Source organism: Haliotis rufescens, unplaced genomic scaffold (assembly GCF_023055435.1).
Source record: "Haliotis rufescens isolate VD_foot unplaced genomic scaffold, xgHalRufe1.0.p SCAF_29, whole genome shotgun sequence".
Taxonomy (NCBI): domain Eukaryota; kingdom Metazoa; phylum Mollusca; class Gastropoda; order Lepetellida; family Haliotidae; genus Haliotis; species Haliotis rufescens.
This window is the reverse complement of record NW_025963990.1, coordinates 5,163,912-5,308,090: the sequence shown is the minus strand read 5'-3', so window position 1 is coordinate 5,308,090 and position 144,179 is coordinate 5,163,912.

Genomic DNA, 144,179 nt, shown 5'->3' with positions numbered 1-144,179 from the left:
TTACGACAAGCATAGTCACCTTTTACGTCGAGCATGCCTTGGGTTGCTGAAGACCTATTCCACCCCGGATCTTCACGGGCCTTGTATGATATGCATTGCTATTGAACGGGCACCTTATTCATCATGCGAACATACGCCAAATAGTACTTACTTAAGACGAGTCATCTATCCTAATTGATATTATGTAATAATTGTTATTGACTAAAAGACATTTTTGTAATAAATATTAATGATGCACAAATAACGTAAATCAATTCTTATTAATGTCAGCTTATACGTTTACGAAATATTGTTTTTTTAAATTTAGTCGGTGTTTTGTAACTTGAGTGTTCTGTTACGGAGATTATATGAGTACATTTGTTTCATTACATCCTTTCTACAGGGATTTCAACACGGGTCATAGTCATGACAAATGTTGTTTGATTAGGTTGCAGCTTTGAAGGTTAAATAAGGTCCTGAAAAGGTTTATAGTAGACATGTGGAGGACATTTCCAATTCTGACGCATCAGAGACCAGAATATGTCCCGCACACTATTTTAGCGTATATTATTTGATCATGTGTATTTGCAGTTTTAAAATGACATGCTTTCGCATGTATTTTGTGACTGGTGCTACTTGTGTATAAGGTCAACTTTTGGCGAACACCTGGTCTCATCACTATTTGATAGTGATTCATAAGCACATGCTAATGATATAGAGGGAATCGTACAAAATCGGAACCCTATGAATTTGGAAATTGTTGTGTCGCTTTTATTATGGGAGTGTTTATCATACGTCGCTGATACACTTCAAAACGACTAGGGCCCACTTGCACAAAGCAATCTTAGCGCTAAGATGATCGTAACTCCCATACTTTAACATAGGCTTACAATAGTTGTAGTGTTAAGATCGCTCTGTGCAAGTGGGCCTAGGTCTATTGCTGTAAGTTAGGCAGCGACCACAGACGACAACAGCATGATATTTCCGTTATTAGATGAAACACCCTAAATGTGACGTCACCTTCTACACTGTCAAACAAAAATGCAATGCTGTGGTTTGATATCTGTTTTCAAAGATGTGTTAACCACTTTGCATGTGATCCTGGGTGGTTCGTGAAGGACGGTTTTCATATAGCTATTACATTGGATGAAATGAGTGCGATTAAGTATGGTTTTACTCCTCCAGCAGTAGTCAAGCATTATCACGGCTGGGAACATCAGAAATGTGACCCGGGTCTTCAGTGTGACGAGCGATCACTTTAACCACTAGGCTACCCAACCGCCCCCCAATGAAATGAAATGGTGTCGATTAAAACAGATCAGAAGCTAGTTCACTGAAACAAACAAATTCAATTCTGTCTCTGATCTCTAGAACCTTATTCAATGTATGTGAAGACGGGTTACTAACAACAGAACACTGACTTTAAAATCAGCAATGTTGTTCACTAGTCATATCGCTTCAGTATATCAACGTATTACCGTCATACTGGTGTTCCGTAAAAGATGTCTAAACACTGGTGACATGAGGATACTTATTTGTGTAGAACGTACAATTATCATTGCAGTGAGATTCTTGTCTTATATTCAGTAACCGTTTTGTTACCAACATGGTTATACACCCAGCCCAATTCTTTGTCAGTGTGTTACAGTCAATGTGTAAAATGACTGAAATGTTTACTTTGGCAATTTACATAGAGAGAGAGAGAAAGAGAGAGAGGGGGGGAGGGAGAGAGAGAGGGGGGAGAGAGAGAGAGAGAGGCAGGGAGAGAGGGAGAGAGAGAGAGGAGGAAGAGAGGGAGAGAGAGACACACATAGAGAGAAAGGGACGGAGAGAGAAAGAGAGGGAGGGAGAGAGACAGAGAGAGAGAGAGGGAGGAAGGGAGAGAGGGAGGAGAGAGAGGGGGGAGGGAGAGAGAGAGAGGGAGGGAGAGAGAGAGATGATTCTATACACTTTGTCAGTATTCACCTGCTGAAGGGTCAAGATGTAGCTCTGCAACGCCGTTATAAAGAATAACTGAAGTTGTTATCCATAATAGAGTCATGTATTCATGCTTTGATAATATTCTCATTTATTAATTAATTGACCAGAAATTATGTCTGTCATCACGTGGCTCCGACCGTAACCGGTACCTGCTACTTTGAAGTCATTACATGACCTTGTCAGATACTACTGTTAACTCACGTGCCTCGGGTAGATGACGTAACATCCGTCAGTTTGTATATGCAGTTTGCCATCAACTCGTTCCAGCCAAAGGAATGATGTTTTATGTTGGCGCGAATCATGATAGAAAAACCAGAATGGCCCCAAGATTATATAGACAGTATATGTTTTCTGAAAATTGTTATGAAATCCCACATATTCACAAAAGAAACGTTTCAACAAACAGCTACGTTACCTTCTGAAAGAAAACACCAAGTAACACTAACAATATCTACGTTTTCAACTGAAATAATATATATAAGGCACAGACGTGCGTATTCTATTCTCTTATTACTAAAAACACATTCTTTATCAACTGAACTAATACAACACGTGCTAAATGCTGCGCATTCCAAAGATAGAAATATCTCAGCAGACAAAAAATGACAACTCTTGTCTTTCATGTTGAACACAGCAGAGTGCATATTGAAACACCACTGCAGTGCTGAGTGTAAATATTTCTTTAGAAGGATAATTCTCAGCATTTCTCCAAGAGTAATCGAGCTCTCAAAATAATTTTCTTCAGAAACTCGATAAAACGATATTGATTTTTCAATAGCCATGTGATAAAAACACTCGGAGATAAGTTGGTCGACATAAATCCATAAGGTTGCGATTGTATAAGAATCGATTCTTGATATCTGTAAATGAATAGAGCAAATCTGAACAATTTAACCCACGCTCCAATTACATTTGACGGGTCTCATGACCCGATCCATGCCGCGCCAGTAAAAGCAAAGGACACACCGGTTGTGTCCTCAAGCACGGATTGTGAGTCGATCCTTTGGTTTACTGAACAAATAAGTCTGTTCCTCTCACATTAGAGCAAATCTGAATGTGTCAATGATCCAACTGTTGCAGACTATGATCCTGATGTTCAGATAGAATAATTATAACTTTGTTTCTGGTTGTCGGGGTAAATATCTTACTATACCAATAAAATCTTTTTGGATCTGTAGTTGCATGGCTAATGAGTGTTTTCTTGTATTTCAGATTAACTGTCGATGAACCAAAATGTGGCTGTGATCAATAAGGATGAATGTCCGTCGATTAGCTAATACTTTTCAGTTTGTCCACGAGCATGTTCAAGCCTTTGCAGAGCATGTCATCAGTTTCTTAGTATAAGAACTTGGTATAAATGACATGTCAATTTGTGCCTGATCATGATGTAAGGTCAGTGTGTCAACTGCCCTATGTATATGCCCAAATCATGCATCAGTACTATAAGCATGCATCGCATTTGGCTTGAATCTAAAACTTGAATACATGTTCATTTCTCTTTTGTAATGGATTTTATAGCTCCATAAAATCAGTATAAAGAGAGATATACTGCCGGGTGCAGCAAATCTACCACCAACTTCCTGTCTCAAAGATTTACCGTAATCCTCAATACAATCAAGGAAGGATTTTTATATGCACAGAAAGTATTTGAGACAAATGGAATTGATAGCATGTGGTTTTTTTGCTGTTATTTCATAAAAAGCGGATCATTGCAATTCAAATATTAAAACTGTATTTGTTATTTTTAAAGTATGTTTAATGTATTATCGTGTTCAGTCATGCTGATGTTGTCCTGGGGTAGAAAGGATTTCTGTTAATAGATTTTCAAGGCTGTAAACTTGGATTCTCTATTTCTGAGGCATTTATTTCCGTAACTATAATACAATGAGTTCTAGCCTCGTCTCAAATAGCTCCTTCCTTCCATACTATGTAACATTTTACGACCTGTATCGGAAATGAGCTCATTTTGACTAATGTTGAATGCATCCTTACCCACCACTTAAGAAATTGGCCAAATTAAATATTTTATCAGATCAGCGTAAAGTTCCCCCTAAGCCCTGTAACTGGGTCTATAGGTGTATGTGGAACGGTCGGGTAGCCTAGTGGTTAAAGCGTTCGCTCGTCACGCCGAAGCCCCGGGTTCGATTCCCGACATGGGTACAATGTGTGAAACCCACTTCTGGTGTTCCCCGCCGTGATATTGCTGGAATATTGCTAAAAGCATACACACTCACTCATCCCTTTAGGTGTATGTAAATGTTAAACAACCAATCAGATTCGAGGTTTTTTTTAAATATGGCTTGAGTGACATATTCAACAACAAAATCACCGGAGGGCAATTTTTCCGTAGCGTTTCTGAAATCGTATCATCATCCAGTCATCCCATGTAGTTAGTTGAAAGCAATAGACTCGAAAACTTTCTGCCATTGTTAAATTTTCAAGATTTCTATTCAATTCTATACACTCACACAGTCCTGTTGGACGTGTAGAACGTCGATAAAAAGCTTGGCAATATATGTTGTGCTAGTCAGCTATGAGTTGTGGCTATAAATGTTGATGATATCTGTTGCTGTATATTTATTTGCAAAAAATACAAAAGTGTGCCCACAAAGCAAACCAAACGAAGCGGAACAATTTAATTACGCCAGCCTTCACGTTCAAACACTATTACTGAAAAGTGTGGGACAATTTTGGAATTTGATTATGAGCACTAAGTCAACCTAATGTTGGCCCACTTGTATAGACCTGCAACCATCATTATTAAATAATGTGCACCAACGAGTATTTAATTTCATTGACAGGAACCGTTTTTAAGTTGCTGCAAGTTGCGGATGTAACGATTGAAATTAAATATATTAAAACATTTTAAGAATACTCTTTACCTTAGAGATTAGATGAATTACTACTTTGGACAACGACAATGCGCAGCGTGATAGACCTCATTTTTGCAAATATGAAAGCATCGTGATAGTTCCAGCTTCTAATGAGAGTGGCCTCCCTTTACAGATATAAACTACCGATAATGCGGCTTCGCCGGTTTTACCGCCGTTATTATATGACTCTAAAATATGGGGTTATAGGAATTATGATCAATTAGAAAACGATCATTTATTAGCACGTAGTCGGAAATATAAATTGTCAATGCAAGAGAATAACCGAACTAGATATTCTGCCGAAACTGAATCCACTTTGCGCGAAGGGCAAATAGCTGTGGAAATTATATTAACGGATCACTGAAAATCAGTGAGACACCAGGGTAAGCGAAATAAAAGCCGGTTCCCATTATCTACGGGGAACGCTGCCATTACTAATAATACATTCAATGGACAAATTCGTATCAAGAAATAGCAGTTGAAACTGATCGGCATGAACGTAGGTCAAACCCTAAAAGAATTTTGTTGCCTGGATGACATCTGGTTATATCAGTCTGTTTGGGCAAGGTGACGTTTATCTGATTATTTCAAATCTCATTTACAAAAGTGTTTTGTCAAAACTGGATGTCCAATATTGAATAGTTCTTCATACAACATGTACAAAGGATATAAAACAGTTTTTGCCTTATATTTAAAATATGTGTGCGTCGTATTTTGTATCAATAGTAACGACAAAACCCTTTCCATATTCATCAAAAATCTCTTCTAAAAGCCGATTTGATTGTACAACTCCGACTATCGCATGCGATTATGAATCACAATGAAATAGTGATGGTAAAAGTTGTTCGCAAAAAGTTGAGCGTATCCTGCACCCGATGGCACCCGTCACAAACACATACAACGACAAGTCAATTGTTAACCTTCAAAACACGGAAACATATGGTACAAGTCAAAATATGGAATTGCATCGAATATCATTTTTGTCACGGATGCTTCAAATAGGGAAATGTCCTCCACATGTTTGCCATGAAACGTTTTGAAAGCTTTACTGTGTTTTACTCAAGATAGCTATTTTACTTCTACGACAGAGTAAAAGTACACCTTTGTCCTGTTTGGAATATATCAGCTGAAGATCAATATCATGTTGTTATTACTTGCAAATGTTATAATGAACTGAGGAAAACATATTTACCAGAATTGTATTGTCAATTCTTATTGTAACTTCAGGAAATAAAGATTACCAAGACTTGCAAATGCTGAGAGTTAGGTTAGTTGTTTAGCAGAACCTAAGTGATAAGTCTTGATGAGAAAACAGATTTCAGAGAAAATAGGTGAGGTGAGGTGAAATTGGGTTTAACGTCGCGTCCAAGATTATTTCACTTATATAGCGACGTGCATGCACGTGTGTGTGTTTGTGTGGCTGCTTGTACTAGTCCGGACTGATGCCGATTTATAGTGCTAGCTCACTGAGATACCATGCCGCAGTTTAACATGAATACCCCACTCAGACACAGTATACTGACTCCGTATACCTGGTCACGTTAAATCAAAGACGGTTAAACGTTAAAGAATGTTTCATTGGTCAAATCGTTTTAATGTCAGAATTCACTTTCGTGAAACAATAGTTTAAAATAAAGGGTATTTTGTTTGGAGTTATAGTTCATCTGTCGAACAGACCTCTTCATCTTGTACTGCAATCACATGTGGTGATATGACCGTTCAGGACAAAATGTACCAAACTGTACATATCAGAGACGTGGAAAACGGGTTGTCTCATGACCACTGTCATATTTATGGTTGTCCATTGTTGGACAAAGAGAGGCTAGGCCATTACCTGGCTCATACGTAAAGAAGTGGGTATCTTAATATATAAAGATATCTATCTATCTGTGTTATAATAAGCTCTAACCAGTACGGCTCCGCAAAATATATATTTATGTTATAATATGCCAAGGGTGTCATGAAGTATATATTGGACAACCGGAGTGCTTAAGGGACAGAATGTACGTCCATAAACAACAGATAAACCCCCAAACCCCAAAACAAAAAAACGAAGCTCTTAAATCGACACATGCGCATCAGGAAAGGAAACACCATTTTGTAAAATGATTACTGCTGATGCCATTCATATACACTGTATATGACGTGAGCGCTGAGACAGATACCTTGCGCATGCTAGTTCTTAATGGTGTGATTTCGGGTAAACTGGGATCCTTTTCTTATGGGTGAGTGAGTGAGTGAGTTTGGTTTTACGCTGCTTTTAGCAATATTCGAGCAATATCACGGCGGGGGACACCAGAAATGGGGTGCGGTGAAGCCGGGGCCCTTTGTTCCTTGCTCACATGGGTACAATGTTTAAAGCCTATTTCAAGTATCCCCTGTCGTAATATGGCTAGAAATATTTCTGTGAGCGGCGTAAAACCATACTCACTTACTCACTTTTCTAAGGGGGTAATCTGACATTACGTCGCCGTACTTTGCTGAAACCAGGAATATGCCTCACATGTCGTCTTCATTTGAGAAAAGGGCACCGCCTTTAAATAGAGATAGGGTGAACTGGTATTGAAGTTTATTTTTATTGTACAACAAAGCATTATTGGATAATAGATCGCAGCATCTGTCACACTCTACATTGAAAGGATTATATGTTTATCTCATAAATGTGCTATCCATATTGTTTAAGAAGTAATTTGACCAATTCCACAACATACGTAATGCAACCAGACCCTAACATATTGGCCAATCTACAGAGTGGCGAGTCATGCAGGTGACAACAAGGATGTTTCTTGTCCTTTAATCCACTTGCAATACTCCGGTAAAGGGCATAGCTCTATTGCAGTAGTAATAAATATTCGTTGAGGAAAAAAGGTGTCTGATTTCGGTTAACTATTCCACGAAATCGTCCTTCCATCTTGACAAATTGCGTGATAAACGGGATCTTTAAACGGGATCTTTAAACGGGATCTTTAAACAGTATTGGATTTTTTCTCCATGAAGTGAATTAATTGCGATGATTTATCGCACAGCTGTAATCTTGCTTTTAACACGGCAATGCATTAAAGGAACGTCGACTGAGCTACGGTATCCATCTTGCCAAGGCGGTAGAAAATATTGCATTCAGTGAATATTGTAAGATGTGTTTAAAATTGGGTGATCACGATGTTGGATGTTTGTGATTATTTTTCTATGTCTCAGCAAGAGAAAACGGATAGTGCTCGTGATGCTATTGGGATGTTTAATGATACTCAACAAGAAAGCACACGCAATCAATATCTTGTTATGACAGAAGAACCATTCTGGAGCAGAAGTGGCTCAAAAACAAATATTGTGATGTTAATTGTAAATAAAAGCGACAAGACCTTTTTCCGTTAAGCATAAGAAATGTTTGCGTTGACGTCAACAATGAACTACATTTAGTTACAGATGACATCATGTACATGTATGCAAGTTAGCACGTGTTTGCAATGCCTAGTCAGTTGGTCTAATGCGGGCCTGAGGGTTAGAAGAATTCAGGCTTTTACAATGTCAGAAAAATCAGATATTGTACTTCGATCTATACTTCTCAGCACTACAATCTGAGGACACCTCTACAAACGGTCGAGTCAAGTGAATCTTGAGCGAACTGACCATACAGTCTAAAAGAAGACTGCCTTGGTTCTTGAACCAATCAGCTGTCAGCTTTCTAAAACTATCCCTGTTCACTGTTACCACCTCAATTAGGAAATTTCGATTTATGCAATTGAAAACCCGCACAGAACACGAATATTCTTTCCATTCTATGCCCTTCCGGGTGTAGATGGTTTGGCTCTGAGAAACGACAGTATGTTAGAAATGGACACAGCAATATATTATACTGTACTTCCTTCTTCGGAACCTGTCCTTGTAGTTCGCTTTCGATACAGAAATCAGATGTGCTTCTGTGCATGCATCGCTGACTCGTACCGATAATTTAGAAGCATCGACGTTGATTGGTTGATTAGAAGGTCAATCTCATGCGACCTCCTAAGGATGTGTTCTCAGATCTTCACACTGCGAGGTATCGTATCGGAGTATTAAAGATGTCATTTGAATGAGATTGGGTTTTATGTGGGGTTATGTGTTATTTCACATGTCGGGGCCGAAAACATTTCTGGTAAATTCGCTTTCCTGGACGATGTGCATGTAAACGGAAATTGGGGTTCTTCATCACAAATTCAACAGAAAAGGACACCTTACCAAATCTGAGATTAGTGATGAAAGCTTCCATCTTGCATCCTACTCGGTGACACATTAAGTTCATGTAAAGCTAGCCCAAGATAAAGTAACTGTTTTATGCTTCCAGTCGCACTTAACAAACATAAAACACAGGATGAGAATAAGTACGGTACTGTGACCCATAGTCGATCATCAGCTGGCACTTGGAAAAGCATTGGGTACTGGGGACCTAGTCCTACAATTACCACTCAGGAGTTAGTTATTCATGTCAGATTGGAAATATTTAGAATACTAAACTCGCTCCAGTGTGATACTACTTTTAAGAAATTGGTATTGTATTGTCCGGATAAGTGAGACAATTTTGTGTGCATTTCAGTGTTTTGTGTATGAAAATTACCGTCCGGTTCCGGAAACTGAATTTCCGGATATACGGGTAAATTTATATAGTAATTATTTCGTTTTGAATGAAAATCGTCCGGGAACCGAGGTTTCCGGATATCTGAAGTCCGTATAAGCGGGGCATGACTGAACATGGGAGCACGTTTAGTATTCTGTTAATTACTTGCCGCTTATAACTTATTAAAACCTCATTTGGTCGAACTATTGGAATTGTTTCACGTTATAAACTAGGCCACGTGTATGAACACAATTTTTAACTGTCGTGTTTAATTAGGCAGACATTGACGCGATCCACAACATAATACAATTTAACAGAATAATAAAATTTAAAACGCATTAAAAGATTGTCACGTATTAATTTAATACCATACAACCTTTGGAATCCAGCACCTAAAAGGTTGCCAAACACGTCACAAAACCTTCTGATACATTTTTTAAAATTTTGTTGCAAGATACACCGGCGAAACAATACCCTGTGACGTCAGTCTAGCAAAGGGGTTTTTGGGGTCATCGAGAGTGCATTCTCTGTGTGATCTATCAACTGTATACGCAATGTCATTGCATAAGCCGAGCGATGTTGAGATGTTCAACATTTGTTGGTGAAACTTGTTCTGGCAGAACATTAGCACGCGCTTTGGTAATACAGTAAAGTACGTTTATAACGAACACGCTTATAACGAACTAACCGATATAACGAACCTGTTTTTTAGTCCCGGTCATTTGTTGTATATATATTGTATATATGCCTATAACGAACTACGGTTATTACGAATTAAAATTAGTGGTCCCGTTGAGTTCGTTATAACCGTAGTTTACTGTACCAGCTTATTGTTATTAAACAATAGTATTTCCAAGGAACGAGTAATAAACTATGTTTCTACTCGTGCGTGTTAGATTTTATTAATTATGGTTTTGGTATCAATCTTGTGAACAAGGAAGTAGTAAAGCATTCATTGTCACTGCAAGCTGGAGGTGGTTCTATATCACAGCGTATGGCTCTTCATCATTGTTGGAAGGTTAGACTATCGCTGAGAGCAGCTTGACTGTCGTCACCTGGCCTGGGGCAATTTAGATAACTACCATTGGGTACACTAACCCAGAGTATCTTTCCCTCATCTCATTTCGTTAAAACCTTAACCCCTGTTAAACCTCTTTATTCATAATTGTGTTGAGATTCAAGGCGACCACGAGATAGACGGGCAATAAGGCTTAGGCTACAGATTCTGATTCTTAATTCTCGTGAGACCACCCATATGTACGGTGTTACAAAAACAGAACTGACATGCATTATACACATACGCATGGCATGAGCGTTCTGCCAGATACGTTGTAGATGCTAGTTCTTCATGGTGCGATGATCAATGGCGAAAATATTTTGACACCTATAATATACTGAAGTCTTTTGCTGGGAGACATTTTGTAAAAGATTATCTCACATATGACATTTCAAGTTATGAATACGGGTCTGAACTGATGGGAAACATTAAAGAGGTGAGGTGAAATGAAGTTTAACGTCGCGTCCAAAATTATTGCACTTATATAGCGACGTGCATGCCTGTGTGTGTGTGGCTGCTTGTACTAGTCCGGACTGATGCCGATTTATAGTGCTAGCTCACTGAGATACCATACCGCAGTTTAACATGAATACCCCACTCAGACACAGTATACTGACTCCGAGCCGACTAGTCCTTGTTTTAGCCCCTTAATGCCGAGCGCCAGACAGGGTAACAACATGTACCATCTTTTAACGTCTTTTGGTATGACGCGGTCGGGGATCGAACCCCGGACCTCCGGGCGGACGCTCTACCACTAGACCACGGAGGCGGTCGGGAAACACTTAAGAGGTATTGACACTCATCAACTACAGTAAGAGAGCGTATATTTTCTTTCTTAGTTCTGTATACTGTTCCAGCTCGTAGAGATTCGTAAACAGTAATTAACTTTTCTAGAAGTTAACAGTGGGTGGAAAGTTGATCAGGAATGCCTAATATCTCCAACAAAAAATACACATGTGTAATACCGGATGTTTACAGTTGGTCAACTCCAAGATTGTTCAAAGTTACCTGAAGGGATTTGATGTACTTTAAGGATGAGAGATCATTCATTGTCTAGTACACACTGAGGCTTTTGAAATATAGGTAAGACCATATTAATAACGTATTGTATTCAGTAAACTGAATATCTATATGGCAAACGGTGATGACACCAGCGTGAAGTCTTGACTGATATTTGGCGTTTTGGTCACAAAATTTGGAACTTGCTCTTAATTGAGATTAATATTGCAGGTGCCAATTTGAATCTTTTTTCGGATTCAGAACAAACAAGAGCAGTTGTTGATTAATTTTTTTTAACTACGAAACTCAGTTCTTCTTCCTTTTGAAGTAATTACAAGGTTTTTGTCAATTTCCGTATCTTTGGACCAAGAGAATGTACGCTTCCTACAAATATCCCCAATTTTGCTTGTCGTTGAGTATCCATATTGAGCAAAGCTTCTAGTGAGGTTTGATACGTTTTAGAATTTTCATTGTACAGTGCAATCTGTTTGCCAAGCAATGCATGTTCAATGTAGGCATATTATACTAACACCGTCGTATCCCCTGTGGATAAGGTAACTCTCCAGGCAACATATCACAAACTAAGGTAATACCTGCATTACTTGAAAACGAAATCAATCTCAGAATAAATTTGCAATAATAATCTGAATGCTTTATAATATTGCATATGTTCTTTTAGCTAACTAATTCAGCACAGTGCATTGACAAAGTACATCTCCAGACAGTATCAAAGTTTTTCATAAAATCGATAAAGTTACAAAACTCGTTTTTAAAGTTTTAAAGATTTAAGATATCATGTGCAATTCGAAGGTATATACTATCTGTTGTGGAGAAATGTTCTCAAATATGACCTGAGAATAAGTTAATGTGCCGCTTTTGTTAAGGAAAGTGTTCAGTCACACGTTTTAAATACTCGTTAACATTTACAATGGCTTAATTGTATTGTGGCTCCACGTGAATTTGGATCAAGTAAGTTGCCTTTATTTTCATGATACTTGTTCACCATCCTTCTGAAATTTTGCCAGGTGAAAAAACAAAATTGAATAACGTGAGTGAGTTTGGTTTAACGCCGCGTTTAACAGTATTCCAGTTATATCACGGCGTGTCAGCTTAATGTGGGAGGAAAGCCCGAAGTGATGCGGGTCTCAGACGTTTACCACTTCGGTGAAACACCACGAGCACCGGTATGGTGCTGACAAACCTAGAAACATAATCGGGGCGAACCGGGATTTGAACCCACAATCATAGGTTTCTGGCGTGCCCAAGGGACGCACCTCTGCACAGCCAATTGCGGCGCCTTAGACGACTTGGCCACCCGTGCCCTTAATTGAATAACGACACATAAAGATCTATGATGAGTGTTACGAGCAGCATTGCATAATCTTTCATTGGTGTTTAAGCAGGTTAGACAAACTAGTTATTCCAAATGTATTCGACCGCCTCCGTCATCTAGTGGTAGAGTGTCCACCCGGACAGCGGAAGTTCCAGGGTTCGATCCCCGGCCGTGTCATACCAAAAGACGTTTAAAGATGGTACGTGTTGTTACCCTGCCTGGAGTTTGGCATTAAGGACTGGTCAGCTCGGAGCCAGTAAACTGTCTCTGAGTGGGGTATCCATGTTAAACTGCGGCATGGTATCTCAGTGGGCTAGCACTATAAAAGCGTCATACGTGTCCAGACTAGTGCAATCATGCACGTCGCTAAATGAGTGCAATAATCTTGAACGCGACGTTAATAATAATAATAATAAGTCCATTTATACTGTGCCAGATTCCATTCACCAAGTTAATGCTCATGGCGCTACATAGTTTTAGCAAGTAATGCTAATGAAAGGGGGAGTAGAGTTGATAGTGTTGTGTGAAAAGGTGTGTTTTCAGATGAGCCTTAAAGGATGAAAGCGATGGCGACAGCTTAAGATCAGATGGTAGTTTGTTCCATAGCAAGGAAGCGCAGAACTGGAAAGATCTCTGACCAAAGGTTTTGAGACGGGTTTCCGGGACTTGTAACAGGTGGTTATTCTGGGAACGGAGAGATCAGGAAGGCTTGTATTTAGGCAGTAGTTCGGTCAGATATAATGGGGGTGTTTCCATGTAGCATTTATAGGCCAGGGTGATAATTTTGAATTCAATTCTGGCTTTGAGTGGTAACCAGTGCAGCGACATCAGAGCAGGTGTTACGTTAAACCCCATTTCACTTAGACCTACCTCACCAAATGTATTTTAGGATCATTTTCACTTCAGAGCTTGGAGAATTCCCTTTTAATATTGCTTTTGATGCCCTCACATATTACTGTTTTTTTTCCATTTTTTGAATTCAGTAATTTGTGATAAATATTTTTTTACGTTCAATATTTGCGTCCAGCGTCAATATATGCTTTCGTATGCTTCTCCATTGATATGTGTTTGTGTTTCGTCTCACAAGCTTATCTGTTTAGTTGTTTGTTTCAAAGAATGTTCCAAATATACACCTTCAATGATATTAGAATGTCAAATGTTGTGCATTAGAAATAAGAAATAGAGTATTATACTAACACGCCGATTTAATAAAGGAATTGCTTCAAATTGAAGACAGGATACACAGAGTACTTCATTTGTGTACTTCATCAGGTGTTACGTTAAACCCCATTTCACCTCACCCTACCTCACCAAATGTATTTTAGGATCATTTTCACTTCAGAGCTTGGAGAATTCTCTTTTAATATTGCTTTTAATGCCCTCACATATTACTGTTTTTTTCCATTTTTTGAATTCAGTAATTTGTGATAAATATTTTTTTTACGTTCAGTATTTGCGTCCAGCGTCAATATATGCTTTCGTATGCTTCTCCATTGATATGTGTTTGTGTTTCGTCTCACAAGCTTATCTGTTTAGTTGTTTGTTTCAAAGAATGTTCCAAATATACACCTTCAATGATATTAGAATGTCAAATGTTGTGCATTAGAAATAAGAAATAGAGTATTATACTAACACATCCAATTAATAAAGGAATTGCTACAAATGGAAGACAGGATACACAGGATACTTTATTTGTGTTTCGTATATGAAATAAATTAGCAATGATCGATAAGAGATCCCTTATAAATCCAAAAGACATGTGGCATATACTTTTATAGCGTATGGGACAAAACCTAATTTTGTCCTTAGTATTTTAAAGTCAACTTCTGTATCCGCTAAATGTATGTTTGTGGAGACGACACTAATAGCAATAAGACTGAACGTTTTGAACAGAACTCGTCTCATAATAAAGTTATATGTACACGTCAGTCGTCGTTGCATGACACTCCTGCCTTCCGTTCATAATCAAAGGCTGCAGATCTTTTGACAACTGTGTATCCCCTGTCAACATCTACCGTTAACCTGACACGTGGTCTCCAGAACTAAGAATCAAATTGAGCTAAATTGTATTTCGTTAATGTTAAGTCAAATATCCTTCACTTTTTAACGCACTTCTGCACAGTGACAGAGCCCAGAACCATGTTTTAGATTGTGCTGGCAATCCCGATCAAAATGTTTAACGCCAGAAAAATCTTTGGAATCAGAATCTTGGATTGTAATTAAATATTCGAAGCACTTGCGTACAGGTGAGTCCCATGCTCTCTAGCAAGACACAGCATTATATCCGCTATTTCAAATTGGCGTTTTGAGCAAAATATATTTCGTCCGATTTCTTGAAAGGGCACCCCATTGACATCGGAATTACCTCTCTTCATCCTTGTCCAGCACATATAAAGACATGCATTGGTCTTCTTGTTCCAAGGAGGTGGTATGGGCAAATCTCAAATATGACTGTATTGGATTACAGGAAATTGCTACAGCCACGAAAATCATTATTGACACGCGTCTTCTTAAAATATATTCGGTAGACGCGGCAGTAACGGCACCCAGCTTCATAATCACACACGGGGGCACGGGTGGCCCAGTCGTCTAAGGCGCCGCGATTCGCTGTGCAGAGTTGCATCCCTTGGGCACGCCAGAAACCTATGATTGTGGGTTCGAATCCCGGTTCGCTCCGATTATGTTTCTAGGTTTGTCAGCACCATATCCGTGCTCGTGGGTTTCACCGAAGTGCTAAACGTCTGAGGCCTGCATCACTTCGGGCTTTCCTCCCACATAAAGCTGACACGCCGCGATATAACTGGATAAACCCAACTCACTCACTCACTCACTCACAATCACACTCTCTCGGTGTTTATATCCGAAGTGGACTTTCAAAACAAACGGGGTATTTCAACTCAACCAAAATAATCACTCTGTCCGTCTGTCTGTTGTGAGACCCCAAATACCCCCAAAAGTGAGGGAGGGAGGGAGAGAGAATAAGATTTGGGTTTAATGCCGCTTTGAACAGTATTCCATTTATAACCAGTTATGTCGGCTTGCTTTGGGAGGAACCGAAGCGTGAGAGAAAGACCCCAAAACCAAAGTGACTTTGATGTTATTATAATTATGGCAAAACTTTAAAAGCATAAGTTCAAACTAACACCGTTCAAACACAACTTTGTTCAATGCAGAAGGTGAAAAACGTTAAGGTTTTTTTTAGAAAATGCGAGAATGTGAAAAACACGTGCCGCTTGGGCAGCCAAAACTACAGGTGCAATAACGTTACACAAATTATATGGACGGCATGTCAGACACTCACACTGATATAAAACCACCAATGCCAGGACTGATACCCGAACAACGCGAGCCGGCCCTGTGTGTGATACAGATGGGAGACGCTCTTGCCCACATTGCTAGAACGTTTGGTTGCTCCCGTGTTGCTGTAGCTAACTTGACGTTACAGACAGACCTGGAGGGACACCAAGAACAGGCAGACCCAGGGTAACTTCGCCCAAGTAAGACCCGTACTTTGCATATTTTGCATCTGATCGATTCCTGACAGTGACGTCACCAGCGACGAATGCCTACGGGCATATGTTTCGTCGAGAGACAGTGGCCAGGCGACTCAGGGCTCAAGGAATTAGGGAATCACATACCTTACAGAGGACAGTTATTGACAGCGGAACATAGTCGTCAGAAGTGGGCCTGGACTGAACCACGTTGACACTGATGAAAGACGGATCTGTCTGTTCAGAGATGATTGAAGACAGCGTGCTTACCGAAGGCATGTAGCGTTCAGTACCTAGGTGTTGCCCTATGGTGTGGGGAGGGATTTGTGGGCAGGAGAGAACACCACTGGTCATCGTTAACGGAAATTTGACAGCTCAGCTCAGCAATGTGCAATGGATCGTCGTGTTCGACAGTGATCACATGCTCCAGCTAACCGACAAGAGCTGATTCAGGCTCTCCAACACGAATATCCAACGTCCGACTGACTTTTTCCGTGCGCCGGAAATATTTTGCGTGTCTTGTAACAGAGGGTGGTCATACACGCTATTATTGGGACGTGTCATTTAACTTGAGCAATGTAAGACGTGTGTGCCCTTCGTCCATTACGCTGAAGGCTTGTTTTTGCCACCCCATCTTAACTCGGGCAACTGTCATGCCAATAACAGAGATGCATGACTGTCATTTAAAATGTTGATTTTTATGATATTTTACTTCATGCATCTATCTTTATGGTATTTAAACTGGAGTAATTTTAAACTATGGTAAAGTTTCTTTTGGCAGGCCGTTTATAAAACCACAGTACGTCGAAAACAGAGCTGTTATTGCTCTTATCCACTTTATACATACATTCTAGCTAATACGTTATAGCAAACACAATGCTGGATAGAAAGTGAAAATAAAACAATTGGTGCGGAAAGGATGCGTTAAATTGTATTTTGCTCTTACCCGGAGCACTGTAAAATATTTACAGTTTGGAACCATTATGTAATGTGTTGCCTGTCATTATGTACATGGACCCGTGAAGATCCGGGTAGAGAATAAGTCTTCAGCATCCCATGCTTGCCATAAGAGGTAACTGGGCTTGTCGTGAGAGGCGACTAACAGGATCCGGTGGTCAGGCGCGCTGTCGTGGTTGATGCAGGTCATCGTATCCCAACTGCGTAGATCGATGCTCATGATGTCAACCGCTGTGTACATTGTGAAAGTATAAAACTATAGAACCCATGGTGTTGTGTTTATTCTCTCTACCATGCTTTCAGATATTTCTTTTCCTTTCTTGTCGTTGTGTTAAGTAGTTTTCTCAAACGGTTTATTTGTGTCTTATTTGATAATATATATATATATATATATATATATATATATATATATATATATATATATATATGTGCGTGTGTGTGTGCGTGCGTGCGTGCGTGCGTGTGTGTGTGTGTGTGTGTGTTTATTTAAAAAATCGTTATTCAATATTTTTTCTCGTGTTCTGACAACATGATGAAAACAACTCGGCCTGTATATTTTCCATGTAGGGACGTCATTGGAATTAAGAGCTCCCCTCCCCCACCCCACCCGATAACATCCAGACTCGCCATGTCGTTTTACCGTGTGTTTGTCTGCAACGTGCCCATTGTGTCAAACTATCACTCAAATCACTGAGGGAGATCACCGATCCATTTAATTCGACTCTTACCACAAGCATAGCTTATTGGTAAACCATTCTTCTCCGGAAGCCCCACGGGGTTCACGAGTATAAGGTGCAACATCGGACGACTTTCAGGAAATGGTCACAACAATTCGTGATTTGTCATCCGCAGCAGTCACTTCGAGAGAGGTTATCTGTTATTGCCGAATACACACACTGATGGCGAATACAGAGGTACGTAATGATCACTGCCAAGCATCACATGTTAAGGTTTAACTGGATTGAGAACACATATATTTCAATTACCACATCAGTATATGCATATTGAATGAAGGGAACAATCGGTCAGTTACCATTATTAAGATAGTAGATGTCCACACACAGTAGATGCCAGCACGTCATGAGATACTCTTGCTCAGAGAATATTTGAGATAAGCCATAATGTATAAGGAGTCAAACGAGCAGTTGTATCCAGCGGATATGTAAATGCCAGGAAGGCATGAGATACTCTTGCTCAGAGAATATTTGAGATAAGCCATAATGAATAAGGAGTCAAACGAGCAGTTGTATCCAGCGGATATGTAGATGTCAGCAGGTCATGAGATACTCTTGCCCAAAGAATATTTGAGATAAGCCATAATGTATAAGGAGTCAAACGAACTCTTGTATCCAGCGGATATGTCGACTTTTGTTCACTCATTTCATCATTACCACCACACGTTTACCCACTTACCCTTTGTGGAATGACATATGATAGGTATGAATTAATATTATTGACATTTTGGCATCTAAAAGAAAACTCTGGATATTTTATAATTCATCAGCTTACGAGTTTCCAAATAAAGAATATCCTATGCAATTAAATGGCGTTCACTTTGAATTTTTTAAACCACTTATAACAATAGAACATCGTGACACATGTAAGTGTTTCGGCTGTATAACAAAGTGTTGTCTCTTTCTCTCTCTCTCCCTCTCTCACATAGCTGTTTTCCACTTAGGCTTTGGCAGAAACCCTTTACATTGTGAACTCTGTTTGGTCTTTGAGACTGAACTAGGGCATTGAGATATGCAGGAGCACAGTCTGTGTTGAGGCAGAGATATGTGTGGAACAGAATCTTGAACGTTATCCGTCTGAATACTTGGAGCCAATGAAGATTCTTGTGAATGGGTGAGATGTGATATCTTGTTGCTTGGGCCTCCTGGTGACGATTCTGGCTGCTGTTGAAGCTGTACTTTATGAAGTGATATTGACGGTATTCCACATAAGAGAGAGTTACAGTTATAAAGTCGAGAAATGATGTCATTTTGCTAGCATCCATAGAGAGATGTCGACGTATGTTTCCAATCTGATGAGTGAGTGAGTTGGTTTTAACGCCGCTGTTAACAATATTCCAGATATATCGCAGCGTGTCAGCTGAATGTTGGAGGAAAGCCCGAAGCGATGCAGGTCTCAGACGTTTACCACTTCGGTGAAACCTACAAGCTCGGGTATGGTGCTGACATACCTAGAAACATCATCGGGGCGAATCGGGATTCGAACCCATAATCATAGGTTTCTGGCGTGCCCAAGGGACGCAACTCTGCACAGACGACTGGGTCACCCGTGCCCCTCTCCAATCTGATGAAGATAGAACAGATAAGGATGTTATGTTATGACATCCCATCAGACAGAGAGTGCTGCTTAATTGACATATAAGAGAATACATTTTGATAGTATCATTTCACTAAACAATGATCACCAATATATCATAGTTTAATATGACCCCTATCACGTATGGGCCATATTCAACATCAATCGCCTTGAAAATCATGAAATGAATTTTATTCGTCAGTTGTCGACATCTTGAAATATGAAAGGTATAATATCTGGGTACACATGCACTTATCGGTTTCCGTCTGTCCTACATGGAGCAGCTGAACTAACACATTTTCGTACACCTCTTTCTTCTTTCCTTGTGACCAGTGTATTTTCGATTAATCATTTTAGAATGGTGTGTACTTCCTAACTAGGCCTTTATGTTATCAAAATCCGTTAGCATCGCAGACACATGGTGCTGATTAATTGACTGAAAGGAAATATTCCAGTCTTGTCGGTTCACTAAGAAATGATCTCCGATATGCCATATTTTACAATTAACCTCCCGTTATTACGTTAGTGATGCTCCTGGACCGATTTATGGACAGAATTTAACATCAATCGCCATGAAGATTCGAAAATGAATTTTATTTGTCAGTTATCGATATCTAAAAAATGGAAAGGTGTAATATCTGAGGACGCATGCACATTCATATTAATCATTTACGCTACGATAAGACACATTTCTTTATTTAATGTTCATTTCTTCCACTTGAAATGTCACCATTCCGCGGCGTTTGCTTTGTGTAAAAAACACATTTAAAAATGTTATTGCCATGTCAGAAGGTAATAGTCTGAAGGTTCTTAAAAATATATAAACCTTTGACAAGCTAATTTAAAGTGACTTTTTTCGAGCAGTGTTAGAGCTAAATGCAGTTATCTGCTGTCGATAAACGTGTCTGGCATAACGCATCTGGCGTGTCTCGCTGTAACAGGTAACAATTTCGGCAGTGTTTTATCTGTATACACTTTGGCGTGACCTTATCGTAGCTCCATCTTCTTTTCTATTTATAACCAACATGTGGAGATAAATAAAAGCGACACAACCCTTTGCCATAATCATAAGAAATATCTGGTAATGTCACAGTCCACTGTACTATTCTGATTGTATAAGAAACATGAGTCTACTGATCACAAGGGAGACACAATTTTTTGGATAACAACTTCTTTACTACTGTACAAAAGCGACGTTTATGTATAGATCCTTTTACCGTTGTCAAGCAAGACTGAATGAGGGACATAGTATAGAATATATAGTAGGTGGCGGATTAACAGTAGGGGATTAAGAGTAACAACAATAGCATACATGTGTGGGATAACAGGAGTTAGTGTAGACAACAGAAGGATAATACACAAGACGATGGACAGAGAACTTTGGTGGAAGCCAAAGGGACATGAAGCCAATTAAACAGGATAAGTGATTATGGTCCGAGATGGCTGATTTACTCTTTGATTTAATGGTTGAGATTTTGTGCTTTTTGATTCTGGTGTTGATTGGGCGGGATGTTTCACCTACGTAAGATTGTTCACAGTTGCAGTCAGTTTTGTAAACTACACCTTTGGCTCTTTGGGTTTGGTTATGTTCCTGCCGTCTAATGATCACTGTATAATTGTGAAAATACGAGATGTGTTCGTGATAAGGTCAGCGCATCCTGCCAGACTGGTAGCACCCGTCTCAATCACTCCAACAGTACGTGAAGTGTTCAACTCCACATGCCTACCATAAACATCTTGACTTGGGCCTTGAGTGATGTAGTCCTGATCAAACAACGTTTGATCAAGATTTTGTGAAATGGTTACTCCAAAGGCTGGAGCTCATGGGACCAGGAATCTGACTACTGTGAAATCATGTCGATTCAGAGTGACAACAAATTATCCACATTTGTATATATGAAACTGATGAGTTGGTTTCAATATCGCTTGTATTGCTAGCTCAGGTGGGTACACATGCTGGGATTGTCTCATCAACCGGCACTGAACCTTCGGTAGGGGATCAATAAAAGACACCATCTACGGTCAATGAATTCTTTACCAACTGTTGTAAACATGTTGCTCGTTTACAAATTAGGCGTCTACTTTGTATTCTATGAAGTCAGGAACAATAAGCCTCAGTAATAAACCTGGTCAGAAATAAGCATTATTGAAACATCAATGCCTGAGGATTTGGTTGCTCGTATATCTGTCAAGTGAGTCCTAACGAATTCAATTAGACAAAGAAAATACCCATCTATCACGAATCATTGCCACATCAAGTCGGTAACTTATCCGGCAGTACCGGCAGTCGGCCCTATTTCTATTGACAAGGATCGTACCTGTTCCTTGTCAATTATGCCAGAAAAAAAACCGATATTATCAATGAAAAGCAGGTTTCAATGCACACTTGTCATATGCATTTATTCTTCACAAATCTTGGCTGTAAACTACCACTGAACACTGCAGGCGCACACGAACCAGTTCTCAGAGCTGATTGAAACCATCGGTGGTGGCAGTTAAGAGTTGGGTCTCGCGATGGGGTTAGGGTTGTTGTTTTTTATTGGCGTCACGGTGCTTAACTAGAATGTGTTTTTTACTAAAACACAATTTGTCCCCCTCCCAATTTGATACTTTAGTTCAAGTTGTTATTATAAAGGTTTGCAAACACGAAAACCAATGATAGCAAATTATAACCAGGAACAATAATGGTTTCATGCAGACATTGTCTTTAGTTCTAGAGATTTGGCGTGAAACAAACGCTACTTGTTGGAGACCAAATTGTTTCCATGGAAACAGAAGAAAGTAACTGTAAATTGAAAAATATAAAAAGGCTATAGTTGAACATGTGGTCGTTGCGCGTTTATAGTTTCATGCAAAGTATTCCGTATATTGGTCGGAAACGAAGCTTGGAGTTGTTTGAGACTAAGTCCAAAGTGTTTCCATGAAAACGCAACAAAATGTAATTTAAAAGGAATTTCAAGATACAGAAGTTGATACTATCTTGAAATTTCAACTTAGTATCTTGAAATTTCAACTTAATATCTTGAAATTTCAACTTCTGTATCTTCAAATTTCAAGATAGTATCTAGAAATTTCAACTTAGGTTCTTGAAATTTCATCTTAGTATCTTGAAATTTCAAAATAGTATCGAAACAAATTAAAAAACAAATGGCCCTAAAAGGCTTCCGTACTGAGTGAATAAACAGTCAGTTTATTAGACAGCCACAGAATGATTTGTGCCTGTCTGTCGTCCGCATTTATACCTATTCTATCTACTATAGGTAATCTCATTGACTGATTAAACTGACGATAAGGTTGTTTTTGCGCAATATAGTGGCCCTATCTAATCAGAATTATATAACTTGGTTTGACCGAGGCATTGATGATGAAGGTGTTTATGCGTGAAGTTTAGTAAGAATAATAGTTTACCAGTTGCCTGGTATGCCACTAATGTATACGTGGTGCGGGTGATGTGATATTGGTGGATGATAAACAGCTGTAGACACAGATAAAGATATTAACGTCTTATATTTGTTCGCCTAACTCTATCTGACCAGCACCATGAGAGATGCGGCTCCTGTCCGATATGCGTAATCGTGTTGACCCTTAGCAGTTTAAAGATAATTGAACATGGTCGTTAGTTGTAATATTCCCTTATTTCACAATTTTCACTTCTTAATATGCGGCAATTAACCTGATAAAATATTTGTCAAAATTGTTACATTTCTCAATGTTAATACATCCATATTGCGTGGATCGATGCTCATGATGTCAATCACTGGATTGTCTGGTCCAGACTCGATTGTATACAGACCGCCGTCATATAGCTGGAATGTTGCCATAGGGAGTGCGGCGTTAAACAACAAACCAACCAACAAACTAATACATCCATACAATCTAGGCCGAAAACGCAGCTGCTGGTTCTGTTTTCGTTATTGTACATGTATTTTGGCGAATTGAACGTTATTTATGATCGAACTATTTCATTTGTTTGCGACCCGTGAAGACCCGGCGTAGAATAGGTCTTCAGCAACCCATGCTTGCCGTAAAAGGCGACTATGCTTGTCGTAAGAGGCGACTAGCTGGATCGGGTGGTCAGGCTCATTGACTTGGTTGATGCTTGTCAACCATCCCAATTGCGTGGAACGATGCTCATGATATTAATCACTGGATTCTCTGGTTCAGACTCGATTATCTATAGCTGGAATATTGCTGAGTGCGGCGTTACACAACAGACCAAAATCCAAATCATTTGTTTGCATACATTGTGATGAGTTTAGTGCCTTTAATGGCTTAACACAATCACACTGTGCGACCGAATATTCATTGATAGAAAGGGTTTGTGTGGACAGGATGCGTTATGATGTATTTTGCTGTCAACATGGCTCGCGTTAAACGTTACCTGTCTTTAAGCAAGCATGTAACTATGGTACCAGTAACGACTTGTTTATTTTCTATACCATGTTTAAGAAGTGGCGACACCAAACACACGCATACAAAGAACTTACTGCTCACAATACGTCAACGTAATCAGGCTTCATCATCTGTCGAAACATAGTAATGGGCGTTTAAGGTAAAATAGTGGAGACACCAGCTGAAAAGGTGAACATGTCCTGCCCTACTGGAAGCACCCTCCACTCATTTAGTTCTTTGATTTCTCTTGGAACCGTAGGAATCCTCTTGTCCTCCTGATAACTTTTAATGAAGTCACTCATAAAGTGCATGTTCGACACGTTAAAATACGAACACGAGGTCTTACTGTTACAAATAAAATAATGACAGCGTCTTGGCAGTTGAATTTATTGCCTTCAAGGCGTCTTGGTTTTGCTGCTTTTATCGAATCGTGTTGATGTATTTGGTATAAAAAAAATAAGGGGAAAATTAATTTATTATCCAGCAACATTTTAAATCATTAATTCGAAAGATAAAGTTTCAAATTAAATGATAAATCACTTCGAAATTGTCAGGGCGCAACACAGTGTCATTTACTTCTTTCATACAACTGAAGCAATACGACCGAAGCCGGTTATGCACAAGTAGATAGTCTAGTTTGTTGTTCCTAGTTATAAAAATTAAACACCGTCTCAAACGAAATGTTGACTCCTTTACAAAATATAAATGCAAGATTACAATCAATAAAATAACGAATTGGCATATTGATCACTCCTTTGTCACAATGCCATAATATACTTGTAATAATATGTTTAGAGCACTAAGACATCGATATTCGAGCCTGGATCAAACACACCAATGACAGAAGGAAACTAACACGACTCATTTACTGTGAATCAAACCACTCGGCTTGATTAACTTTCGTCGTGACTCTGAATCTTGAAGACATGTCCATTTCTCTCTTTTGTACTGGATTACAATACTCCATAAAATCGATACAAAGAGAGACATATCGCTGGGTCCAGCAAATATACAACCAAATCCCTGTCTCCCAGATTAATCATAATTCATACTGCAATCAATAAAGGAGAAGACATTTACAGCCAACAGGATTCATGTACTATGAATCAAAACACTCAGGTTGATCACCCGATCCATTTAAGTCGACTCTTACCACAAGCATGTGTTATTCTACCCATTCTACCCCGGAATCCCGACAGGGTCATAAGTATGTGATGCAATAATCCCATCCATCGACTTGGGTGTCTTAGCAAGAAATTGTCATTACAATTTATCCCCCTCGACACTCACTCTGAGAGAGGTCATCTGTTGTTTTAGAATACACATACTAATATCCAATGTCCAATGTAGACGTATCTCATAGTCACCGCCAACCATCACATCTCAACGGACCATGACACTTCAGTGAGAACACACATGTCTACACGTGTACATTGCCCATAAAAACTCGTCTTTTTTCTGTTCAGTTGTTTGATAGGCTTTACTTAGAAGTTGGCGGATGACAAAGTAGAAACAACTTATGGATAACAACTTCTTTAATACTGTAAAGGCGACGTTTCGGCAAACATCTTTATACCGTTGTATAACCTGAACCGAAACGTCTCCTTTACAGTATTAAAGAAGTTGTCATCCATAAATTTAGTCTGTTTATATGTCAACCCGAAGGGTATGCGAGGAAGTCATAAGATAGTCTGGAGGTTTTACTTGTTTTGGATAATGTTTGTTATAATGAGCCATAATGAATAAAATTCACACTAACACGTACAGGTAGCCAGTGGATTTTATTTACTTTTGTTTACTGGAATTATTAGCCTGACTTTATCATCGCAAGCAATCGTCTTCATGGCACACACTGATTGTTTTGTAGAATGAAACTATCATAAAGTTATTTTGTTATGATATTGTAATTTTGACATCGTTATATGGCAATGAAATTTACTATTAAACAATTTTGTCATTGAAGTACATTGTTTCTTCTGAGATTCAGTTGAACTCATAGCATTGTGTTTTGTTAATGGTTAGTTGTCATTGTAGTACTATCTACTGTAAATACGCGATTTGGAGGTTACAATGTGTAGAAGCTTTTGAAGTCAAGCGTAATCTGGAATCTTCCAGAACACCGAGACTAATCCAGAATTATGTAGAACCTTCTAAAAGGCATTAAGACCATATATAAGTTGGACATGCGCATGCATATAATCTCACATTACAACTCACTTTACACCAAGACCAGCGGTTTTGTGAAGATCGTGTTTTCAACCCCGATAACCAGCCTAGGCTTATTGTAGCAGCTTGACCATTGTTGCTGCAAGGTATGTATTATTATCACTGACGTTTTGCTATCGCCATTGCTATTATATTTCATACTGCCATTGTATTTTGTCGTGTCACTCTATTGTGAACTGCCATTGTAATTACTTTGCAGTAATTTGTTTTGAATAGTAAATCCGGTTCATTTTATATGACAATTGTTAATTCTGTAGCAGTTCTTTTTTGTTTGTTGGATTCACACTGAATGCGTAACGTGTAGTTTTCTGAGTTAGCTTATTGTCTCAGTTTGAAAGTAGACACGTACAACATCTAAAAGAAAACCCTAGATGTGTATATCATCTATCAGTTTACCCGTGTCCAACTGTAGGATATCATGTTGAATAAAAACGTGTTCAATTTCAATTTTCAAACCACTGATAACAAAGGACATCCTGATGAGGGTTTCAGATGAAACAGCAACACGATACGATAAAATTATTATTGCTATATTAAATTGTAGGGAAAAAAACTACATTCATTACAACTGAGATATTTCAAATGTAAGTGTTTGTGTCAAATCTGTAAATCGAAAAAGAGCACATCAGAAGTAACTTCTATTAATACTCGTTCATGATTTGCAAGAGCAAGAACAGCCGCGTCACAAATCAGATGTCCGGGACTGCAAATACGTGTGACGGTTTCCTTCTGTCATTCATATTTGACGAGTACCTAAAAAGTAACACATTTCCAAACAACTTTCTTATAACGTATTACAAGTGTTTTCTCGATTAATCATTTCAAAATGGCATGTACGTCCCTGCCTTGTTATGCTTTTATTTCACGCAATCCGTCAGCATCGCTAAACAGTTATCACCGATATGCCATAGTTTAATATTAACCTCCCTTTCTAACATTTGAAATGCTTCGATGCACGGGCCCGAACTAACGTCAATCGCCACGAGGATCGTAAAATGAATTTCAGACTTCAGTTTTCGACGTCTGGGAACAGAAAAGCTATAGTGTCTGGGGACACAAGGACATTAATATTGATCATTTTCGCTACGATATGACACTTGGTACTTCTTTATTCAAGTTCATATTCTTCAATTTTTGAAAGGCAATTAGACTTCAAATATCAACCTTTTGTGGATTTTTCCTTTCTTGAAAGTAATACACGCTTTTGCCAAATCAGAAGTTAAAAGACGAAAGTTTCTTTATAATACATAATTGTTACCCTGTCTGGCGCTGGGTATTAAGGGGCTAAAACAAGGACTGGTCGGCTCGGAGTCAGTATACTGTGTCTGAGTGGGGTAATCATGTTAAACTGCGGCATGGTATCTCAGCGAGCTAGCACTATAAATCGGCATCAATCCGGACTAGTACAAGCAGCCACACACACACATACACGTGCATGCACGTCGCTATATAAGTGCAATAATCTTGGACGCGACGTTAAACCCAATTTCACCTCACCTTATAATACATGTCTTTTTGACATGCCAATTTTACATGTCTTATCTCGAGCGGTGTAAGTGTAAACTGCAGTCATCTGTTGTAGATAAAGTAGATAACGTGTCTGGCATAACGCATCTGACGTCCCTCTCTGTAACAGGTAACATTAATATTAGAGTATTCACTTGTGTACGTAATCAGTGCTGAATTAGATAGTTATGATGTTGTATGTTTAACAGAAACCTGGTTGCACCATGATATTCTAGCCACTGATATTACACTGATACCATTTTCAAATCGTAGGCTGTATCAAGGAATATATTTTAGATCTTAAATCAGAGTATAACGGACAGCCTGAGCTGGAGGCGCGCGTGGATATGTTGACAGTTTTTACGTAGTTAGTGTTAAAACCCGAATGTTTGCGAGGATTAATAAGATTTCTGAATTCAGTTACAACAGTAACTGTACATGTATTTGTTACAATAAGTCATTTCATTCAAATTTGTTTGGTATGATTATGTCTTATAATTATTTTAGGATGGAAGGTACAGTTACCAAATCAAATATGCTGAAATTTCGATTCATGATGACCATTTTTCAGAATCTATTTTTTAAAGTAACCCTCCTGACATTAAAGATAACTATTTAAAGAATATAGTACTTAAAGACATTGTAACAAACCGAATAATCAGGGGGGAGACTTTATACTGAGGGGGGCGCGAAATACATCCGCCGGGGGGAGATTTTATTTCAGAACAGATTCTCCGGGGGAGAATCTGTACCGGTATAAAATCTCCGGGGGGAGAATTTGTACGGGGGAGAGTTTATACCGGGACACCGGCTTTCTATTTCCATTTTATTTAGAACCAACATGTTCAGCAATCAATTTCCATATGTGCTAAAAACATGCTTTAAAAAACGAAAAACATCCACTGAATCCACTGTACAATCCACTGAATCCACTGTACAATCCACTGAATCCACTGTACAATTCCGACTATATCATGAATTATGAATCACTGTCAAATAGTGCGTATACCATATGTTCTCGAAAAAGCGAGCGTATTCTGGACCACCGGTGGCACCCGCCACAAACACATGCAAAGACAAGTCAAATGTTCACCTTACAAAACACGGGAAGATATGGTACAAGTCAAAATAAGGATTTGCGTTTTGTCACACATGCGTTAAATTTCGAAATATCCTCGTGTGTACCATATAAGTTTTGAATGATGTCCGATCCAATTCCCTCCTTTGACTTCTATCCTATGTTCCCGTGTTTTTTTTAGGGTGAACAATTGACTTGCCTTTGCACGTCTTTGTGACAAGTGCCACCGATGGGGCAGAATACGCTCACCCTTTTGCAAACACCTCTTTATCTGAGTTTGCTTTTACGCCTCTTTTAGCAATATTCCAGAAATATATTCCAGTTATAACCGTAGTTTACTGTATATAATTTAGTTTGACCGAGGCATTGATGATGAAGGTGTTTATGAGTGAAGTTTAGAGTGAGTGAGTGAGTATGGTTTTACGCCGCTTTTAGCAATATTCAAGCAATATCACGGCGGGGGACACCAAAAATGGGCTTCACACATTGTACCCATGTCGGGAATGGAACCCGGGTCTTCGGCGTGACGAGCGAACGCTTTAACCACTTGGCTACCCGACCGCCCCGAGTATTTATGAATGTCAACTTTTTTGGAGTATATACTTACTCCTTCATCAGGTGAATGATGAGAAGCTAATTGGACATGCCTTATCTCGAGCAGTGATAGTGTTGAATGCAGTCATCGATTGCAGATATAGTGCCTGGCATAACGTATCTGGCGTCTCACATTGTATCTGTTTAAAGTTTAGGAAGTTGTTCATTTATCTGGGCTGTCTCACTTCTTTCGTGTATTTATCGTCAGTACGTGGCGCTAATAAACAGCACCGATTTAACTAAGGAATGCATGATAGGATCATCTCATCACTGCACTTTTGGAAGAGGTTCAGTAATTGTGAAGTTTTCAACAACAGCTCTGAACATGTCATTCGTGAAGAAACAAGGTAGCTACTTTGTATTCCCTGAAGACAGAACATAATAAACCTTTAAACTAAGATCTGATCCGACATGTTCATTATTAAGATTCACATGCCAGGATTTGCTTGCTCGTATATATGTCACATGAATCCCGACGAAATGATGACAATATTGAACTTCTATAATGAATCAGTATAACATGACGATAACAAGTGGGTAACTACCGACAGTTGACATCAGCTCTTGTGCACAGGAACTTAATGCTACTGTTCAAGTACTCTCAGGAAAACGACTTCATCAATGCTTAGCAAGTCTCTATACAATATTGTCATTTATACAACCCCAAACACTAGAGAGTGTCAGCAAAATGAATTGTCTCATTGCGTTTGTCCGCACTCGTATCCATCAATGATTAGGTTTAGGGGCGGGGTCTTAGCATGCGGTTGTGGTTGGTGTTTTGATAGAAACATTGAAAAATATGAAATGTCACATTTGAAGATCATCTGTTGTTTACTGTGCAAGGATCGTAAACAGTGGAACTTTTCGGAACAGCATATGATGACAGGGATAGGAGAATAATACTAATTTGACTGGTAATTCCCATCGTGTAGTTTTATATTTCAAAACATATGGGATCTAATTTGTATTATGTATCTAAAACACTACTTACTGTACTAATCATTCTCAAATTACCCATGTGCGAGTAGCCATGACACTAATTGGGGTACCATTGACCACCTCAAAAAGTATGCAGCTCGTAATAAAGTTCAATATATGCCAGAACTCGTGGCATAACAGAGATGATTTCCTATGTGTGTCTGCAGAGGCAGTCACATGTCATCTGAGTAATCCTGTCTACATCATTAGTGTCTCCAGAAGATACAAATTAAGTTGATTTATATATGTATTTCATAAATGTCAAGTCATAAATCCTTCAATTTAGATTTTCAACGTACGTCTGCATAATGAAGTAGACGCATGTCTCAGGCTGCTTTCAATGCCGATAAAGATGTATTAACGGCAATAACATCTTTAGAATCAGTCTGACCAGCTTGGATTGAAATTGAATATTTCAGGCACTTATGTATAGATGAGCCCAATGCTCTCGAGCAAGACACAATATCAGATCTGTAGTTTTAAGTGGCATTTTGGGCAAAATATATTTCTTCCGGTTTCTTGAAAGGGCATCCCAGTGACATCGCAATTATTTCAGGGATATTTATGTTCAATCTCCGTACATCCTTGTCTAGCATTATGAGAATCATGCATTGGTCTGGTGGTAGCAAGTAGATAGCAAGAGGAAATAGAAAATCTGAATATATAAGATAACAAGGAATCGCTACAGCTGCTAACGACATAATTGGTACGTGTCTTCTGAAAACAACTTCATGTGACGAGGTCGTAACGGTACCCCACTTCGTTCAACTCATTCTCCAGGTGTCCATATACGATATGAGAAGGGTGTAACCAACTCTCTGCCTGTCTGTTCGCTGTTTCCAAGGTATTTCTGTAACTGAAAATTCTGAAGACCATCCATTATTTAATTTATAGCACACACAGAAAAAAATAGTACTTAAATGGTACTAGGCCTGATAACTTCTTGATGATATGGGTGAGTAGAATCTATTGTAATTTGGATCCCCAAACATTCCGTACTCCGCTTCTATGGGCATTATTTTTTTTAATTCATTGGGCAAAGAATCAAACAGCACGTTACCAATTCAGAATGCAGGTATAACAAAGAACACATGTCACTTAATGCAATATACCCGTGAAGATTCCGGGGTAGAATAGATCTTCAGCACCAGGCTACTCGACCGCACGAACCTTTAGGGAACCCGTCTTTTATACAAATATAACTATAGCACCAATAGTGTATTTCCTATTCTCTGTACCATGCTTTCAGATAATTGTTTTACTTTCTTTGAAAAAGTCAAACTTTTTCGTTGTGTCAAGTAGTTTTCTCCATTGGTGTTTTATTTGGTAGTACTTCTATTTATGTGTTTAGTTACTGAATCGGTTCCTAATATATACATCTCTGACAACATGACAGGGATCATATCCCCGACATTTTACTGTCAGGAATACTTCGATGATTCTATACCGCTTACATTTATTTACTAGAAATGTGTCATTCGTCCTGTCTAATGTTCTGTGCAGGGACGACATTGGAAGTAAGAGCTCCCTGATAATATCCAGAGTCGCCCTGGCATTTTACCATGTGTTTGTCTGCAACATGCCCATTCTCGTGGGTTTCAGCGAAATAGTAAGCGCCTACGACCTGCGTCAATTTGAACTTTCTCCATACTTTTCTATTTGATGCTGATAAGCCATGGCGTTACAAACCTTCAGTCTAAAGTGCCGTTACTTGCACTCACTCATTAACAACGACCAGAAAGTAATTACTGCACATAATTGGTTAACTTCAGAGAAAAGTCAGTATCGCTGAAAAAAACAGTGATGATACCAGGTGTTTGGTGTATCGACAGTATGATACAGGACAATAGAACGCACGGAGAATGCTGACATCTGTGGTTAGCTGGAAGTAAATGAGTCTCTTTTTCTCTTTGTGAACCGTAACAATAAACATGGCCTTTTGAAACATGACAATGAAGTCACGCAAAAGGAGTAGCTTCTGTTTCTAGAAACACCTGATCTTACCGTCACAACTACAATATTGCCAGAGTTTTTGTAGTGAAATTTATTACCTTTATCTTGCTAGATAACATACATGAAATATGAGCTAATATGTCTATTTCTCTTTACATGGATCATATCATAGTGTGTTTTAATAGCAAAGACGATTGAATGAAGAACTAGCAAAACGCCAAAGTGTTACTACTCTTGTCGAAAAGTGTTGATTTATTTAGTGTCAAAAGAAATGAGGTGCAATTTTATTCATTATCAAACACCCTTCTGAAATAATAAATTTAAAAATTAAATTTCAAATTAAATGATACATCACATCGTCATTGTCAGGGTGCCACAGACTGCTTCTTTCAGACAATTGAAACGCCACGACCGAAGATGCTTATGACAAGTAGGAAATCTAGTTTGTTGTTCGTTGTCATAAATATAAAACACTAAGTTAAACGAAACGTCAACTCCTTTAGAAAATGGAAATGGCAAATTTTGATCTAACACTCCATAAAATAACGAATTGATATGTCGATTACTACTTTGTCACGATACCATAACATGCTGCAAAAGAATGAATTTAGAGGGTTTGAATTAGAGGGCACCTCACGCTAAGGCTAACAACCACATTTACGCAGACACTGACATTGGAGCTATGTCAAGCGGGTAGTAAATAATCCACTCTGACATCCATTAGGTGGAGACATATCTACCGTCTTAATGAGGGTAATTGATGGATTGCTACCCTACATGGTGGACATGATTTACCTGCCTCAACTAAAAACATTAGACCAGTGAAACCGCCTGTTTCATATCTAGATCTATGCATAACAGTGTCATGCTCCTGTTGATGAAATTCCTGACATAGTGTACCCATCTGAGCTAGAAATAAAAGAAAATAAATGTACAAATTAATAATATACCAAAGTTTTTATATACAGATAGATAGATAGATCAAAGTCCAAAGATGAGCTGTATAATTTACTCAACCGGTTTGAAAGTATTAATGAAATAATTTTCTTTTATCTTTCTCATTGTATCATTGTCACATTTGTAAAACGGGAATATCACAAAATTTGGTGTTTTATTCCCGGCACACTGATCAATGTGTTGACTGAGTGGGATACAACGATAAGAGGGGTCCCTTATTTGTTGTCGGTGGACCCTCACTCTCGCTCTTAGGGTGTCCCCTGTCTGTCCAATGTATTCGGCCTTGCATCCAGCACATTGTATGACATAAATCAAGTTTTTTGAAGCACAATTAATATTTTCACGGACATAGAAAGTGTTTCCGTCTTTGAATGTAAAAGAACAACATTGTAAAACATGAGGGCAAGTACCACAATTCGGTCTGTTACACTTTTGCACTGTTTTACATTCTCGTTTTCCATTTGAGAAATATTTATCTAAGTATTTATATAATTATCTAAAAATGCCAAGGGAAATTATCCTGGCATAGTGTGTGCATCTCAGCTAGAAATAAAAGAAACAAAAGTGTATAAACTGAAATATTCCAAAACTTTTTCAAAAACTTTTTCCGGAATGCTGAATTCGTGTGGATATTTTTTAATCATATGCGTATACATAATGATTCAGAGAGACAAGATATGTCCACACAACTTCAAATTTACAGTAGTCAACTTTCCCGTTATGTCTAACATTATTCCTGCAGCTGCAGCCTTTGGTGCCTAAACTTCCCAACTTTTGAGTCAACTTCTAAACTTTAACTTTCAAAGTGCTTCATATGAGACTTGCTCACAAGTTGTTTGTCAGGGTACATTAGATTAGAATTAAAAAAGTATTACGACATATATGTAGTGGACACTTCCAAATTTGACACATCGGTGAAGACTTTGATGTTTGAAGCAAATCCCTATTTTGAGTTAATGTTCTCCGTGCTTGCTTAAGTAACACAAACCCTATCGTTGCCTACGTGTGTGACGGCTACCACTAAGGGGGCAGCATGTCAGGAAACAGCTGTTCGCCATTAAAAAGTATTCACAGACACATGTTTGGGACACAGACGGAATCCTACAATGGACTGATGGTAATAAAACAGAGAGACACCATAAGGTCACACCAAAGTGTATACAAATAGATCACTGCCGAAAATGTTACCTGTTACAGTGAGGGACGTCAGATGCGTTATGCCAGACCCGTTATGTGCATTATCTGCAACAGATGACTGCAGTTTACACTAACGCTGCTCAAGATAAGACATGTTAAATTGGCCTATGAAAAGGCTAATTTATTTCAAAGAACAATATATCTGTTAAAATATTTTTTAAACGTATTTTATTTCACGGAATGCAAACTCCAGAAAAGGTTGCCATTTCAAGTGGAAATGACATTCAGTCATTGAAAGAAATTAACCTGAATAAGAAGAAGCATGTGTCATAGCGTAGCGCAAATGATCAATATTAATGTGCATGTGTCCCCAGGCATCATACCTATTGCGACTTCAGATAAAAAATTTTGACGACAAAAATTCATTTTATGATCTTCATAGAGATTGATGTTTAATCCCGCCCATATACGAAGGCATTACAACCCGATACTAGGAGTTAATGATAAACTATTACATATTAGTGGTCATTATTTAGTGAATTGATAAGACGAGAATATCTAAAGCTATTTTCTTTCAGTCAATTTATCAGCACCATCAGACAGGGGAGTACACACTATTATCAAATGATTAATCGAAAGTACACTTGTCACAATAAAAAATAGTAGGGAAATTAGTTACGTTAAGGTGCTTCTAAAAAAATGAATGATAGAGAGAAACCGTCACACGTATATATCCTCCGCGGACATTTGATTTGTGTTGGTGCTTTTCTGGCTCTTACAAATATTGAACTAGTATTACTAGACGATACCTCTAATCTGTTCAGTCTGTCTTATTTTTGGTTTGAAGGTTTGACACAAACTGGTATATTTGACATATCTCAGTTCTCAGTTACAGTGAATATAGGTTGATGTACAATGTACCATGCAAAACATTAAACTGTTAAGCATTAAGTCTCTGAAAGACATTGGGAGTGATACACATAAGGAAGGAACCGTATGTTAATGTATCTCGAAGAGAGAACACGCTCTAAAACAGCAGAAACACGTAGGTAGGTGTCAGTGTGTTCTGTTGTTATCATTGGATTAAAAGCTGAAATTGTCCACATTTTTATTCCACATGATTGCGACAGTTTGAAACTAGTAAACCGATAGATCACGTAAAAAATCCAGGGTTTTCATTTAGCTTCCCAAATGCAAATATTATTATTAGAACTATATGATATTTTTTCCATAAACATTATGTAACATTTCGACAATTGCTTGCAACGATAAGTCAGGCTAACAATTCCAGCGAACAAAAGTGAAAATATCCGTTTGCTACCTGTGCTTGTTATCAGATTACATAATCTGAATAAAAAAAAACTCCAGAGAATCTGATGAGTTCCTCGCATTCACTTGTGTTGACATATCTTTAGTCTTAAGTGACGGATTTTTTTCTGGAATGGTAAACATGTAGATATGTGTGTTCTCAATCTGGTACTGTGATACCTTTAGATGTGATGGTTGGCGGTGACTATTAGAGTCTAAACTGGACATCAGTAGGTATATTGTACAATGACAGATGACCTCTCTCATTTTGAGAGTCGTGAGTGACAAAATGTTATGACAATTTCTTTCAAGCTATCCGAGGAGATGCATGGGATTGTTGAATGACTATTTGAACTCTCTGGGGATTCCGGGCTGGAATGGGTTGAGAATAGCATATGATTGTGGTAAGAGTCCATTTAAATAGATCGGGTGATCATCCTCAGTGATTTGATTCTTAGTATATGAATCGTGTTGTTTGCAAATATCTTCTGCCACAAGTGTTTATCTTTGATTGAATTATAGATTATGGTTATTGAGACAGGGTTTTTCGTGGTACGTTTGCTGGACCAAACAGTATCTCTCTCTTTGTGTCGATTTTATAGGGCTTTGTAATCCAGTACAATAGAGAAATGGACAGGTTTCAGAGTAGAGTCGATAGTTGGTAGTACTGAGGCGTGATTTGGCAGATTTCTTCTTCATTTAACACATTGGCCCTATATGTGGCCATATTTGAGATGTCACTATACAATGTAACTAAGTTCTTTGATCAAACGATTAAGTAAATAATGCATACATATGATGATTTTTTTTATTTGCGGCCTTGTCAGTGGGACAACGACAGTATCCATAATCAATTTTTGCTAGACATTTAAAACTTGGCAGAACAAGAAAACATGTACCTTTATGTAGATACCAACTTCTGTATTCTATGTAACAGCTTCAGTAAGCGTGTTTCTGTTGCTAGAGGAGCGTGTATGTAGCCTAAAGAGCATGTGAGATGCAATGACGTCCACGATGGAGAGAAGAACAAAGGAGTGATGTCAGCCTTATCGGGAATTATGCACACCCGACTATTATTCGGGTCGTCTATTGATCCTGAAATCCACGAGTTACATACTATAAAAACTTATGGGAATTAATATACATGTACATACAGAATTGAAATCAATTTCAGTGACCTCATTATTCTTGTAAACAACACGTGTGCATGTCAGTGACGCTAATACCAATATTACATTTTATTTTAAATATGTCAGTTATCGTAGCTTGGGTGTCGTGCTTTCCCACAGGTACGGCACACATTGCGCCAACTGTCAACATCTACAATTCACATGGTATCTGAGCAATTCTGTCTGCATTATTAGAGTTTCAAGAAGCGTCCATGAACGTCATGATGTACATCCTTCAATTTAGACGTAATTCTTCACAAAGAGTCTAGATAAATAAGGGGACATAACCCGTTCCATAATCATTAGAAATCTCTGCTAAAAGCAGACCTTTAAACGATTCCCACCATATCATGTTCCGTCTTAAACTGTGCTTTCAGTCCCGACCAAGATGTCTTAACGCCAGGAACATCGTTGGAATCAGTCTGACTATTATGAACCAATATTGTATATCTCAAGTGCTTGTGCACAGATGAGGCCCATGCTCTCGAGGAAGTCTCAGTATTTTGTCTCTGTTGTTTCAAAGTGGCGTTTGTAGCAAAATATCTTCTGTCCAGCTTCTTTAAACGGGCATCACAGTGACAACGCAATTACTCCAGGAACATAGTGTTATCCATCTCCGCATCCTTGTCCAGCATCATGAAAGGCAAGCACTATGTCTACAGGTTGCAAGGAGGTGACGAGCAAATCGCAAATCTGAATATACATGATAAGAAGGCATCTCTACAGCCTCGAAAGACATTATTGATATGTGTCTTATTGAAATAGATTTGAGAGAAGACGCTTCATTGATCTCACTCTCTAGGTGTTCTTGTCCTTTGCCTTTGTTTTGTACAACAATAAATCATCTTTATGTATTCGATAATATAGTATATATGAACTGAAAATATTTTTGAAGCTGAATAACGTATTGAAAGATATCGTATTTGTGAGAAATATAAAGTATGTTGCGAAGCAGAGTTTATTCTATTGTTTAACGCCGCAATCCATCCAGCAATATTCCATCTATATGACAGCGGTCTGTCAATAATCGAGTCTGGACCAGACGATCCAGTGTTTGATATCATGAGCATTCATCCACGCAATTGGGATACGATGACATGTGTTAACCAAGTCAGTGAGCCTGACCACCCGATCCCGTTAGTCATCTCTTACGACAAGCATGGGTTACTGAAGACCAATTCTACCCCGGATCGTCAAGGGAGGTTCTGACTTCAGGCTAGTGTTACCTACAAGCTACATGTTTGCCGTGTTATGTATGCCTCGTTGATTATGTATCAGCTCTTATCAAAATGAAAAATCCGTAACGTTTAGTGTTAATGTGTTATTTGAGTTGTTCTGAGCTGTTACGGCATTGGGATGAAGAACTACTCGATAATATCACAGACTCGCCATGGCTTTGAACGTTGGTTTGTAAAGACTGTTTTCTTCTTCTGAGGTTGCAGAAAAATTCACACATCTCCGACTGACGTCAATTTGGATTTTTCTCCTGAATGAGTGAGTGACTTTGGTTTAACGCCGCTTTTAACAGTATTCAAGTCATATCAGGGCGTGTCAGCCTAATGTGGGAGGAAGACCCGAGGTGATGCAGGTCTCAGACGTTTACCACTTCGGTGAAACCCACGAGCATATGGTGCTGACAAACCAAGAATCATAATCGGGGCAAACCGGGATTCGAACCCACAATCATAGGTTTCTGGCGTGCCCAAGGGACGCGCCACCTGTGCCCCCTTCTCCTGAATGAAGTTGACAAACCTTTACCTGACAAAACTACTGTTCAATGGAGTCGTATCCCAACCAACTCAACTGAGATCCGCTTACAGTCTACTTTCGGCACACATTTACATACGGCGTCAACGAGGACGCTGTCGCATTTAAACAGTTCGGCAATACCTCGGCAGGAGACGCCAACGATGAAAGTCAGCCATTATATAAATGAGATTCGAGCCTCGGTCTTCAAAGAGTGCAATTGCAATGACAAGGCTGCCCCACAACACAAACACACTGTGAATGCTGTCATCTGTGATTTACAGAAATGACACTAGTTCGTTTTATCCAGTGACTGAGACATCCGTATGGTCGTTTGAAATGTGAAAAGAACTAACTGAAAATAAGTACCTTCTGTATAGCTTGCAAACACCCGGCTTTACCGCCTCCACTACAATTAATATCATTGTTGTTAAATTCATCACCTTCGTTGTGTTGGACATCTTTTAGGAAATACGAGACGAGATGTCTGCCGCATTGCCCTTTACAGGAAAACATTTCATAATGTGTGTTGATATCAAATAATATCGACATCAAAGACGATTGATTAATTTAGCATACTTTTTTTATCGAAGCCTATTGATGTATTTGGTGTCAAACAAAACGAAGTGGCATTTAATTTATATTCCAATATCATTCCGTATCACTACTTTCAATTAGGAGTTTGTAGTCATAATGTTTTAAAAAGAATTTGGTTGAACGAAATGTCAATATCTTTAGAAAAAATGGCAGATCGGCAGATAACCGAGACCAAATATTCTCTGGCGTTATCGGTATATATTTGTATTGATTCAGCACTCAATAGAATACAAAATTGGCAAGTTCACGTTTAGTTTGTTTCAAAGCAATGCGGTTATATGGTTATAAAAATGTGTCATAAAGGTTAAACCACTAAGAAAGTTCAACATTCATAACTTAAGCTATGGCTTATAAATACCAACCAAAGCTTACAGTAAAGGTTCAAACTATGTCACGGCGATCTTTACATAATCGAGCCTGGATCAAACACAACAACACGATACGTATATCAATCAAATCACAAATTCGTATATAATTGAACTCTTACCTCAGAAAAATGTTACTTGGAGCCCATTCTACCCTGGAATTACCAAGGCATTCTTAGTTATGAGGTACAATAATCCCATCCATTCTTCGGACGACAATTCGCGATTTATCAACCGTGATACTTACTATGACTTCAATCTGTAGTTTTGATGGTAGAATGCACCTATACTCAATGTAATGCTATCTAATGGCCACTACCAAGCATCACATCTAATACTGGCACAGCACTAGATACCTCATTAGGTATATATCCTAATTAACACAGTAGTTCTTGGACGTTGAATGGAGGGAACAATCCGCCAATTACCCTCACAAAGACTGTAGAGATGTCTGCACACCGTTTGTCCCAGGAAGTCATCAGATACTGTCGTGGATTCCTTTGTTTCATGGTGTAATGGGACAGCGTATATCAGAGATAAGCCACAACGAATAAGTAGTCACACCACCAGAGGAAGCAAGCGATAAATTTGACTTGTGTTGGCTGGCCCCTATTCTATCAGTACATATACAGTCCCCGCCCTGGCATAACCGACTGGTAAAGCTGATACTAATAGTGGCAACTTGACTTAACTAAAAGAATACCCAAGATAGTTGTAGAGTATTTATAAGTTTCTAATATCCCGCGCATTGAAATAGAATTCAGTTTGTATTTTCACACTACTGAGAACATAGACAATCTTCTTCGCGTTTACAGATGCGGTCGGGTAGCATGGTGGTTAAAGAATTCGCTCGTCAAGCCGATTATCCGGGTTCGATTCCCGCCATGGGTACAATGTGTGAGGCCCATTTCTGATGTCCCCAGAATTGTATTGCTAAAAGCGGTGTAAATACATACTCACTCATTCCTACAATGGAGATACAACACCATAACGTAGAAATCTGACAAATGTAAATCTACAATTAATTCCTTGAACTTGAATGTATCAAGTCTGTAAATCTCAAACACATGAGGATTCTATGGATCCTCGTTCATAATCAATAACCTAATTGTGTCATCAGTCAGACAGAAATGCATGGAAACCATACACACAGACACGGCAAACGTGCGTGGCTTTTATGCTCAGTCATCTATACCAGTATAAATTAAAACTAATCACTCATCTCTCTGGATACCAGTGTGTTTTCGATTTATCATTTGACAATGGTGTATACTTTCCTCATCTTCCCGAGGCAAGAGAGTTAACTGACTTTAAAAGTCCAGTTTCCACCCTTGCCGAACTAGGCGTGAATTTTTGGGCTCGATCGTAGCGCTACCAGTGGCTATTACGAGTTATGTCCCTTTTAAGCCTCTCCTATGGACCAGTCATATTCCACAACTCGTATCACTTGCATTTGTATCAAACAAAATGGCGGCGCAATGTCAAGACGATCTGATCGATAATCAAGATCTATATTGTGATAAAATGGGTCTTACATCTCGAAGTGCATCAAATCAAGTGAGCACCTTGATTAAAAACATGAAAAGATTTTGAAAATATCTGTTGACAAGGCGTTGTCGATGCACATGCTGTGCAAATCCTGCAATCGACCGAAATCTGCGCGACAGTTTACGAACCGGATTTCGATTTCGTTGCGCGATTTTGATTGGACTATGCATAGACTCGTTAGTCCAGCCAAAATGTAACTTCATAATACCAGCCTAGTTCGGGAACGGCAAGGATGGAAACCTTTTATAGTCATTTAACTCCCTTGCCTCGAATTCGTCAGGATCTCGGACAATGTCTTTATTAATTGACGAAAAAGAAAAAGGATCAGTATATATTCTCGTCAATTAATTCAAATGTGATTACCAATATGTTATAGTTTAAAGGTAACCACCGTTTGAAATGCTCTTATTTGTTGACCGAATGCAACATCAATGTCCATGAAATTTCCAAAATGTACTTTATATTTTTAATTTGAGTAATGTAATGTTTTTTTCGACAGAAAAAAAACGGAAAAGGTATAGTACCTGAAGATACATGCACATTAATGTCACACATTTGCTACGATATGATACATAATAGTTCATTATTCAAGTTAATTTCTTTAAATTACGAATGACATTTAGTGACGAAATTTAAAACCATACTATGTGTTCAATTTAATAAGAAATTTAAATTTAAAAAAATAGTTGCCTTATCAAAGGATTTTAAGGTTGAAGGTTCTTTTTAATATATAAGCCTGTGAGTAGTAGCTTATTGGACATATCTTATTTCGAGCAGCGATAGTGTTACATTATGTAATCGGTTGCATCTGGCGTCCCTTGCTATATCAGTTTACAGTTAATAAGAAAGTCATTTATTTATCCTGACGTTAACTTTCTTGTTTCATTTATGGTGGATCTAAACACTGAATAACTATGTGAATTCATGCAAGAACAATCTCAGAAACTACACTTTCGGAGGGGGATGAGATGCTATATGCGGTCAATGAAGATTTGCACAACAGTTCTAAACATGTCACTCGTTTACAAATTAGGTAGTTACTTTGTATTCCCTGAAGATAGGAAACAATAAGCCCTGGTAATAAAGTTTGGCCAGACATAATCAGCATCAAGACGTCCTTGCCTAAGGATTTGCTTGCTCGTATACATGTCACACGACTCCTATCGAATTAGATGACCAGAAAAAACGAACGTCTATCATGAATCAGTATAACATGACGATAACAAGTGGATAACTACCGACATAGTTACACCAGGTTTTGTGCACAGAAAAAGTAATGTTTCTTGTCAAGTACTCACAGGAAAACGACTTCATCAATGCTTAGCAAGTCTCTGTACGATATTGTTATTTATACTTCCCAAAATACTAAAGAGTGGCATCAACATGAATTGTCTCATTGTAGGTCCGCATGAACCGGTTGTCCGCACTCATTGTATCCATCAATGATTAGGTTTAGAGGTGGTGTTTAGGAATGGGGTTGTGGTTGGTGTTTTGACTGGGAATGAAGAGATCTAAAACAATTAAATGTCACATTTGAAGATAATATATTGTTTACTGTGCATGATGCGCTAAGAGCCGAACGTTTCGGAACGGCGGTGACATGAAAATGACTACCTTTAGTGACAGGTGAATCAGAGAGTTCAGTTTCCATATAAAGTAGCAACATTCGATAAGAAGTTCTTTCATTTTCCATACGTCCACGTGGCATATACTTACGTGGAAAAGTTTGAATTGTGTTTGTAAAATACACGCCACTGTCTACATTTCTTACCAAACTACCAGTGTGCGAATGACATGATAGTAAATGGAATCCATCTGAACGTTTTGAAAATAAATCTCATAATAAGATCAAAATTATGTCAGTTGTCGTCATGCAGTTGTGCTTTCCAATCAGAGGCTGTCGATTTTATGATATCTGTTATTCCTTGTGAGCGACTACATGTGCCCTGACAAGTGTACCTACGCATTTGCGTCCACATTTATAGAATTTATAGGAGATATGACTCAAATTGAGCTAAATTTGTATTTCGTAAATATCAAGTCATAAATCCTTCAATTTAGCTTTTCAACGTACTTCTGCACAATGATAAAGTCTAGACGCGTGTTCCAGACTGTGCTTTCAATCCCGATCAAGATGTCTTAACGCCAGGGAAATCTTTGGATCTAGTCTGACCACCTTGGATTGTAATTGAATATTTCAAGCACTTGTGTATAGATGAGTCCCATGCTCTCGAGCAAGACACAGCATTAGATTTGTTATTTTAAAGTGGCGTTTTGAGCAAAATATTTTCTGTCCGACTTCTTGAAAGGGCATCCCAGTGACAACGCAATTACCCCCGGGATATTTATTTTCATCCCTCCCTGGATCCCTGTCCAGCCTTATGAAAGACATGCATTGGTCTACGGATCGCAAGGAGGTGACATGGGGAAATCGCAAATCTGAATATATAGGGTTACAGGGAATCACTACAGCCACGAAAGACATTATTGATACATGTCTTCTTAAAATAAATGCGTGAGACGACGCCGTAACGCCGCCCGGCTTTATACATCTCACTCTCTAGGTGTCCATATCCGATGTGATGAAAATCCACACCAACGAGGCAATTCAATGCAACCCAATATCATCACTCTGCCAGTCTCTCCGCTATTTCAAAAGTATCTCAATAATTGAAAATCTTGAAGACTTTGGACCGTCCATTATTTATTGTGTAGCACTCGAAACATGTTTCAGAGGTGCGTATTCCTCTTTCCATTTCAGGAAACGTCAATCTTTGCACTTAGGCGAATATGATTGTATGCAATATTTTCTGCTCTGCTTCATGCAATGTACAATAAACATATAACGTGACGACATTCAATCTGTCTGAAACACAAAATCATCACAGGGATATATGGGAAGGTCAGGTCATATATTTCTTTATATATTACACATAAGAAAATTGAATATTTCTTTTCGCAGATACAGTTTTCAACATTGTTAACCAAAGTTCTATATCTGGAGCAACATGAACTTTAATATAGCTTAAAGTTTTCAATTGCTGATCACTTGCATAGAAAAGAAATTCGGAAAAAAATGTTGATTTTGTTTTTGGTTCCATTTATACAAATTTGAAAGACCGGAAAAAAGATGTTTATAAATGTATTCCGACAGATCTGATGATAAGGGCTAGTATATAATGTTGGGCAATACAGCACAAAAAGAGCAGTTGCACAGATTGGGTGTAACAAAAACACTACTGCCCCTTTCACGGGTTTCTGATGAATTTGACAAATAGATGAAATAAATAGTGAGAGAAATCAGAACAATGAGATGTGAATCTTGAGTTAATGAGCGGCCATTGACCTGTGTTCACCAGACCATAAACACAATTTCGACCTGTCTTAATTAGTGCTCGGTTGCTTGACTTATAAGCATGAACCATTCCACTCTGGTCCAAGTCTGGCCATTGTGACCAGCTGACAGTAGGAACAGTAGTGACTTTAGATCATCATTAATTGCATCGGGATGCATCGGGAAGCCCCGAGTTGACACGATTGTCGCGGGATGGTTAATGTTCGCAATTAATAAAGTAATTGTGTTTGTGGATTGCGGGACTTTTCGTTTTAATTTTTGCCTATATGAATCATTCCAGGTGATTGCAAATGTAATGATGTTCGTTCGCCAAATTTATTCTTCGGATGGTACAATTATGATAGAGCAGTCACCACCACTTATGTTTTATTTTCTCCCTTAGGAATGTGCTTCATTTCCCAAAACCCCATTTGTTTTGTTTTGGTAGGAATTAATAAGAGGAAGTTTTGTTGGGGACTTTACCATCTACCATTAACATTATAAGAAGATATTGGAAATAAACATAAACTACCATGTTGTCTGGGTGTAGATAGAACTAGTGATCTGAACAATCACCTGGTGTGTCCAAAATGTATACAGAATCTTATTAGGGTTTGCGATTTTTACAATCGCCCAATGCGCATACTGTATTGAGTATTGTTGCTTGGGGATACCAAAGGAAACAGTTTATTATTAGAGGAAATTGGTTGTGAAAACTTATACCATTCCAGAAACGAGACCTTAAGGAATTTTAATCCTTTCTTTCTCTCTGGGTAATCCTGTCTTGCTGATGGAAGGAACTCAATCAACCAGTTTATCCATTATATGTCGGGGTCGCCTCTCCTCCTCCTGATTGGGAGACAAACTGCAATGGTCGTCTCATTTATTTCACTGGCTTTACATTTCCACACAAGTATCATATATAATGGAAAATGTCATGACCATGGTTATGCACAAGGTTCTTGGTCGTGATAAGATCATTAAAAGTGTTGGCGGTTGCTGGACATTGAGGAAAGAGCATTTCCAGTGTATGCGGGCACCTCGTCTTCGTTTAACTCGATACTTAAAACATGGATATACAGGACTACGGCCACCGCAATTGATTGGGATGACAGGTGCATTTGCCAATGGGAAGTTTGCAGTATTTATCTACTATATCAATTATTAGTTGTTAACTGGTCATTGCAAGTGCCTTATTATTTAAATTTCATTGAACTGAGTTAGCTTTCATAGGTTTTGATAGATACTCGTAAAATCCTAAATTGAGCGTTTGGGCAGTAACTGTTAATCCCCTGCAGTGTGGTGGCAAAGTGAGGATAAATATCTGTGAATAGAAGTCTGTTTGTTTGTCTGTGTCAAAGACGACCACACTTTGCTAGAATCAGTCTGTACATGTGACAATTTACAGCTGGTGACATTTTGGCCACATTGACAAGTGATTATGAATTTTAATATTCATATGATTATAGTTGTATTACTGTATAATCAAATTGCAAATATAACTGTAATATAAATTATTTATATGTTCAGTGTGGGGAAATGTCAGTGCGGGTATTGTCCGAGCGGGAAATTGTCCTACTCGCTCCAGAAATATATATTGTCTGTGAGTGAGTTTTAATGTTACGTCAGACCCGCAATGTTCAGCTATATTGCGACGAAATTATTACCACCTTATTGGACTAAATATAACATGGCTGCTTTACTTGAGATGTATATGTTTTTATAATACAGGTGCTAGAATGCCTTAGTAGGTTATGATCAATTAGATTTTTCATCGCGTGAACTAATCAGTCAGGCTTGCAACAATAGATGTAAAAGCTGATACTTTTGGATTGCAGTAGAATGATTGTTCCCTATTAACAACGAAATACAGAGAGTCGAAATGTAACCAAAGTCATCTTCCTGTTGAGACGATTGACAGTTAGAACGTTTGAGCAAATGACAGTAACTAATTTCAACATTCCCCAGTAATATTATCAAAGACATCATTACCCATTACTAGTCAAGAGAAAGTTCTCAGCTATATGTTTTGGGCTCAATCCTACGGTGGCCAATAAGGGACATGGAGTCTGTTTTTCCATATTTTGATATTTCACTTACATTTATCGTAACCTTTTGCAAATTAACACGATTTGTCTTACAAATATGTGATAAATCATGTGTAAAGAAGATATTGAATCGCTGAAAAACGAAACGAAAATGTCAAAAACTAAAATGAAAATGTCCAAAACACTAAACGAAAATGTCAAAAACTAAAATGAAAATGTCAAAAACACTAAACGAAAATGTCAAAAACTAAAATGAAAATACAGAAAACTATTTCCACCGCGGTGATAATTTTTACACTGCGGTGATAATATTTACACCGAGGTGGAAACTATTTCCACCACGGTGATAATATTTACGGTGGAAATAGTTTTCTGTGTATTCATTTTAGTTTTTGACATTTTCGTTTTGGTTTTTGACATTTCCATTTTAGTTTTTGACATTTTCACTTCACATTTCAGCCACTCAAAAGCTACTTAAAAGTACATTTTCTATGTTTTCGGATGTTTTCATACATGATTTATTACATATTTGTATGGCAGATTGTGTTAATTTGCAAAAGGTTAAGATAAAAGTAAGTTAAACATCAAAATATTGAAAAACAGACTCCATGTCCCTTATGGGCCACCGTACAATCCCTTGTCTAAGAATAAACTTACTTTAAGCACTTGGCGAGTGAAAACTAGCCGCCCTGATTGTGTTTTTCGGTTTGACAGCACCATAAATATACTCGTGGATTTCAGCGATAGATATGATTGGTTACCTAGATGTTATCACAATAAGCCAAATTCTTAAACTTTCAGGTTGTTAAATAGTACAGAAATAGGTGAGAAAACTATCTATCTACGTTGTTTTTTTTATTGACCGCAATTATATGCATTGTAAATTGTAAATAATCTACCTTGTAACGCAAATATATTTATGTATGATCATTCACATGCCACTGTCTGTGGCCTGAAAAGCAAATAAAGTTATGTCTTATGACCTCTATAATCCCTGCTGATGCTATCATAATGTTCAATTTACAGCTGCCACACCAAGCGTGAACAAGCGTTATACATGTGTTGATAAACTTCACTTCAGCAAATAAATATTTGTTATGGGCAAATACCTAACTGTTTGATTGGCAAAAAACTTGCTTGTATATATGTTTTTTTTGTAGATATGGAACATTCTAATTCATTGTGGATACTCTGGGCACACATACATGAAGCGAAAGCTTGACGGGTGAATTAGTGCCTTGATATGCAACAAGTAAGGAATCTTGCTTATTTCCAGGCGATCCTGTTTACTTCTACGACACGCATGGTGGGATTCAAGACCAAAGGCGCCGCACAGAATTTAATGAGGAAATAGACAATGTCGTCCGTTTCGCTTTGAACCACCACCCAACTCTGTCGGTAGGAGTTACATTCCTTATACATACTAAACGGTAATGTTTTATTGAAATTTGTACTAGATACATGTATAGGACATATGTTGTGTATTAGATGAAACGTTATAACGTTAGATCACGAGGGCGAAACATTTAATATGTTTATTGTACATTGCATGTGACATGGGAAAATCGCAAATCTGAATATATTGGGCCACAGGGAATCACTACAGCCACTAAAGACATTATTGATACATGTCTTCTTAAAATAAATGCGTGAGACGACGCCGTAACGCCGCCCGGCTTTATACATCTCACTCTCTAGGTGTCCATATCCGATGAGATGAAAGTCCAACCCAACGGGGCAATTCAATGCAACCCAATATCTCTGCCAGTCTGTTCGCTATTTCAAAAGTATCTCAATTATTGAAAATCTTGAAGACTTTAGACCGTCCATTATATAACACTCGAAACATGTTTCAGAGGTGCGTATTCCTCTTACCATTTCAGGAAACGTCAATCTTTGCACTTAGGCGACTGGATTGCAATTGTATGCAATATTTTCTGCTCTGCTTCATGCAATATACAAGAAACATATAATGTGACGAAACTCAATCTGTCTGAAACACAAAATCATCACAGGGATATATATGGGAAGGTCAGGTCATATATTTATTTATTTATAAACCATAAGAAAATTGAATATTTCATACTTTTCGCAGATACAGTTTTCAACATTGCTAACCAAAGTTTTATATCTAGAGCAACATGAACTTTGATATAGCTTAAAGTTTTCAATAACTGATCATTTGCATTGAAAAGGAATTCGGAACAAAATGTTGATTTTTTTCTTTTATTTATACAAGTATGAAAGACCGGAAAAAATATGTTTACAGAGGTATTCCGACGGATCTGATGATAAGGGCTGGTCATATATGTCCATTGTGTCGCTGGTATTGCCTACATAAAAAACAAAACCAAAAAAAACATCGCTCTTTGTCCTGATTCTGAAAGACATCCGAACCCAGCTGTTGTGCCTCTAGCCTGTGTTCAAATGTGTTTCGGCTAATGGAACCTAATACATTTGGAACTATTTCGTTCGATTGTGTAGTCTTAATTATAAATAATAGGCTGAGTGTATCTCATGATTTAAAATAATCACCCTGAATTATGTACAGCATATACGAAATAGAAAGTACAGGAAACGTGTGTGGTAGAAAGGGCACATGGCATTCATTTTAGCTGTGACGCTGGCTCACTTTGATATCTTTTAGATTTGGAACCTTTATGAAATGTCTTTCCTATCTTCACGTAACTTGTCTAAACACCAGTAGTACCATTGATGTCCGAACTGAGGCAGGGTCTTTGTTAACATACAGGTGTCAAATTGTGGCAGAAAAAACTGCAATGTGTTGACTTCATATTACCCGAAGAGACACGAATATCAGGAAACGTGCTTTCGCACTGGAAAAAAAATCTTCAAATTTTGGGAAAATTGATTTGTATTGTCCCATTGCTTCGAAGTGGTCCCCTGCATTATGTCACTGCATTTCCATGCATAATTGAAGATGATTTCATCTATTGCCAACGACATTAACATATTATTCCTCGTATTTTCATATTCTCCGTGCCATGATTCAGGTAGGTATTTGTCTCTTATCTTTTTCAAGTAGTTAGGTGTGTAGTATTTTCTGTTCCCCACTCTCTTGGTCTCTTATTTCATAATATTGATATTTTTGTGTTGACTTACAAATTGGATTTTACTCGGAAACAGTTCTGCTTAAATGATGACAATATAGTGATACCACACATATTACATTTTGATGTATCTCGTCTGAGATTTACTTTATTAATTCTGTTGTCTTCGACGACCATAGCACTATGTGGCCTTCTGAAGTATGGCAATAAACTTGCTAGAGTTTCCTGTTGTTACCGCCATCACTACTAGTGTCTCTCAGTAATAGGGGGCGGTCGAGTAGCCTAGTGGTTAAAGCGTTCGATCGTCACGCCGAAGACCCGGGTTCAATTCCCGACATGGGTAAAATGTGTGAAGCTCTTTTCAGGTGTCCCCCGCCGTGAAATTGCTGGAATATTACTAAAAGCGGCGTAAAATCAAACTCACTCACTCACACTCACTCATAGTAATAGAATACCCTTAATTTTATTGGACATATTTAAGAGAACATGTCCTTCAAGGCTTTGGTACTTTCTAATCGAAACCTGCTGATGTATTTGGTATCAATTGAAACGAGGGGAGAATTAATTTATTTCCCAATTTCATTCTGAAAAAGAAATACATTTCAAAAGGAAGCTGCAAATCTGATAATAAATTAGCTAAAAATTGTTTCATCACATCCCATTGCAAGATAGTCACTTCATTTAAAACACCACTGTCGAATCCGTTTATGCGAAAATGGGAAATGAAGAGGTTTGTTTACTGTCAAGCAATTCTAAACACTGAATTTAACGGAATGTCAATGGCATGTTTAGGCTTCTTACACTAAATATATAATGGTTATGACAGTTATGTCATCGCAATGTCATAATATCATTAAATACGATATGTTTATGAAGGCCAATGAACATAGAACCATCATGATAGTTAGAACCAAACGAAGAGTGTCAAACGACATTTGCACAAAAGTTCTTTTATCAGGGTGCCGCATTTGAGGTCTTGGTAAAACTTCCACAATGTTGTATGATAGACATGTGGAGGACATTACTTAATTTGGCGCTTCAGTTACCAATAGGACGTCCGATGCAATTTTCTACTTTGATTTTTGTATGTACATGTACAATATGTTCCCTTGGTTCTTTTAGATGACACATTTCTGGCGTCTCCCGCCGTTATTTGCTGGAATATTGCTAAAAGCGGAGTAAAACGAAACTCCCTCACTCACTCTTTAAGTTGTGAACAATTGTCTTGTCTTGTCTACGCTCACCTTTCCGCTAAAACGGCTAGTATAATCTGACAGTGATTCCTACACACACGTCTGTAATAGTCAGAATCGTACAAAGAACTCTCCGTTTCGCTTAGATTTACTGTCGGTTTAAGTTTATGGCAATTATTATCAGCATTACCGTAAGTGTAAAGTACAACCAACCTATCCAGTCCCTCAAACGACTCCTAAGAAATGGTCGTAGCAATGCGCAATTTATCTCAAACGACACTTACTATGAGATAATTAGAGCTCCATGCCTAAAAGGCCTAAATGTAATCGCTCTGTTTATTTATAATGAATATTTACTATTCCGTCGTTATAAGTACCAGAGCTACCTCAATGACCAGTGACCAGAAGTTGTCACCAAGTTCCACAAGGTACTGAAGCCATTGCCACACAAAAAGGCTCTTGGGCATTTTTACCAGCTCATATCTCAGAAACTAACAGTCTCGGGGGTTCCAAATACCGTATACAGCTGCGGAATCAGATGCCCAACAATTTTGTCTCATCGTCCATAGTAGGGTAATTGCTTCGTTTAGCCGGATTGGATTGAAGGTTTTTGCCATGTGTTTCACCATTTCCCCCATTGTCTGCACAAAAAAACCTCAGCTTAAACCATAAGCTCAAACTCTTCGAAGCGTCCCATACTTTGTGTCAACGCACCATTCTGTAAAGTTATCAGAAAACATGCTGAGATATGTCGTCCATGGCCGCCATATTGATTCCCACTTCTGGGCCAAAATTGTTTTCGAACTTTTTGCAGAATTTCTTTAGGATGATTTGCAGTGGAAATGTATCAAGTAAAAGAACCTGTATTATGTGTACGTGTGGAAGCGCAGGGCAAGGCGAACACTAATTCGTTCGATTGTAGACCTCAGGACAAAGGGGCTAGAGCCTGATAAAGAGCGAACTCTTTTTACTCCCGGACTAAAAGGGATATGACCCCGCGACCTCGGCTGTATTTCAACGATCCCCTCTTGTGTTCTTGTTGGTGTTTCTGTGATCCGTGCAGCGTGAAACAAGGATTCTGATTTTCATATATACTGTTTTCCAACCACCTGTAACTCAGAAACCAGAACTCCGATTTATTTCAAATCTTGTTTGCGCATTGACACTAAGGAGAGAAAAGAAACCATAATTCATGTAAAACAATATATCTCATGCCTCACTATAGCTCGTATCTTCAACGGTTCTCTATAGAACACATTGGTAGTACGTATCCACTTCGTAAGTTGTTGGTACATGTTAAAATTAAATGTGGGAGGAAGGCCCGAAGTGGTGCAGGTCTCAGACGTTTACCACTTCGGTGAAACCCATGAGCATTGGTATGGTGCTGACAAACCTAGAAACATGATCGGGGCGAACCGGGATTCGAACCCACAATCATACGTTTCCGACGTGCCAAAGGGACGCAACTCTGCACAGCGTAGACTGTAGTGAAGTTTGCAGTGATGTCAGAATGTCACTGTGATTGTGTCCTCGTTTCATGTTATGATTTTAAATGTTTATTAAAGACTAGCAACGTCGAATAAGTAGTCAAACAATCACAAGTGGCAAGCTAGAAATTTCCATTTTTGTTCGTTAGAATTTGAACGAATAATCGTGACTTTCCCCTGATTGTGTGTACAATGAAACTATAAACTTGCTTTTTTTTTATATAGTCGCATATTGGCCCCTGATCCCTGAATATTTTAATTCATTTTTTATTTTCATTTCGGATATGAAGTGCTTTCAAAAGGTATCGAATTAGGAGATAAACAATCTGTGTTTTCAATGTAGAGCTGGGTTACCTGTAGAATTAATCGCACTAAACTGAATTTGGAACCGAACGGTAGAATAAATATTTATACACCACTGACAATAAAAAGAACACCATGTTAGTCTTTGAAGTTGCATGAAGGCGTGTCCTCCCGTGTCTTAACGCTTGACAGACTCAATGAAAATAAACCTATAATTAATCCTACTGGGGTGTTTCAAATATGTCTTTTAGTATCAAACATGAACATAGAAAATGCACCAGGAGTAATTTCTGAGTGACAGAAAAGTAGCTGCACAAATGAAATATAAATACAGAGCAACTATATAGGTATGGTGGCTTCCTACTGTCCTCCATATTTGACGAGCCGTTAAACCAGCACAGTTCTGTTTTCTTTTCTCACTGTCACTGATATTCCATCATATAATCTTAACAACCAATATCACGTCAAAATGCCCCACTTTGTGACCGGGTGACAAAATCAATCATCACAAAGCTTCAGATATGAACTATTTTTGTCATTTTTCGACGACTAAAAACCTCAAAATGTATTGATATCTGATGACAAGTGCAATTTAAGATTGATCATGTGCGCTTCTATATGGCACTTGATATTTTCCAGACAGGTTTCTTTCTTTAAATATTGAATGATATTTTCCATGAAATGCCAATCAGATGTGGTTTCACCTTGTATAAGACTTTAACTGTTTAAAAAAAATGTCATTGCCATGTGACATGTTTATAAATAACATTGAAGTTTTTCTTCAGCCTATGACAAGATAATTCAACATGGCTTTTATCAAGCATACTTGTCCAATGCAATTATTAGTTAAAGATTAAAGTGTCTGTCATGACGCACCTGGCCTCAATCACTGTATCTATTTATAGTTGAGACAGCGATTTGTATACAGTTTCCTGGTTTTCCCATTTTCTCCTATGGTATATCACAAGTTTGTAGAACTAAACCAATGACCATACCGCTAGGATAATCTCATCCAACGGCGAGAACAAGAACAAACGGGAGATCGGTGGTTCGATTCACTGGCCGCGTAGTAAAAAGTGAGGTTAAAACATGGTAAGGCTGTCACCCTGACGCTCGGCATTTGGGGACTGGCCGGCTCAGAGAATGTATACTATTTTTGTTTTAATTATCCATTCCCGCATGATATCCCAGACAACAGACACTATAAGACCGGCATGAGTCCAGAATAGTACAAGCAGCCACGCAATCCTTCTAAAATCTCTTTCCTACATGACAGAGGTTTCTTTTTGGTGATGTGACAGTCTGTACTTTCCACGATAGTCCCCCTCCCCCGTTTCCTTCAGCATATTTACTCACCCACCACCACACCCCTCCCCCCTTAGTGTTTGCCTGATATATTCATGAATACAGGATATTATATATTGACAGATACGTGTTTGTGAGGGTGTGGCTTTCTTTCTCTCACTTCTGAACTAAATGGATTCCGTATTCATTTATATTAAGTTTTGATCAGGAACCACTTCAGGCCTAGTGGTTAAAGCGTTCTCGTCATGAAGGCCTGGGTCCGATTCCCAACATGGGTTCAATGTGTGAAGCCCATTTCCTGTGTCCCCCAAGGTGATATTGCTGGAATATTGCTTAAAGAATCACAAAGCCATACTCACTCACTCACTCACTCACTCAGAACACCGTCATTTTAATTATCAGTGGCGCATTTGACATCATCCTTGATCTCAGAACTTTCCAAAATGAAGTCATGTCTGTCTTCCAACTGTGAGTTGAGAGGAAGAGCGGCTGATACAGAATATGTCTGATAACGTTTGTGTTTAATTATAATGTCGATGAACATTTATTTTCAAAATGTACGAGTGTTAGTTGGTATTCACTGCCCGCATATCTAATGGGGACAAGGGTTAAATCTCATGCGAAAAAAATCACAGGTAACCTTGTTCTATATTGAAAACAGAACACAATATGTTCATACCGATTCCACATGTTATAATTATTCGTGACGCGTTGGCAATTTTATTTGAAGCGGTATGGGTCTTGTCAATGCTATTCTTTTCGGTGCATTGAGGTATGAATCGAAAATTCGATGTGCAAAATTAAATGTATAGCCGTACATATAGGTTAAATTTTGTATTAAAAATGAAAACGTCAAAGCCATAGAATAACCAGTCTCGATTATCTGCGAAAAAGATTCCATTGGGCGTAAAAGGCAAACTACAGCATTGCAATTTGTAGCCAAAAATTGTATGTATCATTATTTCAAAATGACAATCGACAATGATTGAGAAAGCAGTCCTTTTCTGTTAATATTTGCCTGGGGACGATGCGGTCCTCAAATCAGCTGATTTAATAAGAAGTGATTATTATGATTTGATACCGCTGACTAAACAGTCCGATTCCAGTCTTTTCCATATATTGTTGGTAGAAAACTCAATAGCATCTCCTAAATACGTAATGTTGATCCATACACATATTCTTATGATATAGTGGGAATCGTACAACGGACTCTGCTTTTAGCAGAGATTTCTTATGATTATGGAAAAGGTTTGTGTCATTTATTTTGGTCCAGTAACAAACATCGTCCCGAGTGGTGCTGGCCGATGGACGACCTGGCAATAGATGACTTCAAAGTGAGTGTTTTACTGTTACTTCTCCCATAGATAACATACCGAGATCTCTCCCACAGATGACTTACAGAGATTACCAGCTTCTGCAGTGATATAAATCATATAACAGACCTTATTGAAACAGCACCTTACCTCCGTCTCATGAATACTGCATGTCATAAATCTTTCAAGACATGGTTGTGGGAATTAGCACTGCGGTTCGGCTGCTCACAGAATTGGTTTTATAATAAATGATCTTAACCGAGTTCTGAATTATTAATGTTCCAAAGCGACTTGAGAAGTCATAAGCGACTGACCTTAAGGAAGAATATTAAAAGGTTGTTATTTAATTAATTTTGTATTTTTTAAGCTTTAACAGCTGGTACTAATCATCAAGATGTCGTTATATTGAATTTATTTTATCTCTGAGTGACGGTTACAAGCACTGTCGGTACTCCGGCAGCAAGGACGGACGGATGGTATCTTAGTTTGAGGACCATACTGGTCTATCTCCAAAGCGAACATGAAAGTGTCTGTAGCCAGATATAAATGGTCAATTCCAACAAGAAATAGCTGGATTCTGTCCTTATTTGACTATACAATTGTACATTTTCAGAGATAGTAAATGAAGAGTAATATTGTTGCAAACTTTCACAATATACTGACCTTTTGCATCACTTTTCAATTTCAAAATGTTCTATCTCCCGATCACGTGATAAAAGGAATGATTTTCATTGAATCCGCACTTGGAACAGCCTGGAACATAGATTTAGTTTTAGATTTGGAGATAACACAATGCTGTTGAATGTTAAATCTCGTTTTTCTTCATACTAATGACTTGAAACTTCATCAGGACATTGAACAAAGTCTCCTGAGTGATTACAGAACCTTAACTCAAGTGGAGATAGAGCAAGGTGGTTCTCAGGGCACGAGTTCGTACCAATTAGACTGGTAAAGGCTTTAGGTATACATTTACAAGAACACAGAAGTATCTTTGTTATTAGCACAATCGACACCAGAAACTTTCTAAGATTTGGAAAACGATACCAAAATAAAATTATCATATATACATAAAGTATCCTTACTATATTGCCCTTCGTGTATTTGGTAATATCTTTTCGTGGTGCATTATCTACTTTCTAGCATTTTAGCAGAAGAAACATGTAGTTATGATTCAAATAAATATTAATTTACCAACACCATGTTTTGTTACCTGGCGCTTGGATTGATAACCTGTATTTGTTTTTTGATTGATCGGTGGGTCAAATGAATATTTTTGGTAGGTGGTTCATAGCCAGCTTCCTGGAAGAAGAAACGTTGATCGCGCTTTTGTGAATGAGTTAACGCCGACGTTTGAACTGGTGGGTGGATGTGCGGGGGAGCATCTCCTGTAGCACTAGCTAGTGCAGATGTATTGTTACTAAGGGTGACATACAGATCTGTCAGTCCACATACAGATTTGTCATTCCCAAACACTTGGTGTGATTTTCAGGGATCCATTATTATACTTTTCATAACTATTTTACCTTTTAGGCCAAATAAAATTTGCTTTGGCATATATTCGATACTGAGTTTCCTCTGGCTAACATATTTGTTACGGTGGAAAAAAAACCGTTTGTATTGTATTGTATTGTATTGTATTGTATTGTACAGTATTGTATTATACCATGCTACGCTGCACTGCATTGCTCTGAACTGCACTGCACTTATTCATATCAAATCATCATATCATATAATATTGCATTTCGAATCATATCATATCATATCGTATTGCGTATCATATATCAAATCATCATATCATATAATATTGCATTTCGAATCATATCATATCATATTGCGTATCATATATCGAATTATATATCAAATCATCATATCATGTCATATCTTGGTGCAATCAATGAACAAACACTGACAACAAGCTAAAGTACATATCTATAAGCTATCTGGTATTAATGTCCACATGAAATGCTAGGAGTTGAGATATTAATAATTGATTTTGACGCCATCATTGGGGATTTATCAGACAGTAGTAAATGACCATGACATGGATGGCGTGCTTCTTTTCATCCTACGGATGAAGAATATCCTCGTGTCCAATGAATGTTTCATGCACCTTTCATCAAGATGTACATGGATGCCTGACATTGCCGTTTAGTAAAAGAGTAGTACCAGGCTTTCTGCTTGGGTACTCGTATCATGTATGGTTTCCCCGTTCTGTTCAAATTAAAATATCATTTTCTTTGACAAAATATTTTTTTCTCTGAAAGTGTTCTGGCAACGCATATGATATATTCCGCACAGTGTATGGTCTAATGGTAAACTGTGATTGATGGTAAGCTCTTTAAGCCTTGTACACCAAAGGTCACTGTAAACAATGGCAATAACGAGAGAGAATTTCAAAGTGACTGCACAGGACTGCTCTTATCGAAACTCAGTTGATGTTTTCTTTAAGCCGCGTCTGGGTACACGACACCATCCTATACGCCAGTCATAAAAACACGGCTCTCGAACAATGCGTCAACTAGTCCACTCAACGCTTATTTGATGGGACAATCGCCATAGTCTGTTCTTGTGATATTGGATTCCCCCAAGTTGTTAGTTTTCTCAGATTCCTTTAGTGGTGATACGGCGAGGTTTACGGGCCATAAAAGCCGTTTGTAATTCGCAGAGAATTGATGCATAATAAAATGCGCGACACGTTCCACCTATAACACTGTTGGCTGGACTACAAGGGTCAGGGTTAGAATGCTTAAACAGATTTCCGCCACTGATTCCGACCCCGAACAGCGTCTGTGGCAGGATATCTCTCCATATATAAACCAATTTTCTATCAAATGTCTTGTTTTCACTCGCCTGGAAAATTCAAACGGACCATTTCAGCGTATAGTTATCGACTTTTAGACAATACACCCCTATTCAATACAATTGCTAATCTAGAATCATATCCTGTGCTGATGGAATGCGTTCTGCTTCAAACCACTGTACGTGAAGTGTGTGGTAATATGGCAGTGTCACCGGTGAGCCACTGTGGTCGAAACGTTGCCATTTGTCTCAATAATTCCTGATCACTTTATATTATTACATATCTTCAATCTAGCCCATCCCACAATATATATGCATACATATACCCACGCAACAAGTCAATCCGGACATGCTCAAGATCTCGAAAAATAGTTGCTTTTTTATGGACGATAGCTTCATATTTAAATATTTAAATTGTACTCAGGTGACCTCTATTTAATTTCAGTTAAGACCTTTCTTAATTACTCGGTTTACGGGATGCCTTCTTTAAATAAAAGGGTCGCATGTCGACAAAATTCATGTTTGTTTTTAATGAGATCCGTAAAAAGACGAAAAAATGAAAGTAAAATCAAGGTTTCCCATGACGGAAATTAGTGAAGATACTCTATTACCCGTTTTATATATTTTATTCCAAATTACAATTGGGATCCTTTAGTCGACATAACCGTAAAACCAAGTACTTTAAAACACAATGACACAATGAAACGTGTCGAACCCTTGCATGACACTTTTTGTTGAACTATGAGAGATCCTTCATGTGTGCCCGATGTAGCGTTAGGTGACACATTGGACATTCTAGACATTGAATGGCAGGTAGCAGACTGAGGCTGTTATTATAAAATCTTATGAAGGAGATCCTGTCATCGACAAGGCTCTGAAAGAATCCTCATTGAACTCTATACAAAAGTATAAATAGTTTATCAATAAACCACCACGGTATGATCCATTTCGTATTCCTGTCTTAAAGTTCGCTCTCTCGCTTTTGCACTAATTAAGATCTGTAAAATTGCGTATCCATGACAACGTATGTTACCATTGTTGTAGCGCTAATCAAAGGCCTTCCTCTTACATGTTTGAGGATGGACTTTAATCTTCAGTTGTAATAACTTCCCTCACTGTGTATCAGTGTGGATCAAACACATGCTGAATTACACATATCATTTGTCAAAGGTCTTCATGGTTTTCAGGATTCAGCTGGAAGGAAACGCTCTTTACATAGCTACTCTGGAGGCTATTTCAAAACTGACCTATTATTGTGTTTCTTACACTATGGGTATACACGCGCGTTAAGGACACATCACTTTTCAGAGTGTTTCCTTGGCCCACGTGCGCATGTGTGGAAGATGCACGTCCGCGGGTATGTCCGCCCGGAGCCACTGGACTTTTGCCTCTACATTATAATGCAAGCAATGGAATGTTGATATTGCAGGATTTCAAAGTAAACCTTGTGTTGTTTCGTATAAAATAACACCTGTTTTTAGAAGACAAAGTGTTCGCTGAGCATAGTTAAGATGGTACCGTGCACGTTACTAGTCCAGATGTGAGCATGGTTATGCTGTGTCCATTTGCACCAAGTACACCTGACGTGTCTAACATAGAAGCGAGCCGACAGTTCTAGTATTTCTACAGGTCTATATTTCCATGCCTATTATAAGATGGACATGATTTACCCGTAGTATTTACGATACGAGAACTAATTGGTATTTGCCAAGGAAGAGTATTCACTGTATTCTGTCTCACTTCCCATTTGATTAAACTTCGATATTTTTATGGAGGTCTTGTCATCACCATCTTCCCTAGGCAAGAGAGTTAACTGAGTTTAAAAATCCAGTTTCCACCCTTGCCGAACTAGGCTGGAATTCCTCGGCTCGCTCGTAGCGCCACCAGTAGCTGTTACGAGTTAAGTCCCTTCTCTGCCTCTCCTATGGACCAATCAGATTCCACCTCTCGTATCACTTGCATTTGCTTCAAACAAAATGGCGGCGCCCAGTCAGGACGATCTGATCGACGATCAAGATCTTTATTGTGAGAAAACGGGTCTTACATCGCGAAGGGCATCAAATCACGTGAGCATCTTGATTAAATACCTGAAAAGATTTTGAGAATATCTGTTGACAACGAGTTGGCGGTGCACATGCTGTGCAAATCCTGCAATCGACTGAAATCTGCATGACAGTTTACGAACCGGATTGCGATTTCGGTGCGCCATTTTGATTGGACTATGCTTAGACTCGTTAGTCCAGCCAAAATGTAACTCCTTAATACCAGCCCAGTTCGGCAAGGGTGGTAGCATATGCGTAATGCAATACCAATCGCTTTCGTAAGCCCTTCCTGATAATACCAAACTTTTATAACTTGGCACCATTTGACAAGAGAACTATGTGGTTTAAAGTTGTTCCTAGAAAGTGAGTTAAATTTGCTTTTAGGATGCAGTAAAATTGGATGATTCTATTTTGTATTAACACCTTGTGTCGATTTCCTGCCAAGTTGCGCTCACACCATGACCTTTCCGATTGCAATCAACAATAATCTCCCACAGTTTTTGTGTCCAATATTGTATATACTCTTGTATGGACCACACTTTAAACAGATTTCAGAATTTGTTATCATACGGTAACGTGTTTTTTGTGTAATGTGGACGATTAGAGAGGATGTCATTTGACATGTGTTATAAATCGCAAGTCATAGAAAATCCTAGGCTCGAGTGATAGAGAGTCATTAAACCTATTCCCCTGTGATGAATAAAGGAGACACTCGTAGATGTTCCGTGCAGTAACAAAACAAATCGTTGTAAAATTCGACTCATCTATCAGAAATATAGACACGATATTGACTGCAACAATTTTCATGACAGATAGGTATCAAGGCCACAAAAACAATATATTTTTGTCTGATAGCCGTTCATAATCGCTTTATGAGTAACGCTTTACACGCAGCTGAGACCAAAAAACACCTTTATACTCACAAAGACATTTATAAAGCCTTTGGATCTGGACTGTGCACTGGGACAAATCGCCATTTCCCAAACATTTGTTTTGTGCAGAGGGTAAATGATTACTGGGGATACCATACCCATTGTATCAACCGTTGTTACTAAATACACTTTATTTACTCCTATCCTAATATTAGTGGAGCTGACGTGGAATGGAACGGGGAGACATCACGGCGCTGCGATACTAAGATCATGATGTAACCCCTGTCAACGCATTGGATTAACCATTGTATTCTTCAAGAATGCTATCGCATCTAATAGTCTTTGCGTGTTCAGATACCGCACTGGCTCAAATGTAACACATAATCCTCTTATTACACTGAAAATATAGACGTTGGAAAAAGTTTGAAAACATAGTTATTTCTATGATCATGTGGTAAAAAGACCTTTCACTGAAAGGATGTATTACAAATTCCCAAGTTACGATCTAACAGAAAAAGAGCTGTTTGAAATAAAAGGCAAACCAAAGAATATTATTTTAAAAAGTTAGTCTTATAACATTAGTCATATTATAGTAGGTTTTTTATCGTTTTCATGGCATTTCAAGAAGCACAGGTGTCTGAAGTTTCCCTTTAATCTGTCTATGAGTAATTATAGATGGCAACGGCAAAGTGGGTTCTTATCTTCACAGTAGTATTTTCAATGAATCCTCTAACAACTTCTCACGTCTTCCCTGCCATATGGAAGTTGTCGAATCACAGATTATGGATAAATGACATTTCAAATGTCAAAACAAATATAATCCGTGGTTTAAAAATATGATAATTTCGGTCTGAAGCTGAAATTGAAGCTTTGATATCTTTTTTGGATATATATATATGCATCATTTCGTTTTTATATTAGCATCGTTTTTCTGCATCAACTTGTTGCACTGTGAATTCTACACCGTGAACACAAACCAGGCGAATTGGACTTGACGAGAGGAAATCTAGAAAACACTTCATACTATTACGAAAACTAACTCGAAATATATATCCAGGATCAACTGCTTTCGGTTAAGAAAACTGTTCTTCTGCAACTGGCTACTTTTCCGAGCGACACTACGTTACGTACAGTGAAACCAATTGCTGTATAGATGAGTTATTATAACAATATATCCTAGCTAAGTTATCTACAAGAGAGGTCCCGTATGATCATTAAGCGAAGGCAAATATAGAGTACTGGACTAACATTTAGTCTATGAGTTAATATTTAAAGTCACATCAGCAATTTTCCAGCCATATAGTGTATTTAGTCTATGAAATCTTATATTACACAATATCCTTCTTGACTCTAAAAAAAAAAAATCCCTATGCTGTGAAATAGAGCTAGCTAGAGCTGGCTAGACTTGCTTTTGTATGCGTTTCTAAATTTCTTTTCATAAAATATATATATTCCACAGTCATGGTGCAGGACTAATATAGTACCAGAAAGTCGGAGTACGTATGTTCGTTCTGAGGTGATTCCAGCTGCAACTGGTCCCCAGAAATTGATGCTGGTGGAAGGAGGCGACAAGATGGATCAGGTGGTCAGGTTCGATGACAAGGTGGATGGCGGATCTACGTATCCCGCGGCTGTGGGTCCTTGCTAATGATATCCGTCACAAGAGCTCGGCAGCTCTCTCAGACCCAAGGGTTCAGAAACCATTAGGATCAGGCTGTTCACTAATAACGTAGAATAAAGACTTGATCATTTCCGTCATTTAAATGGAGCCAATGTTAAATGGAAGATGGATTGATCAGTAGTCACAATTGTATAATCTGCCCTAAGCATCCAGCATCTCGTCCATTGGTAACTGTAGTTTCACGTGGGAGATCATGCATGCATTCTTGAAGTTAATAAAGACCAATAAAGACCTTGTGTCCATGTGCTTCGCGCAACACTTCACAATTATGACCAACTTGAGTGACATGTATTATCGTACAAACTTCAGCAAACTATGTAGTCCAGGGCATAATATCAGCTGTTAAAACAAGTTTCAAACTGTGTTCAAATGAAATTATGTCCCCCGCCGCTTTATTGCTGGAATAATGCTAAAAGCGGCGTAAAATCAAACTCGCTCGCTCAAATGAAATTTTCATTTTGGACCCCCCGCGTCTTTACATGTCTGTCTTCATGATTGTAAAGGATTGATTACAATGACTTTTTGTACACATACTGTGAAAACATTACTCACAAGTCATATACCAATTTGAAATGTCTGTATCGTTTAGTTTTTTTGTAATGTCCTTTCAAACACGTGGTATCGTTTCTTTTGGACATTAGTTTAGTTGAAATGAAATAGAAAATCAAAATGACAAAGAAAGAGAGTAACTGAGCTTGGAGAAGAGTATTCGGCGTCACAGTCATCGTGTGTTAGTAAATAAAACAGTCAGTCGGTTGCTGGTTAACTCCATTTAACTTTCACAATTGGAAGCTGTGACTGGTGGTAGGGATAATATAGAGAGCTTGTGGTCCCATTGTCAAAGGTGGGGATACTATCATTTGTAGCACAAAGGTGTGTTTTTGTTTTTTCCTTTGTTGATTAACGCCGCATTCAGCAATATTCCAGCTATATGACGGCGGTCTGTAAATAATCGAGTCTGGACCAGACAATCCAGTGGTTATAATTAATCATGGGCATCGATCCACGCAGTTGGTGAGGTGAGGTGAAATGGGGTTTAACGTCGCGTCCAAGATTATTGCACTTTGAAGCGACGTGCATGCACGTGTATGTGTGTGTGTGTGTGTGGCTGCTTGTACTAGTCCGGACTGATGCCGATTTATAGTGCTAGCACACTGAGATACCAAGCCGCAGTTTAACATGAATACCCCACTCAGACACAGTATACTGACTCCGGGCCGACAGTCCTTGTTTTCGCCTCTTAATGCCGAGCGCAAGACAAGGTAACAACAAGTAACGTCTTTTGGTATGACGCGGCTGGGGATCGAACCCCGGACCTTCCGCTCTCCGGGCGGACGCTCTACCATTAGACCACGGAGGCGGTTCTCCATGCAGTTGGGATCGATGACATGCATCAACCAAGTCAGCGAGCCTGACCCCCCGATCCCATTTGTCGCCATCTTACGACAAGGATAGTCACCTTTAACAGCAAGCATGGGTTGCTGAAGACCTATTCTACCCCGGATCCTCACATAATCAGGGCGAATCTTGAATTCAAATCCACGATCGAACAGACCTAGCCTCCACGATAAAGTGAAATACTGAACGACACAACGTGGGAGCCAACGTGGGAGACATCAAGGGATGCACAGCCTGGACTGAGGAGATTTTGACATAAGTCAGTTTGTAGCAGGGCATGGAGTCATCCCACAGATGACATCCTTACCTTGTCAGCTTGCTGACGGGGTAACCTCTTTGGTCATGTGGACAAGGCGTCCGACCTCTTATCAGAAGGTGCGTGGTTCGAATCCCATTACGGGACTCGGAAATCTTATAACCGCTATAAGTACAAAAGTACAAGGTAAAACTAAAGAGTCGGTATTCCAAAGATTTCTTTGCTTTGTCACACGTCACCGTCTTCTGCTCGAGGGATGTAAGATGGTTAATTATTATCGATATTTCCATTGTTTAAAACACGTGCATATGACGGAATGCACGCAGAAAAGTTTGTCGTTCAACAGTAAGTTATAATGATAAATCATTTACTGCCATTTGGGTATATGTTTCCAATTTGTAATGTAATTGAGACGTTGTAGAGTGATGGGCCAGCAAGCTGGCGCCTGCGCTGGAAAGACACTGTATTCCATGATCAATGTCTAAGAGGGATGATGGTGACAGATAAAACCCCAAACAATGTCATCATCATTTTATGGAGCCAGGACACAAGCGGTGCACTCCCGGAGAAAGGTTTTGTATTTGTGTCAGGTTTAACTAAGATGGTTTGAATTGCTTTCAGGACTGGGGGAAGTATATAGATTGAACCTGGACGTCACAAATACTGCCTGCCTCTGTAGAACAGCGACAACACAGCGCCGTCGACATTACAGCACTCATGAGGAGGCACATCAAGGCATCAATCTCCAGTAAACACATTTGTATACTTGACCCTGGTCCTCTGTCCGCCTCCGTGGTCTTGTGGTAGAGCGTCCGCCCGGAGAGCGGAAGGTCCGGGGTTCGATCCCCAGCCGCGTCATACCAAAAGACGTTAAAAGATGGTACTTGTTGTTACCCTGTCTGGCGCTCGCATTAGAGGGCTAAAACAAGGACTGTCGGCTCGGAGTCAGTATACTGTGTCTGAGTGGGGTATTCATGTTAAAACTGCGGCATGGTATCTCAGTGAGCTAGCACTATCAATCGGCATCAGTCCGGACTAGTACAAGCAGCCACACACACACACATACACGTGCATGCACGTCGCTATATAAGTGCGAATAATCTTGGACGCGACGTTAAACCCCATTTCAACTATGTCTATACGCTGTCAACTTTCTTAAAGCATACATTTGATTTTGACTGGCACAGAAGGCACATGTAATCGTTAGAGATCCACTATGAAATAAGCATTACTTATTGCAAGAATTACTTAAGTCATATGTTGTTATTACGGGTGCAACAGGTCTCGTGGTATAAAAACATATATTTTGTTTTCGCGACAGTAGAAGGCCCTCGATACCTTGTTTTAGTACTTACGGTGACAAACAACGTTTCACGGCAATGGCGATAGTAATGTTACGTCGGACAGACCCAGCTTGTCAAATTCGGTACACGCTGGTGTAACTTGGACAATCATGACATGTCAATGGTATTAAAAAACTCGAGTTAGGTAGCATCAGTAGCAAGTATGTGCTTGTCAAAGCAGTTGCAGTGTTGTCAAAACGTCCTATGATCGATGTCAAACTGGCCGCTACCAATTTAGAAATTGAGGTAAGTTTTCACTCTTCACCCACTTCTGATAGGCTGGTATAATTGTTAGTTTTGATAAGTCAATATTGATCGATTAATCATCTTACGAACAGTGATGATGGCGTTGAAATACAAACAGAAACAGTCGTTCTGTGACTCGTTTGATTTAATTCTGTTGTTATTGATTGTCATGAAGAAAGAAGGAATCATACAATGTTTTGGCACATTTCTGTTACATCTGTCCTGGGCCTTTTCCTTTTTTATAATGTTCAGCTCTGATAAGGAACGTAACAGATTTGTATTTGTGTGTCCAGGGGAGATGACACACACTATAAGCCTATTATATGCATGTTGGCAATGTAAAGTGTTGTGAATGTTTGTCAATACATGCAATATCTCTGAGTAATCATGTTGCACAAAGACTCTTTTAGGGGTGCCCGTGTTAATACAAATATATGTGACAGTATCATGATGATAATGTGATATCACATCTTATTCACAAAAAAACTATTAATAAAATACGGTTATAACGAACTCAAAGGGACTACTAATTTTAGTTCGTTATAACCGTAGTTCGTTATAAGTAAATATACAGCAAATGGACGGGATCAAAACACATTTCGTTATATCCGTCAGTTCGTTATAAGCGTGTTCGTTATAAACGTAGTTTACTGTACATCTAATTTGTAAATAGTGATGATTAAATACTTGCAATCAGGACTTATTCACAAAAACTACACCTCTAATTTGTAAATAATGATGATTAAATCCTTGCAATGTTTGTTTTTAAGGTCTTTGAAAAGTGACATCACTTAAATGTAATCTGTATTTTGTATGATGGGAATAAATTTGATCAAAACGACCCCATTGAGCATTCGTTTAGCATATAAAATCTACATACTTAATTTTTCAATTATATCTTGATGTAAGCATTGGAAGGTATTGTTGGTATTTTAAAAGTATATCGTATGTGTTCTCATAAGTGTTATTTATCTTTTGAAGTTGGACCAGATTTCCATGTTTGAGGGCAGAAAAAGTTCCTAATCTTTATTACAAGTATATATGTGACCATAACTTTCATTGACGCCAAGTATAAGAGCAACACGGACTGTCACACATCTTCAGATTTCTTTGAATAATTTTTGGTCAAGTTATACATTGCCTATGAAAGAACAGTTCATGTTGTGTATACAGTTGTAAACATATTAAAGTCTTATACACTGGCAACGCAAATGTCTGTTACCATCAGAATACAATCTCATTAAAATCAGACCTTAGTTCTCGCCACCGCTTAACAAAGATCTGAAGACATCCCATTGGGGGTCACGTCAGAACGACCTTTCATCCGACCAATCAGTGCGTCGCTTACCAGATTATGAAAGTGACAGTCGGAATGTGATTTCTAGTCATGCAATCTCGAAAACTTTAACATGATGTATTCCGAACGATAGTTACGGGTTTAACGACTCAATCCTTACAATCTAGACCATCTATTAGCCCTTCCAAAATGTTTTTTTGTTCAGGTTTCAAATTTGTAAACGAGAATTTGTCAATATATGTTTCGAAGCGTAGTCGCCAATTTGAAATTTGTGCCGTAAAGCACGAGAAAAACTGCCTTCTGATTAGTCATTCCTTTGGTCGGTCAAACTTCGCGCAAGGTCGGCCTGACGTGACCCGTAATGGGATGTCCTCAGATCTGTGTTTAGCGGAAGCGAGAACAAAGATCTGATTTTAATGAGATTGCATCAGGATACACTATGTACACTGGACGGTTGCTGGAACAGGACATACCTGTCATCCACTTGCAGATCATCGTGGACTCCCACATTATGACCAGTGTCCAGCTACTTACTGACACCAGTAACAGTGCCTGCTGTTGAAAATATTCCAATTCACACTGGCACAGGTATTGGTAGTGGCTTAGCATTTCAGAATATTTGCCAAGAATGTTTAATATGTTGTGTGTAATCATGACCTTTAAATAACATTACTGAATAAATGTAAAGTTTATTTATTCTGTGGATAATGCTACAGAAAAGAAATGTTTTTTTAAAAAAAGATTCCAGGTGTCAGCCATGATAGTATCACAACAATGTACATTGAATGATTGATAATAGATTTTCAGTTTATGGGTCAAAATGTTCCGAGAAGATACAACACATGTTTGAAATTAAACTTAACCAATGGCATAGTTATTGCCATATGACTGACTGACTGACTGAGTATGGTTTTACGCCGCTTTTAGCAATATTCCAGCAATATCACGGCGGGGGACACCAGAAATGGGCTTCACACATTGTACCCATGTCGGGAATCGAACCCGGGTCTTCGGCGTGACGAGCGAACGCTTTAACCACTAGGCTACCCGACCGCCCCTTATTGCCATATGAAATCAATAGTTTGTTGAAATATCAACATGTCCTTTGCTTCAGCTATATAAGGGCTCAACATGCAAATACACTGATTCTTAGGACAATAGCCAATAAAGATCATTCTAGATCAGAGATCTCAAACAGATTAGTCCAAATGGAAGGTGGGAAATATGAAATGTCAATAACCTCATTTGTTTATCTTTATTTGTAAAATATTTGAAATACACAAATATATGCACAATAGGTGCACTTATTTCTATCTCTGAATAAAGTCAATATCGTTGTGCTATATCATGTTCCTCAATGTTCGCAGAATGATTGATAAGTTGAATGTATTAATGTTTTGTTCGTCTGGCAATTTTTTTACTTGGATCGTCTGAGCTTCACAACCAGAAATATTAATAAAATAACACCACCGTTCATCACAATTAATATTGCGAATGCTATCAATCAGAGTCTGCGCTGTTATGGCAATTATATTCCTGAATTGGTGTAACACAATTTATTATTTCTTCTCTCGGAATAACATTACACTTCTTGTTTTGGACAGGATCTTTCATAATGAAGGACATGTCAGTCGGTAATCGCTTCCATTATTCAGTGTATTTGTCTTGCATTTTGTCCTCTTCTGAAGTTTCTGTATGCTGGATGCTGCTTCATCTTTTAGTTGCTGAAGACATTCTCCCCCGCATAACCAAGAAAAAAACCCTTGGTGTAGCAATTGCATAGAACAATACGGGGGCACGGGTGGCCCAGTCGTCTAAGGCGCCGCGATTCGCTGTGCAGAGTTGCGTCCCTTGGGCACGCCAGAAACCTATGATTGTGGGCTCGAATCCCGGTTCGCCACGATTATGTTTCTAGGTTTGTCAGCACCATACCCGTGCTCGTGGATTTCACCGAAGTGTGAACGTCTGAGACCTGCATCACTTCGGGCTTTCCTCCGACATTAAGTTGACACGCCGTGATATAACTGGAATACTTTTAAAGCGGCGTTAAACCCAACTCACTCACTCACTCATAGAACAATACACTTAGTACATACATGGTGTAACATTACCATTGTCCTACACCAGTTTTATTCAAATACTTTATAACAAATAATATTTAACAAATAACATCTTCATTGTGAATATCTATATGGGATACTTTCAGTTGTAGTAAGGTACTCCCTTTGACGTCTGTTAATATTCATGACATAAACATTATTTTCCACAAACCTGAAAATAACAATAACCTGAAACCACACAAGTTGGTCGCACTGGTTGTCAAAAATATTGTAAAGGTAAAGAAAAGAACACATACCTTCACGAAAGGTTCCATGATTGTCAGGAACCTATAAACTTTGTGGGAAAGACAAATAACCGATCATTTTATTACGACTGTCAACAACGGTGACAAGCAAGCGTGGTAGTATACTTCGTCTCGTCCAGCAAAGTTAGCTTTGGCGGTCGCGCATTTGGAAAGCAGAACTAGTTCAGGAGTATAGGCATGACACCGGAAGTGCTGGTACCGGAAATAGCGCTTCGCGAGACTTACGGGCCCTACATAGACGAGTGACTAAAGTGTTGTCCTGACGGATGCTTCCGGTCTCTGGGTATGTGGACGGTGACGTATGTTTTGTTGTACTGAGCGTCTTCTAAACTTTATATGGTAAACAGTGACTGAGTGAGTGAATATGGTTTTACGCCGCTTTTAGCAATATTCCAACAATATCACGGCGGGGGACACCAGAAATGGGCTTCACACATTGTACCCATGTCGGGAATCGAGCCCGGGTCTTCGGCGTGACGAGCGAACGCTTTAACCACTAAGCTATCCGACCGCCCCTATATGGTAAACAAGAAATGCAGTGCGCTAAATATCTTTCTTTTTTTGTCGCAATATATTTCAGCAGTAGTCCAGCAACTTCATTTCAGAGTTCTCCAGAAATGCCTTTACACAATTCCTTAGTGGGGAATCGAACTCTGGCCTTCAGGGTATCGAGCGAATGCTTTAAACACAAGGCTCAGCCACTGCCCTTGAAAAACGAAAAAAAACAGTTAATGCAGTTGTAGCGGCCATAATATTCCCAAGTCCCGTGATGTGATTCGAGGGAATCGACGGATGTCTTACATCCCTCGAGCAGCAGACGGTGACGTGTGATTAAGCAAAGAGAACCATTATTCTTTGGAATACCGACTCTTTAGTTTTGCCTTGTACATGTAGCGGCCATAAAATGTCCGAGTCCCGTGATGGGATTCGAACCACGGACCCTCTGATCAGAGGTCGGACGCATTGTCCACATGACCAAAGTGGTTAACCTCGTCAGCAAGATGTGTGTGTGTGGCTGTTTGTTCTAGTCCGGACTGATGCCGATTTATAATGCTAGCACACTGATATACCATGCCGCAGTTTAACATGAATACCCCACTCAGACACAGTATACTGACTCCGAGCCGACAGTCCTTGTTTTAGCCCCCTTAATGCCGAGCGCCAGACAGGGTAACAACAAGTACCATCTTTTAACGTCTTTTGGTATGACGCGGCTGGGGATCGAACCCCGGACCCTCCGCTCTCCGGGTGGACGCTCTACCACAAGACCACGGAGGCGGACAGAGGACCAGGGTCAAGTATACGAATGTGTTTACTGGAGATTGATGCCTTGATGTGCCTCCTCATGAGTGCCGTAATGTCGACGGCGCTGTGTTGTCGCTGTTCTGCAGAGGCAGGCAGTATTTGTGACGTCCAGGTTCAATCTATATACTTCCCCCAGTCCTGAAAGCAATTCAAACCATCTTAGTTAAACCTGACACAAATACAAAACCTTTCTCCGGGAGTGCACCGCTTGTGTCCTGGCTCCATAAAATGATGATGACATTGTTGGGGTTTTTATCTGTCACGATCATCCCTCTTAGACATTGATCATGGAATACAGTGTCTTTCCAGCGCAGGCGCCAGTGTGCTGGCCCATCACTCTACAACGTCTCAATTACATTACAAATTGGAAACATATACCCAAATGGCAGTAAATGATTTATCATTATAACTTACTGTTGAACGACAAACTTTTCTGCGTGTATTCCGTCATATGCACGTGTTTTAAACAATGGAAATATCGATAATAATTAACCGTCTTACATCCCTCGAGCAGAAGACGGTGACGTGTGACAAAGCAAAGAGAACTGTTATACTTTGGAATACCGACTCTTTAGTTTTACCTTGTACTTATGTACTTATAGCGGTTATAAGATTTCCGAGTCCCGTAATGGGATTCGAACCACGCACCTTCTGATCAGAGGTCGGACGCCTTGTCCACATGACCAAAGAGGTTAACCCCGTCAGCAAGCTGACAAGGTAAGGATGTCATCTGTGTGATGACTCCACGCCCTGCTACACAGTTACTGCTGAACTCAAGAGTACATGTTCTCAAAAAGGCTACTGTTGCTTATTCAGACACATCACGCGATATATATATGGATGTTTGAAAATACCATTAAAGCAAATCTTACACGATAGATCAGACCTTGCTAAATTGGCGCTATTTCACAAGAGAATCATTCGGTTCAATGTAGTTTCAGAAAATGAACCTGATTTGTTTTATGATACCGAGAAATTGGATGATTTCTTGTCACTAATTACGTTGTCCTCAGCGTTTTAATGTCACCTTGTGTCTGTCACCGACTTTCGCTCATGTCATGACCTAACCGAGGTTTTCCGATTGACTTCGACATCAGTCTTCCGCGGTAATTGTGTCCCAAATGTTTGCTTCTCTTTGATGTAAAAGAACATCGTGTTTTCCTTTTTGTAAGGGCCCCACTTATACGAGAATCAAGAAATGCTTTGTAGAATGTCATGTATGTATGTTTTATTTATACTTTGGACGACCTGAGTGTTTCATTGGACTTCCGTTTGAAATCGCAAACCACAGGAGTAACAGGGATAGATAACCCTGTGATATAGCAACGAATTCGACCTTTTTCACGTGCTCTACGAAAACCAATCGCCGAAATACATCGACTCCTCAATCTGTAAACATTATTTATTGAACTGTTAAGCGCTATCTATAGATGTGAAATGGATGTTGGTTCTGCTAATGTGAGAATACACGATACACAGTGAATGTTTCTTTTCACGAATAAATGAGTGAGCTGGTTTGGACGCTGCTCTGAACAGAATCTCAGGTTCATTGTTGTATGGTTCCTTTAGATGAGTGAGTGAGTGAGTATGGTTTTACGCCGCTTTTAGCAATATTCCAGCAATATCACGGCGGGGGACACCAGAAATGGGCTTCACACATTGTACCCATGTCGGGAATCGAACCCGGGTCTTTGGCGTGACGAGCGAACGCTTTAACCACTAGGCTACCCGACCGCCCCTCCTTTAGATGAAAGGAAAGACCAAAGTGATGCATGTCGAAGACAATTACTACATTGGATATCCCCAGGAGCATGTTAATGGTCCTGAAATACTTTATCAAGGCGAATCTTGCAATCCTGGGTGTCTTAGACGTCCAAGGGACGCAATGTTCTACAGCGAATTTGCTGCACATGTCACCGCATGTTAAAAAGCAGAGACCATTGTATTACTCCGACTATAGTGAGTGAGTGAGTGAATGAGTGAGTGAGTGAGCGAGGTTTTACGTCGCTTTTAGCAATATTCCAGCAATATCACGGCGGGGGAGACCCGTGAAGATTCCGGGGTAAAATAGGTCTTCAGCAACCCATGCTTGCCGTAAAAGGTGACTATGCTTGTCGTTAAAGGCGACTAACGGGATCGGGTGGTCAGGCTCGCTGATTGGTTGATGCATGTCATCGATCCCAATTGCGTGGATCGATGTTCATGATGTAAATCACTGGATGGTCTGGTCCAGACTCGATTATTTACAGACCGCCGTCATATAGCTGGAATATTGCTGAGTGCGGCGTAAAACAACAAACCAAACCAAAATCATATGTGCTTATTGTTCACTTTTTGCAAACTCCACTATTGTCTTTATTGTCCACGAGTAGATGCTTCCAACAGTAAGCCTTTAGCATATTTATTGAGCTTTTATTAAGGGAATGTGCATGCATGATTCATCCTAATACAGGAAGCTTCACAGAATCTGTATTAAACACCCATGTACTGTTAAAAACTGCATAATATATAATAATGTTCATAATTTTTCATTTGGTAACAGGGTGGCTACGTGTGTAGAGTGTAACTGCTCTGTTTGCAGAATACGTTTTTGAACGCCACAAGATCAGCTTTCATTTGATACCCATCCAGCATTGGTTCCAATCATACAGGATGCAGGTGATCTTTGTTTTTGTATTGGCCCGTTTACCTTGCACTTTGAATGTCAGTCACCTCTGGTACTCTTTTCCATCACCAGTGACATTTTAAAAGAAGACAATGCGCCACGAAATTGTTCTCTTTTCCAGTGTAGGTCTAAACTCGTCAGTTGCATGTCTGGGTCTTTGTGAAGAGGAATCAGCTAATTGACATAACAGCTCAAAGACTGCCATAATTGCCAACAGTGACAGAATAGACTTCCAAATAGAAGATTAACCTTCATGCGTAGAACTGTACCAGGTGTCCAAGAACTTGCCTGAACCTTTGACAGTTATTGACTTACTTGAGGCAGTTACTTTCGTCAAATGCTTTCATCAAACATGGTGCAATAACGGTTGCTTATACAAACGTACAAACGTGTTACTGTAAGTATTGGGATCAGATCACCATAGCTTCCAACATTATGAGAATATCCTCAAATGTCTTGAATGATAATTATTTCCTGAAGTATTTGGAGTGGGACGTATTTTGATTTTCGGAAGCTGCCCAGTTACCTCGATCTTAAATTAAGGTGAGTACCAACCTTAATTCAGGCCAAGGTAAACATACGTCGCTGACGTCTTGTGTCACAATACTTTGATAGATTTTTAGGCAATATTTATGACATGGTCGCCTCTGTTTATTTCTGATTAGTTTGTGTTTGATGTTAATTATTCAGTTCCCACATTGAAATTGTTTCTGGGACCATTCCTTTTGTTAACGATAATGTCACGTCAGATTACAAATATGAGACCCATGAAAATTCGGGGTAGAATTTGTCTTCAGGTGATCAGGAACGCAGGAAATGAAGAGCACTATTTGTAAGATTTGGATCATTAACTTTGACCAGTTCCCTTGGATTAACAGAAAGTACGAAATTTCAACATATGTTTTGAAGAAAGAAGAGTTATTTATGTTTGACGCCGTTTTAGGCACGATCACCGTGGAAGAGACTAGAACATATTTCACACGTAGGAAATGAAAGTTTAACCCTGGCCTTCAGTGTGAAGAGCGGATGTTTTAATCACTAGGTCATCCTATGTAGTTTAAAGTAGTTTCAGAAAATGAACTCATTTTGCTCTGATGCAGCGAAATTGGATGATTTCTTTCCACTTATTAGGAAGTTCTCATTCCCAAGGTTCTTCTAAATGTCACCCTTTGTTGCTTGCCCGCCGTGTTAATCGCTAAATTACCTTGACAATAATCTCCTGCTTTAATTGTCTTCTATATGTTTCCTTCGCTTTGCTGGGAAATTATGAAGTTTGTTTTTCTCAAAGTAAAGATAAAACTTATACTAAACTCTAGAACAGATTGTAATGCATTTAAATCATAATTTGGATCGAGTTGAGAGTTTTTTCTTTGATATGCGTTTTTATTCGCAAATCATTGAACACAGTTTTGCCAGAGGCATAGATAACCCTGTGGCAAAGCCTACTAAAGATATAGTAAAGAGTTCTCCCTCAGATGTCAAGTGTTGTGTGGAAGAAAATCGTCGAAATAAATCGATTTCTCAAAGAGACACAGAGAACGAATATTTTTTTATGATTATGAATGTGGAAATAATGTTCTTTCTTCTATGTATTGAATGTAAAGGCAATTATACAGCATATACCAAAGAGTCAACTGTGCCTGATGAAAACATCTTCCCGATGCAAGGGAGTTAACTGACTATAAAAGTCCAGTTCCCACCCATGCTGAACTCGGCTGGACTAACGAGTCCATACATAGTCCGATCAAACTGGCGTAACGAAATCGACAATCGGTTCCCAAACAACATGGATTTAGCATGTTTACCGCCAACCGGGCGTCGGCAGATATTTTTAATTTCAAATCTTTTCATGTTTTAATCAAGGTGCTCAAGTGATCTGATGCACTTTGCGAGGTATGACCAATTTTATAACAATATATATATATCTTGATTATCGATCAGATCGTCTTGACAGGGAGCCGCCATTTTGTTTGAAGCAAATGCAAGTGATATGAAAGGTGGAATCTGATTGGTCAATAGGAGGGACATAGCAGGGACATAACTCGAAATAGTCACTGATAGACCCCAGACATTCCAGCTCCGTTCGACAGGGGTGGAAACTGGTCTTTTACAGTGAGTTAACTCCCTTGTCTTGGGAAGATGGATGAACACGATTGTGAGGGAGTGTGAGAGCTCGATTTCTTATACGATGGTGTTTTACATTGTGTTCATGTTTTGATTGTGGTTTTCAAACATTCTCAGATACATTTAACGTATTGTTTTATGTGCAACGCTAGAGCCACGCAAAACAAAGCTTTTCTGAAGAGGAATAAATCAGTGTATCTTAAACACTTGTAGTTTTCCAAACGTAATTGATTGCAGAGTGTATAGCATCCATTATTGTACCAAGATTGAAGAAAAACCCTATTCTCTCACAGTTCTCCTATCCTAGTATTAGACAAGCTGTAATGTGACGCTAAAACATCTTGATGCAGAGAGTCTGAGACAATGATCAAGCCTCTGCCAGCACATTGGATTAACATTATCTGATACCTTTTTGCGTGTTCCTTTACACCAATGGCTCGAATGAAACAGAAAACTCTCTTATTAAATGAAAGATATTCTTTGCAAATTGTTTGAAAATATATTTTATTCTTTGATCATTTGACAAACAATTCATCCTCGTGCATAAATGACACACAATACATTCCCAAGCTAAAGAGTATCAGAAAAAGATGCGTTCTGCAAAGGCGATGCTATTTCTAGCAGTTATAAATAGATGAAAAAGCGAAAACTATCAATTTTAAAAGTAAGTCTCATAACGACGGTCATGTTACAGTAGTTTATCACTTCGGGCATTTTGACAAGCAGCAGTTTCCATTTAAATTGGCAGTGAATAATTAAAGATGCAGACAAGGGCACTACAGGCCTTGTCTTCTTGTCTTTACCGCAGTACTCTCACCAGAGCAACGTTGCACAAAACGGTCTTAGCGCTAAGGTAATCGTAACTCCCATACAATAACATAGGCTTACGACAGGCGTAGCGCTAAGATCGCTTTTTCTGCTACAAGGATGTTTTCGAAGCATAATCTTTTGACAAACAAAAGTGAAAATGGCATTCATAATATATACCTTGGTTGAAGAAGCAAGTAGTGATCATGAATGGAAGCTCTGTTATCTTTCTTTGCTTCATGGAGTTAAAGAAAATTAGAATTAGGGCACATTATTTTGGGAATTTTTGGATAGAGTTGTCCATTTAGTTGCTGGGATAGTTGTTGTTTTGTAATTTGTAAGTCCTCCGCTGGTGGTGGATGGTGCTGCCAGAGGTCAATGACTTCAAGGGGAAAAAGCAGAAAGTGTTTTCAAGTGCAGAACGCATGAATCGTACCCCAGCACGATGTGTGTCATCATAAAAGGTATGCATTGATAGATAACACAACACCCTTTTACAGTTTTTAAGATAATTAAAAAAAAATGTTTTTGTAATTTGTATTTGAAGTGGACTGACGACAAACCAACGGACAGAGCAAATCAGTGGTTTCTGTTGCTTAAACTGCTATCCTGCTTATTGTATAAGACTCGATGTTAATCAGTTTACGAACTTAAATTAAGTAAATGGCTTTCATTAGAGTATGAACCTTCATAGCTGGTTGGTTGATTTGTTGCTTAACGCCGCACTCAGCAATGTCCCAGCCATATGACGGCGGTCTGTAAATAATCGAGTCTGGACCAGACAATCCAGTCATTAATATCATGAACATCGATCCACGTAATTCGCATCGATGACATGCATCAACAAAGTCAGCGAGCCTGACCCGATCCCGTTAGTCACCTTTTACGACAAGCATAGTCACCTTTTACGGCAAGCATGGGTTGATGAAGACCCATTCTACCCCGGAATTTTCACGGGTCGAACCTTCAATGAGTAGCGCAAAACTCGATGAACCTCGGAGCTTACACTGACAGCCATACAACAACCAGGTGCATCGAGGAATAATCATGCCATTAGCATGTGTGTGCTACAACTGCTGTACAGTAACATCCTTTGTAGTTTGGTTACAACAAATATATCAAATTAGCATCATCTGTTTAAGAACAACTTGAGTAGTTCAGCCCCATCAAAGCGCGTCGTAAAACGTTTACGTCAAGCACATAACATGAACGTTAAAACGGCCGACACGATAAACGTGACAGGATAGATTTTTCAATGAACCTGTGGCGGTTACAAGTAATCGTCGTCATTGATCAACGGGCCGATCATGAAAAGATGATTATAAAGATTTGTCAAACAGCTACTTAGGAATAGTCTTAGATCGCTGTTGCCTGTCACTGTCAGATGTCACTGTCAATACGAGAGGTCGTAGCGAGGATCTTTTTGAACGGGGGTGCAGACAATCGCTCTGACTTTTCCGAATGTATTGTAAAACGCTTAGCTCAATCCTGAGGGGCCTTAATGATCAGAATGTATCCATGCTAGTGAATTACCGGGGATGTGTAAGTCGTTCGTCATGGATCACTATTTACGTCATTAAACATATTAACGTCAAAATGTATATACTTCACGTGACTGACCCCTCGTCTAATAGAAAAGCCGCATATCGTGTAAACGTTACATTAAAAGTGTATTAACCGTTGTACTTAACGTCCGCACGTTCAATAAATGCATCCAAACATATATAATAGGATTATGAGGATCGAATCCGTGAAATAATCTGTCATTGAGAGCAGGGTGGCCTAGTCCAGAGTGCAGTTGATCTCTTTGCAGAGAACTGGGTTCGCGTTATTCGGTCCCAATGTGAATTAGCTTTGATACCCATCATGTAAAGGTTCAAATCATAATTCTGCACGAGAACGCAAATTCTGTTTGTTTTCAGCATTATGCCAGCTATATGACGGCGGTCTGTAAATAATCGAGTCTGGACCAGATAATACAGCGATCAATATCATGAGCATCGATCCAAGCAATTGGGATACGATTATATGCATCAACCAAGTCAGCGAGCCTGACCACCCGATCCCGTTAGTTGACTCCTACGACAAGCATAGTCGCCTTTTAGAGCAAGTATGGGTTGCTGAAGACATATTCTACCCTGGATCTTCACGGGTAGGTAAATTCGGTATTGACCCTTGGGCAACTGACACATGGTAACTCCGTCTTGCTCGCTGACTTGGTTGATGCATGTCATCGATCCCAATTGCGTGGATCGATGCTCAGGATATCAATCACTGGATTGTCTGGTCCAGACTCGATTATTTACAGACCGCCGTCATATAGCTGGAATATTGCTGAGTGCGGCGTTAAACAATAAACCAACCAACCGTCCTCCACCAGCAACATTTAATGGAATCCGGAGATGCACAACTGTATAGTTCCCATTGCCAATTTAGGTGTAAGTGTTACTAGTAATGTACTGATAATATTGGTTTGCTGTTATAATTAAATTTGACTTATCAGACACATGTACCGCCACAGGTCCGACTTAACTCAAATTTGGTGGTACTGCCAATTTGCTGTGAGCAAGGACCCACAGAACGCACTACGTTTAAGAAACCTCCAGGATCGGGTTGTCCAAAAAATAACAACTTACGCCATTCGTGTATCTTTGATGATATCAGAAACCAGTAATTGTATATCATGCCCATATGCCGTCACGTCGTCGGTAACCTTTGTATCAGACCATAAGGTAATATTGAGTGAGTGAGTTGGGTTTAACGCCGATTTTAACAGTTCAGTTGTATCGCGGCGTGTCAGCTTAATGTATGAAGAAAGCCCGAAGTGATGCAGGTCTCAGACGTTTACCACTTCGGAGAAACCCACGAGCACGGGTTAGGTGCTAGAAAAACACAAACCTAGAAACCGGGATTCCAACCCACAATCATAGGTTTCTGGCGTAACCAAGGGACGCAACTCGTCAGCCTTAGACGACTTGGCCACCCGTGTCCCCGTATCTTGTGAAGGAGTATCAGATAATCAACATCATGGTCATTGAGATACATCCGAGAGAAAGCGGTCAGATACAACAGAAAGTTCACGATGAAATATATTATTCCGATCAGTGCACTCTGTGTGAATCGACGAAGACTCAAATGTTGTCATTATAGGTGCATCCGGTCTCTGAATATATAGACGGTGATAGACGGTTTTATCATATAATTGGTAGGTTTCTCGGCAGGATAAAGCCAACGGATAAAAACGATATCCGTTGGGGTCATATGCGGATAGAGATGCAAATATCAAAGGTCAAGTAGGGTCTACTTTCAGTGTTTACAAACAAACATGGCGTCGCCCTTGTCATTCGGCGATCGAGTCAGAATTAACCATCGGGAATCTGGATAAACTAAAGGGATACTTGCTATCATTATCAAACGAACAGTCTAATATACTGAAAATCAGTGTCTAACTGTGACGTAGCTAAGGCATTTTATAAGTTTTGGCTACTTTGGAGGAATAAATTTCGAAACAATTTTGCGAGGGCACTAGGCCCAGCCGAGCGGGATCAGTAGCCATACCTGTGCTTGTCGACCTCTGCGGCTTGAAACCTTTTCCACAAATTAAAATAGTGGGATTAGGCCGAAATATGTTTGAATTGTTACCTTGTTTCGTTTTGTCGCTCTGTGTACATCTGACTGTACTTAACGTTATGACAGGACAGACCGACTGTTAACAACGTCTGAACGTGATCTCATAGACTAGGGTTAGAGTAGCTTCCCTTTGACAAAGGGCAGTTACTCTAGCGGACAGACCGATGGATTGCCGCGAGAGGCAAGTAAAAACTATTGTTGTTTTGCGTATATGTTGCTTCGCCGCTGTATAAGAAACATATTTTAGTTGGAGCTATATTGGCTACTGTCACAGTCCGACTGACACATCACTTACCCTGTGACGTAATAAATATTAATGCGAGCATTCCAGGAAAACTTGCAATGTTTCGGTAATGTTTGTGAGAGAGGGAAAGCTATTTTCAAGCTCAGAATTAAAGAATGACATTATATGATAAAGAGGTTATCATGCTTGTGTGTTTGGGGATGGTAAATATCCTGTATTAGGAATAAACACTAATGTATTTAGCTCGCCAAGGCTCGCTAAATACAATGTTTATTCCTAATGCAGGATATTTGCCATCCCCAAACACACTCGCGTGATAATCTCTATATACCTTCTGTCTTGTGAAACTGATATTGTGGAACGCAGGAATGCAGAGCTATATGTGAGATTTACAACGTTTGGAATGTTGCTTTAGATGAACAGAATATTCACAATATAAAACGCTAATGCGTCGATTGTAATTGGCCATAAAAAGCAAAATAGCGGTGAAATTTATGTGAGCTGATAACTGAAAATTAGTAATGACGCAAGGTGTTCGCAACACGGGAAATGTTGTTATGTCCTACCGGAACCACCCGCAACTCACCCGATTTGCATAAAATGTATGTTTATTGTCCATATTTACTACCCGGGTACCGACCCCCTATTACCCGACCCTACCCGGGTACCCATTTTTGGGTCGAAGAAGATGTCTCAAAATGTCCGATTGGGAACTTATTTAGCATAGCCTGGCAAACCGTATTTAGATACAAGTTGACTTTATATCTTTATTCAACCATATGAAAGTCAGAAGGAATGGGTGCATAGTCAGAAAGAAATGCGAACATTATTGACTTGTAGTGTAATCATAGAGTTCCAGATATTTTTTGTCATTAAACAATATATCATGTGACTGACTACGGGTCCGGATAGTCCTGTGGGTACCCGGGTCCTACTCAGGAACAAAACACCACCCTACCCGGATACCCAAGTTACCCGTACCAGCCCTACCCGACACCGCCCAGAAATTAGCCGCATCGATGGGTTTTAAAGAAAAGAAGCGTGAGTGAGGTCTGACGCCATTTTCAGCAATATCATTGCCCTAGCCTTCGGCCTGACGAGCGGTTGCTGTAAGCGATAGGCTACAAAACCACCCCTGAAAACAGCAGAAATATTAATTGTTCATTATCAAATAATGCAAAATTGAAAAATTACCCAAAATTGTATAATTACATATCTCATGCAAAAATAGTCGCTTTCTTCAGCCCTTCCTCATAAAACCCGGCTTTCATAAAATTGGCACATTTCACAAGAGAGCCATGTGGTTTTAAGTACTTTGAGAAATTGAACTTAATTTACTTTTATGATGCAGCGAAATTGGATGATTCCTTCCCACGTCCTCAGTTCAAAGTGATTTTTAATGTCACTTTGTGTCGATTTCCTGTATAAGTCGCTGATGACATGACCTCATCGTGGTTTTCCGATCACCTTCGACAATAATCTCCTGCTGTAATTGTGTGCCACATATATTTGCCTCGCCTTGATGTGAAATTATATGGTGTTTCTTTCTTTCAATGTAAAGACAACACTTATACCAGGTGAGGTGAGGTGAAATTGGGTTTAACGTCGCGTCCAAGATTATTGCACTTATATAGCGACGTGCATGTACGTGTATGTGTGTGTGTGGCTGCTTGTACTAGTCCGGACTGATGCCGATTTATAGTGCTAGCTCACTGAGATACCATGCCGCAGTTTAACATGAATACCCCACTCAGACACAGTATACTGACTCCGAGCCGACCAGTCCTTGTTTTAGCCCCTTAATGCCGAGCGCCAGACAGGGTAACAACAAGTACAATCTTTTAACGTCTTTTTGTATGACGCGGCCCGGGATCGAACCCTGGACCTTCCGCTCTCCGGGCGGACGCTCTACCACAAGACCACGGAGGCGGTTACTTATACCAGGACCCAGGAACTCCGAACGAAGGCAAATGCATTCTGTTCATAATTTGGACGGGTTGCGCTTATATTCGCAAATCAAAGGACACCGTTTTGCCTGAGGGATGGATTACACTGTAATTAGAAATAATCCTACGTATGATATAGTAAAAGGTTTCTCCCTTAGATGTGACGTATTGTATGAAAGCAAATCATAGAAATAAATTCACTTCTCAAAGTGATATCAAGGATATGATTTTGAATATAGAAAACCATAGTTGCTCATATTCATTAAAAAATTAAATATACGCCAAACTCTTGGTGCAGACAAACTGACGATGACGTATCCTCAGATCATAGGATTAATCATTGTATTCTTCAAGAATGCTATCGCATCTAATACTCTTTGCCTGTTCAGGTACAGCACTGTCTCAAATGTAAGACCTAATACTCTTATAGCATGGAAGATAGTCTTAACCAAACATGTGATAAACATATCATCCTTCTGCCAGAATGACGCACTACAAATTCCAAAGCTAAAACGTATCAGAAAAAGAGCTGTGATGCAAATTCGATGATATGCTTAGTGGTTTTAAATAGATGTCAAAAGAGAGGATAATCAAGTTTAAAGTCTTGTAATGACGGTCATTTATCACTTCAGGCTCAGTATTTCGAGAAGCGTAGGACTACTGTCAGAAGTTAAATTGTAACTTAATAACTACAAATGCCTACAGGGGCACTACGGATTCTGTTAAAGAATGTACTACCATGAGACAGTTGTCGAAGCATAAACAAAAGTTGAAATGACATATCAAATACAATTCTTGGCTTAAAAAGCGAGTCGTCTGGATCTGAATCGAGAATAGAAGCTCATATATAGTTCTTTCTTAAAATAACACGTTTAATTTCCTTAACGGGTTGTACCCCGGATTATTCTCAACATGTGAAAATGCACTGCAATGGTCTTCGAAGGGTTAAAACAGAAAGTGCGTTCTGCCTGATGGGTGCCAAATGGGAGCTCACAATATGAGCTATCCGGTGATGGGTAACGTACAATAACTCTTCTGTTAAGTTAATCTAAAAAAACATTTGTAATATTTGAGACACGTCTACATAGCATCGCGTACGTAAGTGTTGTATCATCTGGAAGACTATTTAGGTAGTATTAAAGTTAATGTAGTACTTTATCAATAGACCCGTAAAGATCCGGGATAGAATAAGTCTTCAGCAACCCATGCTTGCCGTATGAAGAGACTAACGGGATCGGGTGGTCAGGCTCGCTGACTTGGTTGATGCATGTCATCGTATCCCAATTGCGTGGATCGATGTTTATGATGTTAATCACTGGATTGTCTGGTCCAGACTCGATTGTTTACAGACCGCCGTCATATAGCTGGAATATTGCTGAGTGCGGCGTGAAACAACAAACCAAACCAAAACCAAACCTTTATCAATAGGAAACCATGTTTGTTTGTTTGTATTCATGTGTGGCATGTCGATCATAATGTACATGTTGACAAGAATCTGATAGACAGGAGGGTTCAACTCATATAAACAGCCTGACAGGTGAATTCATACATGTATATACAAAAATAAAGCGACAAAGCCCTTTCCATATCCAATAGAAATCTCTGCAAAGTCGATTGTACGATTCCGACTGTATCATGAGCATGTGTTTATGAATCACTATCAAATAGTAATGATACCAGATGTTCGCGAAACGGTGAGCGTATCCTGCCCCACCGGTGGCACCCGTCACAAACACATGCAAAGTCAAGTCAACTGTTTATCTGAAACACGGGAACATATGGTACAAGTAAAAATAGGGAATTGTATCGGACATCATATTTGTCACTGATACGTCAAAATTGTTTTGCTAAAGTTTAACTTACCTAAATTACCTTGTTTGGACTTTGCCAATCCGTGCATAAGTTCCGATTCATATGCATAAAGGAACAGATCCGCAAGAAGGTGAACACAATTGGTGCCCATGGGGATGCATACTTCTTGCCTAAATGTCTTACCCCCAAATGTTACGTGGATTTTATCAAATCGGAGGTCCAGCATTTCACATGTTGTTTTCTCAGTAAACTTCCGATGACATTTGCTTTCAATTTTCACAGGGGGCACGGGTGGCCCAGTCGCCAAAGGCGCCGCGATTCGCTGTGCAGAGTTGCTTCCCTTGAGTACGCCAGAAACCTATGATTGTGGGTTCGAATCCCGGTTCGCCACGATTATGTTTCTAGGTTTGTCAGCACCATACCCGTGCTCGTGGGTTTCATCAAAGTGGTAAACGTCTGAGACCTGCATCACTTCGGGCTTTCCTCCCACATTAAGCTGACACGCCGCGATAGAACCTTGAATACTGTTAAAAGCGGCGTTAAACCCAACTCACTCACTCACTCATTTTTCACAAATTGTCCTGAACCTCTGAATATAGATACGTAACTACATCTGTGTTCACCACGTTTTGTGACAAAAGCCCCATGGGTCAACGAATGATTTTTTTCCTTAAGTTTGTCATGTGGGATAGTGGTGTACAAAGTTGAAAAATCAAATGTTTTGATAGAATGGAACTTGGTTCTTTTCTGATATTGCAAAACGTAAAGCAAATCATGTATGTTTTTTTAGAATCCACATGGTATTGATTCCACTTGGCTCAAATACTTTCAATGAATATAAAGGAAGTCCTTCCCTTATTGTATTGTGGATTATATATGGTTAGGCTTTGATACAGGGATTTGGTGGACCTGGTATATTTGCTGGACATCTGCTGGACGTAAGAACAAGGGACAAGCAGAAAGCATAACAAAGAAATATCCTTCAGAATTCGAAATGCGAAGATGCAATAATTGAGTCAAGCTGCCAGGGTCTTTGTGCAGAAATATCGCATAATTAACATGACTGCATAACGACTGTCATAACTGTCAACAGAGATAACATGGACTTCCCAAGTGTAGATTAACCTTCCCACGTAGACATTTATTTTGTGCCCAAGCACTTGGCTCAGCACTTCGCAATTTATAACTTCCATATGCATGAGAGACAGTTATTTTCATAATTAGTTCAACAAACTATGACCTCCAGGGTATAATATCATTCGCTCATACAAAAGTTGTGTTAATGTCAGAACTGAGAGATTATCAACTGAGCTGACAGGTTGGGAAAACTACTTTCATCTCCAGAACGATTTGTGTCCCTGTCACTGCGCTAAATGACACCCTAAACTATTTAGTGCATTCTCGGTTTCCAGAAGAGATCTCTTGGTGATCATTCTTAACATTCTTATTATATTTATTCATTGTCAGTGGTGTAGTTCCCTCGTGGACAGTGGCACGTACATTATGCCCCCGGTTGTGTATGCTCTTGTCTGCGTCTTACATGAAGGTCCTCCGGTGCCTTCACCAGTTGGCATACGCATCTTTCCACATTAGTTTCAAAATACTAAAATGTATATTTCGTTTTGGGGAGTGAGTGAGTGAGTGAGTTGGGTTTAACGCAGCTTTTAACAGTATTCCAGTTATATCGCGGCATGACAGCTTAATGTGGGAGGAAAGCCTGAAGTGATGCAGGTCTCAGACGTTTACCACTTCGATGAAATCCACGAGCTTGGGTATTGTGCTGACAAACCTAGAAACATATTCGGGGCGAACCGGGATTCGAATCCACAATCATAGGTTTCTGGCGTGCCCAAGGGACGCAACTCTGCACAGCGAATCGCGGCGCATTAGACGACTTGGCCACCCGTGCACCCATTTCGAGGTGAAATGGGGTTTAACGTCGCGTCCAAGATTATTGCACTTATATAGCGACGTGCATGCACGTGTGTGTGTGTCTGCTTGTACTAGTCCAGACTGATGCCGATTTATAGTGCTAGCTCACTGAGATACCATGCCGCAGTTTAACATGAATACCCCACTAAGACACAGTATACTGACTCCGAGCCGACCAGTCCTTGTTTTAGCCCCTTGTTCGAACCCCGGACCTTCCGCTCTCCGGGTGGACGCTCTACCACCAGACCACGGAGGCGGTCGTTTAGTATTGAACTGTCAAGTAAAAGTAACGTTATTTTGATACTTTATTATTACTTGTATATACAATGTTATGGTATTGTTGTTGTATTGTCCATCGTCAGCGAGTGTTTAGATATTGTTATCAATGTATAATATTTTTAAGTCCGGATATGACTGAAATATTGCCGATGATAAATTCCAACTCGCTCACATGCATACATGTATATCATGGTGTATGTATAGATTTACATGTACTTGTGATACCTATGTTCACAAATGACCTCCAATATGATAATACAATCATGTGAGACATGAATATGAAACGTTATCACTTCAAACTAGTGTACAAGGTGATAAATTGAGGGATAGGTTGGTACCACAGGACTAAGAAAACACAGGATGAGGCAACAGGGACATACGAGATGTTACCACGGGGTCAATGGGTGTTGAAGCAGAGTGATAAAGTGAGAGGTATTCGGATACAATTTGAGAAAGCGAGAGACAAGATGATACCAGCAAAACATAACTGCAGTATGATGTTGTGCAGAGTTGCATCCCCTGCATGTGTCAGGATCCTCTCAATATGGGTTTAAATTCCTGATTTGCCTTGATTATGATCCTAGGTTTTTGACAAAGTTGTAACAATCTAAGACCATTCTAAGACTATTCTACCATGTTAAGTATACATGTTGTCATGTAACTGAAATACAGTTCAACGTGAAACACAAAAAAACTCGCTCATTTATGAATGTAGACTCTTTTGAAACATGGAGACTACCGTATTCGACGTAATAAGCGCCCATGTCGCTCTCAAAATTAGTAATAGGGGGCTCTTATTAGAATATTATTTTGGTTGAAAAAACAGAGTTGAAAGATCGTAAATTTCATGGTTTATGCTGACAGCCTGAAATGTTTATGTGCTACAGATGCATTTTTCCAGAATTTCATTGCCCATTATTAAGGGTCCATATAACACACGAGTGCGTATTATACGCGAATAAATAGGTCTTGTGTACATTGATCAATCGGAAGGGATGCTAATTTGGATTGTTCACTAGCCGATATGTAAGCAATTATCGCCGTGGGCGCTTATTGGAGCGGGGCGCTTATTACGTCAAATACGGTAGTGATACAACTTGTAAGGGCCAATGACATACAGCGCTATAACGGAGGGGAGTAAACTGGACAATGATACACTATGAGAAAGTGAAATAGGATGATATCACGGAGCCAATGAGGCATAAGACCATTATTTTTCTTTGTATTCATTATTGATATGGATGATATTATTCAGAGCAATATTACATCATTTTCTGACGATACACCTCTATATGTGATCATCGATGCCCCTAATAGATCAACAATAAATTTAAACACAGATTAGCATTGGTAGCAAAATTGGGAAAATCTTGGACAGTTATTTTTTATATATAAGACTGCATCAATTATATTTACTAGGAATAAAGCAGCAAGAAGAATGCAGGATGTATTTATGAACACTGTAGCAGAGACAGATGATTATCGATATCATGGTTTTTTCCAAAGTTAGTCCAATTGTCAACTGTCTAAGAAGCTTGAAATATCGTCTTCTAAGAAATTGTCTCAAAACTCTTTCATTCTACCATTATTTCATGATGGTGATTACATCTGAAATAATTTCACATAGAAGCAAGCAATGCTGCTACAAAAACTGAATTTATATCCATTAAAAACTATAATATTGATCTAGCAGATGAGTGTTTCATTCTGAAATAGAAAATAAAATTGGCTTATTCATCTCTAAGCTGTCGTCGCTTAACTCATTCAATATGTCTTTCATGATCATATTCCACTATGTCACGCAGTAACGTATACATAATCGATAATACCATCTGCTGTAAACAACTGGTATAGTATATGTTAGGTAAAACTGTACGATGTACAGACTCGTCACCTTTATTGAAAATCGCTTAAAAACATATCAAGCAATGTATCAATATTCAAAGTATACGGAACAAGAGTTAATCATTGTCCATTGTCAATTACCTATCAGTGATACTTTAGTCCTGGCTTCGAGTTGTCCATAACTATCAGCGCTAATTACTGTCAAGTGTTGGCTTCCATTGTCTATTGCTAATCACCTTTCAGCGCCAATTACCTGTTTGCTTCCCTTGTTAAGTTTCCATCTTATTACTTACATGTACATATAAATGCTCTCTGGATCATAGCATTCATTTACCTGGTGAAGGAGTAAGCATATGCTCCTAAACGTTTTGTTCCTCACAATAAAGAAGTTGACATCCGTAAATTCTCTTTCTCGTGTGTATAGGGGCGGTCGGGTAGCCTAGTGGTTAAAGCGTTCGCTCGTCACGCCGAAGACCCGGGTTCGAATCCCGACATGGGTACAATGTGTGAAGCCCATTTCTGGTGTCCCCCGCCGTGATATTGCTGGAATATTGCTAAAAGCGGCGTAAAACCATACTCACTCACCTTATTTGTATCACTTCTAAATGTTTTTTAAAGGCAAGAGTTATTCAGATTTCTTTTGTAGACTTCGACTTGGTCGTAGCGACCTAAATGGACACAAATGTGATCATTATACTAGAGATATTTCAACTTTTAGCTGTGGGTTTTACTTCAAAAACAGTATTATTATCAGCAGTATTCCAATTTCATCCATATAAAATCTAACTGTTTTTCTACAAATGGGAATATAGTAAAGGAATCGTGTTCGGTATTTCAGAAATTGCCAGATGTATTAAATTTACAGAATACCTAATCTTTCCATGATTATTTTACACAAACTAATTGCTTTAATAATTTAAAAGTGTCACAAGTTTACACCAAATTTTTACGTTGTGTAACAGTTATGTTTTACTGTCTCAGTCGAGATAAATACCACAACTCAACATGTGTATACTATATTATTGTTGGTATTGCGTTATTCTTAAAATTGTATTGATCGTATCTGTACGGGGAGGTCTTCAAATAGGCTTTATGCCCGCTGACCAATCCAGATTTTCATTCATGAAAAGACAATTATGTTTTAACTACTCGATTGGAATGTTTCTTTCTTAAAAAACATGCGAAACAATTCATGCACTTCAGTTTCTGCATAGGCAAAGAATGAATATTCGAATGCGAGCATGAACTGTGGAGCTACTTGGTCTTTAGCTAGTTGCAATGATAAATCATTTACATTAAACTACGGTTATAACGAACACGTTTATAACGAACTGACCGATATAACGAACTTACTTGTTAGCCCCTGCCATGTGTTGCATATATGCTGTATATATGCTTATAACGAACTACGGTTATTACGAACTAAAATGGGTGGCCCCTTTGAGTTTCGTTACAACCGTAGTTTACTGTACTGCCAATTTAGGACATACGCTTCCTATTGATAATGCATATGTGGTTTAAACATATTTTTATTTCAAAAGAAATCTGGTTCGGTAAAAAAAACTTGCTGATGCAAATACCTCTCCAGGTAATAACTTAACAGCATCTAGTTATAAATAAGATACTGCTACACATACGAAATGCACACATGAAATACATGAAGCCAATACATTGAAGCAAGTGGTGTCTGTGAAATGACATAATGCAGTTTTCTTTTACTACATACATAAAATTAAGCTACTCAGATCTTTTGCTTTGGAAAATGAACTCGTGAACTGATTGAAGAATAGCCATGTTTGTAGAACTGCTGACTGAACTATTGCCATGTAATATCGTTAAATCATACCCATGTGTGTAGAAATGCATAGTGTTTCTGATACTATCGTATTTTTGACAGGTACAGAAAAAGTGAATTGCATCTTCAAAATGACATCCACAGGTGCAGTCTGGTATGTCTGATACATGTTGTCTAAACGTATCAACGTTTAGGTCACTACAGCCGAGTCCGAGGCGACAGTGGACAGTTTGGCACGATCCATGACCGTATATTTAGTCTAAGTTATTAATGATTGTATCAGAACGATTGATTAAGGATTTAATTTCTTTTAATGAGCGAGCGTTGGTTACTTCATCAGGTGGAATGTTCCACAGGTTAAGAAAGATCCGGAAGAAATGATTTAGCACCGGTCAGGGTTCTTCATTTAATTGTTCGTATGTTTGATCTATTTCTAAGGTGATAATGTATATGGGACGTTATGGAGTGATGAGCCAGCACACTGGCGCCTGCCCTGGAAAGACACTGTATACAATGATCAATGGCCATGAGGGATGATTGTGACAGATAAAACTTCAATGGTGGCATCAATATTTTGGAGGGACAAGACGCCAGAGGTGCACTCTGAGAGAAGGGTTTTGTTTCTGTGTCAGATATAACTGAAGATGGTTTGATCTGTTTTTAGGTCACGGGGAAATATACATTGAAGATGGACGTCACAAATACTGCCTGCCTGTGTAGTGGCAGAGAACACAGACAACGCAGCGGCGCCGATATCACAGCACTCATGAGGACGCACATCAAGGGATCAATCACCAATACTCCCATTCGTATGAACTCTTTTTTGCAGTTCATGGGCTATCGAATTTGTAAGCATAAATGTGATCCCGATTGGCACAGACAGGGCATGGAATGGTGAGTGGTCAATTATGAAAGACCATTTTTTATTATCGCCTTATAAGCATATGTGTAAGGTTGGGGTTGTTAAACAAGTGGCAGTACCCGAGTGTACAGATGGCATAGTGGGTCATTACGTGTACTGCCGCCGACCTTCGGGTATATTGGTATCTTGTGGGTGCTGCACAGTTATATTGGCTGCAGCTGGCCTTAAGGAAGATTGTCAGTGACATACATGTTCTGACAGCAGGAACACTCAACTGCTGGGTGTGTTGACAGTGACATACATGTTCTGACACCAGGAACACTCAACTGCTGGGTGTGTTGACAGTGACATACATGTTCTGACAGCAGGAACACTCAACTGCTGGGTGTGTTGAAAGTGACATACATGTTCTGATACCAGGAACACTCAACTGCTGGGTGTGTTGATAGTGACATACATGTTCTGACACCAGGTGCAGTCGGCTGCTGGGTGTGTTGATGGTGACATACATGTTCTGACAGCAGGAACACTCAACTACTGGGTGTGTTGATAGTGACATACATGTTCTGACACCAGGAACACTCAACTGCTGGGTGTGTTGATAGTGACATATATGTTGTTACACCAGGTGCACTCGGCTGCTGGGTGTGTTGATAGTGACATATATGTTGTTACACCAGGTGCAGTCGGCTGCTGGGTGTGTTGATAGTGACATACATGTTCTGACACCAGGAACACTCAACTGCTGGGTGTGTTGATAGTGACATATATGTTGTTACACCAGGTGCAGTCGGCTGCTGGGTGTGTTGATAGTGACATATATGTTGTTACACCAGGAACACTCAACTGCTGGGTGTGTTGATAGTGACATACATGTTCTGACACCAGGAACACTCAACTGCTGGGTGTGTTGACAGTGACATATATGTTCTGACACCAGGAACACTCAACTGCTGGGTGTGTTGATAGTGACATACATGTTCTGACACCAGGTGCAGTCGGCTGCTGGGTGTGTTGACAGTGACATATATGTTCTGACACCAGGAACACTCAACTGCTGGGTGTGTTGATAGTGACATACATGTTCTGACACCAGGTGCAGTCGGCTGCTGGGTGTGTTGACAGTGACATATATGTTCTGACACCAGGAACACTCAACTGCTGGGTGTGGTGATAGTGACATACATGTTCTGACAGCAGGAACACTCAACTGCTGGGTGTGTTGACAGTGACATACATGTTCTGACAGCAGGAACACTCAACTGCTGGGTGTGTTGACAGTGAGATATATAATGTTACACCAGGTGCAGTCAACTGCTGGGTGTGTTGATAGTGACATACATGTTCTGACACCAGTTGCAGTCGGCTGCTTGGTGTGTTGCCAGTGACATATATGTTGTTATACAAGGTGTAGTCGGCTGCTTGGTGTGTTGATAGTGACATATATGTTGTTACACCAGGTGCATTCGGCTGCTGAGTGTGTTAATAGTGACATATATGTTGTTACACCAGGTGCAGTCGGCTGCTGGGTGTGTTAATAGTGACATATATGTTGTTACAGCAGGTGCAGTCGGCTGCTGGGTGTGTTGATAGTGACATATATGTTGTTACACCAGGTGCAGTCGGCTGCTGGGTGTGTTGATGGTGACATATATGTTGTAACACCAGGTGCAGTCGGCTGCTGGGTGTGTTGATAGTGACATATATGTTGTTATACTAGGTGTAGTCGGCTGCTGGGTGTGTTGATAGTGACATACATGTTCTGACACCAGGAACACTCAACTGCTGGGTGTGTTGACAGTGACATATATGTTGTTACACAAGGTGCAGTCGGCTGCTTGGTGTGTTGATAGTGATATATATGTTGTTATACTAGGTGTAGTCGGCTGCTTGGTGTGTTGATAGTGACATATATGTTGTTATACTAGGTGCAGTCGGCTGCTGGGTGTGTTGATAGTGACATATATGTTGTTACACCAGGTGCAGTCGGCTGCTGGGTGTGTTGATAGTGACATATATGTTGTTACACCAGGTGCAGTCGGCTGCTGGGTGTGTTGATGGTGACATATATGTTGTAACACCAGGTGCAGTCGGCTGCTTGGTGTGTTGATAGTGACATATATGTTGTTATACTAGGTGTAGTCGGCTGCTTGGTGTGTTGATAGTGATATATATGTTGTTATACTAGGTGTAGTCGGCTGCTGGGTGTGTTGATAGTGACATATATGTTGTTATACTAGGTGTAGTCGGCTGCTTGGTGTGTTGATAGTGACATATATGTTGTTATACTAGGTGTAGTCGGCTGCTTGGTGTGTTGATAGTGATATGTATGTTGTTATACTAGGTGTAGTCGGCTGCTTGGTGTGTTGATAGTGACATATATGTTGTTATACTAGGTGTAGTCGGCTGCTTGGTGTGTTGATAGTGACATATATGTTGTTATACTAGGTGTAGTCGGCTGCTTGGTGTGTTGATAGTGATATATATGTTGTTATACTAGGTGTAGTCGGCTGCTTGGTGTGTTGATAGTGACATATATGTTGTTATACTAGGTGTAGTCGGCTGCTTGGTGTGTTGATAGTGATATATATGTTGTTATACTAGGTGTAGTCGGCTGCTGGGTGTGTTGATAGTGACATATATGTTGTTATACTAGGTGTAGTCGGCTGCTGGGTGTGTTGATAGTGACATATATGTTGTTATACTAGGTGTAGTCGGCTGCTTGGTGTGTTGATAGTGACATATATGTTGTTACACCAGGTGCAGTCGGCTACTGGGTGTGTTGATAGTGACATATATGTTGTTACACCAGGTGCAGTCGGCTGCTGGGTGTGTTGATAGTGACATATTTGTTGTTACACCAGGTGCAGTCGGCTGCTTGGTGTGTTGATAGTGACATATATGTTGTTATACTAGGTGTAGTCGGCTGCTTGGTGTGTTGATAGTGATATATATGTTGTTATACTAGGTGTAGTCGGCTGCTTGGTGTGTTGATAGTGACATATATGTTGTTATACTTGGTGTAGTCGGCTGCTTGGTGTGTTGATAGTGACATATATGTTGTTATACTAGGTGTAGTCGGCTGCTTGGTGTGTTGATAGTGACATATATGTTGTTATACTAGGTGTAGTCGGCTGCTTGGTGTGTTGATAGTGACATATATGTTGTTATACTAGGTGTAGTCGGCTGCTTGGTGTGTTGATAGTGACATATATGTTGTTACACCAGGTGCAGTCGGCTACTGGGTGTGTTGATAGTGACATATATGTTGTTACACCAGGTGCAGTCGGCTGCTGGGTGTGTTGATAGTGACATATATGTTGTTATACAAGGTGCAGTCGGCTGCTGGGTGTGTTGATAGTGACATATATGCTGGTACACCAGGTGTGGTCGGTTGCTGGGTGTACATATAGTAACATAGTGACATATATGCTGTTTTACCCGGAGCATCCGAGCTCTGAATGTACTGACATGGACTTTCTAAAGTGCAAGCAACCGACTCCAAAGAAGAGTGACGTGTGTTGTTAAAATGGATGGACGAGACCACTCGTGTTTTGACAGTCTTATTGACGTATCAGCATTCTTTCACCCAGTCTTCAATCTGAATATCTCAGACACATACCGGACACGTTAATAGACATATCAAGCTTTTATATGAGTTATATGTGGCACCGTCAAGCACATAAACATTACCATATTCTTCAAGGATGGCAGCAACAGATCGTTTTAACCCAATGTTTACATGTTATTTCGTGTCGCGTTATATAGAATATCCCTACGTTAACATCCGTGTGAAGAACGTACACCATTCTAAACAATGATCCCATTCAACCAAATGTTGAAAACTGAGATCATATATCCCACCTTTCTTTACTTAACTGGGCATTAGGGATGAGTTGTGTGCTGTTTCCCGGACCAATCCCGCAAACTGTCGAACTAAATCTCGTTTTGCCACTATTAAGACGAGCTTTATCATGTGTTTGCCACAGTGTGTGACACCCACACCATTGTCAGTGCTTGACAGTATCCAACCTGTCGCCCACCAGGCCCCGGAATGGTACCAAATGCGATTTAATTAACAAAGACAAAGTTTTTTAAATAAACCACCTGGGACAACGACATTTGGCTTTCCGAAAGGGCCTTTAGACATGTAGCTCTACATATAAGTAAATAATACAGTAAAAAATATACACTTGCACAAGTCTCTAAGGCAATAATTATTAGTTTAAATAATACGTTCTAGATTATGTAAATAAAGAGAACAATGTGTCCCTATAAGAGACTGGAGTCCTTTGACTGTCCACGTATCTAGACTTGCCTATAAGGAGAATAGAATTACTTCACATCCACGGACTTTTCTCTCTGTACAGCCTTTTAGCAAGGCTATAAAACACACTACAACCCATTAGCCGTGCGTTGAACAGTCGCCCCGTGACCAACTCGTGTTATTCCGGGACAAGCCGAACAGCGACTCGTGCCTCTCTCGTGGCTTTTTTTTGCGACTGAGTTCCGTCTAAGCCCAAACGGGTATAGTTAAAAGAATTGTTTATAATTCACGTATATTTCCCCCATGTCATATATATTCCAGATACTACTGAAAACACATCGGGACATACGGTATTTACACAGTACGATTGAACACATTTAACTGTACCTAGGGTATATTTAAGATGCAAGACATGTATAAAATCAACAAATATTCCTGAGGGATTCTTTGACCGAAGTACTTACTGCGCGCATTCTGATTGGTCCGTCGTAAAACATTCATCGACAGGGGTACGAGTCTTCTTGCAGGTTACGGAAAGGGGCGAGTGGTGGCGAATGCAGTCGCCCTTGATATGTATATACTGTATTGAATAATGTCATTTGTTTTTGTAATATAGGTTTAAATAATTACATTTGATCTACGTTCGTTATCGTTCAGGAAATTTGAATCTTTCTGTCATGACAAGTATCGTATGTTTTCTTGAAATCAATTCGCATAGAGACGCTAATGATGTTGTTTACTCGTCTTGGTGAAGGCAATGATGAAGCAATCAATGTCAACGCTATATTTACCCTGTTCAATTCGTACAAAAATCATTACTGTGTACTTTAAAGCTCTTGTCAGATAGATTCACAGGTCATAAATATGTCGATGTGTTTCTAACGTGGCGCTGCTTAAGGAGACTTTACTCGCCCAATGGATCTCGGCGCTCCCAGACGCACCACTCATTATTACGTCATTTGGTATTGTTTATATGGATATCCAGCTCAGGACAAAATCTATTTTTGGTTAATGTATTAATTTTATGACAGGAAGCACATTGGATAACACACGATCTGAGACAAGAAGGTGGATGAGTAATCATGAGTACTGTTAATCCAGACTTGTCCCATTCGTCGTTGAACATGGTCAGGTATGGAAACAAAAAGACACATTAATGTTTCTGATATGGCTAACCAGTCAGCATACATCTTACTCAAAATATATCTAAAGGTTTTCTATGATTTATAATCGGAACTGGTAACCATTTGGAGGCAATACTAGTGTTGCCTATTTATACCGTGCAAGTTTGTTGCTACTTTTTCCAGCGGGACGGCACATTGTGTGAAGTTTGACAAGGCCATGTCATTTTGTAATGGTTAAATTTGTCAATTGCGCTAGATGTCTAAATGTTGAAGCTAAAGTATCTGGTTATCTTTGGTCTCCGACCTTCATCCCGACGCCCCGATCTTGACCTTGACCAAACAATCATCTTGAACTTCATTATAACTCTCAAAGATAATTTCGCACTATAAAAGACTGTACCATAAACCTTTTTAATGAACATAAAAAATAAAGGTTCCATTCAGACACCCCGAACATGTAATAAGAATCATATGAACATACCAGAAAAAAGATTTATGAGTAGTTCTGGAACTTTTAGGCATATTAATCGTTATTTAATTACGAATACTGACGATTACTTCAGAGACGAAATAACAAATGAAGCTCCATCTGATGTTTCTGCAGACTTTTTTGTTACCGAAGGCTATCACCACACTGCTACCTACCACAGACGGAAACTTTTGCAATTTCCCTATTGTTATCTAATTTAGAAGCTAAACAGGCAGACATCGATGCCTAAGAATAGTCGAGACCAGCTTCCGACGTGCAGGGGAAACCTAGATTTCATATAATCTGCTAAATGAGAAAACATCAGAAAATTCAATACATGTAACGACCTTAGCATTTCAGTGGTTGCTGTGTTTCCTATTTAAGGCCAGGAAGACACAAACATCAGCACTCTCCCAGACAGGGTGAGAGATTTGTTCGGCCCTCTTCTGGCCCGTGCCCCTGAGGTCAACGATAATGAAGCGCTAATCCACCCCGGGCTCACATATTATGGGTTTCGGTGTCTGTTAACTAAAAGTAACACTTACGTTCGATTCCAAATGAGAGAGGCAATGGCTAATTGGAGATTGACTACCTTCGAAATTAGGGAGTGTATTGCAGTTTAGATGTATAGCAGACTAAGGGGAGGACGACGGTGCTGATGTAGACGTGCTCTATGTTGATCTCAGACAGCATGGCGGCAATATTTTACTTTCTTCCTGTAACAGTCTGAAAAAAGAAGTTATTATCAAATAATCATGGCAAAGGGAGGGGGTTTGGGACATACTTATGAAATTAATGGTAGCCGCACATATGTCTCTGAAAGTACTTGTCAGAGAGATGTTCTAATCGGGGTAATATGACCGGCATGATAGCTCCGTTGCACTCACAATTTGTATCATTCGATGAGATTCAAAAACAAACTAGATTTGTTGCACCTAACTCTTGTCTCTCTATGGGGATTCAGTAGTCGAGTAGATGTATGGCACCCAAAGCCCGTCTCTCTCGTGGGGATTCTGGGGCAGAATAGATCCATGACACTCAACGCTTGTTTCCGTCGTTGGGATTCAGTGACCGAGTAGATGTATGACACCCACCTCGTGTCTCTCTCGTTGGGATTCAGTGACCGAGTAGATGGTATAACACTTAACGCTTGCCTCTCTCGTGGGGATTCAGTGTCCGAGTAGATGTATGGTACCCAACGCCCGTCTCTCTGGTGGGGATTCTGGGGCATAATAGATCCATGGCACCCAACGCCCGTCTCTCTCGTGGGGATTCAGTGACCGAGTAGATGGTATAGCACCCAACGCCCGTCTCTCTCGTGGGGATTGAGTGTCCGAGTAGATGTATGGCACCCCACGCTTGTCTCTCTCTCGTGGTGATTCCATGACCGAGTAGATGGTATGGCACCGAACGCTTGTCTCTCTCGTGGGGATTCCGGGGCCGAATAGATCCATGACACCCAAAGCTTGTCCCTCTTTTGGGCATTTTTGGGCAGAATAGATGCATGGCACCGAACGCTTGTCCCCCTTGTGGGGATTCTGGGGCAGAATAGATCCATGGCACCCAACGCCCGTCTCTCTCTTGGGGATTCAGGGGCAGACTACATCCATGGCACCCAACGCCCGTCTCTCTCGTGGGGATTCAGGGGCAGACTAGATCCATGGCACCCAACGCCCGTCTCTCTTGTGGGGATTCAGGGGCAGACTACATCCATGGCACCCAACGCCCGTCTCTCTCTTGGGGATTCTGGGGCAGACTACATCCATGGCACCCAACGCCCGTCTCTCTTGTGGGGATTCTGGGGCAGACTAGATCCATGGCACCCAACGCCCGTCTCTCTCTCTTGGGGATTCAGGGGCAGACTAGATCCATGGCACCCAACGCCCGTCTCTCTCGTGGGGATTCAGGGGCAGATTAGATCCATGGCACCCAACGCTTGTCTCGCTTACTCGCTCATTGGCTCCCGGAAATCGTTTCACTTTGTATCGCATGTTTTTTCTCAATCCCAAAGTAGGACATAGGATAATGTCCGATAATTTATTGGCCATCTGGAATGTCACGTTTTAAAGTTGTAGAAAACTTTAAAATACTGGTATGGAAATTATGACACATGGTCAAATGGCTGACAACTAGCCTGATTTCTTTCTCAGACTTGCTCATCTTTAAATATTAAAAAAGCTCCATGTAAACATCTATATCTTCATGTAAGTCTTTCCTCTACATCGCGGGTTATTATTGGTCCCAAACATGCAATAGACCCGCGAAGAGCCGGGGTAGAATAGATCTTCAGCAATCCATGCTTGCCGTAAAAGGCGACTAACGGGATTCGTGTGGTCACGAATGCATGTCATGGTTGATGCATGTCATGGATCTCAATTGCGTGGATCGATGCTCATAATGTCAATAACTGGATTGTCTGGTCCAGACTCGATTATTTCCAGACCGCCGTCATATAGCTGGAATATTGCAGAGTGCGGCATTAAGAAACAAACAAACAAACATGCAATGGGTTTGCATTCTCTGTACATAGATCACAGTTATTTTTGTAGAATTCCTATTATTTTCTAGAATTACCTGCCAGCACGGGCGGCCAATTCGCTGTGCTGAGTTGCGTCCCTTGGGCACGCCAGAAACCAATGATCGTGGGATCGAATCCCGGCGCACTCCGATTAGCACCAAGGCTTTCCTTCCTCATTAAGCTGACATGCCGTGCTATAACTGGAAGACGTTAACTCACTCATTCATTCCTAGAATGAAATTAGACTGCGGCTATTTGCCATTATGTATTCCATTACGACCTCTCTGACTCGTCAGTGTCTGCACAACTTGCAGTAGTCCCTGTGTCGTCCCCAACTCGGATAAATCTTGTGCAGATTACCTGTTCCCGCTTCGCTGCTGAGACGTCACTTGCGTGATCTAGGAGCTAATCCTATTGCTGTTGTCATTAAATTTTAAACTAACTTTTTTCCCAACAAAAGTAATCAGTTCTCCTCTAGACAGGGATATTCCAAAGAGCAGAACAAATGTTGTTAATGTGTGCTGTGTCCTAAGATCTATTACTGTCGATTTCCACCGTTAACGCAAGCTTAGGGGAAAATGTTGCTTGATATCACTCGAGACTGCTGGAAGAAAACAATTGGATATGGGCAATTTCAGCAATCCATTTGGCTGTAGTGTAGACACTCTTCCTCGAGAGAGTATTTTAGAAGCTGTAAAATACAGATTTGTTTGCAATGGATTGTACTCGATGTTGGAGGGAAGAGCTGAGATGGACAGGGATGTGGAGAGTGTGTATATGTGCCTCTGTGAGAGTGAATGCGTCAACATTGATCACACACCTGTGGTTTGTGGCATGAATAGTGAGCTATGTCGTCGGGTTCTGAGTACATTGTACAGATCTCTCTCTCTCTCTCGCTCTCTCTCTCTCTCTCTCTCTCTCTCTCTCTCTCTCTCTCTCTCTCTCTCTCTCTCTGTGGTTTATGGCATGACTAGTGAGCTATGTCGCCGGGTTCTGAGTACATTGTACATCTCTCTCTCTCTCTCTCTCTCTCTCTCTCTCTCTCTCTCTCTCTCTCTCTCTCTCTCTCCCTCCCTCCCTCCCTCTCTCTCTCTCTCTCTCTTTCTCTCTTTCCCTCTCTCTCTGTGTGGTTTGTGGCATGAATAGTGAGCTATGTCGTCGGGTTCTGAGTACATTGTACAGATCTCTCTCTCTCTCTCTCTCTCTCTCTCTCTCTCTCTCTCTCTCTCTCTCTCTGTGGTTTATGGCATGACTAGTGAGCTTTGTCGTTGTGTTCCGAGCACATTGTACATCTCTCTCTCTCTCTCTCTCTCTCTCTCTCTCTCTCTCTCTCGCTCCTTCTCTCTCCCTCCCTCCCTCTCCCCCCCGTCTCTCTCTCTCTCTCTCTCTCTCTCTCTCTCTGTGGTTTGTGGCATGAATAGTGAGCTATGTCGTCGGGTTCCGAGTACATTGTACATCTCTCTCTCTCTCTCTCTCTCTCTCTCTCTCTCTCTCTCTCTCTCTCTCTCTCTCTCTCTCTCCCTCCCTCCCTCCTCTCTCTCTCCCTCCCTCCCTCTCACCCTCCCCCTCTCTCTCTCTCTGTCTGTCTGTCTCTCTCTCTATCTCTCTATGTAAATTGCCAAAGTGAACATTTCAGTCATTTTACACATTGACTGTAACATACCTGAAAATGAATGTATATGCATGATGACATGTTTACACAAGGTATAAATAATGTACAAAGAATTGGGCTGTGTTTGCACTTGTCGGTTTATTGACTTATGCCTGTTTTATAGAACCAGCCCACTGAGGTTCCATGCAACAGCTTAACACGGACACCCCTTTCAGCTGACCATTCTTTGTTTTATCACCTTTACGACGAACGCCGAGTCAGGGTATCAACAAGTACATGTACTATCTTTTAACGTCTGACGAGACGAGGGGATCGAACCACCGGACTTCCGCCCTCTGAGCAGAAGCTTTATCCAGTAGACCACGGAGGCGGTCTTCCCACAAACGCGACATGCAGGATGCACGTTAATACCCTTCTGTTCTACCTTATACTGAAACGTTGCCAGTAATAACAGCATCAGGTTCTACGGGCTACTGAAGTAAAGGTTAGAGGTTTGATTATTCATTGGGAACGAAAACGTGCAGGGAAAGCGTACTTGACATAAACAGTTGCATATTACCGATACTAGTTTCGCGGCCTGAAACATGTTCGGGAAAAACGGATGCCGTCATTGAAGGTTAATGTCGACTGTGGTTTAATGCGTCTATTCCAAGTGCCCTGAGAGTAATCCCAGTACAGTGGGGTGATGTCTAGTGCTTTTTTATCACTGCCACATAAAGTCTAAAATAGATATTGACATTTCTCACATCAAACTAAACGTGCATTCAACCAGTAAATAGACGTTGTTGTCTGTCAAGCAGCATTAGTGATAAATGATTTTTTTTTCTCAAAGAAAAGCCTTAAGTGTTATATGTAATCATTAAACGTTGTCAGTGACAGATAAAGATACATTGTGTGAAGACAGCAGCATCTATCTGTGTAGGTAATTCACAAATAGCACGAAACCCGCGAAAATCCGGTATTGGAATAGGTCTTCAGCAACCCATGCTTGCCGTAAAAGGGGACTGTGCTTGTCGTAAGAGGCGACTAACGGGATCGGGTGGTCAAGGCACGTTGACTTGGTTGATGCATGTCATCGATCCCAATTGCGTGGATCGATGCTCATGATATTACACAAAAAACACAAAACCACAGCTTTTGATACTGTATAGTAATATCGCACAGAAAAAAACATAATTCCTATCCTTATTCCTCATGATCCGGGGTAGAATAGGTCTTCAGCAACCCATGCTTGTCGTAAAAGGCGACTAACGGGATCGGGTGGTCAGGCTCGCTGACTTGGATGACGCATGTCATCGAAACCCAATTGCGTGGATCGATGCTCATGATATTAATCACTGGATTGTCTGGTCCAGACTCGATTATTTACAGACCGCCGTCATATAGCTGGAATATTGCTGAGCGCGGGGTAAAACAACAAACCAACCAACCAACCCAATAGCACGAACCTGCATGCTTTTGGTGAGAGAGTGAGATTTTATGCCGCTTTTAGCTATCATCAACCTATATTTCAGCAGGGAACACCCTAAAGAGGCACACACTGCATTAACTATGCTTTATATTGTCACCATGACGGGATAGAACCCAGGCCTTCGACGTATCGAGCGAACGCATTATCTACTGGGCTACTTCACCTCCCTGTTTAACATTAAGATGTATTATAGAATAAGTTTTCCTCCCTTGTTTGTTGTTTAACGCCGCACTCAGCATATGCCAGCTATATGACGGTGGTCTGTAAATATACGAGTCCCGGCCAGACAATTCAGTGATTTATATCATGAGTATCGTTCCACTCAGTTGGGATACGATGACATGCATCAACCAAGTCAGCAAGCCTGACCGCCCGATCCCGTTTGTGGCCTCTCACGACAAGCATAAGCGCCTTTTACGGCAAGCATGGGTTGCTGAAGACCTATTCTGACCGGGATCACGGGTCTATAGAATGAGTAGATGATTCTCTGACATACATGAATATATATATATAAAACTTCCATGAGACACTAACTCGGCTTCCAGGTTGGCCTTTTATCAAATAACTGAAAATATTGGTAAAAAGGCCCTAAGTATTGTCCGCGACCTTCCCCCAGTGTGTATATGTGCATATCACGTCCCTGGAGTATACACCTGGAACGGAAAGTCCGGGGTTCGATCCTAGCCCGCGTCATACCAAAAGACGTTAAAAGATGATACTTGTTGTTACACTGTCTGGCGCTCGGCATAAGGGGCTAAAACAAGGACTGGTCGGCTCGGAGTCAGTATACTGTGTCTGAGTGGGGTATTCATGTTAAACTGCGGCATGGTATCTCAGTGAGCTAGCACTATAAATCGGCATCAGTCCGGACTAGTACAAGCAGCCACACACACACATATACACGTGCATGCACGTCGCTATATGAGTGCAATAATCTTGGACGCGACGTGAAACCCCATTTCACCTCACCTCACCATACACCTGGAAAAAATATAATCACTTACTAGTATATAATCACCACTTACCATATTTTTTATATAAAACATCCAGTTTTTTTTATAATGGGATCCTGTATTATTTTTATGTCTATACACATTTAAGTTTGTTTACAAAGTTCGGGCGGTCGGGTAGCCTGTGGTTAAAGTTTTAAAGCGGCGTAAAACCATACTCACTCACTCACTCACTCACATACAAAGTTTATTAAGTATCACCATTTACTGTTTATTTTCATATAAAACATAAAGTATTAAGATGGAATTCTTTATTAGTTTTTTCTTTCTACACTCCTATAGAAATACAAACATCGAAATCGATTATCTGATAGTTATTTAACTTTTCATTTCATGATCAATTGTTTTCTGCTTGTTGGCACCATATTCTTTGACTCAGAACTTGCGACCCCTGGGGAAACATACAGTAGTCTTGTACCAGCTTGTCACCAGGTATTATAATTAGTGGTATCTTGTATTAGACATCTGTTAAACGAGATAAATATCGCGTGTAGATATTTCCAAAAGATACATGAAAGTTTTGGGTATATGAAAATACAGACGAGGTGGTGATAACGCTACTAAATTCCTTCGTTCCACAAAGCGTTCTTAGAGCTAGTGGGGGCACGGGTGGCCCACTCGTCTAAGGCGCCGCGATTCGCTGTGCAGAGTTGCATCCCTTGGGCACGCCAGAAACCTATAATTGTGGGTTCGAATCCAGGTTCGCCCCGATTATGTTTCTAGGTTTGTCAGCACCATACCCGTGGTCGTGGGTTTCACCGAAGTGGTAAACGTCTGAGACCTGCATCACTTCGGGCTTTCCTCCCACATTAAGCTGACACGCCGTGATGCAACAAATAATGTTAAAAGCGGCGTTAAACTCAACTCACTCACTCACTAGTACTAGCTAGTTACGATCGTTTTAGCGCTATGACTATCGTAAGTGAAAGTATGGGAGTTACCATTATCTCAGCGCTGAGATTGTTTTGAGGAACAGGTCCAGCTGTTTATTTTGTATTTTTTCAAACGACAATTACTGGTGATCTATCAGTCACACGACCATTATTATTTTCCATTTGCCTCACATCCGTGTTCAGTTAGGACATCACTCTCGTTAACTTTATTTCCAGGTATGATGCAGCGATGCAGCAACACATGATATCAAGATTTCAACTTTGAACTGTTTCAAACCATGTTGAGTAGTTCAACCAGACCAAAGCTCCATTGGACTAAACACAGATTGAAACATACTAGGTTAAGCAATAAACGTTCACATGGGGGACTTTCAGAACAAGCACCGTCATGTAACAACTCGTTCATCTCACTCGGGACCGCCTCCGTGATCTGGTGGTAGAGCGTCCGACCGGAGAGCGGAAGGTCCGGGGTACGATCCCCGGCCGCGTCATACCAAAAGACGTTACAAGATGGTACATGTTGTTACCCTGTCTGGTACTCGGCATTAAGGGGCTAAAACAAGGACTGGTCGGCTCGGAGTCAGTATACTGTGTCTGAGTGGGGTATTCATGTTAAATTGCGGCATGGTATCTCAGTGTGCTAGCACTATAAATCGGCATCAGTCCGGACTAGTACAAGCAGCCACACAAACACACACACACACACATATATAAGTGCAATAATCTTGGACGCGACGTTAAACCCCATTTCACCTCATCTCACTTGGAACGAGTTGCACTCCAGGAGTGGGGCCCCCGTTGTAAACGTCATGCTGGTAAAGATTATTGGAATCACATGGGATGCTTGAAGTAAGTGCAAGTCAGGCATAAACTCGAGAGGCATACATAACATCTCATGAAGAGAGACAAGAGTTCAATGTAGCTCCTACATAATACAATTATATGAATTAGGTTAGAATTATCGATGTCAAACCAAATTAGATTATAGACCATAACTGTCTTCATATCATATAAATGCCCATACATAGAAAACTCTACGTGAAAATAAAACGGGTCTTCAGAACGCTTGTCAGACATTGTTTCTCGTCGGGTCGTCACATGTGGTACAATTCTTGTCATGACAACAGCTTCGAGGACATATGCCGGTTATCTGTACAGAATCAAATCTTGAGCAGACAATCCACTAACTGATGTGGAGAGCAACGCTGTGGGCCATCGGGTTAGTGTATATGTGAGTGAGTTTGGTTTTACGCCGGTTTTAGCAATATTCCACCAATGGGCTTCACACATTGTACCCATGTCGGGAATCGAACCCGGGTCTTCGGCGTGACGAGCGATCGCTTTAACCACTAGGCTACCCGACCGCCCCTTCATCGGGTTACGGGTACACCAAGTCACCGAGCCTCATCACCCAAACATTTGGTCGAACAGCATATAGGTAACTGGGGGCTTATACCAACCCGGCCTCGCCATACCGTTGAGCTGCATGTAGGGCTGGGACGGGTAACGCGGGTACTCGGGTCGGGTGGGTACTGAGTATGACCCGGGTACCCACAGGACTACCCCGACCCATGGTTAGTCACGTGGTATATTGTTTAATGAGAAAAAAGTATCTAATACTCTATGTTTGAACAAGTCACTCATGTTCGCAGCTTTCCTGACTACTGCGCCCATTCCTTCTGACTTTAATATGTTTGAATAAAACTTAAACTTCAGTCAACTTCAGTGCATACACCAGATCGTTTCATACATGTATCTAAACACATTTTACCAGAGCTACGGTCACACTTTTCCCAATCGGACAGTTTGTACCTACCTTCTGAGACCTACAGCAGGTACCCGGGTAGGATCGGGTAATACGGGGGTGGGTACCCGGGTAGTTCATTTGGATTCGTCCCATCCCTAGCTGCATCTGTATCTGCTGGTCTCGCATTCATGAAACAGTTGAATGGATCGGGACGTCACACTCCATGACTTATTTAAAAGCGGTTCATGTTTCATATCTCCATTTTCACTTACGAACAATCAGCCTAATCGCACTCAAATACACATATACCTCCCTTCAATCACTCACTCATAAACATACACCTTCATGTATTTACTCGTTTCTGCATTCTCCTGTCGGAGCACAGTGCTCAGTCGTTCTGACGCCACAATACGGTGTGCGGACTTGCGTTCCTTAGGTGAGCCAGGATCTGATGGAGATATTTCGAGGTTTAACAGCACGTAGCCCCTGCTCGTGCGTTTCACCATAGTGTTAAATGTCTTCGACCTCCAACAATCCTCCCCCATCGAGTTCACACGTTGGTGATCCTTGAAGATGAGGGGTAGAATGGGTCCCCATCAAACCATTCTTGCCGTAAAAGTCGCCCTGGAGATATTTCGAGGTTTATCAGCACGGTGCCCCTGCTCGTGCATTTCATCATAGTATTAAATGTCTTCGACCTCCAACAATCCTCCCACACCGAGTTCACACGCTGGTGACCCGTGAAGATCTTGGGTAGAATAGGTCTTCAGCAGACCATGCTTGCCGTATAAGGCGACTTTGCTTGAAGTAAGAGGCGACTAACTGGATCGGGAGGTCAGGCTCACTGACTTGGTGGTTGATGCATGTCATCGTATCCCAATTGTGTGGATCAATGCTCATGATATCAATCACTGGATTGTCTGGTCCAGACTCAATTATTTACAGACCGCCGTCATATAGCTGGAATATTGCTGAGTGCGGCGTTAAACAACAAACAAACAAACAAACAAACAAACAAACAAATCACACTACTGCTCAAAATAGTGACTCACTCAATGACTCACTGTTAAATCTCTCTAGCTTTCTATCTGTTCACCTCCGTCTTTCATGGAATGATTTCAGAGAGCGTATGGTCAATACCTACGTCAGTATGCGCGTTTTCAATTATCGACCGTCTGTGGTTTTCAGCCCACCTGTCCACCTGCCGGCCGTACATTATAAAGATGATAAGATTCCCGGATGTAAATTGGACTTGCTGAGACCCCCATGTAAGTTAAAGTCTTCTATAGATCAACAGTGTTCATTATATCTGACAACCATATTGACGTAGTACTTATCATGTCAGAGTAGGGATGATGGAAACGTCAGCAGCCAATGCTATCGACATGTGAAAAAATAGTATGTTCAGCAAAAATCTATGTATGTGGTTTTATATAATATATTTATGTAACGGATTTACACACAGCGTGCACTCTAGCTTATACGTTCAAGATTCCATCAACGCAAAAACACAGTGTCGTCAATTACAATCAATATATACGGAAAAATAATGACTTCACAGAGTGCATATTTAACCATTTACATACAAAAACTGTGAACGACGCAATAGAGCAACGCACGCCCTGCCTATTCTTCTATCACCAAATTAGGAAACAGTTACTAGGCGTGATTCTACCAAATTCGGTTTAAGGAGACATGCAAATGCCATGGTAGCACTTGTAATTTATTTATTTATTTGTTGGCATATATCAGACATAAATTTCAGAATAAACAAGAAAACGTTAAATCTGAAACTGTCGACCTATCACCAAGCAGAACAACATTGTCAAGGTCGACTGAAAATGATGTGGTTGTGTGAAATATGTGATACTGAGTGAGTGAGTGAGTTGGGTTGGAAGTCGTAGTAAGTTTTGAGCAAGTTTCTTAATTCATACCAAGGTATGGTCCAAGGTGGAAGACCCGTTCCGAATTGTATCGATGGGTTGAGAAAAATAGTACGCACTTACACACATTTGCACACACTTGCACACACATAGAGAATCTCACCCGAGTGTCATTTGATATCAAATATATCAACACGAGTTGATAAAAGTGGAAAAATTTTGCCACTTTTATCAACGAGTGTTTTGGAGCCAGTTTTGGATGATAATTGCACACTCACACACACACACACACACACACACACACACACACACACACACACACACACACACACACACACACACACACACACACACACACAAATGCTCATATTTGTTCTATAATGGTAGGAACTTGTTTATGGCAATTTGCTAAATCGAATGTGTATTAACATACAATAGTTTTTATCGATATACGCGTTAACACACCAAAACGATTGTTGTAGCATCGCTTTAATTGCGTGAAGCAATTAAACGCTTGCTTGTCATTAAACCCACGATTGTACTACAAATATCCGTATTGATAAATCAACTACAGTTATTATTAATTAAGCAAAGATCGTTTATTGAGATGTCGTTCAGAAGGACAACGCGCAGTTAATGGTGAATAATGCTGACAACGATTGATCAGGATAAGAACTACAGTCCAAAGTACACAAATAGATTGCATGTCCGGTAGGAACCTATGGCCACCAGCTTGAACTACACAACTAAAATCCCAATTCATGTATAACCACATTAAATATCCCGTGAGGCAAGAAAAGAACACGAAGTAACGATGGTACCCCAAATTAGGTACTTGTAGATTGCTAGTGAACTTCGATTAACAATTAGTGTTAAGAAGTGAGGGTACGTCTATTGACAATAGGGAAAGCTTGACCTCAATCAAGTGATTCAGAGTGGTCTCCCTTTACATGGAACTCCCAGTCCCAGTACAATGAGTGTTTCTGAATGCCTCAATGCCTTCTTTCAAAATATACTTAATTATCTCGTGCTGTGCTTCAGCACAGTGCTAATCAGTACGGCTCGATTGCTCAACGATTTTACCAGCCACAAAATTTGATCGATTTCACTTAAGCATTTGTGTCCCACAAGAGATGTGAAACGTGGCCATCGGAGCAGGCTGGACCACTTGCTATAAATTGTTGCAGAGATTTTCATCAATATCCTTTCTTGTAGATATTTTCCATTTACGTGGAATACAATTTTCATCGGTCGACTTCAACGCGTCTCTTGAAATGTTTCAGTGTGATTTGCTTCATCAGAAGAGATGTTCGTACTTCCGTATAAAACCCTCACCTCAGACGGATGAAATCTCGCCTAAATCTCGTTTTCAGATGAAGAAACTGATCTTTTTTAACGCTTCATTGAAATTTGGCAAACAACAAGGGGTTTACTGATTGCAGTTTTTCATACGGGACACCGGAGGGTTGTAGCCTCCCTCATTTCTCTACACAATTTAACGAAAAGAACACGATAATCAATTAGTTTCTGTTAACGACCAACTTAAACAAAAAAGTTGAAGGCGCAAAAACACGAACGTCATGACATGTGAATTGCGGAGTAAGTAATAGGGAAAGCACTCGAATTCGTTGATTCCGGAAGTAGAATCCAAAAGGGTTCTTTGATCCTACTTCCCCAATCCACAGATTCGAGTGATTACTCCTACTTTAACTTTGTTGAGAACGGCCTGTTAATTCCTGGCTAACAATAGCGCCACAACAATAGAGCGACGTAACCGTGATGGTTGAATATTGGGTGAAGTTTCTACAACATGGGAATTGGGACATCCTTCACCTCAACATGTAACTATTAAACTGTAACATTGATACCTAAACTAGGTACCATGTATTGACTACTCGACGACTTTGGAACTTAAATAAACTAAATACATTGATTATGTTTCATTGTTTTAGAAAAGGTTTTAGAATAGGTATGATAATCACACCAGTGATGAGATTCTATTTATGTATGAGAATCAAGATTATTACAAACTACGACAATTTCATCAGTTATTACAAATTCATCAGGTATGACAATTTCATCAGGTATGACAAATTCATCAGGTATGACAATTTCATCAGGTATGACAAATTCATCAGGTATGACAATTTCATCAGGTATGACAAATTCATCAGGTATGACAATTGCACCCGGTATAGAAGTGACAACCGATATAGGAATTGCATCCAGTATAGGACTTCCTTCGGCTATATGATAATCACATCAGGTATGACAATCTCACCCGGTATAGGAATTTTACCCGCTATTACAATCTCACCATGTACATGTATATGACACATACGCTAGCTATGAACATCTCACCTCAACCAAGTATAAAAATCTCGCCAGGTATAAGACCTCAACAGGGTATGACAGTCTCACAAGGTATGATACATCCACCGGGTTTGAAATCCTCACCAGATATATAATCATCTCACCAGGTATTATAATCTCACCAGGTATGACAATCTCACAAGGGATGTGACCCCCACCAGCTATGAAAATCTTGCCAGATATGAGACCTCCATCAGGTATGACAATCTCATCAGGTATGAACCCCCCACAAGGTATTATAATCTCACCAGGTATGACAATCTCACCAGGTATAAAAAAAAACACTAGGTATGACAATCTCACCAGGTATGAAACCCCGATTAGGTATTATAATTTCACCAGGTATGATACCTCCATCAGGTTGGACAATCTCACCAGGTATGAAACTCCCACCAGGTATGACAATCTCACCAGGTATGATAATCTCACTAGGTATGGCAATCTCACCAGGTATGATAATCCCACTAGGTATGACAATATCACCAGGTATGATAATCTCACTAGGTATGACAATCTCTACAGGTATGAAACCCCGATTAGGTATTATAATCTCACCAGGTGTGATACCTCCATCAGGTATGACAATCTCACCAGGTTTGAAACTCCAACCAGGTATGACAATCTCACCAGGTATGAAACCCCCATCATGTATGATAATCTCACCAGGTATGAAACTCCCACCAGGTATGACAATCTCACCAGGTATGAAACTCCAACCAGGTATGACAATCTCACCAGGTATGAAACCCCAGTCAGGTATGATAATCTCCCCAGGTATGACAATCTCACCAGGTATGAAATCTCCACCGGGTATGAAATCTCCACCGGGTATGACAATCTCCCCAGATATGAGACCCCTAAGAGGTATGAGACCTCCATCAGTTATGACAATCACTGAATGCTTGTGTCTCTTCAGATGGCTTACATGACTTCAAGCATAAAATACACAACCGTCGCTGATCACAATAACCGCCTGTGGTCGACAGGTAGAATTTGGGTCGTTACAACTGACCATGCAACATTGCTAAACCATTTCTTTGACATCCCATGGGTATTCCTAGCCCGGATTCGATTCCCCACATGGGTACCAAACGCGGATGTTCCTGACCGAGATAGTACTGGTATATCGCTACAGACGGCGTACACCCATAATCACTCACTCAGCCTAAGTACACAGTAAGCAGATGAGTTTGGTTTAACAGGGATTTACACAATAGAACAGTTACAGCACCATCTGCTAGCAAAAGTGGAGCAGGGCCAAAGTATGGAATATTCGTAAGTATAAGTCTCTATAGACAAGTCCACTTCAATTTGTTTGTTGAGTCTGTACGTATAGTGTGGAAAAAGGTGAGGTGAAATTGGGTTTAACGTCGCGTCCAAGATCATTGCACTTATATAGCGACGTGCATGTGCGTGTGTGTGTGTGTGTCTGCTTGTACTAGTCCGGACTGATGCCGATTTATAGTGCTAGCCCCCTGAGATACCATGCCGCAGTTAAACATGAATACCCCACTCAGACACGGTATACTGACTCCGAGCCGACCAGTCCTTGTTTTAGCCCCTTAATGGAGAGCATCAGACAGGGTAACAACAAGTACCATCTTTAAACGTATTTTGGTATGACGCGGCCGGGGATCGAACCCCGGACCTTCCGCCTTCCGGGCGGACGCTTTACCAGTAGACCACGGAGGCGGTCTAGTGTGGCAAATAGATTTGAATAAGTGCGTATGGTGTTACAGCGTGATCATGACATACTGATGAGGGAGAGGACTGGAGAGAACGTCCAATAAGAGAAAACAGCCTCTGCAGGAGAGGAGAGGTGAAGTTTGGTTTCAATATTAGGATTTTCTGAACAAATACAACTATTGTTCATATTTTTACTTTAAAGTTTTTAACTGAAACATTTGTGCGAAGTATTACTTGAAACTACTTCATGGATTCTTTTCAAATTAATGGGAACAGTATCCATCCTAATAGAAGAGGTGCAGTGCAAAGTTTAATTTTGATGTTGCGGATTTTCTGAAAAATTCATGATTTATTGCATGTTTTGAAATTATTATTTCACAGCAATATTTGTGCGACCAATAACTTGAAACTTGCTTCATGGATTATTTTCCAATTGGGAGTACAATTTCTATACCAATAGAAGAGGTGCATGGTATAGTTTGACAACGATAAGTGGATCTTCTGGGAAAATATTGCTTTTTTGGAGTCGAAGTCGTGGGTATTAGTGCACCCTGTTTACTTTTTGTCTTGTTTATGTCTTAATAGTTGAGTACTTTGATAAACTAATCCATTGGTCCTTACAGTTCTGATTGTATGCCCATGTTGTGAGTGTAGAAGCCAGCTGGAGGATTAAAATTAGATGAATCTTGTTACACATCTTTTAAAACTGACAGTGAAACGGCTTCTGTAGAACTCTTTCTGATGTCAGTTAATGCATGTGAACGTTCAGCCATTTAAAGTACACGCCATGTTGAATGTTAACTAAAACTACCACAAATTAACTATAAATGCCATTAAAACTAATTTGAGACCAGTTTGTTACTTCCTTTTCTAATATTTATAAAAATACATAAGGCCGTGTTGTCTTAATGCACCTAAACCCGTGGAAATTCGGGTTAGAGCTGTTTTTCAGCCACCAATGCTTGTCGTAAGAGGCGCCCATTAAACGTTGAACGGGATCGGGAGGTCAGGTTCAGTGCCTTGGTTGATGCATGTCATGGTATCCAAATTGCGTAAATCGATGCTCATGATGTCACTCATTGAATTGCCTATTCCCTAATCGACAATTAACAGATCGTCGGCATATAGCTGGAGTATTGCCGAGTGTGGCGTTAAACAACAAACAAACAAAATCTCATTGCGCAGTGGCCTATGTCAACGTTGGAATTTTCACTAGGTCCCATGGAGGAGCAAAGCCCAAAGTGATGCTGATCGGAGGCCTTTACCAATTCGGTGAAACCCAAGAACACAGCTATGTTGCTGAAAACGGAGAAGCAAACCACGGCGTATCTTGGTTTCGAACACGCGATCATAGGTTTCTGCAAGATGGCACGCAACAGTGCAAATTCCTAATCCCTCTGTTTTAATAAATTTGTCTCAAGAGATACCAAGAAACAGATAATTTGGCGTCAGGATGCCGCATGTTCTGACATGCTCCTTTCATGAACGTCTTTAGCTTTGACCTAAAAATACATGATATCTTGAGCCAATACCTAATTAAAAATAAACCATTAATTCACAGTGAAGTCTTGGGAACCACTGAATACACTTTGAGTCATCCGAGACGTGTCAATATTAGACTATGATTCTGTGGACATCACCGAGGCATTATTTTGTCTTAAAGGATGTATCAGTATCACTCTCAGTTAACGAGGTATCGCTGCCTGTACATGAACGGGCACATACGCTAAAGGGGACCGAGGTTCTTGTTTGAACAATTGACCCGAGTCTAGTCTTCCTTCTAAGCTCTTGCCATGTTTTGAATTTGTTTTCTCTTCAGAAATTATACGATAGACTCCCGATCAATAGATTTTTGGGACCCATCGTTGACTATTCGGCACATGGGGCGACAGTATGTTTGATCTGTCCATCATAAAAACATTTCATATTAAATGAGCATCGTTTTGGTACCCAAAACTCATTATTTTTCTGAACATCAACAATGCCTTATTATTGACCGCCTCAGTGGTCTAGTGGTGGAGCTTTCCCCCGGATAGCGGAAGGTCCGGGGTTCGATCCCCGGCCGCGTCATACGAAAGGACGTTAAAAGATGGTACGTGTTGTAACTCTGCCTGGCGCTCGGCATTAAGGGACTAAAATGGTCGACTCGGATTTAATATCTGTGTCTGAGTGGGGTTTCCATGTTAAATCTGTTGTAGGTATCTCATTAGGCTAGCACTATAAATATAGGCATGAGTCATGAGTCCGGACGAGTACAAGCGGCCAAACGCACGTGCATGCACGTCGCTATATAAATGCAGTAATCTTGAACGCGACGTTTAACCCCATTTAACCTCACCTTACCTTTTTATCGATATGTTTTTAAAGGTAAAAGCTGAGAACAAATTAGTTTTTATGCATACATTCCCAGACAATGCTTTATATCAAATGGTTTAAATCCAGACAGTATGCACTTACCTAAAATATACTATAATGACCTTCCTCACTCATTCACCCTCGGGCGCAATCCTAAATGTTATCATACACAAAATGTAAGAGGACCGCCTCCGTGGTCTAGTGGCAGAGCGTCCGCCGAGAGAGCGGAAGGTCCGGGGTTCGATCCCCGACCGCGTCATACCAAAAGACGTTCAAAGATGGTACTTGTTGTTACCCTGTCTGGCGCTCGGCATTAAGGGGCTCAAACAAGGACTGGTCGGCTCGGAGTCAGTATACTGTGTCTGAGTGGGGTATTCATGTTAAACTGCGGCATGGTATCTCAGTGAGCTAGCACTATAAATCGGCATCAGTCCGGACTAGCCGTACATACACACACACGTACATGCCCGTCGCTATATAAGTGCAATAATCTTGGAAGCGACGTTTTAAACCCCATTTCATCTCACAACCTCACCACCTCACCAAATTTAAGATTGTACATCTTTTTTTAATATTTTGCTAAAGCAATAATAAGTGTATTTTTATAAGGTTATGAAAACTCACATTGATACAGCCAGGTAGACAAAGATCAATTCTATCAACGTGTATCATTTGATATTATATACTTTTGAAAACAATACATTCATAAAAATACTAAAAAGGGAAGAAAACGTCACTTCATCTGTACACATAAAACACACTGTTTTGTTTCAAAGACAGGCAGATAAATGTCAAATACGTGACAATGGCGTTTGTAACGACAGCCAGCGACCTATCTGCACAATCCCAAAATAGTATGACATATACATGCCTTAAATAACATTGATCTATGGTGCATTGGCGTGCTAGTGTGATCACGGCGACTAATACAGGCTTGATTTGAGTATGTTTGATATGTCACAAATATTATGTTTATATACTCCAGTCCCAAACATCATCTGAATCTCTCAAATGACAAGTGAAGCAGAAATAACTGAATTCGCTGTTTCCTTATGTTAAAACATGATGAATCCGCTTCTCAAGCCAGTATTAACTACTCCAGGCGCTGTATTTTGAGACACGGTTTAAAGTGTACGAGCCCGGCTTCTACCAGTCATCATTGATGAATCCTTTCTTAAGGGAGATGCTAACATGCTATAGTGACGTTCCCTAACTCTTTCACCCTGGAACGCCATCTAAAATGTTATCATACGCTAAATTTAAGATTTTACGACCTTTTTTCATTATTTTGAGAAAACGAAAATTGATTTTTTACAATTGGATAGCACTAGTTAATTGAAAAATGTAAACATTGTCATTATCTGATGCGGTTGCTGGTGTGCTCATCACCTGATGATACTATGGGCCTGATAACTAAGATTAATCGTCCAACTCGATCGATTGTAACCCCTTTTCTGCTTAGTTTCAAATGCCAGTGAACATACAAATTGCTTAAAATGTTAAAGAGGCAAATGTCATTTTTTTGGTCATTTTATTACATAGTTTATCCTTCTTTTAATAATTGATTTCCTGATATACTGCGTTTATTCAGTATTATGTATTGATTTCTTACATCATTTTTTTACCATTTCAGTCCTACAGCTACTTTGTTTCCAAAGCAAATTTGAATATATAGGAAACAAGTAGCTGAAAGCGACTTAATTCAGTGAACTATTCAGTAATTTCAAACTTGAAAATTAAATTATCAATCTAATTTAAAATGAAGAGACGGATTATATTCCCTTGAAAAATGATTCATCTTTATGAAAATAGCACGCCAGTTTGATTATCTCTTCCACTGTTTTGGAGCAGTTCCTAGGCGGTGTATAATTAAAAAAGATTGAGTTAATACTTGGAGGCGAGGGCGTACTTATCTACAGACGAGCGTCTATCAAGCAAGTTCTGGAAGACTCAGAAAGAAGCTTCGTTAGTTCCTTGCCTGTGGCCATGGCGCTTTGTGTTCTCCTTAGAGTTTGAAAACAATCGTCTGGCGATTACCCATAAAAGCCGACACACAAAAAGAAAGAAGCAAGCTGGCCGGGAGGGATACTGTGTGTTATTGGGGAGCGAACGGACTGGTCTTTTTGATCACATGGTCAACAATGGTTCTGAAACGTACATCGCATCAAGTAATAGAACTAATTAGTGTTTCCACTGGGTCCTTTCACGTAAACGGAATGAAATTATACGCAATTGTGGTGGAATGAGAAAACTTAACCAACTCTTAGACTAGCAAGATGTATAGAACAGTGGATTAAAGACTCTAACAAAACCACAACAGCTTCAATCTGATGACATTCATAAAATGTAAGAATAGGTTACAGCCGGCATCGATAGTCGGTTAATATGCGTAGTGTTATTGCCCATTTCATCAAGGATCGTCCCTCTTTATTCGGGACCACGCGTTTCTGAAGAATGTCAGGAACCAAGGGTTGTGGGTTGGATTCCCTATTCACCCTAATTATATTACTAGGTTTGTCAATACCTGCGTCACTTCGGACGACGACCCATGCCGACAGAGTACGATGTCCAGCAGTCTCACGACAAGCGTAGTTTGTTAAGAAGACAGAAAATCTTTGGGATTTTGGGATGACTTTTTGTTTGTCCTATTGCACATGGATCATTGAAGGTGTTATCGCCCATGTTTGACTGAACTACGATACGTGGTATTTATTTGTGAGTCATTTCAGTTCCAAAATCAATAGAAATACAAAATCACGGCTCTACGTACTTGAGTGTAATCATTTTCCACATCACGCGTGTGCCATCGGCACCACATGCAAACGCTTATTTTATTGTTTTATCTAAAAGGTTCAACATCTTGAAAGGGAATAAAAATACGTCTTCAATGTAAAAAAGACAGGATATCCTCAGCTATCCTACATACGTCGAAACAAGAGTTGTCCAAAAAACATATACCTCCATCAATGTCAATTGCTTGTAACTAGGCTTTACATCGTGAACTAGACGCTTAAAGCATGTATTTACAATTTCTTGTACCTCTCCATGCAGCTTGCTATAATATTTCACCTTTCTTTTAATAATACGCCCATGCTCTTTGAAAACGTTGGCACTCTATCCTCAGGGTAGGAAAAAGGGTCCTTCGAGCGAGATTGTAACGTGGAGCGCTTTAGGTAAGTGGAAAGAAGAATGGTTCCAAAAAGTAAAATGCTTGATAAAATGGGAAATTAATCACTGGTGGCGTCGTATTTCTTTGAATACTTTCGCCCTCTCTTTTGTTTCCTTGATAAAAGTTCGCAAAGGTTTGATAAGCGGAAGTTACTTTGGCTGTCGCCTGGAGTCTTCTCACGCGAGCAATAACAAGCAAGTCCATCACATCAGAGGAACGTCTTTGCCCTGTGAAACGAGTGAGAAAACAAACGCTTGCAATAAAGCCTTTGTTGTTCCTGAGACGTGAGACATGTCTGTTAAATCGTAAACCAACCGGTAAAGAATATGTTGTGTGTCAATTTAGATTTTTACAGTAGTTTCTTGTTCTGTTTCCGTCTTCAAAGTCAGGCGTTGTTGAATGCAAGGTTATTTCACGTGCTACACATACTATACAGATGACAAAGTGCATTTAATGTCAACGACAGCGTATGTAATCGGATAATGGCCTATAAATCACCTGCCTGAATGCTACAGATAATTGGTATAGCAAAATAATGAATATCCTGATTGTATTACAATTTTGAAATTTATAGCCCAACGCAAACCAATAAGGCTGGATAATAACGTGATTGGTTTTGTTCATCCTAATCGAGTATAATTGGAACTCATCGCCATTGTGTCCTACAGTGGACAACTACCCCTCCTTCTTCCCCCAAGCTCCACCCACATCCCCCCCCCCCCCCCCCCCCCCCCCCCCCCCGCACACACGCACATACTTTCTGTAATGAGAATGACATGTTAAAGTATGGCGCCTTTTGACGCTTTGTTTGTCTCCGTGCACATGGATCATCACTGCAATTTTGAAATAGGAACTATAGCCAGATCTATTGCAAGTTCTTGGGAGAAGTAGTCCACCATAAAAATACTTGGCAAGATGTCGCTTGATTGTTGTGCATACATCAGAACGCTGTCTATAGTAAATCCTGGCAGTAACAAGATTTCCTGGATTGACCGAGGCTAATGGAAGCTGAAGATGGGGCAGGTGACGTCGGAGGTCTCCCATGGCCGTAAACTAATTTTCCGGGTAGCTCACACGAGAAAGTCGCCCTGGTGTTACTCCGTCCATTAACCTACGACAATTTTCGGCTAAATCTTGTTGCACAACAAAATTACTACATGCTTCACTTTTCCAACTTTCTTTATGGATAAAGTATGGTTGAACGGAGAGTACCGATATCTGAAACCCGCAAGCAACCTGCTCCCACGATTTGCCAAAACCTGACCCTTCCGAGATAGCAGCTCACTTCAATTTCCGGACACTGTTTAGTTGCAAAAACATTCACCATTTTCTTAATTTAAAAGAACATCTCGAAACAGAAAAGGTCTTTTTGAGAAAAACCATGCCGTGTTTCCATTTGAAACCGTTAATGACGAAATGAGAGTTTTATTCAATCACGAAGACTCTCGCATCAAGTACAAGTTTGTGAGGGCGATTTTCGTTCAATTTCTGTCCCAATTGGATTAAATTCGCCGTTGGCTGTGTCGCATCCCTAGACACGGTTTGTATTTGAGGCAAAGTATTGCCATAAAGAAAATGAAGTTGACGAAAAAATTTGAATCATCAAAAAGAAAGTACCCTCATTTCAATACGAGCGACAATGTAATGGTTACAGAAGACAAAGTAGAAGTAATGATGATTCTATTTTTTGCCGAAAACAATTACGCGTTGGACACAGGAAATTGCACACACAATAAAACTTCAGTCAGTAGCACGTTATAAAATGGGAATCTTTGGTTCTTAGCTTATGTGCTGTGAGTCCAATAAATATGTTTGGCTTTTCCTTTCAGAGAATTAATAAGTATGTTAAGAAGCTAGAATAAATTTTAGAACTGAATAATTTGCTACCTCAAGCAAAAATCCAGACAACATCCCCACGCCAACAAGCCCGCTAAAAGTAATAGTCAGTGAATGTAATACGTTTGGTTTCACCCATTAGCATAAATGAAATCAACGGCCAAATGGAAATTATATCATTTTTAATTTTTGTTAATATACTCTACACGACTTATATGTGATATAATGGCTCCGCCTCAAAGAAAACAATCTCGGAAAGAGCATCGATAGCAATATTGCCCAAGGGTTCTATTTGGGGAGATACGGTATGTTGATTCTGTGATGTGATTGGAGGTTTGAATGGAAATATACACAGTTGGCACCTCCAATAAGAGAGTTATATGATTAAGGTTCAGCTAGTATTCTGAGCTGCATTCTCGAAGGCCGAGTACGCCAGAGTTTGGGCTGAATCCCGATACTGTGAAGTCATTTATTTGTGACTGTCCACCACGGCTGTCTGAGCCACACACTGCTGCTGTCACAGAGACTCGCCGTGTTACCTAGATTGGATTATGCAAGTGAGTGAATGGGAAGACCGAACACCGTGAGATTGTCTGAACAGACAGTTAGATAGAATGGCAACAGTGTCTACTATGTATTGTCGGGTGACACGGACAAGTAACAGTGATTAGACTGTGTGTTCAGGACAGACATTTAACAGTGACGAGGTTGTGTGTTCAGTACAGACAGACATGTACCAGTGACTTCGTTATGTGTTCAGGACAGAGATTACACTGACTAGGTTGTGTGTTCAGTACAGATAGGTAGGAAACAGTGACTACACTATGTGTTCCTGGACAGACAGACAGACAGATTACAGTGACTAGGTTGCGTGTTCAGGACAGACATACATATTACAATAATTATGCGTTGTGTTCAGGACAGATAGACAGGTTCGTTCAGTGTTCAGGACAGGCATATAAGTGTAACTAGCTTGTGTATTCCGGACAGACAGGTAACAGTGACTAGGTCGTGTGTTCAAGACAGGAAGATGACAATGACTTGGTTGTGTGTTAAGGAAAGACAGATTACAGTAACTACGTTGTTTGTTTAAGACAGACAGACATGTAACATTGACTACATTAAGTGTTCAGGACAGAAAGATTACAGTGACTAGGTTGTGTGTTCAGGACATTCAGACAGGTTACAGTTACTTGGTTATGTGTTCAGGAGAGAAAAAATAAAGGGGTTTTATTATCAGTTTATGACAAATAGATAGGTAACAGTGACTAGATTGTCTGTTCAGGTCAGACTAACATGTAACATTGACTACGTTCAGTTCAGGACAGAAAGATTACAGTGTCTAGGTTACACGAATCCTTTAATGGGTAGTTCATTTATGAAACAGACAAACCCTAGTTGGAGGAAACATAACAATAATTACACCATATCAGGATTGGAATTCATGTCACAGTGGTATAACTTACGACGTGCCTTCTCTGTTCAAGTTGGTGCAATTGGAACCATAATGGTTTGAACGCTTACACAGACGACAACGTGTTCTTAACGTGATAACCACGATCTCTTTAAGAATGAAATTCTGGACCATGTTGTGGAAAAAATATTCCTAACAGTAATGAGATGAGGTGAAATGGAGATTAACGTCGCGACTCCTATTGCTGAATACGTTTGTGCGTGCGCGCGCGTGTGTGTGTGTGTGTGTCTGTATTTTCGCGCGTGTTTGTGTACTTGTACTAGTTCGGAATACTGCCGGTTATGTAGTGCCAGGCTACTGAGATACCACTCTGCAGTTTAACAATGAGGCCATACTTAGACTCAGCACACTGACCAATCCTTGTTTTATCCCCTTAATGCGGGGTGTCAGGCATGTTAACAACAAGTTCCAATTTAAAAATAGAACACGGATGAACTAACAATTAAATGTTTTCATTCATAACTGCTGTATAATGACACATTTCGATTAAGCTGTGTGCACAGGTAAAGAAAATCAAGCAGGTCATTCAGTGCATGATGTTATCGCACTAACAACCCTCACAGTCAAGACCTTTATTTCCATCTAAACTCAACCACGACAAAACATGCCACGTAAGTAGTGCGACTACTGGGCGTCTGTGACCGCCATTTAATCTATCTAATGAGCCATGTAAAGTGTAGGAAGCGTCTACTCTGTGGACATTGGTCAGTGAGCAAGACACCAGAATGGGTTTGTTCAGTTTGAATGTCGCGCTTCGCTTCACATTCTAAGCGAGACTGTCTTTTTTACTGGCCAGCCACCACGGCAACAAAACTGGGGACTTCAAAAATCCCCATTGCCAGAGGTCAAAGGGACAGCAAACTCACTAAAACGGTCGTTGAAGAGGGGCACGGGATTGAGATCACAGTGGCCTTGTCTAGAATGCCAAATGCAATATTCATTGACCTTCCACATCAACGTTAATTGTCTTACAAACCCAATGTTGGTGAATATCATTTCCTATTTAATTATGGGCTAATCTAAGGCCACGGAGGCAGTTTTAACATGAAGAGATCACTTCTCGAAAATTTAAATCGATTAATTTTGAAATGAAACAAATTTCTCAAAGGATTTCTGCCGACTTCGCTATCGATTATCAACATGCAGGAACCAAATTGAATCATTAAGCTCAGAAATATTATTGGACAGTTCAAACAGTAGATCAAAGCGGACATTGATCATTTTGTTAACAATACTCAAATAATAATAATAAGTCCATTTATAATGCGCCAGATTCCATTCACCAAGTTTATGCTCATGGCGCTACATAGTTTTAGCAAATAATGCTAATGAAAGGGGAGTTGAGTTGATAAGAGTTGTCTGAAAAGGTGTGTTTTCAGATGGGTCTTAAAGGATGAAAGCGATGGCGACAGCTTAAGATCAGATGGTAGGTTTGTTCCATAGCGAGAAAGCGCAGAACTGGAAAGATCTCTGACCAAAGGTTTTGAGACGGGTTTCCGGGACTTGTAACAGGTGGTTATTCTGAGAACGGAGAGATCTGGAAGGCTTGTATTTAGGCAGTAGTTCGGTGAGATATAATGGGGCTGTTTCCATGTAGCATTTGTAGGCTAGGGTTAGAATTTTGAATTCATTTCTGGCTTTGAGTGGTAACCAGTGCAGCGACATCAGGGCAGGTGTTACTGCAGTCCATTTTTATGTCTTCGTGACGATACGTGCTGCTGTATTTGGTACACGTTGGAGTCTGTGGAGTTGATCATTTGTGATGTTACTCATGAGACAATATTCAAGCTGTGATATGACTTAAGATCTGGCCAAAGTGTGCAGCTTCTTTTGTGAGAAGATGTCAAACACTTCCAATGTTGTGGAGATGAAAGAAACAGGACTTTGAGACATGGCTTACATGTTGTTCGATAGTTAGTCCACTGTCCAGATAGACGCCAGGATTTTGAGAATGCGATATTTGAATCACCAACCAGTATGTTGTTAACTCCCATTTGCTCAAGCTTTGTTCGGGTACCAATCAATAACAGACTCTGTCTTGTTGTCGTTTAATTTTAGTTTTTTCTCAGTCATCCACGACTGGCTCTTTTTCAGTTTCAGATGGCATGGAAGTCTTCATCGGTTGCGTATTATCGGCGTAGCAATGATAGTAGTCGATTAGTGATGATATGACCCAAACTTTTAGTGTACAGTGTAAAAAGGATGGGGCCCAGAACTGACCCTTGGGGAACACCACAAGAGAGAACAAAACTATGTGACGTTGCCTCATTGACAGTGATTGACTGACACCGAGCATCTAATTATGATGTAAACCAGTTGAGAGCATTTCCTTTTAGTCCTCTCTGATGGTGTAAACAGTCCAGAAGTTTGATGTGGTCTATGGTATCAAATGCTGCAGACAGATCAAGTAGAAGCAAGCATACGTTACCTCTGTCTGCAGATGTAAGGAGTTAATTAAAGACTCTAAATAATGCAGTCTCTGTGCTGTGATTAACTCTATATGCGGATTGGAATTTGTCCACAAAGTTATGGGCATGCAGTTGTTCGGAAAGTTGAATTTTGATGGCCTTCTCAAGCACTTTCGAGATGAAAGGTAGGTTGGATACCGGACGGTAGTTTTCCATCAAATTGGGATTCAGACCCGTCTTCTTGAGGAGAGGTTTAACTATAGCTTCCTTGAAACTTCACCTGATGAAAGACTAAGGTTGATAATCTTTGTTGTGGCAGGAAGTAGAGTGTCAAGGTGATCAATGACTATCTTTGTTGGAATCGGATCTAGTTGACAGGACGTAGGTTTTGAATCAATGATCATTATCCGGATTTCTAGTTCTGAGAACAGTTTCAAATCCTTCAGAGGTTCACCATTGAAACTGTTTTGCATGTCATGTTGTGGCAGGGGACTGTCACGTAAACAATTCGGAATGCCGTTTGTGTAACTGTCATGGATGGACTTCTCATCTAGACTTTGTCAAATCTTTTGTATCTTGTTGACAAAGTAGTTGCTAAAATCAATGGCTAAGTGTTTGCTGCTTGCTGATTTCGCCAGAGTCTTTTCCGTCTTCTTGCCCATCAAAAAGAAAGTAAACTTATAGAGATCGCCTGGACCACCCACAATGTCCTTGATTTTCTGTAGGCAGTTGGCTGTTTTCGAGGTTCTTATCTGCTGAATAACGGAATTGCGTGCTGCTTTAGAGATCTGTCTATGAACTTCCAATTTTGACTTACGCCACTGACGTTCAGCAATGCGTCTATGTGCCTTTGCACGTGAAACAATATCAGAATACCAAGGAGCTGAAGGCCTACTGGGATATGGCTTGTCTGCACCTGGTGCATGTAGATGAAGGAGATTGGAGAGAATGGAGTGATAAGACTGAACAATCTCATCTAGATCATTGGGTGGATCTATCAGTAGACTAGATTCTTTCAAGTTACATGAAAATGCTATGCATCCATATTCTTGGTGTTGCGACACAGAACGCTGACTTGGATTCGTGAAGGACCTTTAAGGGACAGCTCAATGAATACCATGTAGTGATCATATATTTGCATTTTTCATATAATGTGTAGGTTTCTCGGCAGGATAAAGCCAACGAACAAAAACGATATCCATTGGGGTCATATGCGGATAGAGATGAAATATGAAAGGTCATGTAGGGACTACTTTTACTGTTTATGAACAAACATGGCGTCGCCCTTGTTATTTGGTGATCAAGGTAGAATTAACCATCGGGAATCTGGATAAACTACAGGGATAATTGCTATCACTATCAGAAGAACAGTCTAATATACAGAAAATCAGTGTCTAACTGTGACATAGCTAAGGCATTTTATAAGTTTTGGCAACTTGATTTAAATTTCGAAACAATTTTGCGAGGGCACGAGGCCTAGCAAAGCAGGATCAGTAGCCATACCTGTGCTTGTAGACCTCTGCATTTTGAAACCTTCTCCACAAATTAAAATAGTTGGATTTGGCCGAAATATGTTTGAATTGTTACCTTGTTTCGTTTTGTCGCTCTGTGTACATCTGACTGCACTTCTTAACGTTATGACAGGACAGGCCGATTGTCAACAACGTCTGACCGTGACTGTGACGTCTCATAGACTAGCGTTAGAGTAGCTTCCCTTTGACAAAGGGCAGTTAATCCAGCGGACAGGCAGATGGATTACCGCGAAAGGCAAGTAAAAACAATTGCTGTTTTGCGTATATGTTGCTTCGCCACTGTAAAAGACACAGATTTCAGTTGGAACTATATTGGCTAATGTCACTGTCCGACTGACACATCACTTACCCTGTGACGTAAAAAGATATTAAGGCGCGCATTCCAGGAAATGTTTGGGTGATGTTTGTGAGAGAGGGAAAGCGATTTTCAAGCACAGAATTAAAGAATGACAAGGCTCGCTAAATACAATGTTTATTCCTAATGCAGGATATTTACCATCCCCAAGCACACTCCAGTGATAACCACTATATCCCTTACTGACACAGTGGATATGATGTTACTCTCCTTTCTGGTCACCACCCAGTCACTAATGTGACCAGACTTGTGAGTTGGGCTGTCCACATGTTGTTGTAGTCTGTGAGAATTCAAAAGCCTGGCTAATTTCTTAGCTTCCGCTTTAGCAGTTTGTTCATAATGAACGTTAAAGTATCCAAGAAGAAGTATTTTTTTCTGTTTGTAATTTTCAAGCAGAACTTTAAACTCCGCATAAAACTGAGATAAGGGAATTTCATTTCGTTTTGATGGAGGTGGTCTGTATATGCATTGAGAGACAGAAGGTTTTCTCTTGTGTAGTGTTCAGTGCTTGGGGTTGATTGTCCCCATTGTTCTACACCGGTCCCAAGCTTAGGTGTGATTGCATGTACCAGTCCAATTTGTAAGCATCATAAGTTTAAGGAGTAAACTTACGGCTGTAGTTTTCATCATGAGTTGACTTTCATAAAATGAAACACACAGAAATGTCCCTGGTCTTCTTAGCTACATGTTGATCCAACTTTCGTTGATATGAAGTCACAAGTGATAACCAGAGATAGCAAGAAAGGGAGAGCTTTGATTTTCTGCTGCCAGGCGGCGCGAGCACACTCATACATGCTCTATGAAAACGTTGGTACTCTAACCTCAGGGTAGGAGCAGCCTAGGGACCTTCGAGCGAGATTGTAACGTAGAGTGCTTCAGGTAAGAGGATAGAAGAATGTTCCCAAAAGGTAAAATGGTTGATAAAATTGGAAATTAATCACTTGTGGCGTCGTATTTCTTTGAATACTTTCGCCCTCTCTTTTGTTTCCTTGATAAAAGTTCGCAAAGGTTTGATAAGCGGAAGTTACTTTGGCTGTCGCCTGGAGTCTTCTCACGCGAGCAATAACAAGCAAGTCCATCACATCAGAGGAACGTCTTTGCCCTGTGAAACGAGTGAGAAAACAAACGCTGGCAATAAAGCCTTTGTTGTTCCTGAGACGTGAGACATGTCTGTTAAATCGTAAACCAACCGGTAAAGAATATGTTGTGTGTCAATTTAGATTTTTACAGTAGTTTCCTGTACTTCAAACACAAGCAATGTTGACTGCAAAGTTGTTTCACATAATATACTGACGACAAATTTGCATTTAATGGCGATGACAGCATAAGTAATCGGATAATGACCTTTCATAACATCGGGCGCTTTGATTAATAACGAGCAAACCATCTAGTATATAAATCACCTGCCTGGATGCTGCAGATAATGGGTACAGCAAAATATTAAATATCCTGATTTTATTACAGTTTTGAAATTTATTGCCCAATGCAATCCGATAAGGCTTGATAATAACATGATTGGTTTTAGTCTTAATCGAGTATAATTGGCATTGAGGACGAAACTCATCGCCATTGTGTCCTCCTACTGTTGATTGAGTGAGTGAGTACGGTTTTAGCCCACTTCTGACGATATTTCATTTCTATCACGGCGGGTTAGAATGAAGGTGGAAAGCACGAGGTGCTGAAGTTTGGTATTCGACCCCAAGATCAAACTAGGTAACTGGCCCAGCTAAGGAAGATAACTCTGCCCCCTCTTCCCTCCCCTAAGCTTCGTCCCTATACCCCCCCCCCCCCCCCCCGTGTCTACGTGCACATGGATCATCACTGCAATTTTGAAATAGGAACTATAGCCAGATCTATTGCAACTTATCAGGAGAAAGTAGTCCACCATAAAAAACATGTCAAGATATCGCTTGATTGTTGTGCATACATCAGAACGCTGTCTATAGTAAATCCTGGCAGGAACAAGATTTCCTGGATTGACCGAGGCTAATGGAAGCTGAAGATGGGGCAGGTGACGTCGGAGGTCTCCCATGGCCGTAAACTAAAGGACTGTCGGAAATGCTAGAAAACTGCTTTTTGCCTGTTAAAAGGGGATATAATTTTTCACAGACTGTTGTCCGATCGCCCTACCTGTGGTTTGAAGTATTTCAGTCACAAGGAGTCCTATCGACAAGTTTACAGGAGACAAATTCGAACGAAAACATGAAGTTCACATTTATTCTAAGTCCAATGATGGCAGTCTGAAACGGACTATAGAAATATGCGCACGTGACTCCTGTTACAATGATAATAATGTAGTCTTCATAAAACATCTACTCCACACACAAAAATCATTTTGAGAAAATTCTAGATGTGCATCTTCTAAAATGACAAAATGACGCTGCTTTTTTTTGTTAACATTGCTCCCATGATGCATGTTACATTACACTTGCATAGCCATAACCAAGGTACACGATATGGAATCTGTACTTGGAAATGCATACAAGTTATTTACACTATAGAGAGATAGAGGGAAACCATTTATTAATTTAGATAGGGCGAATTACCGAACTGCCCAAGCTATGGTGTTTTCAATTCATACCATCAAGACTACAGTATAATAAGAAAACAAACCAGGTATAGGGGTGGTCTCAAAAACAAAACTGGGGCGTAAAAGGATTCAGACAGCTTTGATACAGGATGATTAGGCGTATAGTGTACAAGCTTCATGAGCAGAAGGTAACCCTGACTTGTAGTAGAATTTGGGAGGAATTAAAGATACAATTAATGTTTCCCGGACTGCACTATGGGATTTCGATGCGCTGTGCGTGGCGATGACCGAGCACTTTTCACGGGAAAATTTTCTATCCTGTCTATGAGGTCACATTATCTCCGAACCATTCATAACTATCACAGTCAGGGCGTCCAGATAATTTACCTTGGTGAATCATTCCACTGACTACATGTGGCTATTGGCAGATGGACAAAAAGCACCCATGGTATCATCAGGTAAAAGTAAGTACAAGACATATGTGCTGGCGGCACAACACGGTTACGTTGTCTTACGTACGGCAGGCAGACATTGTGAGCTCAACCCTGTTGTGTCTATCTTGGCCAAATGTACAGGGTTCGTGGCAAGACATAACACAACATTCAAAAGTACATATTCATATACGTCATCAGCGGATATAAATGCTACCTCAAGAAACCATCTGTAGAACAACAAATACTTCTGGATTCCAAACCGGCAACCTTTTAATGCCCATCCCGTTTCATAGCTCTTAACTAGTCCATCATGTTTCCAAGCAAATATAATGCAGTACATATCCTAAATTGCTACCTCATCACCGTATGTCAATTAAGAACAATAACAGCAATATTTTGAGACCACCCCCAACTCGGTGACATTTGCACCTGAGAGAATGCACGGGACTGTGCGAGGTCCTCACCTGGGGACAGGTGTTAAGTAATTACCTCAGGTTATAGACCATTTCATACATGCTTGACAACACACGGATATTTTCTAAGTTTATCATCATTTTACCTGTAAAAGTACATTTTAAGGGTAATCACAGTGTCAGTTAGGACAGGCTAGATTAGGGCAATTCGCGTCATTTTGATATGTGCTCTTTTTATAGTCTTATCAAATGAAGCCAGAAAAGCAGTTTTCTACCATTTCCGACAGTATTTTAATTTTCCGGGCAGCGCACACGAGAAAGTCGCCCTGGTGTAACTCCGTCCATTAACCTACGACAATTTTCGGCTAAATCTTGTTGCACAACAAAATTACTACATGCGCATTTTTCCAACTTTCTTTATGGATAAAGTATGGTTGAACGGAGAGTACCGATATCTGAAACCTGCCAGCAACCTGCTCCCATGATTTGCCCAACCTGGCCCTTCGACGATCGCGGCTCACTTCAATTTTCGGACACTGATTGGTTACAAAAACATTCACCATTTTCTTAATTTAAAAGTACATCTCAAAACAGAAAAGGTATTTTTGAGGAAAACCATGCCGTGTTTTCATTTCAAACCGTCAGTGATGAAATGAGAGTTTTATTCAATCACGAAGACTCTCGCATCAAGTACAAGTTTGTGAGGGCGATTTTCGTTCAATTACTGTCCCAATTGGATTAAATTCGCCGTTGCCTGTGTCGCATCCCTAGCCACGGTTTGTATTAGAGGCAAAGTATTGCCATAAAGAAAATGAGGTCGACGAAAAAATTGGAATCATCAAAAAGAAAGTACCCTCATTTCAGTACAATCGACAATGTAATGGTTACAGAAGACAAAGTACAGGCAATGATGATTCTATTTTTTACCGAAAACATTGTCGCGTTTGACACAGAAAATTGCGTATACAATGAAACTTCTGTCAGTAGCACGTTATAAAATGGGAATCTTTGGTTCTTAGCTTATGTGCTGTGAGTCAAATAAATATGTTTAGCTTTTCCCTTCAGAAAATTGATAAGTATGTTAAGAAGCTAGAAAAAATTTTAGAACTGAATAAGTTGCTACCTCAAGCAAACATCCAGACAACATCCCCACGCCAACAAGCCCGCTAATAGTAATAGTCAGTGAATGTAATACGTTTGGTTTCACCTATTAGCATAAATGAAATCAACAGCCAAAAGGAAATTATATCATTTGTAATTTGTTAATATACTTATATGTGATATAATGGCTCCGCCTCAAAGAAAACAATCTCGGAGAGAGCATCGATAGCAATATTGCCCAAGGGTTCTATTTGGGGAGATACGGTATGTTGATTCTGTGGTGTGATTGGAGGTTTGGATGGAAATATGCACAGTTGGCACCTCCAATAAGAGAGTTATATGATTAAGGTTCAGCTAGTATTTGTGAGCTGCATTCTCGAAGGCCGAGTGCGCCAGAGTTTGGGCTAAATCCCGATACTGTGAAGTCATTTATTTGTGACTGAGCTGTCTGAGACATACACTTCTGCTGTCACAGAGGCTCGCCGTGTTACCTAGATTGGATTATGCAAGTGAGTGAATGGGAAGGCCGAACACCGTGAGATTGTCTGGACAGACAGATAGATAGAATGGCAACAGTGTCTACTATGTATTGTCGGGTGACACAGACAGGTAACAGTGATTAGACTGTGTGTACAGGACAGAGATATAACAGTGACTAAGTTGTGTGTTCAGTACAGACAGACATGTACCAGTGACTTCGTTCAGTGTTCAGGACAGAGATTACATGACGAGGTTGTGTGTTCAGTACAGATAGGTAGGAAACAGTGACTACACTATGTGTTCCTGGACAGACAGACAGACAGATTACAGTGACTAGGTTGCGTGATCTGGACAGACATACATATTACAATAATTACGCGTTGTGTTCAGGACAGATAGACAGGTTCGTTCAGTGTTCAGGACAGGCATATTAGTGTAACTAGCTTGTGTATTCCGGACAGACCGATAACAATGACTAGGTTGTGTGTTCAGGACAGACAGATAACAATGACTAGGTTGTGTGTTCAGGACAGACAGATAACAATGACTAGGTTGTGTGTTCAGGACAGACAGATAACAATGACTAGGTCGTGTGTTCAAGACAGGAAGATGACAATGACTTGGTTGTGTGTTCAGGAAAGACAGATTACAGTAACTACGTTGTGTGTTCAAGACAGACAGACATGTAACATTGACTACGTTCAGTTCAGGACAGAAAGATTACAGTGACAAGGTTGTGTGTTCAGGACATTCAGATAGATTACAGTTACTTGGCTATGTGTTCAGGAGAGAAAAAATAAAGGGGTTTTATTATGAGTTGAGGACAAATAGATAGGTAACAGTGACTAGGTTGTGTTTTCAGGACACGTTACACGAATCCTTTAATGGGTAGTTCATTTGTGAAACAGACAAACATAACAATAATTACACCTGCGGGTTGTCAGGCATGTTAACAACAAGTACCAATTTAAATTTAGAACACGGATGAACTAACAATTAAATGTTTAATCATAACTGCTGTACAATGACACATTTCGATTAAGCTGTGTGCACAGGTAAAGAAAATCAAGCAGGTCATTCAGTGCATGATGTCATCGCACTCACAACCCTCACAGTCATGACCTTTATTTCCATTTAAACTCAACCTCGACAAAACATGCCACGTAAGTAGTGCGACTCAGCCTCCGATAAAGGGCGTCTGTGACCGCCATTTAATCTATCTAATGAGCCATGTAAAGTGTAGGAAGCGTCTACTCTGTGGGCATTGGTCAGTGAGCAAGACACCAGAATGGGTTTGTTCAGTTTGAATGTCGCTCTTCGTTTCACATTCTAAGCGAGACTGTCTTTTTTACTGGCCAGCCACCACGGCAACAAAACTGGGGACTTCAGAAATCCCCTTTGCCAGAGGTCAAAGGGACAGCCAGCTCACCTCAACGGGCGTTGAAAAGGGGCACAGGATTGAGATCACAGTAGCCTTGTCCAGCGTTCCAAATGCAATATTCATTGACCTTCCACATCAACGTTAATTGTCTTACAAACCCCATGTTGGGGAATACCATTTCGTATTTCATTATGGGCTAATCTAAGGTCACAGAGGCAGTTTTGACATAATGAGATCTCTTCTCGAAAATTTAAATCGATTAATTTTAAAATGAAACAAATTTCTCAAAGGATTTCTGCCGACTTCGCTATCGATTATCAACATGCGGGAACCAAATTGAATCATTAAGCTCAGAAATATTATTGAACAGTTCAAACAGTAGATCAAAGCGGACATTGCTCATTTTGTTAACAATACTATTATTATAATAATAATGATAATAATAATAATAATTATAAGTCCATTTATAATGCGCCAGATTCCATTCACCAAGTTAATGCTCATGGTGCTACATAGTTTTAGCAAATAATGCTAATGAAAGGGGAGTTGAGTTGATAGAGTTGTCTGAAAAGGTGTGTTTTCAGATGGGCCTTAAAGGATGGGGCTTTTAATTGGGCTGTTTCCATGTGGCATTTGTAGGCCAGGGTTAGAATTTTGAATTTAATTCTGGCTTTGAGTTGCAACCAGTGCAGCGACATCAGGGCAGTGTTACTGGAGTCCCTTTTTATGTCTTCGTGACGATACATGCTGCTGTATTTTGTACACGTTGGAGCCTGTGGAGTTGATCATTTGTGATGTTACTCATGAGACTGTTGCAATAGACAAGCCGTGATATAACTTAAGATCTGGCCAAAGTGTGCAGCTTCTTTTGCGAGAAGATGTCAAATGCTGTGGAGATGAAAGAAGCAGGACTTTGAGACATGCCTTACATGTTGTTCCATATTTAGTCCACTGTCCAGATAAACGCCAAGATTTTGAGAATGCGATATTGGAATCACCAACCAGTATGTTGTTAACTCCCATTTGCTCAAGCTTTGTTCGGGTACCAATCAATAACAGACCCTGTCTTGTTGTCGTTTAATTTTAGGTTTTTCTCAGTCATCCACGACTTCTGGTTCTGGTGAAATCTTCGACTTGATGGCTCTGTTTCAGTTTCAGATGGCATGAAAGTCTTCATCGGTTGCGTATCATCGGCGGAGCAATGATAGTAGCCACTTAGTGATGATATGACCCAAACTTTTAGTGTACAGTGTGAAAAGAATGGGGCCCAGAACTGACCCTTCGGGAACACCACAAGAGAGAACAAAACTATGTGATGTTGCCTGATTGACAGTGATTGACTGACACCATGCATATAATTATGATGTAAACCATTTGAGAGCATTTCCTTTTAGTCCTCTCTGATGGTGTAAACAGTCCAGAAGTTTTATGTGGTCTGTGGTATTAAATGCTGGAGACAGATCAAGTAGAACAAGCAAGCCTACGTTACCTCTGTCTGCAGATGTAAGGAGTTCATTAAAGACCCTAAATAATGCAGTCTCTGTGCTGTGATTAGCTCTATATGCGGATTGGAATTTATCCACTAGGTTATGGGCATGCAGGTGTTCGGAAAGTCGAATTTTTACCGCCTTCTCAAGCACTTTCGAGATGAAAGGTAGGTTTGATACCGGACGGAAGTTTTCCATCAAATTGGGATTCAGACCCGTCTTCTTGAGGAGAGGTTTAACTATAGCTTCCTTAAAACTTCACCTTATGAAAAACTAAGGTTGATAATCTTTGCTGTGGCAGGAAGTAGAGTGTCAAGGTGACCAATGACGATCTTTGTTGGAATCGGATCTAGTTGACAGGACGTAGGTTTTGAATCAATGATTCTAATGCTTAAGAGATCTGTCCATGAACTTCCAATTTTGACTTACGTCACGGACGTTAAGCAATGCGTCTATGTGCCTTTGCACGTGAAACTATATCACAATACCCTGCAAGGACCTGCAGGCCTACTGGGAATTGTCTTGTCTGCACCTGGTGCATGTAGGTGAAGGAGTTTGGAGAGAATGGAGTGATAAGACTGACAAGTCTCATCTAGATCATTGGGTGGATCTATCAGTAGACTAGATTCTTTCAAGTCACATGTAAAGGCTGATGCATCCATATTCTTGGTGTTGCAACACCGAACGCTGACTTTGATTCGTGAAGGAGCTTTAAGGGACAGCTCAATGAATACCATGTAGTGATCATATATATTTGCATTTTTCATATAATGGGTAGGTTTCTCGGCAGGATACAGACAACGGATAAAAACGATATCCATATGCGGATAGAGATGAAATATGAAAGGTCAAGAAGGAACTACTTTTAATGTTTATAAACAAACATGACGTCGCCCTTGTCATTTTGCGATCAAGTCAGAATTAACCATCGGGAATCTGGATAAACTACAGGGATAATTACTATCGCTATCAGAAGAACAGTCTAATATACTGAAAATCAGTGTCTAACTGTGACATAGCTAAGGCATTTTATAAGTTTTGGCAACTTTGGAGATATATATTTCGAAACAACTTTGCGGGGGCACTAGGCCTAGCAAAGCAGGATCAGTGCTTGTAGACCTCCGCGGTTTGAAACCCTTTCAACAAATTAAAATTGGCCGAAATCTATTTGAATTGTTACCTTGTTTCGTTTTGTCGCTGTGTGTACATCCGACTGCACTTCTTAACCTTATAACAGTACAGACCGATTGTCAACAACGTCTGAACGTGGCTTCAACGTCTCAGAGACTAGCGTTAGAGTAGTTTCCCTTTGACAAAGGGCAGTTACTCTAGCGGACAGACAGATGGATTACCGCGAAAGGCAAGTAAAAACAATTGTTGTTTTGCGTATATGTTGCTTCGCCACTGTATAAGAAACAGATTTCAGTTGGAACTATATTGGCTACTGTCACTGTCCGACTGACACATCACTTACCCTGTGACATAATAAAGATTAAGGCGCGCATTCCAGGAAATGTTTTGGTGATGTTTGTGAGAGAGGGAAAGCGATTTTCAAGCACAGAATAAAAGAATGACAAGGCTCGCTAAATACAATGTTTATTCCTAAGGCAGGATATTTACCACCCCCAAACACACTCGCGTGATAACCACTATATCCCTTACTGACACAGTGGATGTGATGTTACTCTCCTTTCTGGTCACCACCCAGTCAATCAATCAGTTTTAGTCAGTACTTAAAGGCCACAGGCCTATAGTACAATGCGTGTTTTTTAATATGTAGGTGACGTGGTTGTTAACTAACAATTCCGTTTCTATGTGACATCGCGTGATAAACATATGTTGACAGGTTACCTCACATAGTATCATGAGATGAAGTTAAAAGATCTACAAACTTATGGACATTCGGGTGTACAGAGTAGAAAGATGGCAAATATTTCTCACGTAAATGTTTGTAAGCTTGATATACCAGGAGAAAGTGAAACTCATCTTCAATTGAATTTGTGTTACACAATGTGCATATTCTGTCTCTGCTATCAGTGTGATTATATCTAGCAGTCTCTATGTACAGGCTGTGAGATGAACCTCTAAATCGTGCTTGTGCAATTCTATTTTTTTTAAACTCAAGTTTACAGAGGTGCGCCTCAATTTCAATATTACTTTTCACGATTCTATAATATAAACATTTATTTGATTTGGACATTAATTCTAACCATTTTTGCAAATACATATCTTTGAGTCTCTGGGTGAAGGACATTTAAAAGAGCGGTTCTGATTCTACACACTGATTATACCACACATAATTAAAACCCGTAATAAATAATAATTCTTTTACGTTTGTTACCCAATTTCGTTTTCCAGTACTGTCGTAGAGTTTTAACATATCATAGCACTTCCTGGGGTTTCTATCATTAGTCCATACATTTCTCCATATACCATTATGCTGGACGTACTATTTTTAACTCCTAAATATTTCTTGCAAACAAACAAATGTACTTTTCATTTTGATCATGAATTGTTATACCCCAGATTTCAGCACCACAGTGTAGTATTGGAATTATCTTTGTATCAAAAATGTTAAAATATGATCTAAATGAGATGTCTCTTAGAAATTAAGACTGTCTAAATATACCAGTCCAAACCTTTTTAGCTTGTATAGCAGCTTGATTGACGTGAAAATGCCATGAAAGTTGATTTGTTAAATAAACACCAAGATATTTATAGGAAGATGTGGTTTCCAAAATTTCTCCATTGTGAAACCATTATTCAGTTGATGCTAGTTTTCCCCAAGTCAATAATGTGACCACACTTGTGAGTTGGGCTGTCCACATGTTGTTGTAGTCTGTGAGATTTCAAAAGCCTGGCTAATTTCTTAACTTCCGCTTTTTCAGTTTGTTCATAATGAACGTTAAAGTATCCAAGAAGAAGTATTTTGTTTCTGTTTGTAATTTTCAAGCAGAACTTAAAAATCCGCATAAAACTGAGACAGGGGAATTTTATTTCGTTTTGATGGTGGTAGTCTGTATATGCATTGAGAGACAGAAGGTTTTCTCTTGTGTAGTGTTCAGTGCTTGGGGTTGATTGTCCCCATTGTTCTACACCGGTCCCAAGCTGAAGTGTGATTGCAAGACAGACAGATTGTTTATTTGAGTCTCACCTCACAAAAATAATTACATAAATACATATAAAAGGACATAAAAGTGACCCACCCGTTAAGGGTTACGAGAGACTTAAAATATATCACAGTATGTACAGCATAAATATATTGGTGTAAAAGGGGTATGAACATATACTGCCCGTAACTCGCCATATAAAATATTTTTTCTTCGTTGGAGAATTTAAAAGCAGGTTTTGGCTGTAAAATATGCATAATATTTAAAAAGTTCAATAAGTTTATCAGTATTGCATAACTCTAGAAAGTTGGGGTAGCTAAAACTCACCTTTTCATATAAACTTTCACGCAAATCATCGTACATAGGGCAATCAAGCAATACATGACATTCATCTTCAATACTTTCCTTGCATGTACCAGTCAAATTTGTAAGCATCATAAGTTTAAGGAGTAAACTTACGGCTGTAGTTTTCTACTGCCAGGCGGCGCGAGCACACTCATACATGCTCTATGAAAACGTTGGCACTCTAACCTCAGGGTAGGAGCAACCTTGGGACCTTCGAGCAAGATTGTGACGTAGGGCGCTTTAGGTAAGAGGATAGAAGAATGTTCCCAAAAGGTAAAATGGATGATAAAATTGGAAATTAATCACTTGTGGCGTCGTATTTCTTTGAATACTTTCGCCCTCTCTTTTGTTTCCTTGATAAAAGTTCACAAAGGTTTGATTAGTGGAAGTTACTTAGGCTGTAACCTGGAGTCTTCTCACGCGAGCAATAACAAGTAAGTCCATCACATCAGAGGAACGTCTTTGCCCTGTAAAACGAGTGAGAAAGCAAACGCTTGCAATAAAGCCTTTGTTGTTCCTGAGACGTGAGACATGTCTGTTAAATAATAAACCAACCGGTAAAGAATATGTTGTGTGTCAATTTAGATTTTTACATAATTAGTTTCTTGTACTTAAAGCACAAGCGATGTTGACTGCAAAGTTGTTTCACATAGTATACTGACGACAAATGTGCATTTTATGTCAATGACAGCATGTATAATCGGATAATAACCTTCCATTACAACTGGCGCTATGATTAATAACGACCAAACCATCTAGTATATAAATCATCTGCCTTGATGCTACAGATACTGGGTTAAGGAAAATATTGAAAATCCTGATCTTATTACAGTTTTGAAATTTATTGCCCAATGCAATCCAATAAGGCTGGATAATAACATGATTGGTTTTAGTCTTAATCGAGTATAATTGGCATTGAGGACGAAACTCATCGCCATTGTGTCCTCCTACTGTTGAGTGGGTGAGCACGGTTTTAGCCAACTTCTGACGATGTTTCATTTCTACCACGGCGGGTCAGAATGAAGGTGGAAAACTCGAGGGGATGAAAGGCCTAGATGTGTATCACTTCGATGAAATCACATGATGGGAATGTGTGTGGTGCTGATATGATCAGAGTGAGTTTGGTATTCGACCCCAAGATCAAACTAGGTAACTAGCCCAGCTAAGGAACACAACACTGCCCCCTCTTCCCTCCCCCAAGCTTCTTCCCCATACGCAACCACCCCCACCCCCACCCCCACCCCCACCCCCCATTTACACATACTTTCTGTAATGAGTATGACTTGTATGAGTATGAATTTCTCAACGCTTTAAAGTATGGCGCCTTTTTACGCTTTAATTGTCTACGTGCACATGGATCATCACTGCAATTTTGAAATAGGAACCATAGCCAGATATGTTTCAACTTCTCAGGAGAAAGTAGTCCACCATAAAAACATGTCAAGATTTTGCTTGATTGTTGTGCATACATCAGAACGCTGTGAATAGTAAATCCTGGCAGTAACAAGATTTCCTGGACTGACCGAGGCTAATGGAAGCTTAAGATGGGGCAGATGACGTCGGAGGTCTCCCATGGCCGTAAACTAATTTTCCGGGTAGCGCACACGAGAAAGTCGCCCTGGTGTTACTCCGTCCATTAACCTACGACAATTTTCGGCTAAATCTTGTTGCCCAACAAAATTACAACATGCGCACTTTTCCAACTTTCTTTATGGATAAAGTATGGTTGAACGGAGAGTACCGATATCTGAAAACTGCCAGCAACCTGCTCCCAAAATTTGCCCAACCTGACCCTTTCCGAGATCGCGGCTCACTTCCATTTTCGGACACTGATTGGTTAGAAAAAACATTCACCATTTTCTTAATTTAAAAGTACATCTCAAAACAGAAAAGGTCTTTTTGAGAAAAACCATGCCGTGTTTTCATTTGAAACAGTCAGTGACGAAATGAGAGTTTTATTCAATCACGAAGACTCTCGCATCAAGTACAAGTTTGTGAGGGCGATTTTCGTTCAATTACTGTCCCAATTGGATTAAATTCGCCGTTGCCTGTGTCGCATCCCTAGCCACGGTTTGTATTAGAAGCAAAGTATTGCGATAAAGAAAATGAAGTCGACGAAAAAATTGGAATCATCAAAAAGAAAGTACCCTCATTTCAATACGAGCGACAATGTTATGGCTACATAAGACAAAGTAGAAGCAATGATGATTCTTTTTTTTACCAAAAACAATGTCGCGTTTGTCACAAGAAATTGCGTATACAATAAAACTTCAGTCAGTAGCACGTTATAAAATGGTTTGGTTCTTAGCTTATGTGGTGTGAGTCCCATAAATATGTTTAGCTTTTCCCTTCAGAGAATGAATAAGTATGTCAAGAAGGTAAAATAGATTTTAGAACTGAATAAGTTGCTACCTCAAGCAAACATCCAGACAACCTCCCCACACCCACAAGCCCGCTAATAGTAATAGTCAGTGAATGTAATACGCTTGGTTTCACCCATTAGCATAAATGAAATCAACAGCCAAATGGAAATTATATAATTTGTAATTTGTTAATATACTCTACACGGCTTATATGTGATATAATGGCTCCGCCTCAAAGAAAACAATCTCGGAAAGAGCATCGATAGCAATATTTCCCAAGGGTTCTATTTGGGGAGATACGGTATGTTGATTCTGTGATGTGATTGGAGGTTTGGATGGAAATATACACAGTTGGCACCTCCAGTAAAAGAGTTATATGATTAAGGTTCAGCTTGTATTTGTGAGCAGCGTTCTCGAAGGCCGAGTGCGCCAGAGATGGGGCTGAATCCCGATACTGTGAAGTCATTTATTTGTGACTGTCCACCACGGCTGTCTGAGCCACACACTGCTGCTGTCACAGAGGCTCGCCGTGTTACCTAGATTGGATTATGTAAGTGAGTGAATGGGAAGGCCGAACTTTGTGAGACTGTCAGGAGAGACATATATATTTAAAGGACAGAATGGCAACTGTGACTTATCTTATATGGTCGGGTGATAGGCAACAGTGACAAGGTTGTGAGTCAAGACAGACAGATGACAGTGGGGAGGATGTGCGTTCACGAAATATAGAGAAGTAACAGGAACTACGCTGTGTGTTTAGGACAGACAGATAACAGTGACTTGGTTGTGTGTTCAGGACAGACAGATAACAGTGACTTGGTTGTGTGTTCAGGACAGATAGGTAACAGTGACTTGGTTGTGTCTTCAGGACAGACAGATAACAGTGACTTGGTTGTGTGTTCAGGACAGACAGATAACAGTGACTTGGTTGTGTGTTCAGGACAGATAGGTAACAGTGACTTGGTTGTGTGTGCAGGACAGATAGGTAACAGTGACTTGGTTGTGTGTGCAGGACAGATAGGTAACAGTGACTTGGTTGTGTGTTCAGGACAGACAGATAACAGTGACTTGGTTGTGTGTTCAGGACAGACAGATAACAGTGACTAGGTTGTGTGTTCAGGACAGATAGGTAACAGTGACTTGGTTGTCTCTTCAGGACAGATAGGTAACAGTGACTTGGTTGTGTGTTCAGGACAGATAGGTAACAGTGACTAGGTTGTGTGTGCAGGACAGATAGGTAACAGTGACTAGGTTGTGTGTTCAGGACAGACAGATAACAGTGACTTGGTTGTGTCTTCAGGACAGACAGATAACAGTGACTTGGTTGTGTCTTCAGGACAGATAGGTAACAGTGACTTGGTTGTGTGTTCAGGAAAGACAGATAACAGTGACTTGGTCGTGTGTTCAGGACAGATAGGTAACAGTGACTTGGTTGTGTGTTTAGGACAGACAGATAACAGTGACTAGGTTGTGTGTTCAGGACAGATAGGTAACAGTGACTTGGTTGTGTGTTCAGGACAGATAGGTAACAGTGACTTGGTTGTGTGTGCAGGACAGATAGGTAACAGTGACTTGGTTGTGTGTGCAGGACAGATAGGTAACAGTGACTTGGTTGTGTGTTCAGGACAGACAGATAACAGTGACTTGGTTGTGTGTTCAGGACAGACAGATAACAGTGACTAGGTTGTGTGTTCAGGACAGATAGGTAACAGTGACTTGGTTGTCTCTTCAGGACAGATAGGTAACAGTGACTTGGTTGTGTGTTCAGGACAGATAGGTAACAGTGACTAGGTTGTGTGTGCAGGACAGATAGGTAACAGTGACTAGGTTGTGTGTTCAGGACAGACAGATAACAGTGACTTGGTTGTGTCTTCAGGACAGACAGATAACAGTGACTTGGTTGTGTCTTCAGGACAGATAGGTAACAGTGACTTGGTTGTGTGTTCAGGAAAGACAGATAACAGTGACTTGGTCGTGTGTTCAGGACAGATAGGTAACAGTGACTTGGTTGTGTGTTTAGGACAGACAGATAACAGTGACTAGGTTGTGTGTTCAGGACAGATAGGTAACAGTGACTTGGTTGTGTGTTCAGGACAGATAGGTAACAATGACTAGGATGTGTGTTCAGGACAGATAGGTAACAGGAACTACGCTGTGTGTTTAGGACAGACAGATAACAGTGACTAGGTTGTGTGTTCAGGACAGATAGGTAACAGTGACTTGGTTGTGTGTTCAGGACAGACAGATAACACTGACTAGGTTGTGTGTGCAGGGCAGATAGGTAACAGTGACTAGGTTGTGTGTTCAGGACAGATAGGTAACAGTGACTTGGTTGTGTCTTCAGGACAGACAGATAACAGTGACTAGGTTGTGTGTTTAGGACAGACAGATAACAGTGACTTGGTTGTGTCTTCAGGACAGACAGATAACAGTGACTTGGTTGTGTGTTCAGGACAGACAGATAACAGTGACTAGGTTGTGTGTTCAGGGCAGACAGATAACACTGACTAGGTTGTGTGTGCAGGACAGATAGGTAACAGTGACTAGGTTGTGTGTTCAGGACAGACAGATAACAGTGACTTGGTTGTGTGTTCAGGACAGACAGATAACACTGACTAGGTTGTGTGTGCAGGACAGATAGGTAACAGTGACTAGGTTGTGTGTTCAGGACAGATAGGTAACAGTGACTTGGTTGTGTGTTCAGGACAGATAGGTAACAGTGACCTGGTTGTGTGTTCAGGACAGATAGGTAACAGTGACTTGGTTGTGTGTTCAAGACAGACAGATAACAGTGACTAGGTTGTGTGTTCAGGACAGATAGGTAACAGTGACTTGGTTGTGTGTTCAGGACAGACAGATAACAGTGACTAGGTTGTGTGTTCAGGACAGATAGGTAACAGTGACTTGGTTGTGTCTTCAGGACAGACAGATAACAGTGACTTGGTTGTGTGTTCAGGACAGACAGATAACAGTGACTTGGTTGTGTGTTCAGGACAGATAGGTAACAGTGACTTGGTTGTGTGTGCAGGACAGATAGGTAACAGTGACTTGGTTGTGTGTGCAGGACAGATAGGTAACAGTGACTTGGTTGTGTGTTCAGGACAGACAGATAACAGTGACTTGGTTGTGTGTTCAGGACAGACAGATAACAGTGACTAGGTTGTGTGTTCAGGACAGATAGGTAACAGTGACTTGGTTGTGTCTTCAGTACAGATAGGTAACAGTGACTTGGTTGTGTGTTCAGGACAGATAGGTAACAGTGACTAGGTTGTGTGTGCAGGACAGATAGGTAACAGTGACTAGGTTGTGTGTTCAGGACAGACAGATAACAGTGACTTGGTTGTGTCTTCAGGACAGACAGATAACAGTGACTTGGTTGTGTCTTCAGGACAGATAGGTAACAGTGACTTGGTTGTGTGTTCAGGAAAGACAGATAACAGTGACTTGGTCGTGTGTTCAGGACAGATAGGTAACAGTGACTTGGTTGTGTGTTTAGGACAGACAGATAACAGTGACTAGGTTGTGTGTTCAGGACAGATAGGTAACAGTGACTTGGTTGTGTGTTCAGGACAGATAGGTAACAATGACTAGGATGTGTGTTCAGGACAGATAGGTAACAGGAACTACGCTGTGTGTTTAGGACAGACAGATAACAGTGACTAGGTTGTGTGTTCAGGACAGATAGGTAACAGTGACTTGGTTGTGTGTTCAGGACAGACAGATAACACTGACTAGGTTGTGTGTGCAGGGCAGATAGGTAACAGTGACTAGGTTGTGTGTTCAGGACAGATAGGTAACAGTGACTTGGTTGTGTCTTCAGGACAGACAGATAACAGTGACTAGGTTGTGTGTTTAGAACAGACAGATAACAGTGACTTGGTTGTGTCTTCAGGACAGACAGATAACAGTGACTTGGTTGTGTGTTCAGGACAGACAGATAACAGTGACTAGGTTGTGTGTTCAGGGCAGACAGATAACACTGACTAGGTTGTGTGTGCAGGACAGATAGGTAACAGTGACTAGGTTGTGTGTTCAGGACAGATAGGTAACAGTGACTTGGTTGTGTGTTCAGGACAGACAGATAACACTGACTAGGTTGTGTGTGCAGGACAGATAGGTAACAGTGACTAGGTTGTGTGTTCAGGACAGATAGGTAACAGTGACTTGGTTGTGTGTTCAGGACAGATAGGTAACAGTGACCTGGTTGTGTGTTCAGGACAGATAGGTAACAGTGACTTGGTTGTGTGTTCAAGACAGACAGATAACAGTGACTAGGTTGTGTGTTCAGGACAGATAGGTAACAGTGACTTGGTTGTGTGTTCAGGACAGACAGATAACACTGACTAGGTTGTGTGTGCAGGACATATATGTAACAGTGACTAGGTTGTGTGTTCAGGACAGATAGGTAACAGTGACTTGGTTGTGTGTTCAGGACAGATAGGTAACAGTGACCTGGTCGTGTGTTCAGGACAGACATATAACAGTGACTTGGTTGTGTGTTCAGGACAGACAGATAGCAGTGACTTGGTTGTGTGTTCAGGACAGACAGATAACAGTGGCTTGGTTGTGTGTTCAGGGCAGACAGATAACAGTGACTAGGTTGTGTGTTCAGGACAGATAGGTAACAGTGACCTGGTTGTGTGTTCAGGACAGACAGGTAACAGTGACTAGGTTGTGTGTTCAGGACAGAAAGGTAACAGTGACTAGGTTGTGTGTTCAGGACAGACAGATAACAGTGACTAGGTTGTGTGTTCAGGACAGACAGATAACAGTGACTTGGTTGTGTGTTCAGGACAGATAGATAACAGTGACTAGGTTGTGTCTTCAAGACAGATAGGTAACAGTGACTTGGTTGTGTCTTCAGGACAGATAGGTAACAGTGACTTGGTTGTGTCTTCAGGACAGAAAGGTAACAGAGACTTGGTTGTGTGTTCAGGACAGACAGATAACAGTGACTTGGTTGTGTGTTCAAGACAGGCAGATAGGTAACAGTGACTACTTTATGTGTTCAGGGCACGTCCCACGAATTCTTTAATGAGTTGTAGCTTTTTTAAAAAGATAAAACCTAGTTACAGGACACATAATTATAATTACCCAGTATCAGAATTAGAATTAATGTCACAGTTGTATAATATACGACATGCCTTCTGTGCTCAAGTTGTTGCAATTTGACCCATAATGATTTGAACGTTCACACTGGCGACAACGCGTGATTAACGTGAAAACCACGATCTCTTTAAAAATGAAATTCTGGACCATGTTGTGGAAAAATTCCTTCCAAACAGTATTGAGGTGTGGTGATATGGAGTTTAAGATAGGGTTAAAGATTGATAAGGATGGTCAAATTAGACTCGTATTGCTAAATTCGCGTGTGTGTGTGTGTGTGTGCGATGTGTGTGCGTGTGTGTGTGCGTGTGTGTTTGTGTGTGAGTGTGTGTGCGCGCGCGCGTGTGTGTGTGTGCGTGCGTGCGTGCGCGAGCGCGCGCGCGATGTTTGTGAATGTGTTTATACCTATGCGTGTGTGATTGTGTGTGATGGTACTAGTCTCGACTACTTCAGAGTCTGCACTGCCAGAATACAGATAAACACACAATAAAATGTGTTACTTCATAACTGTTGTATAATGACAC